Source organism: Candoia aspera, chromosome 1 (genome assembly GCF_035149785.1).
Source record: "Candoia aspera isolate rCanAsp1 chromosome 1, rCanAsp1.hap2, whole genome shotgun sequence".
NCBI lineage: Eukaryota > Metazoa > Chordata > Lepidosauria > Squamata > Boidae > Candoia > Candoia aspera.
The window spans coordinates 161213477-161357655 of NC_086153.1; the positions used below are offsets into that span (position 1 = coordinate 161213477).

General features: G+C 40.2%; 3 protein-coding genes across 4 annotated transcripts; 2 read left to right on the plus strand and 1 right to left on the minus strand.

Moving 5' to 3' along the window:
* Positions 1–16262: 16262 nt before the first annotated feature.
* COMMD1 (copper metabolism domain containing 1) lies at positions 16263–106121 on the minus strand. 2 transcript variants are annotated; one of them, XM_063316980.1, is made up of 4 exons: positions 105898–106121; positions 72645–72926; positions 22579–22727; positions 16263–17261 (listed from the first exon to the last, which is right to left on the minus strand). In XM_063316980.1, the coding sequence occupies exons 1-3, from the start codon at positions 106087–106089 to the stop codon at positions 22623–22625; spliced, it is 579 nt and encodes a 192-aa protein (XP_063173050.1). In that variant the 5' UTR covers positions 106090–106121; the 3' UTR covers positions 16263–17261; positions 22579–22622. The 2 variants fall into 2 exon arrangements, with proteins under 2 accessions (XP_063173050.1, XP_063173041.1); XM_063316971.1 differs by lacking the exon at positions 22579–22727 and having other exon boundaries at positions 105898–106119.
* Positions 106122–107451: 1330 nt separating this feature from the next.
* CCT4 (chaperonin containing TCP1 subunit 4) lies at positions 107452–120293 on the plus strand. Its single transcript, XM_063316991.1, has 14 exons — positions 107452–107709; positions 109034–109086; positions 110388–110477; positions 110716–110824; positions 111491–111633; positions 112706–112827; positions 112905–113037; positions 113690–113829; positions 114312–114408; positions 115492–115602; positions 116086–116216; positions 116307–116541; positions 119330–119443; positions 120122–120293. Exons 1-14 carry the CDS (start codon positions 107571–107573, stop codon positions 120134–120136), a joined length of 1632 nt encoding a protein of 543 aa, XP_063173061.1. The 5' UTR covers positions 107452–107570; the 3' UTR covers positions 120137–120293.
* A 4723-nt stretch (positions 120294–125016) lies between these two features.
* Positions 125017–132177, plus strand: FAM161A (FAM161 centrosomal protein A). Its single transcript, XM_063317001.1, has 5 exons — positions 125017–125244; positions 126698–127864; positions 129679–129778; positions 130486–130646; positions 131342–132177. Exons 1-5 carry the CDS (start codon positions 125084–125086, stop codon positions 131541–131543), a joined length of 1791 nt encoding a protein of 596 aa, XP_063173071.1. The 5' UTR covers positions 125017–125083; the 3' UTR covers positions 131544–132177.
* The last annotated feature ends 12002 nt before the right edge of the window (positions 132178–144179 follow it).

Consider the following 144179-nt stretch of genomic DNA (forward strand, 5'->3'; position numbering starts at 1 on the left):
GGCAGTTAGATATTCGTGCCCCTCTTTCATCCGGATCAGATTGTACGCATTCCTGAGATCCAACCTGGTAAAAATGCGTGCCTTCTGTAAACGATCCAGCAGATCAGAGATTAGAGGCAGCGGGTAAGTTTCTTTTTTTGTTAGTTTATTTAAAAAACTGAAATCGTGGACCACTCTCATGGGTGTCTCCTGGGTTGCAGGTGCCAACGGGTCAGGCTTCTTTGGTACGAAGAAGGTAGGAGCAGACGCTGGGGAAGTAGATGGTTGGATGAACCCCTTTTGGAGATTAGAGTCCAAGTAATCCTTTAAGGTGGCTAGTTCCTTGGGAGACATGGGATATTGTTTCCTTGCTGGAATCCTGGCTCCTGGTATCAACTCAATGGTGCAATCACAGTCCCTATGGGGGGGTAGTGCTGTGGCCTCTTGTTCGCTGAAAACGTCTGCAAAATCTGCATACTTGGCTGGCAACTGGATCCCCCCTGCTTCCGTGACTGCGTTGGTTGCTGGAGAGTGGAGAGCAGCTTGAATCTTGTGGTGCTGGCATTCCTTAGCTGGGAAGGAGATTGCTCCCATAGTCCAGTTCAGCAATGGGTTGTGGATCCTCAGCCAAGACGTGCCTAGGATTACAGGCACATTAAGCGATGCAGTAACATAAAGCTGGATCCACTCAGTGTGGTCTCCCATTGTCAGTTGCACCAGTTCTGTGAACCTTCTAATCGGCCCTGCCTTGAGGGGCTGGCCATCAATGGTCTCCACTTCTATGGGACATGGCAATTCTATGGTTGGGATGTTGAAGTCTTGTACGGTCTGCACATTAATAAAATTGGTTGAAGCTCCAGAATCCATGATGGGCTCTAGCTTGACCTGGTGCTCGGGGTTGACGTGCATTATGACTGGTAAGTAGTAAAAGGATTGCCTGGAATCCTCGGAATGAGCGCTCCTTAATTGATTGATGGTCTCCCTGCTGAGCTCTGTGGAGGGAGACTGACGGAGTTTCCCCTGTTGGAAGCAGAGGCAGAGATGGGTCTTGTTTCAGCTGCTTGCCCTGGGGGTCTTACTGAAATTGCTTGGCTTCTTGCTGGGCAAGCTCTCACCATGTGCCCCTGGGCTCCGCAGTAAAAACAGAGGGCTCTCTCTCTCCTCTGCCTCTCAGCCTCGGAAATAAGCCTCCTGCTCGCCCCGATCTGCATCGGCTCCTCTGGTCCTGAGTGAGTAGATGCTATGGAGAGAGCTGGAAATCCTGGAAGTGCTCTGAGGGTCCTGTTTCTCCCTGGCTGCATCTGTCTGAGCTCTTCTAGCCTGGCATCTATGACCACAGACAACTGATATAAGGCTTCTAGGTTAGCTGGTGTTCCCTGGCACACTAATTCATTCTTAATTTCTTCATCTAGCCCCTGTTTGAATTGGTCTTTTAATGCACTCTCATTCCAGTCCAGATCTCCTGCTAACAACTTGAAATCAGCAATGTAGATTCCCACCCTCTTGTTACCTTGCTTGAGCTTCTGAATTTCCCGGCTGGCAGTGACGTCTCTGATCGGGTTGTCAAAGTGTGCTCGGAACCCTGCCAAAAAGTTCTGGTAGTCATTGAGAATCGGGTCGTTGTTCTCCACCATGGGAATAGCCCATTTGGCTGCTGGTCCCTTTAGCAGACTTAGGATGAAGGTGACTCTGGTTCTGTCTGTAGGAAACTCTGCCGGTCTGCTGTCGAAAAGCATTGTGCACTGTGTGAGAAAGGTTCTCAACTGTCCTGCTTCTCCTCCAAACTTCTCTGGTAGACTGCCCTGGGATCTCAAGACTACTGGCGGAGCTGCTGCTGCTGCTGCTGGCACCGGTTGTGGGTTAATCGGAGCTGGTTGTTGTAACTGCTGTAGCATGGCAGCTTGTAATGTGTTGACCTGTAGATCTACCTGTTGTTGGTGTTGTTGCAGGGCTGCTGCCAATTGTTGGATGGCGAGCCGAATTTCTTGGTTTTCTGAAGACATTTCCAAATGTCTCCCCTTTAAATTCTTTGTTCCTCCCTCTTTTGATGGGAGTAGGAGTTTGTTAGGATTGATGTCCTAACAGCCAGGAACCACGCTGAGACAAGGAACAGGTCTCTAGTGTTTTATTACTGCTACATAACAGAAAATCCTAACAAACTGAAGAAGTGTGGAAAAAACCCAGACATATAAACCCCAAAGGCTAAGGTGGGCCTGATCTGTGTCTCTTTGAATGGCTACCTAATTCCTCAGTACTACGCATGCGCTTTACAGCCTGGATGGGAGCCCCCTGCTCGCCATCCTTACTCATGACAGAACCCACCACCATAAGGGCACCCCAAAGTGCTGCGCCTGCCCCCCGGCCAAGTTATAGAGCCTGGGATGAGGAAAGAGATCAGCGCTATGTGAAGGGTCAGTGTCTCCGATGCGGAAAGGAAGGGCATCGAGCAGCTGATTGCCCAAAAGCCAAGGCTGGAGATCGAGCGGGCAAGCTGCTGGCCAAATCGCTCCCCCCCCCCCCCCCCCGTGGCAGAGGACAGCAGCCAAGGGTGCAGCTGACACTGAGGAAGTATTCTACTCCTCGGGGGAGGCTGAAGATGACTCTAAGGAGCTGGTGGGAAACGCCAGCCACCTGCCATGAAGAGCACCTGCGGGCAGGTGGAGGAGGATGGGTGCAAGGATGCTATGGTGAGTGCTGACTGTCCCACTTTAGCAGTAAAAGTGAAATTGGGCTCCCGCACAAAAACTACAGAGGTCTGGGCTTTGGTTGATTCTGGGTGTTCCAGGTGTTTAATTAACCCTGATCTGGTTGCTGCTTTGGACTTGCCTAGCTTCCCCCTCCAGCAGCCTTTGATCTTCACACAGTTGGATGGTTCAATGGTGGGAGGGGGGGGGCGGCAGCAACCCATTTCACTGGAACTGTTGCAATGCAAATGGGCAGCCACCGTGAGACTTTGAAATTCGTTGTAGCACCTGTTGGCAATCCCTTGGTAATTCTGGGGATCCCCTGGTTGACCTATCGAAGCCCATATATAAACTGGGAACACAGAACTGTGACTTTTAAAGATGGGTTTTACCAAGCGCCTACAGCAGAGAGAGCTGCACATGCGGGGGTTGGAAGGGCTGCGATCGCCATGCCGCGCCCTAGCTTGGCACATTTAGAAGGCTTGCCTGATCGATACCAAGACTTTGCAGATGTATTTGGGGAAATGGAAGCAGATCAGCTACCCCGCCACTGGAAAACTGACTGTGCAATAGAGTTGGTTCCCAATGCTCAATTGCCCAAGCCAAAGATTTATCCAATGACTCAGAAGGAGCTTGAGGCATTACAGGACTTTATTGACAAAAATCTGTCAAGGGGATTTATTGAACCTGCAAATTCCCCAGTTGGGGCCCCTGTGCTATTCCGGGAAAAGAAAGATGGCACACTTCGACTCTGTACGGACTATCGAGGGTTAAATTCCATCTCAATTCTCAACAAGTACCCTCTTCCGCTCATGAAGGACATGTTAGCTCATTTGTCTAAGGGCAAGATTTTCTCCAAGCTCGATCTTCACGAAGCCTATTTCTGCATCCACATACAAGCTGGGGATGAGTGGAAAACTGCTTTTAATTGCTCACTGGGTTCATTTCAGTCCTCCCTTTTGGGTTGGCAGGGGCACCCGGAGTCTTCATGCAATTGATTAATGAAGTATTACATGATCATTTGTTTAAAGGGGTCCTGGTTTATTTAGATGATGTTCTCATTTACACTGAAACTGAGGAGGAACACGAATGCCTCCTCAAACAGTTGTTACGCAAGCTTAGAAATGCCAAACTCTATGCCAAACTTTCCAAATGTGAATTCCACAAGACCCAAGTTGACTATCTGGGCTATTGGGTGTCTGACAAGGGCATTGAAATGGACCCTGCAAAAATTCAGGTGATTTTAAGCTGGGAACTGTCATGAGTAAGGATGGCGAGCAGGGGGCTCCCATCCAGACTGTCAAGCGCATGCGTAGCACTGAGGAATTGGTCAGCCATTCAAAGAGACACAGATCGGGACCGCCTTAACCTTTGGGGTTTATATGTCTGGGTTTTTCCCACGCTTCTTCAGTTTGTTAGGATTCCTGTTAAGTACTAGCAATAAATATTAGAGACCAGTTCCTTGTCTCAGTGTGTTTCCTGGCTGTTAGGACAGGAACGTCCCCGCACCTGGAGGCAATTGCAAAGTTTCCTTGGGTTCAGCAATTACTATCGCCAATTTATCCAGGGGTTCGCTGAGATTGCCTTGCCCCTCACTGATTTACTCCATACTTGGGGGAGACACGCAAGGTAAAACATCCTGGAGCAGTGCTGAATTGGACGGCTGAATGCCAGGCAGCATTCGAAAAACTGAAATCCCTTTTCACTGCTGAACCTATTCTACAGCACCCCAATCCTGAACACCCCTTTGTGGTCCAAGTTGATGCTTCTGACTCCTCAGTTGGGGCTATTTTGTTACAGATTCTAAAAATCACTTAAAACCCTGCGCTTATCTGTCCAGGAAATTTTCTGAAACCGAACGCCAGTGGCATGTTTGGGAAAAGGAGGCGTTTGCTGTAAAAGCCGCTTTGGAAGCCTGGCATCACTTCCTTGAAGACGCTAAATCCACTTTCGAGGTTTGGACCGATCACAGGAACTTGGAAGCCCTCCGCACCCCCCAGCGTCTCAGTCCTAAACAAATTCGCTGGGCTCAGTTTTCCAGTCATTTCAACTTCCGGTTAAAATTTATCCCAGGAAAGAAAAACTTTCTGGCCAATGCTTTGTCGCATTTACCTCAGGATTTTGACCAGGGGGCAGATGTAGTTGGGACTGTTCTCACTGAACCACAACTGGGTTTAGTTGCTGTCACTCAGAGCCAGACCCGAGCGTGAGGAACCCCACCCCCAGCCCAGTCTGGGAAGCGGAAAGTGCAAGTTCCTTGTCAGTTACAGGACTTTCTCCAGGCGCTGAAATCTGACACTTGGTTGCTAGCTAATAAAGACACTGTTTCTTTTGAAAATGGTCTGGCGTGGGTGAAACACCACCTTTATGTGCCAGAAACTTTAAGAGCTGAGATTTTACAGCATTCCCATGATGATAAACTTGCTGGACACTTTGGTTTTGTCAAAATATTGCATTTGGTTCGTCGTCAATTCTGGTGGCCTACCTTGAGATGTGATGTAAAAGACTATGTTGCTTCCTGTCCTGTTTGTGCCATATCAAAACATAAGGGGGGGAAACCACAGGGCCTTCTACAGCCAGTGGCCAGCCCGTCCCATTCCTGGGACGAGATTTCTAGGGATTTTATTGTGAATCTTCCTCCCAGTCAGAAGAAAACTGTCATTTGTGTTGTAAAAGATTTTTTTTCCAAACAAGCACATTTCATTCCATGTGCATCCATCCCATCAGCCCTGCAATTGGCGCACCTATTTCTCATCCACATCTACCGCCTCCATGGTAGCCCCTCCTGTTTGGTCAGTGACCGCGGGACACAGTTTACTTCCCAGTTTTGGAAATCATTTTTAAAATTGATTGGCACCAAACAAGTGCTGTCCATGTCTTCCCATCCTGAGACTGACGGTTCTACTGAGATTTTAAACTCCACTCTTGAACAGTTTCTTAGAGCATACATTAACTACCATCAGGACGATTGGGTGGAGTTACTACCTTTTGCTGAAGTGGCTTACAACAATGCTGTCCATCAAAGTACCGGGCAAACCCCTTTTTGTGTGGTTTCTGGTCACGACTTTGTTCCCATCCCTGAACTGCCACAACCCCCTTCCCAAACATGTTCTGCATCGGACTGGGCTGTTGAGCTGTCTGATTCCTGGCTGGTGATTCAACAAGCTTTGGCTGATGCCCAGGCTGCTTACAAGTTTCAAGCTGATAAGCATTGTTCCTTGCAACACGACTTCAAGATTGGGGATCAGGTGTATCTATCTACCAAATTGATCAAGTCACCACAACCCTCTAAAAAATTTGCTCCCAAGTTCATTGGTCCTTTCCCTATTGTTGGTCTTATCAATCCAGTTACTGTTAAATTGGACCTGCCTCATAATTTGAAACGCTTGCACCCTGTTTTCCATTGCAGCTTGCTCAAGCCTGTGCACCACTCCTCCCACTGGCATCCCCAACCTCCTCCTCCTGCTCCAATCATGATTGACGGCCAACAGCACTTTGAGGTCAAAGAGGTCATTGATTCTCGCAAGCTTCAGGGCACCCTCCAGTATCTGGTCCGATGGAAACACTTTCCTCATCCTGAATGGGTGTCTGCCCGCCATGTTAATGCTCCTGATTTAGTTTGCTGTTTCCACCTTGCTTACCCTTTGAAGCCTGCCGTTTAGTGTTTTCTTTCTTTTGGGGGGGCAGTATGTCATGTTCACTGTTTCAATGTACAGTATACATCGTAATGTTTCACATGCCATGGCGCTGATGCGCATTTCTGTTTCGGAGGGAGCTGCTGTGAAACCTTGTACCAAGCTCTGTATCTGTATTCATTACAATGGAATGTGTTTGGGTTATGTTCTCTGTTCAAGGCCTTTTTCTGCAGACCATCAGAAACCGTGAGGAGCACCTGGGATTGTGAATGTGGGAAGATTCTATGGGGGGAGGGATTTCATTTGCACTGAGGGTTTTTAGTTTGTATTTGGCACGCTTTTATCATTCTCAGCTTTCTCTGTGATCCTGCATACTATTCTTTAATAAATCAGATATCTTTGAATTCCTACTCATGAGTCTGATAGCGCTTTAGAATAGGCAACCATTATACATGTACAGTACATAGATGGAAAATGAGTCATTCTTGAAATGGAAGTTCTTCCTTAAGAAAAAATAACATTTGCACAAAGACGAGCTCCTTAATACTTAATCCTATTCAAATATAATTTGGAAGGGTTGTTAGGGCCAGCAGGAAAAATTATGACTTTTAACAAATTGCCATATAAGAAGGTGATTTTACAGATGGAAGAAAAAGAGAGTCTCTCCTAGTTATTAATAATGTTGATATTATAAAAATTATACTGTATATTCTTAGGTCACTTACCACACAATATTTTGTCCAACAGGGATAGTTTTGTCTTAAAAGACAAACTATTACTATAAAGAGAAATTGTAAATAGACGATTTTGAGTTTCATTTATTTCACCCTTGCAATCAAATCACTGGAGTTTTAGTTGCTGAAAACAGCACCCAATTTCTCCACCTGCAAAGGAGAGTGGTGAAAGGGGAGGCGCAATTCAGTTCAACAATGAACAAAAGTTTATGTTCAACTTTGTGCTGAACATAAATATTTACTCCTTTTTCATTCTGTTCTTTAGACAATCGTTGCCTCCAAAATGGGCTCATATCTGAGAGGGAGAAAGACACTATTAGGTTTATAGTTTGAAATGACACGTAAAGCGAGGAGTGGTGAGAAAAGGAGAAATTGACATTTTACCGTTCCATAGATTCACTTCCCTTTTTTGACCATTAAAAAGGAAAGAACAAAAGCCACAGAGAGCAGAGCAAAACTTATGCTTGATACCAGAAGTTTTTAAAAACCAGTTCCGTCAGACTACCTTCATTGGTACAGAGAAGCATTTTTTAATTTTACATTTATGTACCACACCAATCAATATAGACTCTGGACAGTTCACAAAAAGGAAACTCAACATTCCAGTAACCTACGGCAAAACATTAATAACAGCAGCAACAACTGTCAGTGGTCATCCACAGCTTTTTGTTACAGGCTAAAGGTTCACTGAAACAAAATGGCTGTCAGGGTCTTCTATAAGGGCCCGGTATAGCTCTGGGGCCAGCATGTTCCAAAGAACTGAGGTTAATACAGAGGAGGCCCAGCATTCCAACCCTCCCGATTTCTGGTGGATGCAAGATTCTTGACAGACACTGTTTAGATAATCAGACTGGATGGGCAGAATCATACCAGGAAAGATGGTGCCTCATATATGGTACCATGTGCCATGGTAAAGGGCTTCATAAGTTACAATCAGCACTTTGAACTGAATGCAGAAGCCTACTGACAGGCAATGCAGTGATGTCAAGATGGCAACATCTCTGCTGTAATAGAATTCCTCAGCTAGCAATTGGGCTGCCACATTTTGCACTAGTTGCAGCTTTTACATTTTCTTCAAACACAGTCCCACATATAGTGCATTGCAGTAATCAGGGAGTAAATACCAATCACCAGGGCTTGCAGGTACAGATAAAGTTAGAACTGGAGTACCAACCAAAGATGAGGAAAGGCTCCCTTGAACATAGCTTCCATCTGCTGCTCAAGTAGAAACTGTGAGCAAAGAGAATCCCCAAGTCATGAGCCAGTTCCTTTGGGGAGCACAAATCCACCAAGAACAAGCACAGGGGACAATGCTGTTGGAAGCCAAAATCTGTATACATGAACAGTACAGTACCTTTCTCCTGCTAGGTTTAGCCTGAACCAGTTTTTCCCCATCCAGTCCCTCCAGACACCACTAGAATGTATTCACAGCATTTCTACTCCAGTTGGTGTGACAATGTACAATTTGAGCCTTTTCACCATATTAATGACACATCACCTTCAACCAACAGATGACTGCTCCCAGTAGGTGAAACTATAGATGTTAAATAATATAGAAGAACGAACTGAGCCCTACAGCATTCCACACTGAAGCAACCAGGACTTGATTTTCTTTCCATATAACTACCAACTAGAAATGTCCACTCAGGTAGGAATGGAACAACTGCAAAACGGTGCATCCTGCTCCCAATTCTTGCAGGCAGTCCAAAAGAATAATATAGTTGATGAATTTGAATACTAGAGGATCCCCTTGATTCCTCATCCCTTGGGCAAAAGACAAGGGTTGAAATATAGTATTTTTATGCCATCCCTTTCATCTTATTTGGCTCTGCTCAATTAGCATCCAAATCAGAGGAAATATGAGAAACTTTATCTGCAAGGAAACCTCAAAATAATTTGGATGGCCTACAGGTATCTTGTCCCACCCATCTTTCTCTAAAAGGCCTGGGTCACCCTGAAGAAAGCCACCTGGTGAAAATTCATGAAAGCAGTAAGCATGGAGAATGGATGTTTTGCTACTCTTTTCACCACTATGTAGGCTCAGACATGAGTACATATTGGTGTTTATACATATTTCCTTTTGGTTCTTTGCCATCATTGCTCCAATAATCTTTCCAGTCATTTAATCTCCCACAGCTCATCTGAGAACCAGATGGCTTCCCAGGATCAGCAAATATGAAAAGCCTTGCAGGAGCAATTTCATCCAAAGTGTTAGTTATCCCTATATTCCAAAGATCAACCAGGCACAGACCTGCCTGCCAAATTATCAGGAAAATCCCAAGAACTCTCTGGAAACTGTGAGGATTCATCAGATATCTTGGGTGGACAATCGTAATGGATTGTCTGCCCTTATAAAGGTCCATGGCGTCTGCAGTTTACAGTTGAACCAGAAAGTGATTTCATCATGGCAAAGAACAGATGTCAATGTCTTCCATATTCAAATAATATCTCATCCACTCTGTGGTAAAAACAAGATCCAGTATCCTTCCACCTACATATGTTGGAGCTGTTAATGCTTGAAACAAGCCCACAGTGATTATGGAGGCCATGAAATAATGAGCCAACCTAGACTCCCCATTCAGGGCATAAAGAATGAAGCCTCTGAAGACAGCAGGCTCCAGGGACTCTAGTCCCAGTCCCAAGATAAATTTATTATGCTAATCACTAAGTGGAATAAAAGTAATTATTGCCTTTTTGTATATGATAACTGCAGTGAGATTATTGTATGCACAAAGATGGAAAGATTTGGAAGTATCTACAATGGAGGAATGGTTGGTGAAGATGATGGAACTTGCTGAGATGGCCAAATTGACTTCTTTGATTAGAGAAAAGACAATATCTACATTTATTGCTGACTGGAAACCCCTTATGGACTTTTTCTGTAAAACAGAAAAAAAATGAACTTATGATTTATAGTTTGATGATTAGAGAGGATAGATTATAGAAAGATAGTTATGTTGTAACCACAGAGTAAGAGGCAAAGTTATAATTGTACTTATAACTGCTGTAAAGAAGGTCAGAAGCTACTTATTTGTATCTTTTTTCTTTTTTTTCTATTTTCCTTTTCCTTTTTTTCCTTTCTTGCACTTTTAGGTTTCTCTTTGATTTCTTTTTCTTCTCTTTTTTTAACTTTATATTAGTTTGTATCTTCCTTTTTAAAGAAATCACACACACACACCAATTGTAATTGTTGCCACTGGTGGCTGATGCACTGAAGAGGGGTAGAAGCAAAGCCAGAAAGGGGGAGGGGGTGGGGAATTATAGTTTTAAGAACTAGCACATTCACAAATTAGGACAAAGTCATTTCACAGTGTCTTGGGACAGATTCAACAGCCTGCTGGCCTGCTGATAGGAACAGCACATTTTATGCTGCATCGTTTCGTGCCACCTAAGGAAGTAGCGGAATACACTTCAATAGTGTGGAAAGACCTTAGGCTTTTTTAAAACAAAGCTCACTCAAGACACTGATGAAGTGTGCTGTCATATGCTACAAGTTTATACTTCCCTTAGTATTTGTAACTGATGTATGAAAATGTAAGGGAAAATAAAGAATAAACATTTTACATTGGAATTTTATTGTATAGTTATTGTTTTATGCTGTAAACCACCCAGAGTCCCTCCGTTTGGAGGAGATGGGTGGTGACAAATTTGATAAACAAACAAACAAACAAACAAAGTAACTTTTATAGAAATATTTTTTTTTCCTTTTTAAAAGAAAAATCAGTCATTAAAACTGAACATTAAAACAGCAATTTTGTGGTCTTGAGAAGTTTAAGAAACACTCTTCTATAGGGCTACAACCAATCTAATTTTTCACTAATTGTGACTGCAGCTTGTTATGTAAGGCACTGTAGTAGTAGTAATTGTTAAAATTTAATTGTTAGAGTTTGTATCAATATTAATATATTAAAGGATAGTGGCATACTTATCAGGTATAGACATTGAAATCTTGGCCATAGAAAGGTATGAACTAGCAGCTTGCTCTAAAACAGAAGCAAATAGATTCATCAATATACTTAGGATTGCAGTATTTGCCACCAGCTCTCAATATATAAGGAAGACAATCCATAATAGAAAATTAAAAGCAAAAGTCTTTCCAGAACAATACCATTCTCACACAAGTGAGAAAAAATCAAGAGTGAGCTTCAAGGTATACAAAACTTTAAAATCCCTCTTAAAATGAGAGGGCACCAACTTGGGAACTTTTGAGAAACCAAGCACTCTCAGTGGTAATTTATATCATTTATTTATCGTATTTTAATACTGCAGGACTCCAAAATGCCTCTCAGCAGTTTACATCCAAAAGAACATAAAATATGATAACAATATAAAAAAATACAAAATGAAAATCTGCTATAATATAGTTGGCACAGAGGTCATCATTCATCTCCAAGGGTCCTCAAGACTTTCACTATTTTTAGAAGGCCAACAGTGAGGGTGCTAGTTTAATTTCCAGAAAGATTGTTCCATATGATGGGGGCCACAATTGAAAAACACTGACTCTGAGCCCTTCACCATTGCTTCTTTGTAAAGGAGGTCCTGTAGGTAAGTCATGGAATACCAACTGACTGTGGGAAAAAACTGGATGAGAAATAAAACGAAAACCCCACACTACGTTTTATTGACTTGATTATGTTTCATTTTTTAAAATTCAGTTTGAAGATCCCAAATTGAGGCATATCTTTGTGCTAATATTTCTTTATTTCAATGAACATTTCAAAGAAAGATATGATCTTTCTATGAAATATAAAATCATAGGTTCTAGAAGGATGAGGTGCCAACAGTGAAGCTGGAAACAGTCTCTCTTCAAACTAGCAAGACAAAAGACAACAGTTCTAAAGATACAGTATTTACATTAGAAATAACATAGCACAGGTATATTAGTGTCCCTCAAACAGCAGTAATGATCCTTCCTATCACTGGAAGATCCTACCAATGGAATGTTAGAAAGCACCCTTTTTCAAGTGAAAGTATCAAATGCAATTTAAACATTAGCTGAACCAAACCAAACCAAACCAAACCAAACCAAACCAAACCAAACCAAACCAAACCAAACCAAACCAAACCAAGACAAAGCATAGTATATTCTTTGTCTTGTAGTATTTTGTGCATCAACTCTGTTTCAATTACCTTTCAATCCAATGCAGTTTAAGGCTGATACAGCTGATAGCCAGCACTCACCAAACCAACTGGAGCTCCTCTTAAAACTCACTAGAAATTATGCGATATTTGTTGAATTGAAAACTGGGGCAGAAGCAGCTTCAGTATCTATCTGGGGCACATTATTCTCTTATGTTACCTCCTGCAGTCCTTTTCTTCTATTCACTACACTCTGTTTTGGCTCTTTGTTATCTTTATTACTTAATCATAGCATGCCCTTTATCATACCCTTCAATGTTTGTTTTTAAACCTATGACTTTTGACTTTTGCTCAAATGATGTCTATTTCCCTTTCCCTTCTTTGTTTTCTGGTGCATCTGAATCTCTTACCAATTGCTGGAAGCAATTAAATTGTAAAGGGAATCTTATTGCTTTGCATGTTATTTTAATTTCCAAGGATAAATATTTTATGTATCTTTTGCTATACTTTTGCTTGAAAATGAATATAGAGAGTATACCAGAAGGCCCTCTACCAGAAAGTCTTATTTTATTTATATTTCTTAATCTAGAAAGCTTCATATGCTGTGAATTTGGGGGTGTCTTGAGGTTTTTTGGGGAAATGGAGCCAGAAGAGGACATAAGGGTAAACAAGTCCCTTCAAAAAGGATATTATAAAAATATACTTCAGAATAAAGGTTACATGGAAAGCTAACTAAACTGCAACTCATGCAAATCAGCTCACATTTCTTCTGAGACAAAGTCTCCCCTTGATTCTGTGTTATCCTGGTCTTCAATTTTTACAGTTAACTTCCAAAGAGCAGAGCAATGAAAGTACCCTGTGAAAGGAGGTGAAGAACAAAGGTGCCAGGAGAGCTTTGCACGGAGCCATGGCTGTAGCACAGCCTCCATCCACTCTTGCTGGTAGGGGAAGTTCTTGGCAACATATGAGAGGGCCTGTTCTTCTGCCTTTCCATGGGCGTGCACTTCTGGAGGCCCCCTCCCCAAAGTATTTCCAGAGCTCTTTTAAGCCACTCTCCAGGGCCAATGGAGATTTGGACTTGCCAAGGCCAAAGAATTGGGACTGGTACAGTGTAGCTCATCTATACCAGCAGAGACATGGAGTTGTCCTTCAGTCTGCTCCAGGGTTCTGCCCCACTCTCTCTCCATCTGGACGGGCAGCCCATAAAGGCTGACTAGGAAGCAAGAAGGGTATGGGTGTAGGAGATGGAAACTGAGACTTGAAGAATGAATGTGGAGAGCATGGGCAATAGCAGGAGAGACTTGTGAGTGATTGCAGGAGCAGCTTAACCTAACAATGCTACCAGAAGAACAGAGCTAAACAGCAGATGCCCAGTGGGGCCAAGGTCAGCAACAATGCTTGCAACAAAGGGCAGTAGTGCATGCCCAATGGCAGAAGCCAGTCCCAGGTCCCAATTGAGCTGTATATGGGCAAACTGACAGGGACCCAAGCAGATGTTGATCATTATAGGCCCACAAAAACATTAACCAGGACCCATGCCCTGGCAGAGGTACTTACTCCTAGAGGACTGGGAAGAACCTGAGGAAAGACCAGGAGTAATAGCTAAGTGGCACCACCAATTTCCAAAAACTAGGATCTAATTCTCCCTTTAAAGGACTGGACTGCATGAAGATCAAGGAAGGATGGGGCCAGGGAAGAAATATCTGTGGCATACCAGTAAAGTTCCCCAGTCATGGGGTTAGACCTACACATCTTGTGTGTCTTTTTAGCCATTCAATCAAGAAACTACAACATAACCCAATCTTCTTTATTCCACACAGAAAGAAATATTTACTTTCTTGGAAGTAAGATAATCCAGAAATTGGAATGGCTATCTAAAAACAGTATGGTTACAATAGGCAATTTATATGAAGCAAATAGAATTACTGAGGGGAAGTTCAATTTCTTTGAATAGCATCAAGAAACTTTAAATAGGGATCATGGCACATGGAATGCCCTACTAAATCACAGAAGGTACTTCTCTCCTAGCAAATATTTAAAATAATTGTTAGTCAGATACATCCAGGAATTCACACGTAGGGCATGGAGCTGAAATATAGTCCTTAATTTATCTCTGTTGTTCTTTATTTAGAGGTTTGTTCTTTAATTTACTTACATCCTAAATATATAGTTTGTTTCTCTGTTTAAACAACTGCCTGTATTTATTTTCATGGTCTCTTCCACGCATCTAATCCACACTGATTTTTCAAAATTAGAAACATTCACACTACCTTTCTTCATTATAATCTGATGGAGGAAATTCAGCTTCAGATAGGCTGCTGGAAAAGAACACTAGCCTACCCAGAATCTTGCTATTGCCATGTCAAATTATCTCCTTAAAAGGTTTTCTATGTGAATAACCATAACTGTCCTCAGCTAAACTAAGCTACTCTTTCTAAATATTTAGAATACACACCCATATAAAATTCCTGGAAGTAGAGGAAAAAAGCCAGCAAAAGTTCAGGAAAAATACAAATGTGAACTTCAGGAACTGTATCATAACAAAGCAAAAATAGGGTTTTTTTAAATGTAGAACACTGATAAATATATTTTGAAGCTTTTAAATATATTATTTGTGTGTTTATCCAGAGCACAAGACGAGATTCTGCCAATAGAAGCAGAGAAAAATGAGAAATTATACTTCACAGAATAATAATACTTAAGAAAAAATTATCCTGCAGGTAAGATTTCAAAAACTAAGTGGTATTTCACTACATAAGTACAAGGAATATAATTATAGGCTAAGAACTGAAGTCTTGGTTGGATAAAACTTTCCTTCCTGCCTACCTGCTTGCTTTCTGTCTGAAAATATTCAGAAAATTAAAGACGTTACAGAACAGCCCAAGATAAAGTTGTTTTAGTGGCACTACTATGGCTAATGGGAACAGGAAGCACTAAGGTGGCAGTGAACTGGAAGTAATGTAGGAAAACAAGGCTCAGTGACTGGATGAATAAACCACACAGTGATGATGTCAGTAATGGAAAAGGCAATATATTTAGAAAATAACAGACGAAGAATGCAGTGTGGTTTCATCTGCAATTTTTAAGCTTCAGACAAACAAATGAAAAAAAAAAAGCTAACCTCATAAACTATGTAGATAAGAGAAAACTTTCATTTTATACCATGTTCACCCATAACCACATAAATCAGAAGTAAATCATTTAATTAATACAACTGGATATGAAACCAAATTAAAATAAAATGTATGTAAACAATCCTACTGTATTTTGAACAGAAGCGAAAGACTATGCTTTAAACCAACCTTCCCCAACCATGTGCCCTTGGGAAGTTTTGGGGTTGTAATTTTGAACTAACTGGAAATTCCGGGGCTTGTAATCTGAAAGTCTTTGGAGGGCACCAAGCTGAAGTAGGGCAGTTCAAATTGTAAAGTTATTTCATGCTTGCACGTCTACAAATAGTCAATGAGGCATTTAATAATGTCATGAGAACCTCATACATCTGTACGTATATTAAATAAATGCAATACACGGTTCCTTAAGGACTTACATTTCTCTAATGCTAACTGTAACATTTATGAGCTTGATTACAGTGTTCGTAGGATTTGAGAACGCCAACAGACTGTAATAGGTCAACTACAGCAAATTAGCTGAGTTTGATAGATATTTGTTATTTTTTTTTGTACTGCCATAGTTACTGATTTTCTAAAAAGAGCTACTGCAGCTTTTATTCAAATATGAAGAAGGATAACTGACAAATTCCCTTGAGAAGGCATTACTTAAAACTTTACAGTGCATAATTAATACCAGGGCAGATACTGTGGTATGAAATCACCACATAGGAATATGCTTGCTTGGCATAAAAGGAGATCCTGTGTATTGTACAGATAGTCTGGTAGAAAAGACATTAAAAAAAAGTCAATAGCCGTATCATGAAGTGGAAAGCATATGTTCTGGAAGAAAATTTCAAAGAAGAATTTCTGGAAGAAATTTCAAATTGGAAATTTCTAATTTCAAATTAGAAATGTTTCTAAGGCAACATTTAAAAATATGATCTGTTTCACAGAGGGTCAAGTTGAATAGCAGAGGAAAACTGTGTGGATGAGAAGTTGGTTTGGGATAAAAGAGTTTAGATTGTAAGCACTGAAACATCCTAGAGTTTATATCCATGTCTCTTTAATGTTTTGTCATATACTGTACATTTTCAATCAGTTCTGTAGTACACAATACCACATTGCTTTAGATAATGAAGCAGTCAGTGCTGAAAACTCTCATGAATACGCATTTACTCTCTATTGGTAATGAACGCTATGTAGCTTTTATAAATGATTAAGTAATTATTTCTAGCATGGGAATCTGAAATTTCCCACACTGTTCTAGAAAAAGAAGATGAAACTAAAATATACTACTGTTTCATTTTCCTCAAGTAGCAACCCTTTTTGAACTGGGGAAAATACGAAGAGAAATTAAAAAACCAGAAATTTTTTATGGGATTCCCTCTCCTGGATCTACAAACATATAACAGCCATTGCTGAAAATTCACTTGATGAAGCAGTTGGGGGTTCCACTTGGGTGTGCTGTAAATTCATCAAGCGTGCACCCAACGCTTTTCTCATTCCTGTGCCAGATGTTACGGTAGAATAATGGGAGATACATTTGCTCTTTCACTATACAGATGGCAATGCCAACTCAAGAAAATGCTTGAACAAGACTTCTCATCTTTGAACTATTTTCTGTTTTTACATGTTTCCTAATTAGAGTCAGAGGAACTCTGTCTCTGACTGTCAATGGCTCTGGGGAAAAAAAGCATGTAATAGCAACATTCCTCATTTTTCTGCAGAAGTATTTTCTTTAAATGAATCCAACGATGTTCTTTTGTTTTAATATATATCTTTGCATTGCCTCAGTTACCATTTTTTCCTGTTTGATCCCATATTTATGCATACGTTTTCAAACATTGCTGCAACAAACAGCGTGATGTCCAAAATAATCTACACATGTAACTAAAATCAACCTTAGTATGAGTCACTGTTTTAACTGAAAAGTCAGGATGCTTGGGTCAGAGAAATAATGCTGTCTTCAATCTCTGAAAGCTTCTTCAACATTTCATTCAATTTGATCTCATCAAATTCCACAGTCAAAAGCTCAGATTCCTACAATAAAAAGGAAGGAGGATGTTAGGTTTAGATAATTTCTTAACGTTAGAAAAATAACAGCATGGTTAATTCATACGAGAATTCTGGCTATTTAAACAGAAATTATTTGGAATAATGAGTGTAAAACATAAGTAACGTTCTCATGGGAAAAGGAAATACACTCGCTGCTCTCTAGGCAGAATATTTTTCTACCATGACCTTCTCCCCCCCCCACCCCCTGACTGATAGAATTCTTGAACTTACAGGACATGGTTTGACAACTAAACAATGTACTTGATGCATCATATGCTCCGCCAGGAAGCATCCTGCGTATCTTGCAAAATACTCTGTGAAGAGAATGTCCTGATTTTTGGACTTTCCACATTCAGGGAATGCTTCTTACGTGAATTTAACTGCTGACAAATGCCTGCACATTTCCCACAAACTCCTTGTATGTTGCCAACAGTGTTTGGCCAGCCCTTCTTCACTTCATTCTTGTCTCTGAAACTGTTATAAAAGCCCAGTACACATCTCATCACTATCCTCTGGATATACATTGTATGGATTGGCAACTCTCAAGATTTCTTTTAGGGAACTTGATTTATTATTATTATTATTATTATTATTATTATTATTATTATTATTATTATTATTATATTAATCCTAGATAAGCTTCTTAGGAACTCAAGTTTGCAACCAATAAAGTGCTATTAGAACAGTCAAAGTCAAACCAGATAGCTTACAAATTATTCCAGAATGCATTTTGCCTTGAATACCATGTAGAAGAAGCAATACTGTCCAATCTTTATTTCTTATTCTTATTAGGGGAGCTCAATACATGTATGTGTTTTATAGAATCATTAAGTAGTTATTTATTTGGGGTTTTTTTTGAACAGCACTATTTTAATGGATTAGGTTTTTTTCCACCAAAATTCTGTGTGTGCGTGCGCGCACGTGTGTGCATTGCTCACCTCCCTGAATTATTTATTTTATTTGTCAAATTTGTCACAGCCCATCTCCGCCCACCGGAGGGACTCTGGCGGTTTACAACAAGTTGCTAATTAAAACAATATATAAAAATGGATTATAAAAATACATATCACTAATAAATAAGAGTAAAGTCCAGATGGATATGATCTCGTTCAGTCTTAATCTTAATCAGTGTAACCTTAAATTATATATTTAAGATGGGCAGCTATATAAATTTTCTAAATAAATAAACAAAGAATGACCCAAGCCTAATATCCTGGGGCATTCACAACACAATCTGAAGAGAGAGAAGAACAAACCATTTCATGTCAGATCTATATGATACAAATACTGTGTCTGATCATACTGAATCTATATATTTCTCTGGATGGAGTTGATTTTAGCTCTATAATATATATGTATAGTCCAAATTTAACAGAGACAAAAATGACAACAACAAAATCCTGGGTTGGTTTTCTTTAGTCAACAAGGAACCAAAAAACAACTTTATAAATTATACATATTTTACAACAAGAATGTAGAGGCAATCACAATGAGATTCTTCCTTAAATAATGTGGTTTGTTTGGTGTCAGTGGAGCATGTTTCGTGAACCCAATTGTTGCAGTTTATAAACAGTGATCGATAGATTAATGTATTGTGTGAATCTGGCTACTGAGGCTTATTCAAAAGCCCATGATTCAAAAAAAAATTGTTTAGTGCAATGCATGCAGAAACAAACAACGAATTCTTAGTTACTGCGTTGATGACAGTGACCCCCTGTGTGAGAATCCCTGAGGTAAGATAGCTGAGGAAGCTAGATGGATCCACCTCTACCTACTTATCCTTATAAAGACACCAAAAATAGCTGAAATAATCCAAGCTTTATTGATTAGAGATGGAGAGTGCTTTTGAAAGCTGTGTAGCAGGCAGCTGAACAACAGTTGCAACTTCTTTCTTTACTTTCTGATAGGCTTAAGATGCTACATAACTTTCAAGAAGTTGTAAAAGACAAGAGTTCCGCTAGAAAATAAAGGAGGCAACGTTACAGAAGAATGCCACCGGAGTCATTAGGAATAAAGTGGCATACAAATTAAATACATATATACATACAACCATACAACCACATTCACCCTGGCCACTGTGCTGAAAGTTCAATCTGTAGGCTGTATGACACTGTGGGAGTGGAAAACACTATTGCTATTGCACCTATTAGCTTCATGGGTGGAAAGAATAACAGAGGGAAGGAGGGAGTAGCAAAGAATTATCAGTAACTGCCACAAGGATGTCTCTGTCAAGGGTATTAAGTATATGGATGGTAGTGGTGGGTAGTGGTTAGCAGTTAGGTGATTTTGCTGCACACCTGAGTCTCATCCTTCTTGTAAAGACCGAAGTTGGTGAGGTGGAAACCACTGCTGCTCAGGCCAGATACAGCCATTGCATAAACACTGAATAAGTGCCTTCCAGTCTCAAGACTGGGGAAAGGGTGGCATAAAGTCCTTTGACTGGAAATGCGAGGACCTGTTGTAAAGTTACCTTTTCAGTGCCGTCGTAAATTTGAACAGTCACTAAACAGGGCAATCATTAAGCAAGGTCTACCTGTAAGCAGATCTTCTGTATATATATGGTGACCTCCTTATCTGCAATAAAGAATCCTTACAGTTCCAGGTTTGTGATGCTTCTGCTGTTAACTAGTCACTGATGTGAAGTTGAGTTTCAGCAGGGTAAAGATTTATCATTGCCCCATTAGCCATAATTGGCTTTAAGGAAAGGAGGTCTCCTATGCTTTGTGGTTGCTCTAGGGGCAAAGTGGATGACACCAATGAGATGGTGTTTCTTACTTCTCCACTTAGTTAGAAACGTATGCTGCCAATAGAATTCTTCATGCACAGTCTAGCCTTTAGAGCGAACAAGGAAATTTGAATGGCTGTTTTAATCAGGCTTGTCAGTTCAGCTTCCCCACATTGATAAGCGTTGTCTGCTTCAGTACAGTCAAGTATGTTTCTTATTAAAACCGTCAAAATTAAATTCTCTTCCTCTTGCCAAGTTTCTTACTCTCCCATATTTTTCCAATGACATTTAACATTTCTCAGAAAGAACAAAGACATCCTTTGGTGAATCCTATTTTAAGGACTGGTCCCTTAATGCTACAGTACTGTCGGAATAATTAAACTACAGTAGGTTCGCCACTTTGGACTGAGCCCAGCTTTATATTTAACATATTGTTTCACAGAAATCACGTGAAACACTTTCATTGCATGTTTGTAGAACCTTTCCCTTTTCAAAAATGTTCTTACTAATGTTGAAGGAATAGCAACTAGAGCAGGGCATGTTGTTTTCAGCACATGGTACCAATGCTAGATGATATTTTTTTGCTTGGTCTTATTATTTATGATTTTATTTCATTATTAGAAATGCCAAAGGCTGCAACGTAACCAAGATTATTTTCAGTATTTTGATATGTCAGTGACAAAATCCATCTGCATTCTACTCCAAGCCTCTATTTTCTTTGGTCTCCTAACCTCCTCTGGATCAGAACTAAGGCTTGTGTGGATAGTAGTTTTCTTCCAAATGGTGGGAAATGCAAAGTCATCATGTGGTCTGTGGGTGTCAGAGATCTGGCAACATTGCAGCTGCTATTTGAAAGACACTTTATCCAGCATTAGTAGCCTGGGGGGAGTGAGCTCCTGATCTACAGTATGGACGTGTATGATATTTTTCTCTTAACCCTAAATAAACTAATGCTCCAGTTCCATAGCACAAAACAGAGGCTGCATTACAAGAAGACTGAAAGGAAACACTCCTAATTTGCCTCTTTTATTGATGCAATTCAGTGGTAGTGTTTAGGACTGCATTGTATCATCTTGTAATGTGAGTATATCTAAGCCTGAGGTGAACAATTGTTTAGGACGGTGGTCAATGAGGCACGCGAAAGGGGATCTGCAAACATGGTATTGGTATATGTGGGGCTGCAGAAAGGCAGCCTGTGGGTATAAATGCTTTTGTTGATAGCTGAAGAAATATATCCTGTATGGGTACACGAACCTAAGATAGTTAGGTTGACTTTTCTCTCTCCTCTCTATAAAAGTGTTATGTACTTTAGCTTTAAATGCAGGGTTCTTTCTGATTATGTGCTGTGACTAATCTGATAAAGAAGGTGCTCCGCAGTTTGGAAAACATGTTGCCTTACCTTGGGTGTGAAAAATTGTCCAGCATTTTAAATAGCGCTTTCAGAAACTTGTTAGTTGTTGTTTAGCTAAGATTTTTCCCCCTACAGGCTTGTCTAGAATTGTTAGAAAGCTATGACTCTTAATACACATGAATGCCAAAAACAAATATATAACTATATATAAAAAAACTGATACTGTATCCCCCCCGCCCCATATGTGTGGCTTGCTATTTGTAATAAATACAAGGACTAAAGCATATAGATGAATAGACTCTTTCTTTCGTTCTGTCTGTCAGAATCTATCTATGACACTTTGTACCTTTATTTTGGCACAAATATTATTATGACATTTAAAATATCTAAAGAGAAGCTTATTACAATGATTTCTTTTCAGTGATAGAAAAATGAAAAGAAACATAAATGCTTAATATTTTATTTATTTTCGACCCCACCTTTATTATTTTTACAAATAACTTAAGGCGGCGAACATATCTAATCCTCCTTCCTCCTCCTATTTTCCTCACAACAACCACCCTGTGAGGTGGGTTGGGCTGAGAGTGATTGGCCCAAGGTCACCCAGCCGGTTTTCAGGCCTACGGTGCGACTAAACCAAAGATCTTTGGTTTTCATGTATTTGTTTTATACTACACAATCTGAAAGGCAGTATCATTTTCTGTGCCTTATTACAGAATCGAGAACAGAGTATTTTTTTTCTCCTTAATTCTTTTAATGAAGTAGATGCCATTGGAAATTAAGCAGAAAGGATTGGAGCAAACCCAAGGAACGCTTTCCATCTGGCATAGCACAGCAAATTTAATTTCACTGCTTTTATAATATTAAGTTCTATTTTTTTTTCAATCCATTATTTTATCACACAAATCAAAGGAGGATTATTTAGCAGCCCTCAAAGCAAGTTAACCTTCTTTGACTTAGCTCCATACAGTACGTGCAAAGCATTAGATACAAATATAAGGCTCTCTGAAATTAATAGCAAAAAGAATAAGAGCCCAGCTGTGTAACTCTCACAGTAACAGCTATTCTGGCCTAACAATGCGAAACACAGAGCCCATAAGATAGCTACACTGGAATAGCTTCTCACCAAGAGTCATGTAATAAGCTTATTGTAATGAATGTCAGAAAATTTCCATCTGAAGAGGAACACTTTCAGACACTGAATGAGCAAAAGGGAAGTAGCTGACCTGTCAATTCAGGTAAACCAGGAAAATGAATGCTGAGAAGCCATTCAGGTGGGTGGGTTTCCCCTAGCAGGTAAGCTTTTACAAGAGGAGAGGGAAATCTCCATTTTGTCTTTGTGGTTTGGTGTTGCTTTTCTCTGCTTTGAGGTTGGCTGAAAGGAAGAGAAAGGTAAATGTCTCAGCCAGCAGCAACTGGGCTGGAATCTAGTGGATTTGGACAGCAAGCTTAGTTCAGCGAAGCTAGTCGCAACACTGAGTGTCAGGCTCTGCCTGAGACCCAATAAAAACACAGACGCTAGTGTAGACTTAGGTTCTGGGTTTATTTGGGAATAGAGTGCATGCCCTTAGAAAGCTGAGAGTGAGGGGAGTGCGCTGGAACGGGATTTAAATAGCCCGTGCTGGTCAGCGCTCCACCCCACATCATCCCAGGTGCGTCCCACGAGTCCCAACGGTTTCGTCCCTGCCAGGTGGGAGGTCGTGCAGCCCCCCTGCGCCCCGGGCATCGCCTCAATCGCCTTCCTGTGCGGTAACGATCCATTGCTGGGCGATCAGGCTCTTAATTCTTCGAAAGCCCTGGCGCGCCTCTCCTGTTGTTAGTCAATTACCCGTTGGCTACTTTGTATCAGTCTCGGTCGTTACTTAGTTTCCTCGCACCTGCCGCTGGTTCTTTGTGTTTCTTAGTTGCCTTTGCCTAATCCGCCAGAGACCCATTTCCTTGTATTGTCATGCGAGCCGTTGCGATGTCACAAGCATCGCAACGGTGATCATGACACTGAGTCTGTTTTACGGACTGAGGTCTACGCTATGTGAATTTGTTCTGATAGGCTTGTTTGAGTTTCTGGGCTGAGCAGGAACTCATTGAGATCAGGGTCTTCAGTAAGCAGTAGGTCATTTCTTCTTTACTTTCTCTTTTCTACTGCCTTCTGGATCTCTGACCTTGTTATTTAAAATAAAGATTTAGAACTCTTAATGAATTTATGTTGCTCGTTCTGGGAAATATCAGAGTATTGAAGGCAGGGGGTTGCCACTTACTTCCTTGCTGTTGAACTATGGGGTAGAGAGAGTTTTCTCTGGAGTAAAGCAGCTGGTAGCAGCATATGCTGTCGGCTCTCCCCAGAAATTGCAGCAAGGATGCAACAGAGTTGTGGGAGAAGGCACTGGAGGCCCCTTGTAGGACCCATTGGGGCCCGAGCTACCACATCCCTTGTGTATTCATCCCTGCACCTTGTTACACTTATACTCTTTCTCCTTGGTGTTTCTCCCTCAAGCACCTTCCTTCTGCTTGGCCTCTTCAGTTCAGCTTTCAACAAAGCAGCACAGAATATTTTCACTTGTGTATTTCCTCATGGTGTTTCGTCTTGGACTGCAAATAAATTTTGATTAATATTTCCTTGTGTGAATTGTTTAAAGAGAAAACAGCATTGGCTAGGCTAAGTAGATCATATCCCACCCCCATCACCTTTCCTGGCCCCTTAGAGAAGCAGTGAAAATGTCAGTACAGCCATAACATGCTTAGAAGGCAAAGGAATGGTGATATCAAGAAGGCATACTTGGAGGTGAGGAAAGCTATGAGAAGCAAGGACAAGGGAGATAACGGGTGGGGGGGGGGATCAGACATTAACTGTTATTCTAACATACCTTCTCTGTATTCTTAATAAAATAATTGTCTGTAGTCCCACCTTAATTATCTCACTACCTCTAGCCTCATGGGTTACATGTATGCTTTGATTTGCATAAACCTATATAAGGGGGTTGTATCCCTGCCTTTTTTTAGATCTGCAATTGTAACCTCTAATACCAAAATAAACACAATTTGTACTACTATTTATGGGGTTCTAGATGCTGTTATTAAACAAATTCATAAAGGACAATTTTTTCTTGCACTGTAAGAGTTCATCATGCACCTATTTAGCTTGCTACCTTGCATTTATATATTCTGCTCTTTATGCATGGATTACTTTGTAAAGACTTGGACATGAAAAACAATACATATTTAGAATCAATAAATAGTTTTATATTTTTGATCTTCCATCTCATGTTCCTCTACGTTATTAAAAAAGCGTTTTGTCATAATCACTGTGAATAGTTCAGAGTTGCTAGGACACGGCTCATCCATAATTAATTTGGATTAGTTAAAAAGCTAAATATTTCAATACAAATAAAAACTGCTAAAATACTCTATTTAAAAGCTCACATATTTACCAATGATGACATGGAAAGCTCTTGAAATTGAGGGTAACTTCTGAATATGGCATTTATTTTCTTGGTAAACAGAGACTTGCCACAAAAGATGCAACTTGGAAAACATAAATGCATAGATATTTGAGGCTCCTCTTTCTTGAACGCTTGCTAATAAAGCTTGATACACTAGATCATGTTCTTTCAGTTTAAGAGTGCCATGGTTATGAAGTATATTTGTGCTTATTTCAAATAAAGTATGGAATACTCATAGATGTACAGTCTAAAAACCCTTGTTTAAATCTGTAGTATCTGATCGAAAATTAAAACATATGGTAACAACTCAACCAGATATTTCAGAGAAAAAATATGTGTAAACTGTAACACATGTTCATTCATGAGGGCTTTGTGATGACAGTAATGTCATTTTCAAAGCTAACTTCTCAAAATGACTGGGAGTAATTATAACAATGTTTTACTGATCACATGTTTACCTTGGCGAGGACCTGATTCTTAGAACAAAACTTTAGCAGTGTTCAAAGGATCTATTGTCCCCTTTCTCATCTCCCTGAAAGGCCCACTAAATATATTTGGCACAAAAGAAGAGAAACGTGTCAATGAAATGTGATCCAATTCCTTTCTGAAATGTCCTTCCCACTGAGCAACGGACTGGGATTATAAGGCCTGAAGGGAACAAGATGCTATTCTTGCTGATATAAATCCCAAAGGAAAACAACTAAGATGTCAGGTTTCCTTCTTTTCAAATAATTTCAAACACTCAGCAGACATCTGACCTTTTAAAATGATTTTAAAATATTTACTATTTACCACATGATGGCTGCTTTTAAGGTCATTATAGATGTTTACAGCTTTATGAGGTAGTGATTATAATCTGTAGAAGGGTTCCCCAAAGTGGTCGGTATCAACCCCCAAGGGCCGATGGGACTATACAAAGGGTCAATAAATGTCTGGGGGTCAATATGTGGTTGATAAATGATGGAAGGGCAGTTGGGGTCAATCTTTTGGGGTCTCTGTAGAGCTCCATGCCAGTCCCTAGTTCTGAAGGTGAGGTGGCTAGCGGCAAGATAGTGTTACCCAGGGTTGGATGGTCAGCTGCCAGAGAGAGTGGCCCTGAGTTGTTGTTGTTGTTGTTATTATTATTCATAGTATTATTAGTTAAAGTAGTATTTATTAAATTATTTTCATATAATAAATGGGGATCGATGAACAATCTGAAACTTCATGAAGGGGACGATGAGCTGAAGAATTTGGGTCATCTAATCTAATATAATTTTCTTCAATCTGATGACCTCTAGTCAGCATGTGAATTGGGAGTTGCACATTTGAGGGACACCAAGTTTGGGAAGGCTAATGTAACAGGCAGTAATGCAAATTTAACCACAAACAATGGGACAGGCTGTGATAAATTAATCTCACTACAAAGCCAGATACTGTAGATAAACATCTTTTAAAATCCCATGGATCTTCCCCGAAGTGAGTTTATAAACAAGATATGGAAAGTATGCAAAGCATGGTTTCTGGAATTTTTTATAACTCCTTAATAATAACAATCTCTGAATATTGTGACCAGAAGGAAGAAGGGCTTAGGTAGGAAGAGTTGGCAAAATACTGATCAGTTGCCCAACTGACTCTCCATAGAGATGCACTTTTTTTTTTCTACAGCTCGTAGCCAGATAAGGGCTATTTTAACTTTCTTTTGCTGGATTCTCTTGCCATACCAAATTTGGTCCTGTTCTCTTCAGTTCCCAGATAATTATTCTGCTGATGGACAGAGTCCCAAGTCCCTTTATATAGTTGCTTACCAACATGCCATTGGGCTGGAAAGAATAACAGTAACCATATATAATGAAAGGCTATAATTATGCATGATTTAACACTTTTCTAGTGTTTTCTAATATGTAAGCTGATAATGAACTATCTATTCTTTGAAAGATAACTAATAAGATGGATGATGTAGAAGGCATAATAGTTGCTCTATTAGAGTTGAATGCATATTTGCACAGTGCATTTTGAAGTAAATGATGAATCATAAGGAAATTACCTCCCTTCCTGACATCCTCTGGTGTAGAAAAAAGTATTACATTTTACATGGAGTTATCCACTGCTTCCTAGTGCCATGTAAAGCCACACTGCTATCAATATCATTGACGTTATTCTTTCTGTTATTTTTCCCAAACTCTACAACAAGCAATGCCCAGTTTTATATATCTCATCATCTCACACCAATTTCACAGCAGTGAGAAAAACCTTGTTGGATATTTTCAATATCTGTACAGAAAAGAGAGACTTTACAAAAGCTATGATTCCTGAATGCCCTTCATCCTTTTAATCCAATCTTTCTTTACTTGCTCTCCAAGATGGAAACATTTTTTTCCTCTTGCCTTGAAAATGTTCCTCAAATTCCTCACTCTGTAATCAGTTATTTTTAATTTCTTTACCTAAATGCTGAATAGGATTCTTTCTCATCACTAGGATTTTTGCTGCTCTTCATAAGTATTGTGTAACTTGAAAGCATTTGGTAAATTATATACTGAAAAAATGGTCTGACACCTGACACCTCCTTTCTGATTACACAGCTACAGCCAAAATCATAACATAGCAAACATGTTAGTATCTTCCCCCCAAAAGTTGTTTGCATGAGATTTCAACACATGAATATTTACCTGGGGGAGGGGTTGCATTGCACAGCAGAAGATACATAAAACCAAGTCACACTTATTTCAACTCAGCCAGGACAGTTTCCATGTTCTGCAATAAGGAGGAAAACTGCTTGGCCTCTCCAATGGCAGCCACTTCCTCTGCTGTCAGGTTTGCATGTGATTTAAACAGGCATGTGATTTAATGCAGATTTTTCCTCGTCTGAGAAGTGTCATAGCTTTCACTGATTTTACAGCCAAACAGCACAATTAAACATTTTATGTAAGAAGAAAGACATCTAAAAATATGTATGAATACAACAGGTGACGTCAACTGAAGCATCTACAAAGGCAGCAAGCCTGTTGGTGGCACACAAAGGTAGAATATTCAAAGCTAAAATAAGTATTTGACATGCTACTCCCCTTTAATAAATAAACATATACTACAGTTAAAATATTCATTGTTTCTTCTGTCTCTCTATTGTATATCTTGAATTTGCCAGGCTTCCTTTTCATTTGCTCTATTTTACTAAAAGTGCAAGCTTATATACAGAAAGTAAGAGAGTTTCAATGTCAATCATTAATGGCTGTCATACATTGCTCGATTCCAATTTTCATCAGCCCAGCTAGCATGACTAATGATGGGGAAAGTTGGATGTATCATCTCATCCCTGAATTAAGGTAGTCAAAAGTATACCGATTTAGGCATATGGACCCTCTTTTTTGTAGAATAATTTTGTAATGAGGCAATGGGAGCAGCTTTCTCTTGATCAGTATAGCAGCAGAAATCTTGATCTAGCACTACTAACTTGATAATGATGCTAGTGCTCTAAGGAGAGAGCTTATTTGTGCCATTTTACTAACTGCAATTTCACAACTCTGTGCCAAAAGACTGAGCTGTGAAACTGACCACAGCATAGCTTCTGGTCTAGAGATAAAAGGAGCAGTCTATTTTTGGTTGTTTTCCATCTACATTTCTTTAGCCCGTTCTAGCCTGTTCCTGTATTTAAAAATAAAAATGCATGAACACATTTTTCTCTACAGGATACACAATTCTGTACACACTTTGGTATATCGCATGTATTCATAAATACATTTTGTATTACTTTTAGAGATGGGAAATGCTTTAAAAATTCACAGAAATCAAAGGAGAACTGCATTCTGATCTGCCCATTAGTTCAAGAAGTCAGATCAAAATCAGGGATTTTTTAAAAGTGATTGGATAAGGGAAAAAAGGGTAACATTCAGTAGGATTATTCACTGAATAAATATTTATAGAACAGCAAGATATTTTATTTTGAATTTTACAACTAATTGTATGTGATGTTTTACAGAAGCTTGAGGTAGGAGACAAACTGAGTTTTTATTTTAAAACTATTAAAATGTTAAAACAGCATAAATATCTATAAAATAGAATAATTTTATTTGCTGCTATTTAAATATGAACCTATAGAATTTTCACTTCCAGAACTGATATCTGAACTTCTTTTTAAGAACTTGCAATGTACTTTTCAACAATTAATGCATATATTTGAGAACATGAACCTACAATTGCATATTTAAATAACAACTCATATCTATATCTATGCACAAAAATACATAATTTTGGGGCAGACTTTAAAAATATGTATGAGGATATGCATGATCTGATGAATAAAAATGCATAATCTTATGAGGAAAATAAATTTTTGGAAAAGTGAGAAAGTGACATTTTTTCCTGTCTTATTTTTTCTTTCTTTCTTATTGTATCTCCCAAATAAAATCACTTTGACACAGAATTATTCAATTTTTCACAGAGTACTCAGAATTTTAAGAGGTCAATGAACAAATTATCATAATAACCATCATGGAGAATAGCGATAGCACACTTGTATTAAAAATGAGATCTTTAGAAAGGCATTTGATTAAAAGCATCAAGAACCTGAGCTGAGTACAAATGAAGAAATAACAAATAAGTCTGGGTACACTGTAGAGAAGCCAAATAAAATCTTACCCTCATTCTTGGGCTATATTCTTAACACTGGACTAAATATAATTGAAGTATATATTTTTAGCAGTGCTTGTCAAAACGCTACCAAGCAAAGCTGCAGTTTAATATTCAGTATAGGGAAATACCCACAGATAGAAGGAACCAAGGCATATTATCTGACCATTTCTGTGTCACAGTTGAGTTATGGACACAGACAGGAATCAGGAGTTAGAAAGAAGCTAGGCAGGAGATGAGGTTAGGAGTCGGTATTATAAACCATACTAATATCTACAGTATTACTGCAAGGGAGACAGTAGCAGACATACGGAAAACATATTTGGAAGTACCATGCTGTTAATTATCTTGCATATTCAGCTTTCTCCAAGTGCTATTTACTGTTTTGATGTATTTATCAATAAACGGAGGCCTCAATTCAGTATATTCATCTTTGTTTCCTGCATAATCGTTCAGAGTTGTCAGTTGCTTATTTTCTAGCAACCACTGTATACCAAGAGCACATTTTTCATAAGTCAAGGATGCTGAAAAATTGCAGTGACTGAATTTCACCTAATCAACAGAAGTTGTCTTTACTTGTCCAAATTTGCAATTATATTATAGGTTCCCTAAAGGCACTAATTAAGTCCATGTCTGTAGCTGGTGAGCAGTTTCCTAATAAATATGATTATGCTTCCAAATAATGAAGGGATTATATCAGGACAGGCCCTTATGCATCACAAGCATGTCATTTTATATTCTGAAAGCCTTATGGATTGAAGTTTTAAAGCCTAACAACTGAACTGTCATAGACTTCTTTACATAAACAAAATGTATGTTAAAAAGAGTTCTGTGATCTTCTAACAAAATTAAGAGAGTACTACTGATAAAAAGGCACAAATAACATACACACTCTGGTTACATTGTACATTTCTAAACCGTATTTGCAAATTTTTGCTAAGTTTAATTAATGAATGAAATATATTATTTCAAATATATTGCATGATATTCATCAAGTGGCAGATGTGTGTATAATGAAGTAGCCATAAAAATAAGATGTAGTTGTATAAATAAGCAAGTGTCAGCCCAACTCCTGTAGGTGGAGCATTCCAGACTGAGAGGGCTATTACTGAAAAAAATTGCCCCCACTCCCTATATTTGTTTGGGGAGGAGACCCAATAGGCCTTCTCTTGATCATTCAACTGCATGTTGTAGAAGGAAAAAAATTCAACATTGCCCTGCCTTAATTCTTTTTGTATAAGAAGGGAGAGAGAGAGAGAATCTCAGTCAAGCTTTCAAGATTCAGTCATTATAGCCTATAACAATAGAATTCCAATAGTTCATGTGGTTATTCCTTGACTGGTCTACCTCAAAAGGCTGGCAGATGGCTGGAACCATGTTTGATATAGCCCGATACTGTATATATCAGTGTCATGTTGTACAGACCTTCTAAGGCAATGACCAGCACTTTGAGCTGAGCCTGGAAGCTTATTGACTACCAATACAGTGACCTAATAGATGTAATCTGCTAATAGCAGGCTTCTTGAGCTAGCTGCCTTGCTGCTGCATTCTGAACCAGCTGCAGCTTCTGAGTCATCTTCAAAGGCAGCCCCATGTAGAGTGAATTGCAATAGGCCAGTTATATGGCAATTAGAGCATGAGTCACTATCACCACAGCATCCTGGTCCAGACAGTGCTATAATTAATGCACCAGCCAAAGACCCATGGCCATAGCATCCCCCTGCTGTGCCAGCAGGACCCAGGAGTCCAGGAGAACCCCCAAGTCATGGACCAGAGGTGGAATTCATACTATAGCAAATCCTATGCATTTCCTCAGGTTCCACAAATTCAAAAGAATCCTCTGTCATAACTCAAGGTACTGCCCCTTTGCCTCACTTGGAACAGCCCAACTGGAATTCAAACCAAAGTGAATACAGGTGACTTGAGAAAAACCATCCAGATGGCTTGCAGGTGCCTTGTCTTGCCTATACTTCCCTGAAAGGATCTCAGTTACAGAGAACTGAGTCAATGGATGCAGTAAGTGTAGAGAAGTTCTGATACGTCTCCGCTCTTATTGGCAGAGTAGGCTCCATAAGCTTGTGTCTGTGCTTAATTATGTTCACTTTTGCTTTTATGTCACTGTCAGTCTCATCATCTTTTCAATCACTTAATCTCCCACTTAATAAAAGCTGCCTCTTTATTCCAGAGACTGGTCAAGTTTAAGTCAGAGCTGCCCACCAAATAGTTGTGAAAATTTCCAAGCGCCCTCTGGATCCATCAGACCCTAACCCTTGCATAGGTCCCAGAAGGCTACAATCCGTAGTTTGATCAGCAAATGATCTGACTATGGCAAAGTACAGTTGTAGGTTCTGTCTCTCGTATCCAGGTTCCATCTCATCTGCTCTGAAGTAAAGAACATATCAAGCAGGTGCCTGCCTATGTGCACTGAAGCTGCTGTTGCTTCTGCTATGCTCATGATTATCATGAAGACCATGAACTCATGAGCCACTCTAGATTCCCTCCTAGGGCATGGAGGTTGAAATCATCCAAGATCATATCCCTCAGGGACTCTACACCACTCTCAAGATGAGATATAGGAGTTCATGAAGGGCCATTCCCCAGCACTGGGCAGCTGTTACACCACTTGTAATCCTAGCTTGTCTCTGCAATTCAGCTTAGCATACAGGCACTTGCAACTAATCACCTCTGGGTCATTGTTCTTGGTCACTGCGAGGTTTTCACTAATGGAAACCTTTATTTCCTGAGCTTGGTGTTGTGACTGCTGCAGAATCTGAAACCCAATGGCCAGGTTTCTAACAGGGCTTCATCACTGAGCATGAATAGTACATGTCTCAATAGTAAATGCTAGGTCTGTATTCTCATCCACCTGATGGATAGAGTTTTATTGCATACAGAGCTGAAATTTACCAGCAGCAGTTGGAGACCAAGGAATCTGACATATGGCTAATGGGCCCAGGTTAGAGGCAAATAGCTTAGAAGAAGGGACCTGCAGCAACATGAGAGTTCCTTCTCCTGTAATGGCCTATCCAATGCCCCTTGCCTTAGAGTTTCCTTTCCCCCCTTACAGTTCCAATACATGGTTTTTAAATTCAAATTTGTGTTGGATTTGCTAAACAGCACAGCTGACAAAAGGCCTAAGAATCCATCATCACAGACAGAATTTATATTTACATGAAACACATAAGTAATAAGTTGTTATAGGAATTAATCTGGGATTAATAAATATAAAATTTATATTGCAATACTGCTTCTCTCAGCTGTTCCAAAAACTGAGATCACATCAGAATACTATTTTGCATCCTGTCTGCAAAGCAGTCTTCCCAGAACAAACTTTTAATTAATCCACAATCTTTTATTCTGGAAAACAGCAGCAAAGATGCTTGGCCTGTTCCACAAAATCAAGGAATATTTTATTTATCAGAGTAAAGTATTGGAAGTAATCTAACTCTCATTCCTATATTTGGTTAGTTCAAACCATGATTGGATATGATATTGACTTGAGTGAGTTATATAATGACATTCTACTGGGTAAGAATCTCGAAATTAGTCCTGAAAAGGAAAATGTCTCATTAGGAGGATGAGCAGAAGACATTTTGCTGGGTCACCCTTGGACATTTGGGATTATAAGGGTGCAGGACAGGAGAATTCTGAACCATCAACTATGATACACACAGCCAGTTTTAGATGTCATGAATGGACAGCAATTGTTACTTACTTAATCCATTACCATAATTTTGCTACAAAGAAAGGGGTATTTTCTTATATGTTCAATAGGATGCCAAAAAATCTGACTGGCTTGAACAGTATTTTGGGAAGGTCAGGGTGGTACTTTACCCTGTTACTTAATTGGGAGCTTAGGGGTAGGAAGGAGTGTCCTGGGTAATCTATCCATACACAGAGTACTTTTAAAGGGGATACACCATAAAAATGCAACTGGGAGCCAGTGCAGCTCACACAGCAGTCGTGTAACTCAAGTGAACCATGGGGTATGCAAACTGTGTGTGTTGCTGCATTCTGGACCAGCTGTGGGTTCCGGATAGTCTTCAAGGGCAGCCCCATATAGACCGTGTTGTAATAATACAAGTGGTATTAATACTAAGGCATGAGTGACTGTGAGCAAGGCCTCCTGGTCTAGGAATGGGCACAACGGATGCACAAGATGTCTGCAAAGGCCCCCCTTGCCATGGCTGCCAACTACTCTTCCAGCAGGAACCAGGAGTCCAGGAAGACCCCCAAATTGAGCCCAGATCTGTGCAGGGGAGTGCTATCTATTCTAGAGTCAGAGATGTCAACTTCAAAGTCCCACAACCATTCTATCTTGCTAGGGTTGAGTCACAGTCGGTTTCTCCCCATCCAGGCCCTTACAGACCCAAGGCACTGAGCAAGCACCTAAACAGCATCACTTGCCTGGCATGGGGTAGAGATGCATAATTGTGTATCATCAGCATACTAATGATACCAAATCCCATGCTGCCAAATGACCTCTTCCAGTGGCTTCGACAGATAGGAGGGGAGAGAAATCTGAGCCCTGAGGCACCCCACATAACAGTGAACTAGTCTCTCCTCCACTACTAACAGTGACTGGTACTGGCTACAGAAAAAGGAGAACCACTGCAAAACAGTGCCTCCCACTCTCAATCCCCAGACCTGGTCCAGGAAGATACCATGATCACTGGTAATGAAAGATGCTGAGGGATCCAGGAGGGCCAGGATGGATATACCACCCCCATCCCATGCCCTCCAAAGGTCATCCATAAGTGCAACCAATGCTGTCTCAGTATGATAGCCTGGCCTGAATCCTGATTGAAAAAGGTTCAGATAATCTGCTTTATCGAGGCCCACCTCCAGCTGGGAGCCCACCACCTCTCAACAATCTTCCCTAGAAAGGAAAGGTTGGAGACTGAATGGAAGTTATCCAAAACTATTGAATCCAAGGATGACCTCTTGAGGAATGGGTGAACCACTGCCTCTTTCAAGGTCAACAGAACCACCCACTCCTGCAAAGAGGCACTTACCACTGCTTTGATCCAATCAAGAGGGGCATGGATTTAGACTACAGGTGGCAGAGCTCACTTCCTTAGTATTGACAGGTTTGAATTCCTTCTGGATAACCAAGCTAGGACATGCCTCAGTCACCTCCACTGAATCTGCCTAGCCAGAGTCCAACTCTGAAGAAAACCGAGCAACTTTGTTCATCGGATGCCTAGAACAGTTCTCAGAGTGACCCTGCAAGGGTTCATCTGCCCCATCCCCATTTGCCCCCATAGAAAGTTATATCTTTTTGTTTCTTGTGGTTTTGGCTTATGCCAGTCTTCTTTGTTCCTTTTGAACTATTCTGATTTGGATATAAGGATATATAACAGGGATTTCCCCCCCCCCCTTTTGGTTGGAAGCCCACAGTTTATTTACAGTTTTTTATAGCCTGCCCTAATCAGAAGACTCTGGGTAGATTACAACAAAATTATTTAAAAAATTATTTAAAAAAAAGCCTCCCCCTTATATCGTCTTAATCACTTCTTTTCTGCAAAGTAATTAGAGCTCTCATTTCCCATCACAATGCATTTTTTTTTAGTAAAATGAGAAAAAAGCAGGAACTCAAAGTTCAGATAAATTAATGGCTATAGTGCCCTAGTTTTGCATACTAAATAATATGTCAGATTAGGAAAAGCTCCTAAATTTTGATCTATGAGGCAGATGTTAAAGAGAAGCTCTACTATATGCTTGTATAATTAATTGGGTCTTTATGAAAGAAATATTTTAGAAAAACAAATACCATTAAATTGTGGATTAACCCTTTAATAATGATTAGCAGCCATGTGTTCATACCAGCTGGCAAAAATCTTCTTACATTTTGCTTTGGACCATATTCTAATCTGGTCTGCAGTGCACCCTTGATTTAAAAAAAAAAAGAAGCACACTAAGTTTAAAACCTTGCAATTACAAACTGTTCTGTTGAAGAGTAGAGCCTGTTTTGGTCATTGTCATCTTCCCCGTTACGATGAGTGCTTTACATCGTAATGTTTCACATGCCTTTCACTGACACGGGGTTGGGGGGTGCAGTTAGGCATTGTTGCGCTGGACTGCTTATCTGCTTTCTAGGTTTGGAATGTGTTTGGGCTACACTTTGGTTTCAAGGTTTTCTTCCCAGGCGATTGGCACTATCCGCTGCCAGCACCTGGGGATAAGGGAGTTCGAACCGGTTGGGTGAAGGGAGGGGTTTCGTTCGCACGGAGGGTTTTTAGTTTGTAATTCGCGCGCTTTTGTTCATTCTCAGCTTTCTCTGTATTTGCATACTAATCCTTCAATAAATCAGATTTCATAAAGTTACACTTGTGAGTCTGGTTCAATTAGGTTAGGCAATCATTACATAAAGCTGAGAATCATAAAACTTTACCGTTAACATCCTTCCAGAGTAATCTGTGAGGAAATAAAGTTAGCGATGACTGAGCCTACTCCTTACTCGGGAGAAAGTGAATATTCGAGTGCGGGGGAGCCGGATTCCACGGTAAAGAGAAGGGAAAAGGCCCCCACTCCGGAGTCGGAGGACCTACAGGAGACTTCGAGTTCCAGTCCAGCGAAAGGGAAAACTGTGAAATCTAAAGTGGTTAAGAAAGCAGAAGAATCGCCGGCTGAACAGGTGATGTGGGATGAGGAGCAGGGAACCCTACCAGGGACGTCGAAGACGTCTTGGAAGCAGAGGTACCCGCTGTCTCCGAATGTAGCCAGGACCGATAAGAGAGGGTCGGAGGATTCCGAGACCCCTGTGAGGTTACAAGAGTGGGAAGCCAGGATGCAGTCCCTAGAAGAAATGATGAAAATATCATTGGCTTTGTGGGGCCCAGACAGAGGGAGAAGGGAACATCATTCCAGACAGTCGTCCCCCATCTCTCCCCCCACCCTCGGGTGTGAGGAAGAAGGATCGGAGAAGGCATCGGGCGGAATCACCATCTAGCAGTCCCAGACGTTCGTCCCCATCGCCCCCACGGCGTTCGGAAGACAGAGGAAGGAGGGAAAATAAGGATGAGAAGAGAAATCCCAAAGTCAGGATTTCGAATTCCCCCCCCCAATTGGGAAGATCCCCTGTGTCCAAGAGAAGGGCTGGGCAGAAGGAGAGGAAGAGGAGCCCGCAGGGCGCGAGATACAGGGATTTCACTGTCAAGTTTGATGGGGATCCCACTAAGCTGTCATTTTTCCTGACCAATGCTAAAAGCTATATGGAGGAGTTTGGGAGGCTGTTTCCTTCTGAAAGGGCTAAGATAAATGCTGTTGCCACCAAACTGAAGGGGAGGGCAGCTGATTGGTTTGTCCAATTAACTGAGATGGATGCCCTGGAATTAGACGAGTTCGAAGAATTCCCATGGGCGCTCAAGTTGCATTTTGCTGACCCATTAGCTAAAGAGAAAGCCAAGGTGGCTCTGAGGGAACTGATTCAAGGATCAAGGTCCGTTGTAGACTATGCCCTAGAATTCCAAGCTTTAGCTGCAAAGGTGGACGATTGGTCGCAAATGACTTTAATAGAAATGTTTAAGGATGGTCTGAGGCCCGAGTTGCTGAGATGGTCGTTGGGAAGAGAAGATCCTATTACCCTATATGACTGGATCCAGCTGGCAGGGAACGTTGAGCAAGCCCACGCTAAGTTTGCACAAAGCAGGAAGGGTCCCAAGCAAATGGCCATGATAAGAGCTGCGAAGTCCACGGGCACCACGGGCAGAACGGGGCGAACGGTATGGCAGGAGGAGAAGGAGAGCCGCTTTGCAAAAGGTCAGTGCCTGCGGTGTGGAAAAGAAGGGCACAGAGCAGCTGCGTGCCTGAAACCCTGGCCAGAAGTTCGGCAGGGAAAGTCACCTGGAAAGTCGCCCACACTGCCCAGGAAGATGAGAGCAGCCCAGGGTAAGACCGAAGTCGAGGAGACTCCTTACTATGAGGGAGAGGAGGAACAAGACCCCAAAGAACTGGCGGGAAACGCCCGCCACCTGCTTTAAGAAGCGCCTCTGGGCAGGTGGTGGATGATGGGCGTGAGGATGTGTTGGTGAGTGGCAATTGCCCCACTTTAAACGTAAAGTTGAAGTTAGGATCCAGCAAGAAAACCGTAGAGGTGTGGGGGTTGATCGATTCAGGGTGCTTGAAGTGTTTAATGCACCCTGATCTAGTGGCTGCTTTGGAGTTGCCTACTTTTCCATTACAAAAGCCCATGATTTTCACCCAGCTGGATGGTTCTATGGCGGGAGGGAAACCGGTGACTCATTTCACAGGCATGGTGGCTCTGCAATTGGGCACCCACCAATTTGTGGTAGCCCCTGTGGGGACCCCCCTTGTCATTCTGGGGATTCCTTGGTTGGTCCGGCATAATCCCCATATCAATTGGGAGCATAGAACTCTGACTTTTCCAGATGGCTTTTACAAGGCTCCAGCTGCGGAACAGTTAACGTCGGCTGCAGTGGGGAGGGCTGGGGCAATGGCTCCACAGTTCAATGTGCCTCCATTGGAGGGCTTGCCAGACAGATACCGGGACTTTGCTGATGTCTTTGGGGAAAAGGAAGCGGATCAGCTCCCACCCCATCGTAAAACTGATTGTGCCATAGAGCTGGTCCCCAACGCCACGTTACCCAAGCCAAAAATGTACGCCATGACCCAGAAGGAACTGGAGGTGCTACGAGACTTCATGGATAAGAACTTGGCCAGGGGTTTCATCGAGCCGGCAAACTCGCCGGTTGGCGCTCCTGTCCTTTTCCGTGAGAAAAAGGATGGGACATTGAGATTATGCACAGATTATCGTGGATTAAATGCCGCTTCCATATCGAATAAATATCCAATCCCCTTAATAAAGGATATGTTAGCACATCTGTCCAAGGGGAAGGTCTTTTCTAAATTGGATTTACGTGAAGCCTATTTTCGCATACGCATCCGGGAGGGGGATAAATGGAAAACTGCTTTTAACTGTCCATTGGGTTCATTTCAGTACAAGGTTTTGCCATTTGGGTTGGCAGGGGCACCAGGTGTTTTTATGCAATTGATCAATGAAGTGTTACATGAACATTTGTTTAAGGGGGTACTGGTCTACTTAGATGATGTTTTGATTTACACTAAAACTGAACAGGAGCATGAATCTTTAGTGAAAAAGGTTCTAAGCAAACTCAGAGATGCAGAATTGTTTGCCAAACTTTCCAAATGTGAATTTCATAAGTCGCAACTTGATTATTTAGGATACAGAATCTCAGCTAAAGGCATTGAGATGGACCCTGGCAAGATCCAGGCTATCATGGGGTGGGAGCGCCCACGCACCAGAAGGCAATTACAATCTTTTTTAGGATTTTCCAATTTTTACCGTCAATTTGTAAAGGGGTTCGCTGAGATAGCTCTACCCCTCACTGATCTCTTAAAAACCAAAGGGGTGGGTGACACCCGTAAGGTGAAAAACCCAGGCGCACTTCTGAATTGGACGCCCCAGTGCCAAGCAGCTTTTGACAAGCTTAAGAGCCTGTTCACTGCTGAGCCAATTTTACAACATCCTGATCCCACTAGACCCTTTGTGGTTCAAGTGGATGCTTCTGATTTCTCCATTGGGGCGCTCTTGTTACAAAAGGATGCATCTGATCACCTAAAACCGTGCACCTATTTGTCCCGCAAGTTTTCTGAAACTGAACGTAGATGGCATGTTTGGGAAAAGGAGGCTTTTGCAGTAAAAGCTGCCTTAGAGGCTTGGCGCCACCTTTTAGAGGGGGCTACATGTCCTTTTGAGGTTTGGACGGACCATAAGAATCTGGAGGCGCTCAGCACTCCCCTCCACCTCAGTCCTAAGCAAGTTCGCTGGGCTCAATTTTTCAGCCGATTTAATTTCCAGCTGAAGTTCATTCCAGGCAAAAAGAACTTCTTGGCTGATGCTCTATCCCGCTTGCCCCAGGACGCTGGTCCTGCGCCGGCTATAGTAGGTACTGTTTGGACCGAGCCACAATTAGGATTTCAGGCTGTCACGCGCAGTCACACCAGAGCACAGCAGCCTCCGGCTCAGCCTTCGTCAGGGGGGAGGAGATTGCCAGTTTCCTCTCAATTGCAGCAGCAGTTCGTACAAGAGCTGTCAACAGATACTTGGTTGCAATGTAATAAAGACAATGTTTCTTTTACTGATGGTTTGGCTTGGAAACAAAATAGACTTTATGTTCCTGAAACGTTAAGGGCTGAAATCCTCACTCGTTCTCATGATGATAAGGTGGCTGGGCACTTTGGTTTTGTTAAAACTCTGCACCTGGTAAGGCGCCAATTTTGGTGGCCCACCTTAAGAGGGGATGTTAAGGATTATGTGGCTTCCTGCCCTGTTTGTGCAATGTCTAAACGGAAGGGGGGGAAGCCCCAAGGGCTCCTGCAGCCAGTTGTGAGTCCCTCCCGCCCGTGGGAGGATATTTCCATGGATTTTATTGTAGACTTGCCTCCCAGTCAGAGGAAAACAGTGATTTGAGTTGTAAAAGACTATTTTTCTAAGCAGGCCCATTTCATTCCATGTGCCTCCATTCCCTCAGCTCAACAGCTGGCGCGCCTCTTTTTGATCCACATCTACTGGTTGCACGGGACCCCCTCCCGTTTGGTGACTGACAGAGGCACACAATTTACTTCGCAATTCTGGAAGTCATTTTTAAAATTGATTGGCACGGCCCAAACTTTGTCCACGTCTTCGCATCCATCCACTGACGGCTCTACAGAGATTGTTAACTCAACCCTGGAACAGTTTTTGCGTTCCTTTGTTAATTACCAACAAGACAATTGGGTGGATTTGCTCCCTTTTGCTGAAGTTGCTTACAATAATGCTGTGCATCAGAGCACTGGGCACACCCCATTTCGCATTGTGTTCGGACGGGACTTTGTTCCCATCCCAGAGTTGCCTCAGCCTGCTCCGCAGACCTGCTCCCCCTCTGATTGGGCTGCGCAACTTGCTGATGCTTGGCCCATGATCAAAGAGGCTTTGGTTGATGCTCAAGCTACGTACAAGCTCTATGCAGACAGGCACAGATCTCTCCAACCTGATTTTAAAATTGAGGACAAAGTCTATCTATCCACTAAGTTCATTAAGTCCCTTCAACCTTCCAAGAAGTTGGCTCCTAAATTCATTGGTCCCTTTCCTATTGTGGGGATTGTGAATCCTGTCACCTTCAAATTGGATTTGCCTCATAACCTCAAACGCTTACATCCTGTCTTTCACTGTTCATTGCTCAAACCTGTCACCCATTCTGACAAGTGGCATAACCAGCCTCCTCCCCCTCCTCCCATCATGATTGATGGACAACAACACTTTGAGGTGAAGGAGGTCCTTGACTCCTGCAGAGCCCGGGGGACTCTTCAATACCTTGTCAAATGGAAACATTTTCCCCACCCGAAGTGGGTGGCTGCTCGTGATGTTTCTGCTCCAATTCTGGTAACCCGTTTTCACTCGGCTTATCCTTCAAAGCAGGCTTCTTAATTTTTTTGGGGGGGGGCGGTATGTCATGTTCCCCGTTGTGATGAGTGCTTTACATCGTAACGTTTCACATGCCTTTCACTGACGCGGGGTTGGGGGGTGCAGTTAGGCATTGTTGCGCTGGACTGCTTATCTGCTTTCTAGGATTGGAATGTGTTTGGGCTACACTTTGGTTTCAAGGTTTTCTTCCCAGGCGATTGGCACTGTCCGTTGCCAGCACCTGGGGATAAGGGAGTTTGAACCAGTTGGGTGAAGGGAGGGGTTTCGTTCGCATGGAGGGTTTTTAGTTTGTAATTTGCGCGCTTTTGTTCATTCTCAGCTTTCTCTGTATTTGCATACTAATCCTTCAATAAATCAGATTTCATAAAGTTACACTTGTGAGTCTGGTTCAATTAGGTTAGGCAATCATTACAGTCATACTGCTAAAACCTTTGCCCCATTACAGTGGCACTGCACAGCTTTTCAATAATTTGCCTGATAAAATTCTCTGCAAAAGTCTACTTGACAAAGCAGAACACACGTGTAAGTTGCCATACAGAAGGAGTATTTCCCCTTCCTTATGTTATCCTCTAAATGAAGTGACATTAAAAGCTTGATGACAAGTTTGTGTGTGGCTTTGTGACAAAAATGTGTAGAACTCTAGCATCTGATGAGGAATTTGAATTGAGGGTTGAGGGTAACTGCAATCATTGGCTGCTCCAGCTCATTTGTTTTCAGCGGCATCTTCTGTTCTTCTCAGCATATATAAGATGCACACACCCTCAATTCAACTGCGCATCTTATATATGCTGAGAAGAACAGAAGATGCTGCTGAAAACAAACGAGCTGGAACAGCCAATGATTGCAGTTACTGCTGTCACAAAGTGTGTGTCTCTTTGCACGGAAAGGACTGTTTGTCTTCGGGATTCTTTTATAAAAGCAAGAAATGCTTGCTTTGGTTCCTCCTTTTCTTGTTCAGGTCCATCCAGTTTTCTTTCCCACTCCCCTGCCATTTCTCTTTCCTTTTTCAGTGTAGCTATTCCTTCCGCTTACCCTGTCTCCATCCTATTTTTTCTTAATACACACTGACATATAAATAAACACTGTCAACTCTTAATGTAATCATGTAGCTATAAATCAAAGTCCTATATGTGCATTTACTTGCTATAGGGTTCTACAGAATATTTTCTTTCAAGCCTCTTTTAAGATACTTGCAAATCTATACCAAAATTCACTGATTATTTCTGGATATTGCTTAGTTTATTCCAAGTATTTCTGTCACATGTTTGCAGTTTGTATATGTGGTGGTGATGGCATCTTATGTTCCAGAACACTACTTCCCAGTCAAGAAAAATAGCTACTTTTCAGCCATTAAACATAAATTCTGTCATGTCTAACACATTTAGTTTATTAAAAAAAGTGTGTCATAGACCGAACACACAAAAAACAAAAAAAGTAACAGAGATGTTCATTAAAAGCCTATTTGTGTATGAGCTAAACACACTTGGAAGAACAATCAAGTCCTTGAACTTCTAATTGTCCAATCTTTATACTTATCTCCTCTTAACTTTGTGCAACTGTATCACCTCCCATTTCCTTTGACACATTAGCACTGGCTATTGAATTAACTAGTGCATCATTAAATTTGTCTGAAACATTTTGGAAGAATGTTTGTACTTTTTATTCTGTTTGTGTTACTCTTTGGACACAGCACAAGAAAAAAGAAGAAGAAGCAGAAAACCCTATGTTAGAAATATAATGCCAGTAGTTTCAGGCATCTTAAAATATGTAACTGCTTGAAACAGTAAAACAAACAGCTGCTGATGAAGCTTGTGATAAGGTTGAAGTGGTTGGTGTGGCTGGAATTTGAAGAAATTAATCACTGAATTTCAGAGAAAATAATGAAGCTGCTCTGCTTCATAGAACTTTGAATTCACAGTATGTCACAGTACTAGCTGTGGAGAGAAAATATAAAATGGTGACCAAACAGGATAATTGGACAACTAGAAGGGGACTCCACTCAACCAGACTTAAAGGCCTGGGGAAAAAGCAGGTCTCAACTACTTTTTTAAAGATAAGCAGGGTTGGGGCCCATCATTTTGGAGGGGAGGGGATGAGGAGATTGTTCCAGAGAACAGGGGCAGCCATTGAAAAGGCACACTTTCTACTGTAGGTCCCATAAGATGGCAGTGCTAAAGTGAGGGAAACTGGAGCATGCCATCCCTCTGAGAACTCATGGCAGAGGTTCTTGGGAGCAGGCAGTCCTGCAAGTAGCCTGGCCCTATGTTATGTAGGGCTTTAAAGGTGACAACCAGCAAACAAATTGTACCCAGAAGCCTACTGGGAGCCAGTGTAGCTTGTGGAATAGTAATGTCACAAGGGCACAACGAGCTGTACCCATAACTACCTGCACTGCTGCCTTCTGGACCAATGGAAGTTCCTGGATAGTCCAAGGGCAGCCCATTTACAGTGCATTGCAATAATTCAGTTGGGAGGTGGCTAAGATGTGAGTGATTGTAAGCAAGGGTTCCTGGTCCAGGAATGAGCGTGATTAGCGCACAAGACAAAGTTCTGCAAAGACCTGCTGGCCACAGTTGCTACCTGCTTTTCAAGTAGGAGCTGTGAGTCCAGGAGGATCCCCAGATTGTGCGCTGAATCTGAACAAGGCAGTGGAATCCCATCCAGAGCCAAAGATGGAAACATTCTGGTTCCCAGATCTAAAACTCACAGCCACTCAGTCCTGGCGGAGTTGAACTACAACCTGTTCTCCATCCAGACCCTCACAGCCTCCAAATACTGGGACAGAACCTCAACAGCTTCATTTGGGCGGCTGAGTGGCTTCACATAGGACACATGTGCATGGTCTATATAGATGTACAGACAAAAAGAGCAAGACCACAGCAGCAGCAACATCAATTGAATAAATAAATGCTGATTAAAAGCATTTGTCTGTAAAATAATGTTATCCTATATGTAAAATTAATTGACTTTCCATTTACAAATATTGTAGCAACCATCTTTTCTTTCACAGAAACTTGTCTTACACAGAGAAACATGCTGTCCTCTCATACTAACTCCCCTCCCTTCTTTTATTTGAAGAAGCAAAATCCAAGGAAACAGGAGAGATGGGGTAAGAAGGTGAAGGTAAATCATAAAATAAGAAAACTAGGAATCCTAACACTTGACACACTCTTCTTTCAGTACACTTTTTAAACACACTTAGTGCAAACATAGACATTTTTAAAATTAAAAAGTACACATGCAAACTTTTTTTTTAAATACACATTTTACAACTAGAATTAGCTCATCTAATCATATTAATAACTGAGCAATTCACACTGACTGAAGTTATTTGACAAGTACACACTAGCTTTGCCAAAATGGTATTTCATTGGAATGCAGATGGTTGATGGGAATTTCAGCAACGTGGAAGAATTTTAAGTACAACTTGAACTACTTAGGGAGACTGAAAGAACAAAAAAAAAATGAATCATGCAAACTACTTTGGGAAAAGTCAGGCTCAATATTAAGTTATTTTTGTGACAAGCTGGCCTGAAGGTCAAACCGTACATTATGGCACTGCAAAGGGAGTAGAATCAGCATCATTCCCACATGGCAGTTTCTTATCTCTCCTCAAACTGCTAGCTTGATAGAACTACCTCCATCTTCAGAATAGGACACCTCCTTTGCCTCTAGCCAAGTCAGCTATGGCATTGCAGTCAACTAGGCTAATGGATCTACTTACAAAAACAGCTTTGGAGTGGTTCTGCACAGGTTGCTGCTGCCTTCTGGACTTTAAATTGTTAGTTTCTTACTGCAAGATATCTGGGGCATTTGCACTTTCTGTTCTCTGTTGCATCTCTGTTGCAGTTATCCTCCAATATTCTGAGTATGATTGCTTGCAGCAGGAAGGCTGCTCCCATTTCACAGAAGAATCTTCCCAACATGGCCTCTCAGATATTTTGTGACTCCAGTTTCATAATTCTATGAATGTCCGTGAATTCCAGTTGCCTTTCAATGCCATGAAGGACAACTAGAAGTCCAATGACTGTATGTAGCTTTTAGTTACAAAAGTGAGGTGTCTGATGACCTCTGTCCACTTTTATAACAGAACATGGAAAGCCAGTTTGGTGTAGTGGTTAAGATGGACTAGAAATTGGAAGACTATAGGTTAAAGAGACCAAGGAGGTGACCTGTGGATGGTTCCATGTGATGGTGTTGGCTTCCTTGAGAAAGGGGGCAGTCCCCTCAGTCTTGAAGGAGGCTGTGGAGCACCCTCCCCTCAAGGAGCCATTGCTAGACTCAATGGTCCTGGACAATTTTCATCTAGTCTCCAAACTTCCTTACTGAGGGCAGATTGTAGAGAGGGTGGTTGGGCTTCAGTTCTAGAGGACCCTGAAGGAAATGGATTATTTGGACCCATTTTAGTCAGGTTTCAGTATAGAGACAGCATTGGTTCTGCTTGCTGATGACCTGCGGTAGAGCTGATGGTAGTTCATCCATCCTGATGCTCCTTCAACTCTCAGTGGCTTATAATAATTGAGCATGGTATCCTTTTGAATCAGCTTTGGAGCTTGGGAGTGAGAGGCACCTCTGAACTGCAGCTGCTTTCAATTGGTATTGACAGGTGGGGAGGGATCATGCCTGTGGCCAATCATCTGTGGGGTTCTGTAGGTCATCCATCAGTTTGGGATCAGGTATCATCAATATGCTGATGATACCCAGTTGTACATCTTGACCGTGGGCTGACCAAACTATGTTATGAAAATATCATATAGAATATAAAAAACAAACAAATAATAAAAAATTAATATTAAGCAACAATAATGCGACTCTGCAAAATATGGGAAACATTCTCATTTATTTATGATGCAATTAAAACATAAAATATACACTGTAATACAATTAACATTCTCAGTTCACCTCAGTTCTCACCTGCCTCCAGTAAAGAGTTACCAGCTACTATCTATTGGTTGTCTGGATTTTGGCAGCCCAGATGTGGTAACTTGGTTAAAGAGTTCAGGATACTTTTAATGTATTATGGTTAACCTGTGCCCTGTTGCTTCAACAAGGGAGGATATTTTATTGTTGGAGACAAAGGCAGAGAAAAGTTTATATTATACTGTAATTCCTGAAAACCAATCAGGAGCTAGGCTAATAGGTGCAGGAGTTGCCTAGTTTAGAATGCAAACAGTCTGAATTTCCCCCTTGCACCCATCTATGGACTCCCTGAAACTGGTCTGTGGGATTAAGGTAATTGAAAGGAGGGAAATGATATTTTTTTTAACCTGAACATAAGCCAGAGAGTTAAACAGGCTGCTCTTTAGAGCACTGAGAAAGCTCAGAGGAAGTTGTTCAGGACTGTAAAAAATGGAATTCTAATCTCTGTGGAAAATACTTGTGGTTACCTTCACTTGGGATCTTATTATGGTTGTTCTGTCTTAGTAAATAAACTCTGAGCATTAAGATTGATATATCTAGAATGCTAAACATCAGGGCTGCCCAAAGCATTTGAACGAGATGCTTCTCAAAACATGCTATTGTGAGTGAAGCACTTCTTCAATCACATGCTATTGTGAGTAAAGCAATCATGGCTTTTGGCTGTTTCAGAGGCACTGCTCGTGCACGCATGGACAGCCAGCCCTTCTGCTGAATTGTTCCAGAGGATGTGGTTTTGAGGAGGGGTGCTTTGCTTGCAAAGAGCCTCGTTAAAATGCTTTGCACAAGCCCTACTAAATCTGTAATGCTACCTCAGCTGGTTTTCTCCAAAGAATGTGATTAGTCTAAAGTACATGCCATTGCATGTACTGGTTAGCAATTTTGAAACATTAAGGTTTAATTTTAATTTTGTACACACACAAACACACACTGTAATTAAAAAAAACAACAGGTGAGATAGGTACATTAGTGAACACCAAAGGAAGTGCATATAACCATTAATGGATATACTGTAGGTGCCAGATGTCCCTAAGCATCATATTGAAGATGTCAGGCATATGATACTATTCCATTATCTTTTGTACATAACATCAGAAGGTGGTTGATGGATCCCTATGAACTACTTATTGCAGATCTTTGGCAAACATAGTAGAATTCTACCACTGCTTATATATACATTGAATTACTGTAATTCTTTTAGCTGTTCATAGAATTAATGGCATGGCAATTTTTTTTCCATTATAAGCAAAAACACTGATCACAGAAGACTTGGGAGCTATCCATACTTAATTCTGATAATTTGCAGGATGTGTTTTCATAGAAAACAGGATCCAGGAAAAGAGAAAACAGGGTCCAGAAAATGTCAAATAATGCATGTATTTGGGCACAGCATTTTAATTTACCAAGCTGCTGCCATGGTCCAACTTCAGATTAAGAGTCAAGGCCATAAATAATTGACAGCACTGACCTGCTGGTTTAAGGAAATAGTATTTTTTTTCCAACTATCTAATTAGATATGAACCCTAGTTGTGGGAAATTAGGAGGCAGCCTATCAAAATTATGCACAGAAATAAAATGGTGCATATGGGAACAAAACTTAGAAAAGAGTTAGTTAATAGTTAACATTTCTTTGGGGTCAAAGACCAAAATGTCAACCATATTACATTATAATACAGTCCAAAATAGCCATCTTAAAAACATAATGGAAAACACAAAAATAACTAATTATTAAAATTAAAATTATGTTTATAACATTTATGGTCAGAGGGCAAAGCATACAAAGCAAGACTAAGATGCCAGATATATTAAAAGCCAGAGGAATAAAAAAGCATTTTAGAAAGTAGTATGAATCAATTTAGGGAAAAAAAGATCAGGGCTGCTAGACAATTAATCATCTTGCAGTAATAGTGACAGCAAGGAATTTGGCAATCCTTCTACAAATGTTTCCTGAACTGTCAGCTAAAAGGAAGCAAGTGATCTCCTCATCTAATCTTGCATGACTTCGAATCTGACAAAGATTATTAATTCAATGTGCCATCTCACGTAAAAATGGCATTGCAAGAGAACATGTTTTGCTTTTCTCTAGTGGGCATGGGCAAGACCATGCTGCAACATTTTGAAATCTTCCTTCTAAAAGGGAGGAAGGCATAACATTATATTGGGCCAGGGTAATGGATCTCAGTTGAGAAAGAAAAATGGTATTTTCTAAGGATTTTGCATAAGACAATGTTCTCCCAAACAGATCCCTGGCATACCAACTGTTATAGGTTAAGAATTCATACATCCTGCATAGCTACTTTCTAAGTATTAGAAATCTACCAAGAACCATGGACTTTCTGTGCAAAGGGGAGCAAAATGGGCACATTTGATCATCTTTGGTGACAATGTCCAAGCCATTGATTCTATTTCCCCTTTTCCACATTGGCAGAGTCGTTCTAGGTACGGAATATTCTTATATCTGAGACACAGATATTGGTGCAACATAAGAAATTGATTCAATTAATTCTGTTAGTTGAAAAACAATGGAACATTTAAATACATCTATCACTGATAATTTAAACATAATTTTAGTGATATTTAAAGGGGTGCAAACATGGCTGAAAAAAATGACACACCACCAAAGAGCTTTAAAATACTTGACAATGAAGAATAGAGTTATTTTAATCTGTTCATTATTTTGACCTGGCAGTTAACCCCCAACTAATATTTCTGGGGATGATCTACCTATAAATAGAGAAAATTAGCTTACAATGTTATTACTAATAGCATTTGCAACTCCCATGATCTCATGCTATTGACCCTATCAGTTGTGCTTAACGGCAAGTAGAATTCAACATCATAGGGAGAATAGTAAAGGTAAAGGTTTCCCTTGACGTAAAGTCCAGTCGTGTCCGAGTCTAGGGGGCGGTGCTCATCTCCGTTTCTAAGCCTTGGAGCCGGCGTTGTCATAGACACTTCCGGGTCATGTGGCCAGCATGACTCACGGAACGCCGTTACCTTCCCGCCGAAGCAGTACCTATTGATCTACTCACATTTGCATGTTTTCGAACTGCTAGGTGGGCAGGAGCTGGGACTAGCAACGGGAGCTCACCCCACCGCGCGGTTTTGAACCGCCGACCTTCCGATCAACAGCTCAGCGGTTTAACCCGCAGCGCCACCGCGTCCCTAGGGAGAATGGTTTTTCATAAATCCCTTGAAATAAAGGAATGTAGTTCATGTACAAATTCAGAAATTTCCACTTGTGGAATAGGAAGATATATGTTCTTATTTACCATCTACGAACTAGAACCTTGGATTTTCTTTGCATGCATCATACTTTTTTTTCTCAGCTATAAAGAACACTGAGAGTCTTCTCTGTTTGTTTGCATGGGATGTCTAAGTAAATTTACCAATCCATAAATAAAGTTCACATTTGCAAGTCTGAGGCACATATTTTTTCACTATCCTAAAAGTGTTTTTCAGTCACTTCTAAATTTTGTAACAAGGGTGGGCAGATCTGGTTTGTGAAAGCTAATTGATCTCTGCTGACTGACATTTAATGGATGTTACACATTCTCTACCCACCAAAGGCTAATATTATCACAGAGGAGATAAGTAAAAATCAATCTGATAAAATCCAGACTAACTATAACAAGCACAAGGAATTACTAAAAGAGTCATTATTTGTGACAAGTCAAGTTACAAATGATATGCACACGTAGGGTATTAATAATGAATGAAGCATTAAGTAGACTAAGGAAATATCTACACTTATTAGAGATGAGATGCACTAATGCAACGTCAGTGACTCATCAATGAATCCAGAGAAAACAGCAATTCAGTCAGGAAGGCAAAGTCACAGATTAGGTATCACAGATATTCAGCATTTAGTATTACAGGTAGTCCTTGTTTACTGACCACAATTGGGATTGGCAACCTGGTTGTTAAGCGAAGTGGTTGCTAAGTGAAATATCACAATTTTATGATCTTACTTCAGCTTTCCTTTGCTTTACAGACCTGTAAAGGTCATAAATGCGAAGATTAGTAACGAAGTTACTTTTTCATGACTGTTGTAACTGTGAATGGTCATTAAATGTGGCAGTTGCTAAAGGAGGACTACCTGTATTTATATATTTCTGTCCTATTCAGATCAGCTGATGTAGATCAGTAAAAACAGAACTTACCTGCTAGTTTATAATATAAAAGATATAATATAAAAAGAAACTGGATGAAAAGTATACTTAATCTGTCTCTAAATTTAAGTAACAGTAGTTTGTATTCCAACCAGCTAGAATGGAATCAGTTCAGGGCAATGGTTCACAACTTGTTTTGGGCTGATGGCACAGTATGTCATGGATTCTCTCAAAAAATATTTATTGGGGGTGGGGGGGGCTTGCACATGTAAATGGCAGCAGTGGAAGATGTAACCTTAAGCACTGATATGACAGAATGCTCCCTGCCAATGTTCAGCCTTCTGATTGGATGTTTTCTATCCATTCTATGTACTTTTGTCTTTTTTCCCCTGGGTGGGTTAGAATACTTTCAAGCAAAGGCACTGGACTGCAACCACCAACTATTTTAATTTTTTTTTTAAGTTTATGGGACCTTCTTGGAGCCAAGAATTATTTTTGGATGTGAAAATGTTGTTGACATTCCAGCCTTATATTTTTGAACTTTTACAAAAAAAATGATGTAGGTCAGGAAGTCCAAGGGAGTGTCTATGGCCACTTACATGGTCCTCGTGCAAGGAAACTTAGGCAAAGAGAGAGGCAGAACTACTGTAAATAGAATTAATTTGACAGCAGAGCATGCAGAGTAGTTCAATCTCTTCCTCAGCTGCAGATTAATGAAATGACTAATAGGCAAAAAGTTGGCAGAGGAAGGATTAATTAATAGTAATATACTTTACAGTTATATATATTGAAAAACATTCTACTCATTGTGAGTACAGAGACAGCTTGCCTAAACAAGCCAGTGAATCAATGATTCAGCAACCACAGCCAATCCAAAACTTCAGTATCACAATATAGAAAAAGCAAAAACAGATAAGAGCACTCCAGTTATTTCCCCTATTGTTAGGAAAAAAAAAGTTTGCCAAGATATTGAAGCTGCATAGGGTTTATTCACTGAAATATTGCCAGAAGAAAATAGGATTAAGTTTCAAGAGAAAACCAACAGACCCTGCTTGGGTGGTATTATTATCCACTCCTAATAGAGAGACAAGTTGGTTGCAAAGTCCAAAAATCATTTCAGTTTATTTATGAGCTAGGAAATATTTAGCAACTAGTTGCATTCATATGGAGTATAAAGTAGGTCAGCATGAATGTTGTGCTGATCTTCTGTTGTAAGTGAAAAGAACTTGTTGACAAAAACTTGGTATAAACTAAATGTTTTGGCATTTGGCCTCTTGTCATGTTCACCGTTCCGGTGTGGCTACATCGTAATGGTTCGCTTGCCATGGTGCTGATACGTGTACTGGCTGGGAGGGTGCTGCTGGGAACCTTGTACAGGAGACGTGCTGAATTGTGCCAGGGAGGAATGTATTTCGGCTATCTCTTAAATGTCAAGGTCTTTTAGCCCGTTGATCAGCAGAGCTCGTTAGGAGCACCTGGGAATGTGGGGAGGGCTGCTTGTGAGGGAGGGGGTGGGGTGAGGTTTGCAAAGACGCTATTTAGTTTGAGTTTAGGCGCGCTTTCTGCATTCTCAGCTTTTTACCTGTTTGCACTCTTTTCTAAATAAACCAAGAGCCTGAATCAAGATTCTGAGTCTGGGAGTTTTATTGGAATTAAGGCAATCATCACACCTCTGTACACCACCACATTGAAGTTGAAAGGAAACACACCCAGATGGGAGCAAAATCAGGACTTTCAGCTGTCATTCAAAGGGTTTGACAAAAGTGGGGCACTAACCATTCAGGAAGTACAGCCAGTGGCATACTGCCCCCCCCCCATCGTTGGTGGCTCATAAATAACCAACATCATTACAAACATAAAGATTGCCTTTAATACCTGGATGAAAATCCTTCGCAGTCAATGCCTGAGGTCTGGAACCCATGGACATGACCAACTGCTGAGTTTCCTCCCTCGAGATGCTTTGCCAGGCCTTTCCTGCAGCTGCCTTCAGCTGCTGCTTGTTTGTGGGTCTTTCTGCCTTCAGTCTTGTCTTCAGTAAGTGAACAGCACGCTCTGTTGGGTTGAGATCAGGTGACTGACTTGGCCATTGAAGAACATCCCACTTCTTTGCCTTGAGAAACTCTTGGGTAGCTTTTGCTGTATGTTTTGGGTCATTATCCATCTGCAATATGAAGTGGCTTCCTATCAGTTTGGCAGCATGTGGCTGAATCTGAGCAGAAAGTATAGCCCTATAGACTTCAGAATTCATCCTGCTGCTTTTATCAGAAGTCAGGTCATCAAGAAACACCAGTGATCCAGTTCCATTGGCAGCCATACATGCCCATGCCATAACACTGCCTCTACTATGTTTGACAGATGATGTGGTTGGATCATCCTTTCCTTCTCCATACTTTTCTCTTCCCATCATTCTGGTGCAAGTTAACCTTGGTTTCATCAGTCCAAAGAATCTTATTCCAGAACTGGGCAGGCTTTTTTAGGTGTTTGCTGGCAAAGTCTAATCTGGCCTTTCTATTCTTGAGTGTTATCAGTGGTTTGCACCTTGTTGTGAAGTCTCTGTATTTACATTCATAAAGCCATCTCTTGACTGTAGATGTTGACAATGACATGCCTACTTCCTCAAGAGCGTTCTTGACCTCGCTAGATGTTGTGAAAGGGTTCCTCTTCAACATGATCAGAATTCTGCAGTCATCCACTTTGTCTTCTGTGGTCTTCCAGGCCTTTTGCTGTTGCTGAGCTTGCCAGTTAATTCCTTTTTCAGGATGTTCCAAACTGCTGTTATTGGCCACTCCCTATGTTTTTGCTATCTCTCTGATGAGTTTGTTTTCTCAGCCTAATGATGGCCTCCTTCACTCGCATGGACACCTCTTTGGACCTCATGATGAGAGTTCCAGTGAACAGCTACCAGATGCAAATGTGACACCCAGGACCACCTCCAGGCCTTTTATCTGCTTGACTGGTCATGGGGTACCCAGAAACAGGCCACACCTGGCCATGCAGCTGCTTGTCAGCCATTCGTTCCATTACTTATGAGCCACCAACGATGGGTGTGTGTGCATGCCACTGGCTGAACTTCCTGAATGGTTAGTGCCCCACTTTTGTCAAACCCCTTGAATGACAGCTGAAAGTCCTGACTTTGCTTCCATCTGGGTGTGTTTCCTTTCAACTTCAGTGTGGTGGTATACTGAGGCCAAATGCCAAAACAGTTATCCTTGTTCCAATATTTCTGGTCCTGACTGTATATGCTGACTGCTACAAGAACACATTTGGCATAACACTGGAAAAGAGGGACTTTATCAATGATTTCAGATTGGGAGAGCAAAACTGGAGAATATGCAGCAAATTGACAGTATATATTCATAATAGAAGTCTAACCATATTAGAGCAAGGATGTATTGAATACTACGTATTACACAGCAGGGCAAATTTAGACATTTGGAATATAGTTTATAGGAAAAGTTATAATAAGGCCAATAAAAATAATAAATGAAAGGATTTAAATAGATACTAGCACTAATCATTAATGTTTAATCTAAAGTATAAATACTTAGATTGTGGTCAGCGGTTGGGCAAATAAATGGAAGAGCAGGGAGAATGTGCTACTAGAAAGTTTTGCCCCAATATTTTTTTTATGTCTTATTCATAGTTAGTTGTTGTTTCTTTTTGTGTTATTCAACTGTTACTATCTATTGCAGACCTTTTTTCTCCCATTGTTTTTCATAATTCTAACAATTAAAGTATCGTTTTAAAAAAGAGCATCTGCACTGGTTAACTACTATACTAAGTAATGTCTTGCCATCATCATCAATAATGGCTAATAATCTGATTTAACAAATGAGGCTTTATAAATACCTTGCTTCCCCTTCTCACCCCTCATCAACAACAACGTGAAAAGTATGTATTAGTCAGTGGGTACAGTGAGAAATGCTATTGCCATATTTTTTTTTCCTGGTCAAATACTGGTTGTTGAGGCTAGAGCAATTTTGCAGTTATTATACAGCACTCAAATGAGAGCCAGTTAAAGGTCCAGGCTAGAAACCAGGAGACTGTGAGTTCTAGTCCCACTTTAGGCATGAAAGCTGGCTGGGTGACTTTGGGCCAGTCACTCTCTCTCAGCCCACAATGTCAGGCTCAGGCGACAAGCCGGTTGACCAATTCCTGTCGCAACCAACGGATCAACATTCGGTTGATCCAAAAAAGCGTGTAGAAAAAATGCTAGGAAGAAAAAAAATACAGTATTCAAATGTATAGATCTAAAGATTACAGCTCTTTATTGGTTATTCAGTCCAAATTTCTTCAGTCAGTTTGGGCCATATGTAGTAGATGTGTACCAAATGCTAGATTGTATTGGAAGCTGGATTGGTTTCAACAGAGGCCTTGGCACAGATATACTAGTTTGATGAAAGCAGATTTTTTTTTTCCTTGATTAGTTTCACTTTTGATATTCTAGAGGTGATGGACTTGTCCCTGGGGGAGCTGGGGGTGTTGACGACTGACAGGAAGCTCTGGCGTGGGCTGGTCCATGAAGTCACGAAGAGTCGGAAGCGACTAAACGAATAAACAACAACAGCTTCACTTTGTTAATCCAGCCTAATAATTTCAAATCTAAATGGATAACACCTTTGTTCCATTACTATGGACCGTTTTAAAAAGAATGTGTGAAGACACAAGAATTAAAAACTGAATATGCAGAGAAATCTCAGTTCTACTCCAGATATTCTTCACTAATCAGCGTGAAGAACAATTTCAATCTGACTCATGTTATGTCACTGAATTGATTCTTCACACGCTCTAGGTCTGATGTTCTGATTTTGATGGTATTGAAATGGTAGGTACATGAATGTGTCTTATGAGAAACAAGGCAGAGATAAACTCAAGGTGGTGAAACATCTTACTAACTGTTCTTTAAATAAATATATCTGCCTCCTTTATCATTATGAAGCTGAAAAACTGGGGGTGGGGGAAGGGATGATCCTATTTTTTGATATCTTTTAACAAATTATTCTCCTGATGCATCATTAGAGTGACTAATTTTTATGTGGCTATCAATTCTCTAAGCCAGCATCTGGCTAAGTGATGTGGTCGTGAAGCGAGGCATCACGTGACCAGACCAGATTTTACGACCATTTTTATCAAGGTAGTTAAGCGAATTACAATGGTCATTAAGCAAATCAGTGGTTCCCAATTGATTTGGCTTGTTGGAAGTCGGCTGGGAAGGTCGCAAATTGCAATCACATGACTGCAGGACACTGCAATTGGTTGTAAATGTGAGCTGGTTGTCAAGCACCCAAATTGTGATCACCTGACTGTGGGGATGGTGTGATGGTTGTAACTTTGAGGACAGGTTGTAAGTAATTTGTTCAGCCCCATCACATCTCCAAACCATCGTTAAACGAACGGTCATTAAGCGAGGACTACCTGTATTTGAAGCAAAAATTACTTGCTAACACTAAATTCGCCCACTATGATTCTATTTAATGACTGAAAATTATTGGAGAAAAAAAAATTAACTGAAATTTATTAACTTTGATAGGGCCTAAGGGCTAATCAATAAACTTTGATTTGATTTGATTTATTAACATTTCTTGTAATAGGGATACCTATTAATTTTGTCTTTTTATCCAAAAATATTTGAGAAGTAAAACAAAATGAAATTATATTAAAGGATAGCATATAAAACAACTGAAATTTGCCACATAATGTTAATCATGCTTTCAAATGAATTCCAATGGAAGGTAAACAGATATAATAAATGCAGAAAAGAATTAACTGGTCCTAACTTTCTAAACAAAGAGGTAGAATGTTTCCAGGAGCATTCTTCATCTTAATCACATTAACTCACTACTAGCCAATTCATAGGTGCAAATAATTCAAGACTCTGCTTGGAGTTTCAAAAAGTACTTTAAAATAGAGGTGACTAGATATGAAAATGATGTATTGCAGTGAGGATCTGTTTTGTTTCATTATTTCACCCAAGCTCAGATGTGTAAATTCACTTTGGCCTACTATGAAATATAATATGGGAACTCTCCTTGAATCAAACCTTTTGAGATACTATTCTGTTTGATATGCTTGTTCCATTCAAAAGTTATATTCTGTTTGCAAGCAGAGAACTTTATTTTTTATTTTGTCAAAGTGATCACTTTTGAAACTGACACCAAAATGAAACTTCAGAGATTCCTTTGAGTTATTACCTCTAATTCTCTAGAATTATATATGCATTTTCCCTTTTGAGAAACAAAAAGGAAAAAAAAACACATTTTGTCAGCTGACCCTGTTTAAAGGTACTGTATGTAACTGGTTGGGAAAACTTACTACTGCAATGCAGAGATAGGAAGGAGAGAAAGGATAAGTTATAAATGGAGAATGAAAGAAAATAGAGGAGAAGAAATAGGTGAGAAAATGATGTGGTGATGAGAAGAGGGAAAGATCACATTTACTCACTTTTTCATAAAATGTCATAGATCTTAACTGTTTTGAGGGTGCAATTTTATATCTATCTATGTGGATGTAAAGTCCACCTTTACATAGGGACGCGGTGGCGCTGCGGGTTAAACCGCTGAGCTGCTGAGCTTGCCGATTGGAAGGTTGGCGGTTCGAATCCGCGTGACGGGGTGAGCTCCCGTTGCTAGTCACAGCTCCTGCCAACCTAGCAGTTCGAAAACATGCAAATGTGAGTAGATTAATAGGTACCGCTTTGGCGGGCAGGTAACGGCGTTCCATGTAGTCATGCCGGCCACATGACCATGGAACTGTCTACGGACAAACGCCGGCTCTTCGGCTTTGAAACGGAGATGAGCACTGCCCCCTAGAGTCGGACACGACTGGACTTAATGTCAAAGGAAACCTTTACCCTAAAGTCCACCTAACAATAGCACTTCTCTTACTTTACATGCCTAGATTGTGAGACTACAACAAAACAAAACAAAACAAAACAAAACAAAACAAAACAAAACAAAACAAAACAAAACAAAACAAAACACCCACCAACCCTACTGCTGTCCTTGTGTGTCATTTGGAAACTTCAAGCAGTTATACAAAATGGTGCAGCCATGTGGGCCACCCAATCATCAGCACCATATTACACCAATTTTGAAAACTTTACTCTGGTTGTAAATTTGTTTCCAGAGACAAGAAAAGGTGTTACCATTTTTTTAAAGCCCTAAATGAAATGATCATGCAGAGATCTGGATTGGAAGGAAAAAGGTTGATTCAGAATGCACGCAAATGTACAAGTCGCACCTTTTTAAATCAAATGTATTTTCCTGGGATCATGAAGCTGCTGTTGTATGATCCCAGGAAAAGACAAAAATTCCTTAAGGAGTTGCTGAGAGGAGCAATATGTATGCCTACATGCACTCTGAATTACCTTTTCTCCTTTGAATCTGGATCTCCATACAGGCTTACAAAATGGGTTGGGCATAAAACACTGGAGAGAACACCTCCTCCTGCAAGATACTTGCTGCCCGCCAGGATCATCTGGAGAGGCCCAAGGCATGATCCTGACACAACTGCTTTAAGAAGTTACCTGCAGATGGAACATGAGCATTCCCATGTGCTCTGAAGCACCTTTTCCCTTTGAAACTGAAGTGCTGTACTGCTTGCCTGCCTACATATCTCCAAGGTGAACAATGCTCACGTGATTGTATTTCTTCTAGTCACTAGGTGACCAATGCTAATAATTTTTTTTCCCTTGGGAGACTGTCTACTTTTAATAAATTGCCATGGATACGCCTGTCATCTAACTAGGCTGTAAATTATTTTTACAGGAATCTCACTTTTGTTAAGTAAGAAAAACAAGGATTAAGCTAGATTAAAGGAGCAGATAATGAGAAACTATTTTTTAAATTGTAATAGATTGTACTGATCAGTTGCACTTTTAATTAAACAATGCCTAAAGTATGTTTGAATGAAATTTAATAAATGAACAATGCTCTTACACTGGTGGGTACAGTCTGTCATAGGTTCTATAAGGAACATGAAAAACATTAAAATGTTGTTTTATTATGGATTATTTAGTTTGTTTTATTTTTCACTGCCCAGGATTGACTGATTGGGACAGCATAAAAAACATTAAAAAAAAATATTATGTCCCATTTCCTATCATTTAACTTTTTCTCATTTGCTCCCAATTTGTTGCTGGCTTTTTTCTTTTATTTAATCTGCTTATGACATTTATTTATTTATTTATTCATTTATTTTTTATCCCTTTATTATTTTTATAAATAACTCAAAGTGGGAAGCATACCTAGCACGCCTTCCTCCTCTTTTCCACACAACAGCAACCCTGTGAGGTGAGTTGGGCTGAGAGAGGGTGACTGGCCCAAGGTCACCCAGCTGGCGTTTGTGGGGACTAGAACTCACAGACTCCTAGTTTCTAGCCCATTGCCTTAACCACTAGACCAAACTAGCTCTCCATTCTTTTTACACAGATAAAGATAATCATGTACTCTCATGTATCCTACCTTCTGTATATATAAAAAGTACATTTTGCAGTATATTGTTTTTGAAACATTTTTGATTACTGGAAAATAAATTTGTCTTTCAGTGTATATTTTTCCAACTTCAAGATTACCTTTGTGTAAGAAAAATGTATTTGTTAAAGTAGGGTTGTACTGAGAGTACTTAAGATATATTGATTAGTGTATTGGATTCTCACACGCAATAATTATTTCTGCATTCAGTTTTCAAGCTCAGTGGGCAAATCACTCCTCAAATCCCTAGGCAGGTTATTATTTTTTTTCATAATTATTTGAGGTTAAAAATGTTCTTTCCAATTCCTTGGGTGAAAATGTTGGATACCAATATGAATTCAGACAGCTTTCTTAAAAAGTTCTGTTTTTAATTTTTAGGTTCTTTGCACCTATTAATGTTCTGTTATGGATAGGAAAAGCAATTTACTGGTATATTATAGCATGGATCCTTAACTTTCTACTGGAGTTGAGGCATTAAGTATTTATGAAATCTTTTAAATATCAGGGTTGTGCAGATTCTTTGACATTGAAGAACTGCTCAAGCCTGCTTATACAATACCCTTTAAAAAGAACTTTCTCATTCTATTTTTATATTCATCCTAATTACAGATTCCTTTTATATTCTTGGACACTGTCAACAGTTACATCATCATAATTAATTTCTTTCAAATTTCTTTTAGATGAGGATAGGCAATCCTTTGACCCCTAAGTTGCCCGATTGAGAAGCAGAAGCTGCCCACATAAACCATTTTCCCCCTTATCTCATAAACATACAAGCATAGAGAAATTCATTCCCTCATCCCCGTCCCAAACAACAGTCACACTCAGGACAATTGGTTTATTCGGTTTTCTCTCAGTGGCATGGGTTTTTTTATGAAACCTTTGCTGCAGCATTTTCAGTACAGAAATGCAGACAAATTTATTGAGTTGAAGTTCAAAGTTTATTTTGGTCAAAAAAGGGTACAGGGATAATTTACTGACTGAATTGCTGCCTGCTTTGTAACTGTTGCATGCTCACTGAATTGCATTAGTTGTACTTAAAGAGTAATTCAAATGTTCAGCTGTGTGACTCAATCAAAACTATTCAGAGTAGTGAGCAAATTAAATTCTATGGGAACTCTTAACACAGCACTCAGCTTAGTACTCATTCAGATATATGATCATGCTATAATGGAACTTATTTTTGAGTTACTGTTATGCACACCTAAACCATGTATTCTTTCTTGAAATACATCCACATATTATACCAAGCCAAAACCATATTATGGGAGTTGTATGTGAGCATAGAGAAAAAAGGAGCCAATTTTAGATGTAATAGAGAAAAAAGATATTGTCATGCTCTCACATCAAAAGGTTCTCAGAACACTTGATTGGACTTGCATGGATGTTTCAGTCAACATGTGTCTTCTTCTTGTGAGTTGAAGGAAGGGGGGGACATTGTTGCAGTGTGAAATCATTTTGTTTGGACTATCTTGGACTATCACAGGAGACTGGAATGCTAAGGTGGGCAGTCAAATGACACCTGGAATTACAGGTAAGCATGGCCTGGGAGAACAAAACGAAGCAGGACATAGGCTGATAGAATTTTGCCACGACAACTCACTCTGCGTAACAAACACTCTCTTCCAACAACCTAAGAGACGGCTTTATACATGGATTTCACCAGATGGACAACACTGAAACCAGATTGACTACATCCTTTGCAGCCAAAGGTTGCGGACATCTGTACAGTCGGTAGAAACAAGACCTGGAGCTGACTGTAGTTCAGATCATGAACTTCTTTTTGCACAATTTAGGATCAGACTAAAGAGATTAGGGAAGACCCACAGATCAGCTAGATATGAGCTCACTAATATTCCTAAGGAATATGCAGTGGAGGTGAAGAATCGATTTAAGGGACTTAGTAGATAGGGTCCAGGAAGAACTATGGACAGAAGTTCGCAACATTGTTCAGGAGGCAGCAACAAAATACATCCCAAAGAAAGAGAAAACCAAGAAGGCAAAATGGCTGTCTGCTGAGACACTAGAAGTAGCCCAAGAAAGAAGGAAAGCAAAAGGCAACAGTGATAGGGGGAGATATGCCCAATTAAATGCAAAATTCCAGAGGTTAGCCAGAAGAGATAAGGAATTATTTTTAAACAAGCAATGCGTGGAAGTGGAAGAAGTCAATAGAATAGAAAGGACAAGAGACCTCTTCCAGAAAATTAGAAACATCAGAGGTAAATTCCAGGCCAAAATGGGTATGATCATAAACAAAGATGGCAAGGACCTAACAGAAGAAGAAGAGATCAAGAAAAGGTGGCAAGAATATACAGAAGACCTGTATAGGAAGGATAACAATATCGGGGATAGCTTTGACAGTGTGGTCAGTGAGCTAGAGCCAGACATCCTGTAGAGTGAGGTTGAGTGGGCCTTAAGAAGCATTGTGTCATGTTGCTCATTTCAATGTTCTGTTAACATTGTAACGTTTCACATGTCAACTCATTTTCCATGTATACTCGCTTGGCTCGTTCGGGGTTTTTCCATTCCTGCGCTCTCCTTTGTTTTCGATCTGTGGAATGTATGTTTGGGTTTGCAATCCTGTTCAAGGTTACTTTCCCAGGCGTGTGTAACGGTTCCTAACACCTGGGAGGGGGTGCATGCTGACGAGCGCTTGGGGCGGAACTGGATTGAAGGCAAGGCTTTTAAAGTTTGTATTTGGCGCGCTTTTGCTCATTCTCAGCTTTCTCTGTATTTGCATACTATTCCTTTAATAAATCAGTTATCTTTAAGCCCGAGCTTGTGAGACTGAGTATTTGGGATTAGGCAACCATTACATAAAGCTGAGAATCAGTTTCAATCATATTCCGCTAGCCCCATCCAATCGTTGGATAAGAGGGAACGCTAGCGATGACCGACCATCAGCTTCGCGCGAGCGAAGGGAGCGAAGAAGAGTTGGAGGCGGCAAGGACCCGGCCAGCTCTAACCTCGAGAGCGCAAAGAGCAGCACGTCGGGAGATGCGGGATGTCCAATTAGATGAGTTGCTGATATCTATGCAGGAGAGTCTGAGGAGTGAACACAAAACTGTGATGGAAAGAGCAACGGGGAGGGGGTCTCCACAACTATCCTGGGAGCCCGAAATCCCCTTGTCACCGAGGGTGGTGGTAACCAACCAACCCCTTGAAGAGCCGGTCACTCCTGCTCGTATGAAAGCACTCGAGGACAAAATGAATCTAATAGTGACAATCCTGAAGGATCTCCCCAGGGGTGCAGAGCCAAGCCAGGAAGATTGGGAGGAAGAGCCATCACAGCTGGCTTACCCCAGGCCCAGCACCCTACCACCCAGGGGGAGAAGCACGACTCGAGCATCCTGTCAGGTGGGGGGGCGTGAGGCAAGACCTCCTAGGGATCGGCCACCCCTGGGGGCTCGGCGTACCCTGACATTTACAGAGCCACCACAGCCAGCTGAGCCGGTAAGAAACTTCCCACCGTTTGGAGTGAAGTTCGATGGGGATCCCACTACCCTCTCCTTCTTTATCACTAACGCTAAGCATTATATGGAGGATTGGGGCCGAAGCTTTCGTTCGGAACACGGCAAAATCAATTTTATTGCCAATAAACTGAGAGGGAGGGCAGCCGATTGGTATGTGCAACTGTGCCAAACCGAGGCGACAGAATTAGAGGACTTCGATGACTTTTTGTGGGCACTTAAACAGCATTTCGAAGACCCTCTAGCCCAAGAGACAGCCAAAAACTCCCTGAGGAAACTCTACCAAGGGTCCCTCTCAGTTGCCAATTATGCGCTCGAATTTAAAGCCTTATCAGGGAAGGTGGAAGATTGGTCCGAGCCAACTTTAATTGAAATGTTTAAGCAAGGGCTAGAACCAGAAATCCTCCGTTGGGCACTGGGAAGAGACGACCCTAAAACACTATACGGATGGATTCAATTAGCAGGCAGCGCCGAAAATGCCCTGCAGACCTATGCCCATACAAAAGAGCTTAGACAATTCCGAATTGCCAGAGGAGTGCGGATGACTGGACCTGCCAGCCGCCCCAAACCAAAAACCTGGGAAGAGGAAAGAGAACGGCGCTTTTCCAAAGGTCAATGCCTGAGATGTGGAAAAGAAGGGCATCGCGCCACTTCATGCCCTAGACGACGTCCAGAAGAACGGCAAGCAAAACCTTCAGGGAAGTCGCCTGCCCTACCGCGGAAGATGAAAGCTGCCATCGCAGAACTTGACCCACCAGAACTACCATTCGGGGAAGAGGAGGAGGAATTACAATTCGAACAGCCGGCGGGAAAAGGCTACCACCTGCCCTGAAGGGCGCCCTAGGGCAGGTGGAAGAAACCGGGCGTGACCACGATTCGGTGAGTGGGAATTTCCCTACGCTGACTATAAAAGTTAAATTAGGCTCAAAGACCAAAACTGTGGAAGTTTGGGCCATGCTTGACTCGGGCTGCTCCCGCTCCCTTATGCACCCTGATGTCGTAGCGGCTCTGGAACTGCCTACGTTCCCTTTGCCAAGACCTATGATCTTCACCCAATTGGATGGAACTATGGCGGGGGGGAAAGCAGTCACTCATTCCACAGGACTGGTGGCTCTACAAATGGGTTCCCATCGGGAAAAGCTACCATTTGTTGTAGCTCCAGTGGGGGGCCCTCTAGTGATTTTAGGTATGCCCTGGTTTGTACAACAAAATCCTTTTATCAACTGGCTACATAGAACTGTCACCTTTGCGGATGGATTTTACAAAGTACCTGAGAAGGATCTCCTAGATGACATGGAGGGTGGAGGGATAGCACACACCTCTGTACAAACACTTCAACCCCTTGAGGGACTACCCAGTCAATATCAGGATTTAGCTGATGTGTTTGGGGAAAAGGAAGCAGATCGCTTGCCACCCCACCGAAAAACAGACTGTGCCATTGAGTTTTTGCCTAATGTGAAGTTACCTCCCCCCAAAATTTACCCCATGTCTCCCAAAGAGCTAGCCACACTAAGGGAGTTCATTGATAAAAACCTGGCTAGGGGTTTCATTGAACCTGCTAACTCCCCAGTTGGGGCTCCTGTCCTCTTTAGACCAAAAAAGGATGGCTCATTGAGGCTTTGTACCGATTTCCGCGGGCTCAATGCGGTCTCAATATTAAATAAATATCCTTTGCCCTTGATCAAAGATATGTTATCACATCTGGCAAGAGGCAAAATCTTCTCAAAACTAGATTTGAGAGAAGCCTACTTTCGTATTCGCATAAGGGAAGGGGATGAGTGGAAAACGGCGTTTAACTGTCCTCTTGGGGCTTTTCAATACAAAGTTTTACCCTTTGGGTTGTCAGGGGCACCTGGGGTTTTTATGCAACTAATCAATGAGGTCTTGCATGACCACCTATTTAAGGGAGTACTGGTGTATTTAGATGATGTATTGATTTATACTGAAACCATGTCAGAACATATTCAATTGGTGCGTCAGGTGCTGGCTAAATTGAAAAAAGCAGAGTTGTATGCCAAACTGTCTAAATGTGCCTTCCATCAATCACAAATTGACTATCTAGGATATAGAATTTCCGCTAAGGGCATTGAAATGGACCCTGCTAAAGTGGAAGCCATTGTGGCATGGGAGCCTCCCCGTACCAGGAGACAATTACAAAGTTTCCTTGGATTCGCCAATTTCTATCGGGCATTCGCCCAAAATTTTGCCGAAATCGCCCTCCCCCTCACTGAACTGTTGAAAACTAAAGCGCAGGGGGATACGCGGCGTTCAAAAAACCCAGGAGCGCTCCTTAAATGGACTCCAACCTGTCAACAGGCATTCGAAGCGCTCAAACACATCTTCACCACTGAACCAATTTTACAACATCCAGACCCAACCAAACCATTCGTGGTACAAGTGGATGCTTCTGATTTCTCAATCGGAGCACTCCTACTGCAATCTGACCAATCTGGCGCCTTAAAACCCTGTGCCTACCTCTCCCGCAAGTTCACCGAAACAGAGCGGCGATGGCATGTTTGGGAAAAAGAGGCTTTTGCTGTAAAAACTGCTTTAGAGACTTGGCGACACTTATTAGAAGGGACTTCAAATCCTTTTGAAGTCTGGACTGACCATAAAAACCTAGAGGCACTAAGCACCAGCCGCAAACTCAGCCCCAAACAGCTTTGCTGGGCTGAGTTTTTCAGCCGTTTTGACTTCACCCTTAAATTCATACCAGGCAAGAAAAACTTTTTAGCTGATGCGCTCTCCCGCCGGCCCCAAGATGCTGGCCCGGGGCCAACAGTCCAAGGCACCGTCTGGACAGAAAAACAATTAAATTTGGCAGCGGTGACACGCAGTCAGACGCGAGCGCATCAAACACAAACTCCAGCCGCCCCGCCTCCCAGCGGCTCGCCGCGCTTGCCAGTTCCATCGGATTTGCAACAACAGTTGCTCCTCCACCTGAAAACTGACACTTGGTTACAAACGAATAAAAACATTGTAACTTTCACCGACGATTTTGCTTGGCGCAACGATCGTCTCTATGTGCCTGAGGCTTTGTGTAAAACAATCCTCCAGCGCTGTCACAACGACAAGCTGGCTGGGCATTTTGGTTATTTAAAAACACTCCACCTCGTACGGTGCCAATTCTGGTGGCCAACGTTGCTCAAAGACCTTAAAGCATATATCACCGCATGCCCTATTTGTGCAGCAACGAAGCGCAAACCAGGCAAACCTCAGGGTCTCCTGCAACCTGTCGCCACCCCATCAGTCCCATGGCAAGACATCTCCATGGACTTTATCGTTGACCTACCCCCCAGTCAACGAAAGACCGTCATTTGGGTGGTCAAAGACTTTTTCTCGAAACAAGCCCATTTCATTCCATGCGCTTCAATCCCCACCGCGCAACAACTGGCACGCCTCTTCCTCGTTCACGTGTACCGCCTTCATGGTATCCCCGCCCGTTTGGTGAGTGACAGAGGCACACAATTTACGTCACAATTTTGGCGGGCATTTTTAAAACTACTTGGCACCAAGCAAGCCCTCTCCACCGCGTGGCATCCACAGACGGACGGCTCTACGGAGGCGGTTAATTCTACACTTGAACAATATTTGCGAGCTTTTGTCAATTACCAACAAGACAACTGGGTCGACCTACTCCCTTTTGCAGAAGTCGCTTATAACAATGCCTTACATCAAAGCACTGGCCAGGTTCCTTTTAAAACTGTTTTCGGTCGGGACTTCGTCCCTATCCCTGAACTTCCTCATCCACAACCCCTACCCGCCTCCCTCACTGACTGGGCTGACTCTCTCAAAGACTCATGGCTAAACATTCAGCAAGCTCTGCTCCATGCCCAAACCACTTACAAACGTCATGCAGATGCAAAACGTTCACCTGAACCTGCCTTTACTGTGGGGGACAAAGTCTACTTGTCAACCAAGTTTATCAAGTCACCACAACCTTCCAAAAAACTTGGCCCTAAGTTTGTGGGTCCTTTTCCTATTGTTGCACAAATTAACCCTGTTACTTTTAAACTTGACTTGCCACACAACCTAAAACGTTTACATCCTGTTTTCCATTGTAGTTTACTCAAGCCCTACCTGCCATCGGACTGCTGGCATCCCCAACCCATTCCACCGCCTCCTCTCATGATTGACAACCAACAACATTTCGAGGTGACAGACGTCCTGGACTCTCGCCGCCAACGCTCCACTTTACAGTACCTCGTTCGCTGGAAACATTTCCCTCACCCTGAATGGGTTGCTGCTCCCGATGTACACTCGCCCCGGCTAGTGGCTCGTTTTCACTCTGCCTACCCTGACAAGCCCACTCCTTAGCATTGTTTTGGGGGAGGGCGATATGTCATGTTGCTCATTTCAGAAAAAACATCTATTTCTGTTTTATTGACTATTCTAAAGCCTTTGACTGTGTGGACCATAACAAATTGTGGCAAGTTCTTAGTGGTATGGGGATACCAAGTCATCTTGTATGCCTCCTGAAGAATCTGTATAACAACCAAGTAGCAACAGTAAGAACAGACCACGGAACAACGGACTGGTTTAAGATTGGGAAAGGAGTACAGCAGGGCTGTATACTCTCACCCTACCTATTCAACTTGTACGCAGAACACATCATGCAACTTGCTGGGCTTGAGGAATCGAAGGCTGGAGTTAAAATCACTGGAAGAAACATTAACAATCTCAGATATGCAGATGATACCACTTTGATGGCTGAAAGTGAAGAGGAACTGAGGAGCCTTATGATGAAGGTGAAAGAAGAAAGTGCAAAAGCTGGCTTGCAGCTAAACCTCAAAAAAACCAAGATTATGGCAACCAGCTTGATTGATAACTGGCAAATAGAGGGAGAAAATGTAGAAGCAGTGAAAAACTTTGTATTTCTAGGTGTGAAGATTACTGCAGATGCTGACCAGTCAGGAAATCAGAAGATGCTTAATCCTTGGGAGAAGAGTAATGACAAATCTCGATAAAATAGTTAAGAGCATAGACATCACACTGACAACAAAGGTCCACATAGTTAAAGCAATGGTGTTCCCCGTAGTAACATATGGCTGTGAGAGCTGGACCATAAGGAAAGCTGAGAGAAGGAAGATCGATGCTTTGGAACTGTGGTGTTGGAGGAAAATTCTGAGAGTGCCTTGGACTGCAAGAAGATCAAACCAGTCCATCCTCCAGGAAATAAAGCCAGACTGCTCACTTGAGGGAATGATATTAAAGGCAAAACTGAAATACTTTGGCCACATAATGAGAAGACAGGACACCCTGGAGAAGATGCTGATGCTAGGGAGAGTGGAGGGCAAAAGGAAGAGGGGCCGACCAAGGGCAAGGTGGATGGATGATATTCTAGAGGTGACGGACCCGTCCCTGGGGGAACTGGGGATGGTGACGACTGACAGGAAGCTCTGGCGTGGGCTGGTCCATGAAGTCACGAAGAGTCGGAAGCGACTGAACGAATAAACAACAACAATCTTGGACTATCTTAGACTGCCAAGGTCATTTGCACAGAACGTTGGACGCAGCTGCACATGCTTTCACTAACTGGCACGGGAGCGAGGGGGCATACCTGAGTGGGGAGGAAATTTGAACTCGCTGGAGATGTTTAATGGGGAAAAAACGTGGGCTTTTCCATTCGCAACTTTTTCTTCTGTACTGGATACTACCACCAACAAAGAGAATTCTAAGTAATTACTTAAGAGTTGGATTTAATGGGAAGTCGAGTATTCCAGTCATCACAGATATTTAAACACATGGTTGGCTTGGAGGGGGCAAAATTTTCATTGTGATATGAACTTTGTTCTTTTTCTGTTTATGCCACAAAATTGCACTCAGATGGTGGAGGTTGTATTGAGATGTTGCAACGCACATTTTGTCATTTTGACAAAATGTTGAATTGCTGCAGTTGCCTCTGGTTAAACATGTAGTGAAATTGGGACAAGGAAAAACTGCTTATCTTCAAAATTATGTACTTAATTCTAACATCGACCAATCTATTTCACTGGCAACTTACACTCTTATCTCAGTTATTCTTTATTTAGATGTTCAGAGACCCTAAACTGGCATCCATAAGTTCCAGAACATACTATGCTAAAAAGTTATTTGTTGAAGTGAATTCAGACTGAGAGAATCTGCACTGCTGCTCTATTGAGGGTGGTAGCTCAGAGGCAGAGCTTCTACTTTTTCTAGAAATGTCTGGGGTTCAAACCCAAACTAGCTCCTCTTCCATCCAATCCTTTCCATTTTCCCCATAAAATTTTATTACACACAATAACTTCTTAGAAGAGCAATGCCAATTTGGAGATCAAAAACAAAATTGATTTTTTTTAAAAAAATAACTTTATTAAGCTATAAAACAAAAAGATAAAATCTAACAGAAACTAATAATCTAGAAAAAGAATAGAAAAAATAAAGAAGGAAAGAGAGAACAGAAGTGCAGAAAGAAAAAGAAACAGAAATACAAAAAAAGGATGACTTCCGACTTCTACAACAGATATAGGTACAATTTATGCTAAAGTCTTACTTTAAGGTTATGACATAACATCCATTTTTTCTATTGTCAACTAGTATTATTAATCATCAAATCTGTATATCATAATTTTGTTATTTTCTGTTTCACACAAAAAGTCCAAATGGGGCTTCCAATTAGCCATAAAATTAGTCAATGTCTTTTCTCTAATCAAGGCTGTCTGTTTTGCCATCTCAGCCAACTCCATCAACTTTACCATCCATCCTTCCATTGTAAGTAACATTGAATCTTTCCACCTTTGATCATATAGATGTCTGGCTGCAGTTATCATATATAGAAGCAAAGCTCCATGAGATTTTTCCAATTGTTTATCCAACAGTCCCAAAAGAAATGTCTCTGGTTTTCAATTGTATATTTATCCTTAGAATCTTCTGGATTATTAAATGTATTTGAGTCCAATTTTTTTTAGTGTTTTTACATGTCTACCAAAGATGATAAAAAGTCCCTTCTTGTTGTTCACATTTCCAACAAATATTTGAAGTCCCAGCATACATTTTTGACAATCTTTTCAAGCAAAATGGAACCTTTTTCTATAAGATTGATCAAAGAAGAAAGAAGGATACAATCCTGAATTTGTGTTGCTTCACACAGGAAAGTATTTGTATCATTTCTGACTCCTGGCAACTGCCTGGGCAAGTCCATGGTGTTTTCTTGACAACGTTTTCAGAAGTGGTTTGCCGTTGTCTCCCTCCTAGGTCTGAGAGAGGGTAACTGTAAAGGTCATCCAGCTGGCTTTGTGCCAAAGACAGGAGTAAAACTCATGGTTTCCTGGTGTCTAGTGTGGTGCCTTAAACCATTAAGTCAAACTGGCTCTCATTGTTTATTTAAATGTTCTTCTGTAAAGCAAAATCACTGATATCTTTCACTATAGGGTTAGGAAGCCGATGACGGGCAAGACTTGTGCTTGTAATCTGATACAATCTGAATACACAACACTAGGCTGTATAAATCATAATTCACACATATAAATATATGTAAAGATATAAATTCCATATTATACAAGCCCTAATCCTCTAATACACAAATCTTAATGGATGCAACACTCCAGCTGGGTTCCCGCAATCTTCTAAATCATAATCTGTTTTAGTAATTGTTGTGAATGGCTGGATTTACACATAAGAGCTAAACTTTAACCCACAAGTTACCAACCACAATTTTATTAATCTAATACCAGGCAAACAATGTAATAAATATTACAGCTATGCAATACAATTTAATGGAATGGAGAATATTCTTATAAATGTCAGGCACCATTGAGGATTCATTGTTTTATTGGTCTATAGAGAATTTGTAGATCAGAGCTTTGGGAACGTAGTGAATCTGTGTTTGAGAAAAGGGGTCAGGCTGGAACATTTTTATTGCAATCACATGTTATTTTCCATGACCATGTGACTTAGTTTGAATATCTCTGCTTTGAAGAAATAATAGTAATTTGCAATCAGGTGTATTGATCCAAGGGGCAGCCCTATTGTTATATAGCACAGAAAGACATAAATGCCTAAAGGTCCTGGTCAGCTGATTGTTTGCAAGAGCACTGTACTATATAAATCCACTCACAAAGAAAGCATGGATAACAGTGAGTAGAGACTATAGTGGGCACCCCTTCCTTTATCCACTGCCCCTATCTTATAATTTCTCCAAAAGTTATAACTGAGGTAACTAATTGAAAGGATCACTGAGGTTCTAAACCGCATAGTATAGGCAGAGCTCCACAGATGATTCTGAATCAGGGAAAAGATGAAATAGATATCTCTGCCCTGCCCCAAGTGAGTTTAAAGCACCTTCTCCATTGCCTCATTGTGTGCTGGGACTATGCTTTGCACTAAATTGGAGTGTAAAGCTAACAGTAACAAATGCTCGCTCTTCAAGCATTGGGATATTAAGATCACAACATTAAGACACCATGCCTGGGGCTTGCATGGCTGTGAAGTCCCCAGGATTGTTGGACTGAACAGGTATCTTGGCTGCTGGCACCCAGTTGGTGAAGGCCTTGACCGGCAAGGACCCTGTGGACTGGTTGCTGAGGAGGGGGCTGTGTATGGCTGGGCCTTCCTGTAGCCCTCTTGTGAGAGACAAGGGTGGGGGGAGGGGCTTTGCCTGCAAAGCCTACTTGGTGTGAGGTTCCCCCCGCCATCACCTGTGTGACAGTGGGGTGGGTGCAGCTGGATGTTAAAGAGATTGGGTATGGTTTGACAGGGAGGGACAGCCTGCCCAGGGGGTGATGCTGAATGCTGGGCTGAAGTGCCATTAACCTGGGTTGTGCCTGCAAAGCCCACTTGGTGTGAGATTTTCCCCCAAAGATGACCTTTGGATGGCTCAGGCCAGGTGTGGTGCAACTGTCCTGGATATCTCAGCAGCTTTCAATACCATCAGCCATGGTATGCTTCTGAGCTGGCTTCAGGGACTGGGAGCAGGAGGCACTGTTTTGCAGTGGTTCTCCTCCTTTCTCTGTGGCCTGTTTCAGTCAGTGTTGGTGGGGCAGAGAGGTCAAGTCCTAGGCCCCCACAATGTGGGGTGCCTCAGGGCTCAGGTCTCTCTCCTCTCCCCTTTAACATCTACATGAAACTGCTGGGTCATGACATTCGCTGGCATAGTGTGCAGTATCTTCAGTACATCTCCACCCTGGGCTGGACAGGTGATGCTGTCGTGGTGCTGACTGAGTGCCTGGAGGCTATGAGGGTCTGGATGGGGGGGAACTAGCCATGGCTAGGGAGGCATTGCACAGATTCCTCATGTGCACCAATTGCACCCTTTCTTGGACTGGTAGGCATTGCTCACGGTCACTTACACCTTGGTCACTTATCATTTGGATTATTGCTATGCATTCTAAAGGGGCTGCCCTTGAAGACCACCCGGAAGTTACAACTGGTCCAGAATGCAGTGGCATGCAGTGTTAGGTGTCCCTGGGTTTGCCCATATTATCCCCTTGTTGCGTCAGCTGCACTGGCTCCCAGTTTTCTTCTGGGTGCAAACTGGTTATTACCATTAAAGCCCTACATAGCATGCTCCAGCTCCCTTCCCTTAAAAATTGCCATCTTATGCATCCTTGGAAGCATGCCTTTTCTGTTGCAGTCCCTGTCCTATGGAACACCCTCCCCATGAGGATCCAGCAGGCCCCTACCTTCTAGAGAGCACTTAAAACCTGGAGGTTCCCCCAGGCATTGTGATAGGGTGAAAACAGGGTGGGACAAGTATGTGGGGGCATCAAAGAAGTGTTGCTGTGGATCCAGGATTTTCTGTTTTTAGTTTTATGGCTGTTGGTTTTATACTGTTATATACTGTTTTATATTGTTTTATTGGTTGTAAGAGTTGCCCAGAGTTGTTTTAAGATGGGCAGCTATACAAACATTTTAAATAAATAAAATAAAAATAAACTAATAAATACATTTGGCAAGTATACAACTTCCAAGGTTAGATGAATACTAGGAATGCTTTATCAAACTGTATCAACTGAATCAGCATCAACTTCTTGTATTCTTGGAAAAGGATTTTTTAAAATTTTAACCTGACAAATACAACCCTATTGCAGTACAGCACACAGATTATACAAACACATGCTTGCAACAGTGGTAACTGCAGATACAAGGAGGTACACAAGAAACAGTACCTTGATAACTCTGTGTTGGAATGTTCTCTACCAAGTTAACTGCAGCTACTGTTCAATTAGTGCACATGCAGATAACATTTACATCCTCTTTATGCAAACTAAAAATAGAAGTTCATATGATCTGACATCATTCCTATCTGCTGATAGTTCACTAAAGCTTTAAATGTGTTTTTTTCTGCAAGTTAATAAGTATTTCCTTTTTTGGGTCTGCATTCTGCAGGAAAGGCAGTAAAACATATTTTAATAAATTATGGAAAATAATATTGTGCTATTTGAGATTCTGTAGGAATGAGCATGACAAGTTTGATGAGAGTTACCCTATCAACAGTAACATATAAACCAAATAATAAATAAAGGCCTACAATTTTTCTCTTTGTTCTTGTAGTTTTAAGACATGTCTTTAGATCATGCAGAAACTTCCACCAGGACAACCTAAGTTACTCTGATTTGGGGACAAGATATAACTTGACTGTAATATACCTGGCTTCCTGAAGACTATGTCCCCAAATGTTGGAAAACATCACTTCCAACAAGCATGGCCAATGATCCAAACTTGGGATATTTAAACCTAAAGAAGCCTGCATTAGAGTGATTTGTAACAGTAATAAGCTGATATCTGCAGAATTTCTTTTGTTTTCCTTTGTCTTCAGTAAGCAAACATTAACACATAACGTTCACATTGGTAAAGTAAGATAAAATGTTCTTACCTGCCCATTTTTCTCAAGTTCCATTTCAACTATTGCCACAGGGCTGTTCATCTGGTCGATGTGTCTTGACTGCGTTTTTAAATCTACTCTCCAGCTTACATTTTTCAAGCTATTTTCCCACTTGCTTTGATTTATCAGACGCTCATGAATTTTTGCTCGCTGGTTCTTCCAAAATTTTGCAATAACTGTAGCATGATCAGTTGTGATTCCTCCTGGTTTCTTTGTTTGTGCAGTCAGAAAAGCTTCTAGTTGATTTGAATCCATGTCAGCTGAAGCTATTGACTGAAACAAAATGACAGTTTTACAGTCTGAAATTCCACATTCTTTGATAAAGTAAGTACAATTCTCAAATAACACATTATCCACAAGTCCTTATTCTTCCATCAGAAGCAAGCCTAGATTGAATTACCCAATTCTCAAAATGAAAAGCAATTTGTCCTGGGTGCAAAGGGGTTGGGGGAGGAAACAGAGAAGGCACAAATTTCACTGACATGCATATTAAATTCTTAATATAAGGTACACAGCTCTGTACTTATATTGGAGGTGGGGCTGAATACAAAATTTTATAATAAAAACATTGAGTTCTGACCCTTTAACTGTCTCCTATCTAGAGAATGATGTTTCTGGGTGACACTTAGGTCTTTAACTTTAGGATAGCAGGAACTTGAAAAACATCCCCAAAGCAAGCAGTGGTGAACTACTTTTGCGCTATATGGTTATGTTTGTGTAATCACCAGGAGCTGAGCTTGAGGGTGTTTTTACTTCAACTAATCCATAAATGTTTTCAGTGGATTGGCTCAGCAAAATGACAATGGAATAGCTTTTAAAACGATCTTTGGGTGTTAAGCTGAAAAGAGATGGGAAACGTCTGGTTTGGAGCAGATCATCCCTAGAGGATGAAGTATAAAATTTAGACAAACCAAATGGGTATAAAGTAAAACATACAGTATAATAAGCATATATTATGATATGACATTTGGTGAAAAAGCTGAAGGATTCATAGGAGGAAATGATTATGTTAATTATTTGTAAGAAATGCAATTGATACATATTTATAGTGCTAGAAGCTTTAATGATATTAAAGGCAAAACTGAAATACTTTGGCCACATAATGAGAAGACAGGACACCCTGGAGAAGATGCTGATGCTAGGGAGAGTGGAAGGCAAAAGGAAGAGGGGCCGACCAAGGGCAAGGTGGATGGATGATATTCTAGAGGTGACGGACTCGTCCCTGGGGGAGCTGGGGGTGTTGACGACTGACAGGAAGCTCTGGCGTGGGCTGGTCCATGAAGTCACAAAGAGTCGGAAGCAACTAAACGAATAAACAACAACAGAAGCCACACACACACACAAACACACAATGGGGAGTGTGTAGTGCTTGACTGTACATGACACAGTGAAAACATAGTTTAAAGGGGATATGGAATCTCCATAGAAAAAAATGGAGAGGACATACTGAGGTTGATGTAACACTGAATATAAGAGGGACAGTAGAAACCAATAAATTAGAAAGTTAAGACTTTTCCACAGAATTGCTGTAGTTAATAATATCAGGCCACAATTTGGAATATCCCCAACAAAATTCTAAGGATGATACTGAGATGACTAAAGTAACTGAAGAGGCATTTAAAGAGAAGCTTACATAATTACCTTGCACAGAGTGGATAAATACATGCTTGGAGCTTAATGATTACAAAAAAATCAGATACCTTAATGACTGAATCTTAAAACAGATTATCAGAAGTGTCAGAGAGAAGACAGAATCATAGAATCATAGGGTTGGAAGGGACCTGGAAGGTTTTCTAAGTCCAAACCCCTGCCCAGAGCAGAAATTCTCAGACTAACCCTGATAAAAGGCTATCCAAACTTTGCCTGAAAACCTCCAGTGATGGAGCACCCATGACTCCAGGACTCAGACTGTTTTCGTAATACCTCTCATAGTCAGGGCATTCCTCTATTTCAGGTTTGAATCTTTCTCTGTAAAGCTTCCATCCAATAGATCTTGTCCTACCCTCATGCACTATGGAGAATAAATCCACTCTCTTCCTTTTGATAACACTTCAAACATCAAAAAACTGCTATTGTGACTTTTTTTTTTGCCCTTCTTTATGTTAAATATACTTAGTTCCTTTAGCTGTTCTTCACAGGATTTAGCTTCTAAGCCCTTCACCTTCTTTGTTGCCAGCCCTGTGTCATCTGCAAATTTGAATAACATTTCTCCTATCCTCTCGTCTAAGTCATTTATAAAAAATTTGAAGATCATCAAGCCCAGGGCAGCCAGGGCAGAATGCTGAGGTACCCCACTGCATACCTCTCTCCATGAAGATATAGATCCATGAAGGATCTATATGTTGTACACATTGGGTACAATTGTTCAACCAACTGTGAATCCATTCGGTAGTAGGACTATTCCTCCCATTTTGTTCCGTTTTATCAAGAAGGAGGCTATGGTCCACTTTATGAAATGCCTTACTGAAGTTTAGGTACGTTACATCCACAGTCTTCTCTTGGCCTACTAATCTAGTTACTTATCAAAAAAGTAGTAAGATTTGTCTGGCACAACCTATTTTTAACAAACCTTTGCTGTCTTCTAGTAATCACTTTGTTCCTTTCTAAGTGCTTGCAAACTTACTGCCTGATGATCTTTTCAAGGATTTTCCCAGATATTTATGTCAAGCTGATTGGTCTGCAGCTTCCTGGGTTCATATTACCTGTAAGGTAATTATAGTTTGAAGGAGACAGACATAGTGCTGAATTGACTGGGAATAATTATGACATTTAGCATAAAGGTTACTGGAAAACTGCCAAGAATAAGTGACTTGGATAATTGTATGATTTCCATAAGTGAAATGATACAACAATTGATTTGACCTCTCCATCACACACACACAAAAAAACTTTTTAAAAATATGAGGTTAATGAAAAATGAGAGTGTATCTATGGATAGATATTGTTTAAAATACTATTAGTAAAATGTCAAGTAGAACATATTGTACAGATTTGTCAAGTCTAAGAAGATCCTAGTACGATTAAAGTGCAAAGTCAAAGGAATCAGAAAAGAAAAGAACTATCACCCAAAATGAGAGAAGTAATACAAACACTAGCAAAATTAATACAAAATGAAGCAAAACGTAAGATGAAGCAAAGTATTTTTTAAAAAATACATTACCAATAAGCGGCCATGTAAAAAAGCTTGGCTTATTAGACCCAGGAGTGAAAGGTATGCAAACATACTAGAAAGACTATAAAGAAGCCGAACAACTTTCGTCCTGTATCATTAGGAGCAAAAACAAAGGCAAACTAGCTCGCTCTGGGAAGGAATTAAAAAAAAGGGAATCAACGGAGATAAAACAAAATGAAGTACTATGCTTATCAACAAATTAACAAATCACTGGGTATAGGGGGACCTCTGGGAAGACGGCTGACTGAACAGACGGCCTGCAAGCTCAGGGGGCAGACCTGGCAGCGTGGGACTCTTTTTGGGGGCGCAGGCAGGCTTTTCCTGTTGCCCTAGAGCATTTTCGTGGATAGAAAACACTTGGAATCGCCCCATTTGTACTTTGGAAGGTCACCTTGCAGTCTGAGGATCGTCAACAGCGTTGGCGCTAATCCGGCAAGGGGAGACAGGAGACAGGGGATACCACCATTTTCCAGACCACGCTGCAGCCCCTTTGGGACACTAGGTTGAGCCTTTCTCACTCCTAAATCACCCAATTTATATATTGTTAAGTTTTGTACCTCAAGAAAATCTCTCCACAGCAAGAAGAAACGAATCTCTTGGTGTTAAATGTTGATGTTTCTGGATTACTCTTAAAACCTTCCTTTAACTGCTGGCTTACTTCCCATTTAAAATTTAAGGAGGACTGAGAATAAATAAGCATCTCTCTGCTACTATTTTTGTATCTAACTTGAAGGATGTAACTTCAAGTGCTGCTCATGAAGGAGCTACAATTCAGACTGGTCTGTTTATCTCAAGGTTTGTTCCGAGAATGAGATGGCTCTGTTATGCAGGACGTTTTCTGCAGACTTTCTAAGGGGGGCACTCGGGCTCCTTGATTCATTCAGAGTCCCTTTTGGGAGATGGGCGGTGATAAATTTGATTAACAAATAAATGATAAATAAAATTTCTAAACAATGTCCTGTGTATAACATGGAGAAAAATAAATGTTCTGGTTTATTATGAGGTGGGATAAGAAATTAAGAATAACTATGTGGATTGATTTCAAGGCTGTATGATTCTATTTTTCCATAATGATTCAAAGTTGGTTTGATTTTTTTTAAGGTTTAATAGGGGCAAAGAAGATGAATATGTTAAAGATTGTATGATTAAATGGGCTAAGAATTTTGGCTACAATACTATGTTAGAACAATGGGAAAATATGTGGAACAAAGGTATGAAATTCACTTTGAACTATAATTTGAAAGATATTTTTTATAAAATGATGTACCATTGATATTTAACTCCTGATAAGCTGTCTAAAATGGGGTATCAAATGTTTGTTGGAAATGTTTACAGGGGGAAGGAACTTTCTATCATTTATGGTGGACTTGTGGAAAAACTAAGAAATTCTGGAACCAACTATGTAGTACTATTCAAAAGATTCTTAAAGTGGACTTACAATTGAAACCGGAGTTGTTTCTCTTGGGTTTGATCGATTAACAGTTTGATGAGCAACATGGAACTCTGTTCTTATATAGGATAACAGCAGCAAGACTCTTATACGCTCAAAGATGGAACGATGCACAAGTTCCCTCAATGGAGGACTGGATGATTAAGTTGATGGAATTGGCGCAAATGGCTAAGCTGACAGCACTGATAAGAGAAAACACTGTAACTGGTTTTACTTCTTTCTGGAAGCCGCTCATGGACTATTTGCTTGTAACGCAAAAGAATGAAGTCTTGATTTTAAGTTTTGATGATTGAATGGTTTGATTTTAGAGATACGATGTTACTAAATGTTTAATTAGTAGTAAGAGATTAACTTTTAAGTACTTTTATACCTGAGCTGGAAAAGGCCAGAAGCTACCGGTATGATATGCTTTTTTGCTTATTCCTGCACCGTTTTAGCCTTTCCTGTTTCTTTTTTAGACTTGTATTCTGTCAGTCTTATATTCTGCATTATGTGTCTTAATTATATCTTGAACAATAAATAATAAAAAAAGAAAAAAACAAATTAACAAATTACTGGGTATAGATGTCATGCAAAAAGAATTCCTGAAGAACTCAAAATATGAAATTACTGATCTTCAAAATAATGTGCTACTTATCCTTAAATTCAAATTCAAAACAAAATATAACTTTTTTTCCAGAGGGAACCAGGAAATGAAAATCAATTTAGCATCTATGGTGTTGATTAATCTGAGATACCTGTAAAAAGCTCTGAAAGGATATTCCCAAAGTGGGTCAGCAAGCAATAAAAATGATAAACATACAGTATATTATGTAAATAAACAACAATTGATATGATCACAGAAACTTCTAACTTCTCATAGCCATTATGGGCTGGCAACTTAATAAAAATGCCAATCCATTGTGCAGCAATTTCAGAAAAGCCCATGTGGGGCATTGATATGTTTCTTGGTAAAGAAAAAACTATACTTCGGAATATTCTCCTTTTTGCTCAATACCCAACTTTATCTGGGATTTCACATGCTATTGGTTTTGGATGTGGAAAACCAATACCAAAATTCCCAATCAGCTATGAAACTTTGAGACAAATTAAATTAGCGGGTTAAACCGCTGAGCTGTTGATCGGAAGGTCGGCGGTTCGAAACCGCACGGCGGGGTGAGCTCCCATTGCTCGTCCCAGCTCCTGCTCACCTAGCAGTTCGAAAACATGCCAATGTGAGTAGATTAATTGGTACCGCTTCGGCGGGAAGGTAATGGCGTTCCGTGAGTCATGCTGGCCACATGACCCGGAAGTGTCTATGACAACGCCGGCTCCAAGGCTTAGAAACGGAGATGAGCACCGCCCCCTAGAGCCGGATTCGACTGGACTTTACGTCAAGGGAAACCTTTACCTTTTAACCTCTCTCCCAGGATTGCCATATCTATCTGAGATCTCCAGGAGGAAGATGAGATATAAAATTTAAATTTATCTAAATCTGAGTTTACCTCCAATTACTTATTGCAAATCTGTCCATCTGTAATACCAAAGAGATCCTACTTTCAATACATCATCTCCGAAATATAGGAGCCTTTAGCGGAACTTTCTGGTCAATAGTTGTAGCCACAGGCCTATTATTCCTTTAATTCTGGAGCAAGCTGCAAGAACTTGGGAATGGGGAAGTAAAACAATATCTTCCTTGGCTCGGATACTAATTTAATATGTTACGGCTGGAAGTTAAGGCTACCAGAACTGGATTGCAAAAATCTAGCTGACCTCTAGACAGCAGCAAGGTTAGAGTTTTATAGCTCTCTTTTCTTCAATTTAGTGGTCATCCTGATTTTTCCAGCCCAATCTGATAGCCCTAATAAAGTGCCCTCCTCTTCTTATCTTCTGCAAAGCCATGTTAAAAAAGGAAGTAATATTTCTTTCCATTTTCCACAAGGACTTCATAAGGAAAAGAAAAGTTGCTTGTTTTCCAAATTTAAAACTGTATCACTCACCGAGAAGGATAACCCTGCCCAAACCCTACAGTCTGGGCACTACCTTAGAGACAGCTAGTCTCACCCCCTGCCCCACATTCATCCTGGAATATCATTTGCTTCTTGCAGCAGCAATCACAGAGAATCTTGACTATGTCACATGCCTGTCCAGGCAGGCTGGGAGTAAACACTGATACCAACCTAACCCCGGGTTTAGGGTTAGATGCACACATCCTTGCAAGACTGTAGGCTCATCCACACAGCTTGTTTCTTGTGGCATTGAGTTGCTCCACTTACTATTTGCTAAGGACACATCATGCCAACAAAGCCTCTATCTTGTAGGTAGTGTGCTGCTGAAACCAGTTCGAGAGGTTCCAGCATGAAATATGGAAAGTATGGAAAAGGAGGTTTGAAATGATGTGTTTGAAGGTGGCAACCTGCCTGGCTACAATTGGCTTGGCAAGTCTGCTGTGGGACTGCCCTCTTCATTATCCTATAAATTATTCTATAATGGACTGACAATAAAGGGTGAAAAAGTTGTGCTGGAGAAGAAGTCTGAAAAATGTGCATGCACAAGACTGTATCAAGGTATAGGATGTTCCAAGCCAAGTTACAAAGGGGTAGAGAATTCTTGAACATATTTTTCTCATAAAAAAACTTGTACTGCCTATAGTCATGGAACCGTCATGGAAAGGAACATCTTGATCAGAGGGATCTAAGTTTCATTCATCCAAGTTCACTACCTATATCACATTGGCTAATTAGTGAACTATGTTACCTGTTAATGTAAGTAAAATTTGTTCTTATCCTTCAAAGAGGAAAATACAGACAAATGGCATTGGTGAAACTGTGTCATGGCCAATTAAACCAGTTTCTACAGGAAGTATTGCCTACTAAAATTTCCCACAGGGAACAGTGTCACTATTGAACAGGATTCAGTAGTGACAGGAAGGACAGTTCCTGTTAAAAAAAAGTGAGATTAAAATAGGTAAAATGTGATGAAAATATTGAGGTACTTTCTCTTAACATTTGGAAACATGTTAAAGCTCAAATCTTAAATGATCTGCCAACAAAATCAACAGATCACTCAGTTACAACAGAGGCTTCCCTTTAAATGAATTGCTTGTGTTTCTTCTTGTATTGTTTATGCTAAAATATCTTAAGTACCTTTTTGCAATTTAAATATACAGAAGATAAAAACAATATGCTCTCCTTCCTACAACTGTTAACATCTTAATTAAACTTGTTAACTTGGTTACTAATGATAACTGAATGTTCAGATTTCAAATGATGATACCATTGCTAGCATTTAATTCTCTTAATTATCAGGGTGGAGGGATAAGGAAATTGAAGTGGGAGACAGTCATTGGGGAGGATCAGAGTAGTGGCAGGAAGAGGGAGATAAATGGGGATGTGGTATAAGCTATTACAGGGAAAAGGGACCTTAGGCTGAGGCTGATCTTTTAAATGCCAGGTCCATCTATAATAAAACCACCATAATCCACAAATTAAATTACAGATGAAAAGGTAGACCTAGCATGTAGTATTGAAACCTGATTGAGCGAGGAAGATGCCCCTGACTAAATTACGCCCACCTGGATTTGGGATATTGGTTCAGCCTCAACCCAAGATGGTGGTTGAGAGGAATGGTGCTTATCTATGGGAAGCCTGTTCCACAGGCAGCCCAACATTAAGCCTTATATGTGTCAGGCCCAGCCCACGAACTTCAGAGGATCAGTTCAGCCAAACTTCAGTTCTTTATTTGCTTACACCATATAGACAGTATCTTGCCAGACTAAAGCTACTCTACCTAACCTAAGGGGAAAAACCTGGGAGAGCTCTAGGGCGGGGCTATTCTGAACCTCTTAGTTTTCCCACATTTGCTTTCTGGACTGTGTCTCCTCTTATCTTGTCCTTCTCCTTTAAAAGTGCTCCCTCCTTCCTGAGAACCAGCAGCATTACTGAAATCCATCACAAAATGTGTACTTAGGCCAGAGGGACAAGCTAGGAATACCACTGCTGTACCATCCTCCCAGCTGCATGGCAGCATTCCTGCCAAACCTGCTTAATCTTGTTGAAGGATACACCCAGGATGATAGTGATTTCAATTTGCCAGCTCTTGGGGTAGGTGGAATTTCATGGCCTTCATGATAACTATGGGCTTGGCCCAGGTCATTATGGGTCTGACACACAGGAGACAACACATTACATCTGGTTAATATCTCAAAGCATTTAAGACATGATCTGGAGGTGAGAAAAACAAGAACTAATCCTTTGACATGGACAGATCACTTTCTGCTTACTATGGAGCTAAGCAGCATTAGTATGACTCTCCGCATGAAAACTTGATCTGTTTGAACAGTCCACCTCAGGTGCCTGAAGGACCTCACTGGTTTTCAGATGGTGCTTGATGGTTTCCCAGCAACCTTGAGAACATTTCATTTGAGAATCTGGTCAATCTCTCGAACAAGGAGGTGTTTTAAACTTTCTTAATTTAAACTCTTGGCAAGCTTTTTGCCTTTAATTATTTTTACATCCCTTAAATTGTTCCTTTGCTCTTATCTTTAATCTGGGATGAAGGATCACTAACCGGGTGGCTTAATTGCTCTGAGCCATCAAAGATCTCCCTTTAACTTTGAATAATTATCTTCCAATTTATGTCTGTTTAAGAACATGGGGGCTTTTGCAAACCCAATGTCCTTTTGCGGGCTCCACTGCAACTGTGAGCTCGCTGTCTCTTCCATGGCCCCTGATGAGACTGAGAAGCCCGCAGAATGAGAAGCCCACACAATCTCTTTGGATTCCTCTTCCTCAGCCTTTCCGAGCACAAATGGGAAATCTCCTGGCCTGTCCTTATCTGGAAAGACACCATTGAACCAAGTTTAATGTCTTTGCTGCAGCATCGTCTTCACTATACGTGCAGGTGCATCAGTCCGCCATTTTCCCCCCACCCGGAAGCCATGACCCATAATTATGAATATTATATCATCTGCATAACACTTCATTTTATATTCTTCTCCTTGAATTTTAATCCCAGTTATTTGTTTCTCATGTTGGATCTTGTTGGCTAGGATTTCCAAAGTGATTACAAAGAGTAAGGGAGAGAGTGGACACCCTTGCCTTTACCTTTGCATATTGAAAAATTGCAGAGAATATTCTGCAATGCTGTAATCTGCTATTTGCTGTTCATATATACTCCCCTTCCAGGTATTAAATTCTTCTCTGCAGTTCATTCTAAAACCTCCAGCAAAAATAATCATCGAAACTGTCAAAAGCTTTTTCCATGTCTAAAAATATTACCGATGCCTTCTTTTCCATAGCACTGATATATTCTAGTGCATTTATAATAAATCTATTATTGTCTATTATCTCTCTGGAGTACCACCTGTTTGATCTGTGTTCATAAATTCAGGAATGCACTTCCTTATACTTTCAGCCACTATGGTGGTAAGTATCTTATAATGAACATTTTGGTAGAGAGATTGGTCTGCATGACTGAGGTTTCTTTGGATTATTTTTTCTTTAAGTATTAAAGTTACATTTGCTTCTTCCCATGTCTTTGGTATTGTTTTTGTTGACTGAATTTCATTCATTGCCCTTACTAATGGTTCCACCAATTTGTACTCTAACTTTTTGTAATTTTCGGCTGTCAACCTATCTGGGCCTGGTGCCTTCTCTATTTTTATTTTCTTTATGGCTTCTTTAGTTGTTTGAATGCAGCAGCTCCTGGTTGGATGCACTGTTCTGTGGTATTGTTTCACTGAAAGGACCTGAGCCCACCTGTTAGATCTTGTGGGACAGGCAGAAATAATTGGAGACCGGAGGTCCTACAAATAATTTGGCCTTGTGCCATGAAGAGCTGTGTAGATGATCACAGCAGCTTGAATTGCATTTGGAAATCTATTGGGAGTCAATGCAGCTTGTGAAGTAATGATGTTACATGGGTGGACTGGGCTGTATCTATAACTACCAAAGCCATTCTGGACCAGCTGCAGTTTCCGAATGAACTTCAAGGGGCAATCCCATGTAGACAGCATTGCAATAATCCAAAGGGGAGGTGACCAAGGGATGACTGACCCTGAGCAGGGCCTTCTGATCCAGAAATAGGTACAAAAGATATGTTTGTTCAAAGGCCCTCCCAACCATGACTGCCACCTGGTCTTTGACTGGAGCCAACAGGGCCGCAACTGGGGGGGGAGGCAACCGGGGCATGTGCCCCAGGCGCCACGCTGGTGGGGCGCCAAAATGGGTGTGGAATCCATGTTTGCCCCGGGTAACACAGACCCTAGTTGCGGCCCTGGGAACCAAGAGAAGAGGATCCCCAACATGCGCACAAGTTCTGTCTGGAGGAGTGCAACCCCACCTAGAACCATTGCTGGAAAATCCACAGATCTGGGCCCTAACATCCACAGACATTCAGTCTGAGTGAAGTCAACACTACTTTGATAACATAACTTTTCCCCCCTTCTTTTCATCAATTGTATGTTATAGATGCAAATGGAATGGGGGCCAAAATCAAAACTCAATCCAGGTAAGAGTGAGCTATAATTGTCAGTGTCATTGACTAGAAAACTGGGAGTCAGCCACTCATGGATTGTGCAAGGCCCATATTTTCAGCTTTAATATAATTTCAGATACCACTATATGGCTTAATGGAGAATGCAGCATGTACAAACAGGAACTTACACATGTGTGAGTAAATGAGGGGTTCTTTTAAATTTTATTTTAAAACTTTTTAAAAAGTTGAGGTGGGGGCTGTAATGACAGTTTCCCTAGAGTACCAGTTCCTCATGATTTCCTAATTTTTTCATGCTCCCCCCTCCCCCATTATATTTTCATCCGCAATCCAGAATATCTGCAAAGCCCCAAATGTTTTATTTTCTCCCATAGTCTTTCTGAATCTTTCTACATGAAATTATTCTTCCCAACATGTTCATTTCATTTATTTAACCTGGCATTCTGGAGAATGTGATTGTGGAGAATGGTGTGTATGTAGTTTCTTACATTGATTTTAATGCTTTCTTTTAAATTCATTATTTTGAAAATTATTTTAAAACCAGCCTTAATTTCTGTGCCCACAGCAATGGGCTGTGGATGAAGCAGAAGGGCCTCATCTGTGAATGATGCTGGTCAGAGTCTTTTAACAGCCTCCTTCCCCTGCCTAAACAAACTACTCTCATCCACCTTTACTGGGTGGCATTCAGTACCACCTCATACTCCTCCCGTGCCACCCCACAGGCAGCATTCATTGTGGAGGTATGGTGTCAATCAGCACCAGCACCTGTAGTAGCCATATGCCATTTTTAAAGAAAGAACTCCTACCAATATAATTGGCAGGTGGTTAAAACAATCAGAGGGTGGTTATGCAGTTGAAGGCACTGAAGGGGAAAACAGCTGGGCCTACCTCCATTTTATTACCCTTACTGGTCATGTGCCTACAAAAATTACATTTGATTGCACAGCTCACCAGCCTGCCATTTAAGTTTCCAGGAATATTACATTTTAAGTGGTTCACTGCTATTGCACCTTGAGTGGTAGCCATTATTACTATCAATCTCACTATGGCAATCTCATTCTGGAGGATTTTTCCATATAACCAGTCCTATGCGCACCATTTAGATATAGCAGACCTATATAATTTCAGCAGATTTTTTTTCCCTGTAAACTGAATGTGTCTCAACTTTTGTCTCTGCTTCAAAAACTGGGCAATTCACTAGTCTGATATTCTTTTTGGTGCAACTGGGGGTTCAACAGCCTGCTTGTCATGTTCATCGTTCCAATGGTTTGAATACATCGTAACGTTTCACATGTCACTCTCCTGTTCCGTGTCTGTCATTTGCGGGGAGGGGAATTTCAGCCGTGCCAGGCTGTAATCTCCTTGCTGTTCTGCAGGAATGTATGTTTGGGTTATGACATGTCTTCAAGGTTACTTTCCCAGGCCGATGTGTGACGGTTGCCAACACCTGGGAGGGGGTGGTTGCTATGGTGGGGCGAGGGGCGGGATTGGGTTTGAAGCGAGGGTATTTAGTTTGTATTTGGCGCGCTTTTGCTCATTCTCAGCTTTCTCTGTATTTGCATACTATTCCTTTAATAAATCAGTTATCTTTAAGCCCGAGCTTGTGAGACTGAGTATTTGGGTTTAGGCAATCGTTACATAAAGCTGAGAATCATAATGAAATTTTCCGCTAGCCCCCATCCAAGCCTTTGGTGAAGGGGAGAGCTAGCGATGACTTTAACAATGGATGGACGAATCGGGGCGCAACAGCGCTCCAGCGGGGACGGCGTGGCGGAAGCTCGGTCGGGGCTAGCTCATGCCACCTGGAGACCCCAATACCCCACGTTTCCGGAGGTGGAATTCGCTGATCGGCGGGTCAGGCCGCAACGGGCAGAGTCGCGGGGGAGCGACCTCAGCGCGGTGGCCGGTAGCGATGTTCCGGAGTCGGGGATGGGTTTGGAGGTGGAGAGCGGCGCCCCGGTGTGGTCCCCGGAGTGGCTGGCATCCTTGATGGCCCAGGCTGGGACGCGGCGTGGCTGCATGGTTCCGGCGAAGGAGGGCGGCACATCGGCATTTTCGTTGGAGTGGTGGGTGTTCCTGCTGACCGAAACCGAGCTGCGGTGCGAGCGCTCGGAGGCGCAGCGGGACTGGATGAGGAACTTCCTGTGGCTGGAGATGGCGCTGCTCCACGGGATGCAAGCGCGGCAGGAGAGAGCCATCGTTCCTGCCTGTGTCAGCGCCAAGAAGGGTGCGGCCTCGAGGGGCCTGGGCTGCGTGGAGAGCGGCGGCGGTCGGGCGGGATGCAGCGGAGAGGCCGAGGTGAGACAGCCCGCCTTGGGGCCCGAGGAAGAAGGCGACGCATTCATCGCACTGAGGGCGGAGGAGGTGGACCCACCGAGCGAGGCTGGCGATCAGCGAGAAATCCTGGATTTCGGGCGAGATAGGGGTGGGTTTCAGGGCTTTGTTTGCTGGAAGCATGTCCCTCCGGACTGAGTGGAGGGGCGGGGCTCTGTGGTTTGCTTTAGCATTCTCATGCTGTTTAGCCTTTTGCATTTATATGCTGTTTAACCACTGTAACCTGTTCCTTGCGTTTTGTCATGATCGCAATGTTCAATGCTAATATCTGCATCGTGAAAATTTTCATGCCAATGCTTAGATCTTGTGTAGAGATGAATGGGAGCGTTTCACATGTGGATTCTTTGATGCGTGTCTTCCTATGTATAGGTGCTGATGCGTGTCCCACACTGTAAAATCACTTAGCCCGTCTTTATTCTGCCTAGCCGCATGAACTTGCTGCTTAGTTTAGTTTCTTTAAGGGGGGCGATATGTCATGTTCATCGTTCCAATGGTTTGAATACATCGTAACGTTTCACATGTCACTCTCCTGTTCCGTGTCTGTCATTTGCGGGGAGGGGAATTTCAGCCGTGCCAGGCTGTAATCTCCTTGCTGTTCTGCAGGAATGTATGTTTGGGTTATGACATGTCTTCAAGGTTACTTTCCCAGGCCGATGTGTGACGGTTGCCAACACCTGGGAGGGGGTGGTTGCTATGGTGGGGCGAGGGGCGGGATTGGGTTTGAAGCGAGGGTATTTAGTTTGTATTTGGCGCGCTTTTGCTCATTCTCAGCTTTCTCTGTATTTGCATACTATTCCTTTAATAAATCAGTTATCTTTAAGCCCGAGCTTGTGAGACTGAGTATTTGGGTTTAGGCAATCGTTACACTGCTTTTCCATGGTGAAAATATCTGTTGGAATATAGGATCTTAATTTATTCCCTGTCTAATAATTAGGGTGACTGTAAAGAATGGTGGAGGCCACATACTTTTTCAGTTAAGGTATGATACTGGGTCTGTAACTAAATGGAAGTATAGTAATATTAATGCATTTTGGAGGAGGAAGAATAAATTGTCTCCTTTTAGTGTTTTTTTACTATGTGGCTCTCCAAGTTAGCTGTCCTGTCCTCCTTTCATCAACCATTACCACACTGCTTTATATAAGAGCATCACCATAAATTAATTTTGGTTTGTATGATTTATATTATAGTTACTGTACTGTTGTTTTCACAACAGTAATTTAGCCAAGGAGAGTGAAATGTACTGTTCAACTTGCATAATTTGCTGGATCCTCATTTATGCAAATATGATTAATGGTATTATCACATGGAGAATTACATCTGATGAGGCTTTGAACTAGAGTGAAAATTAGCGATTTCAAGAAAGCAAAAGGGTAAAAAAAATTCAATGACTTTCACTGTACTGGGCAGGTCATATGAATTAACTTTTTTTTTTGCTGAAAAAACAATTGCATTTCAGCAAGCTTTTTGGGAAAATCACTTGCTGTTTGACACTGTTTCTTAATGTCTTGTCTTGTTTCACTTAAAATGCTAAAAATAGAAGACAGGTCAGCTCATGTTTTGAAGACACAAGGGACAAAAACTTGCAGTTCTGTTTGGTTAAATTTAGCATATAGTCACTTGAGGTTAATATAACTAATTACTGCATATTTTACAAGTGCTTTTTATTGCATAGTAACAGACAACAAATATGCATTCTGTTTCATAAGTCAATGGAAAAATCATACCATTCCAAAATAGGTAAGATAAGAAGGTAACTTTCCTTATATAACTTTCAGTTATTCAAAGGGCAACTATTTTGCACTTACGAAAAGGAACCATAACGGGAAAAAATTCTGCTACTACTTTCAGGCCATAGCTAAATGTGAAGACCAACAGGATATATTACAAGCCTCGTATCTGTACTCTTTAAGGATCTGCAAGCTCTAGTAATAAAAGTCAAGGAGCACAGTGAAAAAATGGGGCCAACATTAAATATAAAGGAAACCAAACTAATGACAACAGGTACAACAACCAGCCTTAGAACTGACAGTGAAGATAGCTGCTGCCTTTTAAGATCAACCATCAACAAGAAAGGAACAAGCAGTCAAGAAATGTGGTAGGGCAGCCATGAAGGCCTTGGAAAACATATTCAAATGCCATGAAATGTCTATACCGACAAAGATCAGACTCATACAAGCCATGGTGCTCCCTGTGACACTCTATGGAAGCAAAAGTTGGATTTTGAAGAAACAGGATAGGAAGAGTATTGACGCTTTTGAACTTTGGTGTTGGAGAAACCCCCTGAGAACATGACCATGGACAGCCAAGAAATAAACAAATGGATAATCAAACAAATCAATCCAGAGTTCTCACTTAAGGCACAAATGACCAGGCTCAAATCATCCTACTTTGGACACATTATGTGAAGGGAAAGGTAGAAGGAAAGAAAAGAAGAGGACAACCAGCAGTGAGACACAATTTACCAAGTTGTTCCCACTAGCTTTTAGAGACACTGTCTGATGTGAAATAATAAATCTACTTGCTTCAATAAGTGAAGAAAAATATAGGCAGCCCTCAGATTACGATGGCAATTGGGACCAGAATTTCCATTGCTAAATGATGCGGTCTTAAAGTGTAACATCATGTGACTGCATCATTTAGTGACAGCAATCCCATCAGTCCCTGTTGCTGTTGTTAAGTGAGCATCATACGGGTCGTTAAGTGAGGGCCTCACGTGACAGCGACATGGGAAGAGGCACTGAAGCCGTGTCCCAGGCAAGCAGGCCGGTGCCATGGGTGGGCACTATGGAGTGCAAGATCCCTATGCCTCCTGGGGACTTCTCAGGAGAAAAAGCGGCAGGAGCGGGAGCAACTTGCAGGAGCAACTTGTGACCTCTTGCTGGCTTCCCCATTGACTTTGCTTGCAGGGAGCTGGCAGGGAAGATCACAAATGGTGATCACATGACCGTGGGATGCTGCAACTGCCATAATTGCAAGTTGGTACCAAGTGCCTGAATTGTGATCATATGATCATGTGGGCACTGCGACGGCTGCAACTTCGAGGACTTGTCATAAGTCCCCCTCGTTCAGTGCCATTGTAACCTTGAATGATCACTGAATGAGTGGTCATAACCTGAGGACTACCTGTACACTGGATTGTTGGAAATAATGTTGGAGAATAAACAATGAAATAACTGCATCACTGCAACTGCAATGTACTTCTAGTTTTTCATTTTTTTTAAGGTTATCTCCTAAAAAGCAACCATCAAACAACTTTAAAACTGCCACATTTGCCTAAAGTGGAAAATTCTGACCTGGCCCACTTCTTGGCTGGTTTCTATAACTGTAGGTATCTCCAAACAGATCCTGGAACATAAATATCAGGTTACTACCTACCAGGTAGTGTATTATGGAGGAACTAGGGTATCTTTGGGTTTAAATCCTCAATTTGCTCCATAGTTCTTTAAATGATTGCCCTGATCTACTTGGGACTCCATCCTTTGCTCCTTGCCATAGCTCAATCAAGAGTGGACTGCAAGAAGGAGCTAAAGAGAGCAAGGCCAGAGTAACAGGCCTGAGACATTGAGTTCAGGATTAAGGAGAGACATCCTATGGCTTGAATATGTTAGTTTATCATTAGCCTACAGCATTCATGGGATTTTATAGCACTCATTCCAATACTATAGCTGTGAAAATTTGCCTGCACTGTGTTCAAAAGGTATGGATTCTTCCTAGATCAGGATGGGCAATATCTCAGAGCCACATCTCAACCTTCCAAATCTTCCAAAGTCCGTGTCACCAGTAGAAGTGGGACTGAATTTTTCTGGCCTAGTTTTCAGCATTTCCCCCCCCCCCAGGGATTTAAGGGTGGGAAGGGAAGCAGGAAATCATGGAGAGGCAAACTGCTTCCATTCCCCAGATTTAAAATCCTATAAAAAATGGCCATTTTAAGCGGGGGTGGATATGGGCCTTTGGTTGTAAGGGATGTGGGGCAGGGGGTTAAGGGAGTGGCCTGCCTTTCAGAACCCTACAACTACTATTCCTCCTCTTAAGCCTTACTCCCCACCCACAAGAAAACTGCTAAAAATAAGGGCTAAAATAGGTCTCAAAGGGTGATTTTGGGGGAAAAAACATGAAAAAAAGATCACATAAGATTGGCTGTCACTTAAATGATGCAATATTGGGGTGCTGGGAGGGCTCAGGGAGCCCATAGGGCTCATTTTGCTGCTTCAATTCTACATGCTAAGGGTTGGAGATTAGATAGGATCAGAGGGTAGCAAGCTTGCCAGGTTATGTAGTTTAGTTGTAAGATTGGGCATGGCAGTAATGTTGAATCAGCTTGAAACTGAGCCTTGCCTACATGACATGATGAAATGGTTTGGGGGGGGGAGCATGTTGTTCAAACTCACAAACTGAATTGTTTAATTAATCCAGAGGAGGGTAGGTTTATTTCTAAACAGGGATGGTCTTCTTTGAGGCTAAACTAATTCCCATCACATTTTGCAAAGGGCTTTCTTAGGAGTTGGGTGACTCTCTTCACAGCTTAGACAATGTCCTAGAAAGCCCAGCAAAGAACTTTCTCTCTGCCCTTGGTAATTTTTTTTCTTCCCTGCAACCATAACTAATCACACCACTGATGGGGCCCAGTTGTACACATAATTTTCTTTAGTGAGGCTTTAATAACCAAAATACTTGAAAATTATCAGCTAAACATTTAGAGGACTTAATACATTCCATCTTTCTCCTTTCATACATCCAAAAAACTTCAACAATTTATTATGAAGATTCTTAGATTAATAGTGAATCACACTTTGTTATGATATATATCAGCAGGGTGCTTAGAAAGGGGTGAAAATCTCATGCCCAGACTATATTAAGGAGGTATTACAGAAGGTGTCAAGGTCAGGAACATGGTTCATGGGAGGAAACTTCAGTATTTACATTTCCACCTGTTATGCCTTGACAATAAGCAAAAGCTTTTCTCTGTTCCTTACTTATTGAAAATTATACTGCTTTCTTGGATTCCACTACTGAAGCCTCTATGGATCATTAAAAATCTTCTGTTTTGCTATGCTTTCAACCCCAGGCTGCCAACCCTTTTATCTTTGGCTTCTAATTAGACATCTGCTTGTTTTTACAGAACTGTTCTAGGAGCTACGAAAAAACTATCATCTGCTGTCTTCTCTGCACGTGTGATTTAAAAAAAAAATACTCTCATTTGTTTTTGTTTATTTTTTAAAAAAAGTTGAGCAGACAGAGAATATTTTTAACCTATTTTTTCCTTTGTATTCTTATTAGTGGATACAAGGTTTTGAACATATCTTTGAAGCCTGTGTGAAGCACTTTTACCATTTATTTCAATCAAGTGATTTGCAAGGCGACATGATTCACTTTGACAAAGCAATTTGGTTGGCCTTGAGCCGCTCTGGAGCAGTGCCATGGGAGAAGACTCCTCTCAGCCTTCTTTCCCAGTGCTGGCTGGAGTTTTTCATCTTGAATAACATGTTTTATTTAGTCTCTAGATCACAAGGGATTACCAAGTACATGCTGCTTCTTTTTTCTTTTTGAATTTACATCAAGGCATGTATGCATCTGGTCTCATGCCATTAGAAATTCGGAAAGCCATTTTACGTATTAGATTTCTATCCTGCCTTATATTCCAGAGGTCATTTTTAGGGATAGGGCAGACAATAAGATACTGCATTATGTAGGTTATAAGAGGTTTCATAGTTATGCTGGCAACCTGTGTCCCTAATATTTTGTTTAACGTGAGAGTTTGGAATATTATTTCTTTATTCAATAAACTGAAGTAAAATCAGATTTAATGGCATTAGAACAATTTCAACATATTTAGAATTTGAGGCTTTAGGTTGTGTTCAATCCTGGAAAGCTTTCTCATTCAGAGAATTTGATTGGTTCTAGGCTATTGGTCTAAATAAAATACGACTTAGACCAATAGCCTAGAACTAATTTCAATAATTTGGGCAAGATAAATGTAATTTAGCTCAATTTACAGTATAAAAAGTCTGGTTATCCTTTTTTACTCTTATTCCTTCATGTTATTTTTTATTCCTTTTTATTTGTATCCCTCGTGAAATTTTAAGCCAATAAATTAAATAATTAAAATAATTTATTTGGCAGGTTAATCCTTTTGAGTTTTTCACTACACACAGTACAATTTCTTGTTGGGAAAGGTAGATATAATTTTGCATACTTCATTGTAACTTACCAACAACAACTTAAGGAAAAATGGCTGTGAAATTAGGAACAACTAGATTTTCTAGTTCAAGCAGTGTAAAAGAGAGTAAGAGGGAGAGAATATATACATAGAGAGCTATCAAGGTTGTGCTAATTACATTATTTAATTTGTAACACTACTTCTCTTCCTTCACTATCTCACTGTACAAGGTAGTTATCTATTTGTTCTTTAAATTCATAATACTATGCTTTCTTCATCTTGTTTACATACAGAAGCAGAATAGTAATTGGTGCAAATCTAAATAAAAGATACTAAACAGTAACACACCCTTTAAAGTAGAAACTGGTGTTATATAGTGGATCTTCATAATTTGCTACTCCAATGATGCTTAATAATCATCTTCTAGGAAAAACTCCAAGAATAACTTCCCTTTATATGAATTCGTTGTAGAATTTGACTAACAAATATATAGACAGGATGCCTATCATTAAAACAAACAAGCAAAAAAGACAACAATCATTTTTTTCTACTTCTTTCCTTAATTTCTTCAAACCCATAAATAACTTTTGACCTCCCTTGGTTTCTAAATAAAATACAGCATGAGAGAATGTTTGGTAAAAACATCAATCAAAGACCAAAGTTTAAAGCCCTGTCCACAAAACTCAAGGAGCTAATTTCCAGATCAGGTAGATCTTAATATTCTATTTAAGTACAAAGTAATTCAACTTCATCTAAAAAACAGTATAGTTCAATGATCATTAGGGAAAAAAGTCTCTAATACAGTAAGAAAATATTCTACTCATTTAATTTCCTACTTGGGAAGTAGCTCTATATTTTATCACATTATGAATTGTATCAATGTTTGCTTAAAGGAATTTTAGGGATTATGGCTTTTTAAACTGACATGACTTGGTTGAGCCTCTTCATTGGTTAAGAAGATTAAAAGAAAAATAATAAAATATTTTTTCTAAAAGGAAAGTACATTACAAAAACAATATGTCAAATGAACCCTTTCAAGTCATAAATAGTCCTTGCCTTTTAAAAAAAGTTACACTTTCCTTTGCACTGTAAAGATCAAAAGAGAAATAATCCTAAAGAGGGTGGGGGAAATGAGACTGGAAGAAATGCAACAGGATACAAATTTAGTTAGAATTAATTTCAATAATGCCTAAGAACATATTATCTAATGATTGCTGACTCTCTCTACAATCATTAATTTCAAACAAAATACTAGAAAACTTCAAGATGTGATCTTTTTAGAATTATTTATTTCCTAAAATAAATGCTTCATGCCAAAACTTGATTACTCTGTATAAATATTTGATTGTTCATTTTGAAATAAGTTAAAATCTTAAGAGAGAATAGGCGCTTGTATTTAAATAAACTTGCTGCAGTGTTTTTAAAATGATAGCTGGACAACAGATGTTGATCCTGTTGGGCCTGAGGTAGTGGACAGGATCCTCTGGACTGCCAATTAGATCCATGCCACCACCTGCCAATGCCACCACCTGCCAATTAGATCCATGCCCCTCCTAGCTGGTGAAGGCAGCTTGGGAGGGGATGTGTGGTTGGGTCCAAACGATGGTAAATACATCCCCGAGAGAGGGGGTTTTCCGGCAGCCTTTAAAGAGGTGCTGGTGCACCCCCTCCTCAAGAAACTATCGCTGGACCCTAATGTACTGGACAATTTTCATCCAGTCTCCCACCTCTCCATTTCGGGGAAGGTGATTGAGAAAGTGGTGGCACTGCAGCTCCAGAGGATCCTGGATGGAACGGATTACCTGGACCCCTTCCAGTCAGGTTTCAGGCCTGGTTATGGGACAGAAACGGCATTGGTGGCACCTATGGATGATCTTTGGCGGGAGCAGGATGGGGGCAGTGCATCCATCCTGGCTCTTCTTGACCTCTCAGCGGTTTTCAATACCATCGACCATGGTATCCTTTTGGGGTGACTCAGGGAGTTGGGGGTGCGTGGTGTGGTTTTACACTGGTTCACCTCCTTCCCCCAGGGCCGGTCCCAATCAGTGTTGATAGGGAACGAGAGATCCAGCCTGTGGCCCCTCCTTTGTGGGGTGCCACAGGGTTCGGTTCTCTCTCCGCTCCTTTTTAACATCTACATGAAACCGCTGGGCAAGATTATCTGTCACCACGGGGTATGCTGATGATACCCAAATATACATCGCCATCCCGGGTGAACTAAGTGACGCCGTGACCACCCTCTCCAGGTGCTTGGGGGCCTGGATGGGGAACAACAGGCTTCAGCTGAATCCTGGTAAGACTGAGTGGCTGTGGATTAACAGCTCCTCGGGATTTGGGAAATTGTCATCTCTAGTTCTGGATGCACTGCCCCAGACAGACCTGGTGCGTAATCTGGGGGTCCTCCTGGACTCATGACTCCTGCTCGAAGAGCAGGTGGCAGTCAGGGCCAGGAGGGCCTTTGCTCAACTTTGTGTTGTGTGCCAGTTCTGCCCTTTCCTGGACCAAGAGGCCCTTTGAATGGTCACTCATGCCCTGGTCATCTCCCACATAGACTACTGTAATGCGCTCTACATAGCACTACCCTTGAAGAATATCCGGAAGCTACAGCTGGTCCAGAATGCAGCTGTGCAGGCTATCTTTGGTGCCCCAAGGTCGGCACATTTAACACCTCTGCTACATGAGCTGCACTGGGTCCCATTCTGCTTCTGGGTCCAATTCAAGGTGTTGGTTATCACCTTTAAAGCCCTACACGGCATGGGGCCAGGTTATCTGAGGGACCGTCTTGTCCCTATTACATTGACCCGTCCCACCCGGTCATGCAGAGAGGGCATGTTACAGACCCTGTCCATAAAGGAATTCCATCTTGCGGGGTCTCAGAAGCGGGCCTTCTCTGCAGTAGCTCCCGCCCTCTGGAACATCCTTCCCCCGGAAGTGAGACAGGCCCCCTTGCTCCTGGACTTCTGCAAAAAATTAAAAATCATTTGTGATGGCTTAACTTACTCCATTAATTAGCAGATCCTAATGAATCAAGCACCACAGCGCCTGTATTTATCATAAGACAGGCCTTCTCCAAACTGGGGTCCTCTGCATATACCAAGATTGCAGCTCCCAGAATTCCTAAGTCAGGGGTCTGTTAGCTCTATTAGAAAATTCTGGGAACTGCAGTCTAAAAGCATCTTGACAGCACGAAATTGGAAAAGGCTATCTCAAGAAGACAAATGCCTTCTGGAGTATTTTGACTGAGAATGTACTGTAATGAAGAAAAATATCACTTAGAGTAATGACAGTAAATGTCCAGGATATTATATATAGCATGGCATTGAATATTTTATATAACCACTAAGATAGCAGTACTTAAGAAAATACACTGAAACCCTTGCAGAAATAGGCTCTTTCAAAAACAGCTCAACTCTTGAAGGTGTCTTGGACATATTCATGCAATCTTCCTAGCAACAATACAGAAAGGGCTCACCACTGCCTTCTTTTGAGATGTTTTTTGACCTCTCCCACCTATGTTCTAACTAGGTCTCACCTGCTTTCCTTCTGAACCCAGGGGAGGTCAGTAAGGCACTACCATCTGCTGAGAAAAGGTACAGGCATTTCTGAATATAAAACCACAAATATATTCTGTGTCCATAAACACAACCTCATATAGATATTATCCACCATCGCACACTTCTGTTTAATGGCATCTAGATTCTGGAATCATAAAACAAATAGGAAGAAGGCACATGGTATGAAGGATCGCTTAGATTGAGGAGTGAGGTCATGCTGCTTTAAAGCATAACCTTTAAGGCAAAGGAACTTGAATATTTGTATATTTTAGCTTTATCTCTTTGGCTGTTATGTGTTTTGTTTGTGAGATTTCAGCAAAGATTGAACATAAATGTGATTCAACAAGGGAAGTTTACTTTTCTATGTACCCTTTCTTACCTTGATAGGGTACAGCAAAGAACATTCTGTGCTATTTCATTTCTCTTATTGGTCAACTAATATCAATAAACTAAGACGGTTAATTGGCACAGCATGTCTTATACAAGACCACAAATTAAATAAGGTACTATAATAGTAGAAACAAAACATTTTCAATTAAATTAAGTAGCATAGCAACTCAAAAAACCAGATTCTCTCCATGGTATCTTCATTGTGTTTGCAAGAGATTGTTGAATATGAAAGCCTGTTCTGTGAAGACTTAACTAATAGCTAGTAGAACACAGAAGACATCAAACATTCTTTCAGTTATAGTACCAAATTACTCAGGCATGAAAAGAATGATTGTCCCAAAGTTATTCTACATACTGGAACTCAAGAAGTTTTTTTGAGCTAGAATATTTTATTAATTTTGCTAGCCAACTTCTTCTATTTTAAATGGCTCCTTTTCCCAAGCTTAGACTGAGCAAGTCAGTATCACACTTTTTTAAGGATGTCTCTCATCCAAAAACAAAGGTGCATTAATTAGCACTCCATGTATTAGCACCCATTGTTATGTATCCAAGCCATGCCAAAGTTAGTAAGGAACTTTGAATTATATGACAGTATGATGTATAGTAATAAGGTTTTATAACTCAGATTAGAATGGAGCATTTTGACTGTTCCTACAAGCAAATATATCAGATAAATGCTAGTGCTATTATTCTACTTCGTATCTTTTAAAGACTGTTTTGCAAAGTGCAAATTATTTATTCCTTGTACTATAAATCTTTTATTACAACATTTTGTACATTTTATTTGTATGTTTTAAACTTCTATTCCATTGTGGAACTTAAGGAGTCATTATTATGGTTCATGCGTGTTACCCATCCAGACAATGGCCTGATTTTTAGATAGCAGCAATACTGCTGGATCATTTACCATCATACCTTGTCTCAGTCCTTCTGTTTTCTTAATTTCCATATTAAATACCTACATCAGATGAGAGTCTAAATGTCCATTCTCAGTAGTATCTCAGTCATTTGGTATTCTACAGGCTTTCCATCCCTGTGATTATCCCATACATATCGAGTGCTTTGTAAAACAGAAATATAGAATTAAATAAACAACTCAGTAGGTAAAATTTAGTAATGAGTTTTCCTTACGTTTAGTAACTTTTGCTCAGATATCGAGTTATTTGTGAGAATTAAGAAAAGGACACCTATTGAGCTCTTTGCTACCGGGATATAAACATATGAAATAGCCTTAGACTGAGGAGTGAGGTCATGCTGCTTTAAGGCGAAGGAACTTGAAAAACAAGTTTAACCAGAGTGACTATAATTGAGTTCTTGAAGCTCAAAACTTGGCATTACTTTCTGAGTAATGTGTACAAGAGTAAAGCTATGTTTAACATTATATTACTATGAAAGTAATGCATTTTCCCTAAATTCTGTCTTCAAACTCATACCGTTTCCCTTCTTTGCCAAACTGCTACAGTACCGTGTTGCTATTTAGTTATGACTGAATTATCATTTTTCTTCCTTCACTGTGAAAAGTGCGCTATCAAATAAGACAAGTAAAATATACGTTTTAATGAAATCTGAGCAAGCTGCTATATTTATATATTTGAGAACTTTCTGAAAATGTGATTGAAATTGGAAAGAAAATCCATTCTGCCATTATATTATCTGTTTGCACTTGAGCCTGCTAACACCTAACTTAAAGAATGATACAACAACTCTACAACAAGACACACGGAATTGTCTTCCTAGCGTGGTGAATGGTGCTCAGAGCAGGGGATGTTACTAGCCCTCCTCTGCAACATGCCAGAAGACAGAACATTAAACTTGGTTAATGTAAATGTCCTCTTGTGTGGGAAGGAGCAAATGATAAAAATACGATTGCTAGATACAGTGGAAGGTTTGCTATTGAGGCTCTTGTAATAACGGGCTGAAGTTTTGGTTCAAGGAGGCTGTGTTTGACCTTTACCATGGCTGGCTGCTGCAAGCATCAGCAAGGGCTAAGCTGAAAGGCTGCCGTGGGTCAAATCTGAGGCTACGTTTTTTCATCCAGGAGGTAAACATATTGGCAAGGCTTGATGAAACCAAGGAGCCACCCCAAGAAATTAGGTTTAAGCAGTATATCAAGCAAGAGATTCTCATGCTGGCCTCTGCAGCAACACAGCCCAGTTCCAGCTGAACAAGTGTGTTTGGCACAAACTGAGGCACATAAATATAATTCTCATACATTTTAATTGAGTTGCTTCTAAAAGCCCTTTTATCTCTATACGTGCAAAGTTGTGCTACATACAGCAGGAGACCCAGCAGCTTAGCTCCAAATAATTTGATTCCTGCAGGAAGAAAGTTGTTACCATTACAACCAGCAAGTCTGAGCATTGGAAACATGCTTGGCAGGAGCTATAGTTACTCATGTTTATTGCTTCCAAGAAAGAATAGACTGAAAATAAATTTCTAGATATATGAAAAACTTAATCTGTTCAATCTGAATGCCACTGATTTTCCAACTGTGGAAGCAGTTGTTATATTGCCTAGTAAACAAAACCCTTTTGTTTTCAAATAATTAATTTCCAAATTTTCATTATTACAGTATGTTGTTAGAACTCAGGGGCTCCATCAAAGACTGGTCTGCCTTGTGAGAGAATGATGGCATGAAGAGGATAAATATTAGAATATTGTCTAACAACAAAATGTGGAACTCTGATTTTGAGAGCGCCTACACTTTGACAACAAAGGTCTGCATAGTTAAAGCAATGGTGTTCCCCGTAGTAACATATGGCTGCGAGAGCTGGACCATAAGGAAGGCTGAGAGAAGGAAGATCGATGCTTTGGAACTGTGGTGTTGGAGGAAAATTCTGAGAGTGCCTTGGACTGCAAGAAGATCAAACCAGTCCATCCTCCAGGAAATAAAGCCAGACTGCTCACTTGAGGGAATGATATTAAAGGCAAAACTGAAATACTTTGGCCACATAATGAGAAGACAGGACACCCTGGAGAAGATGCTGATGCTAGGGAGAGCGGAGGGCAAAAGGAAGAGGGGCTGACCAAGGGCAAGGTGGATGGATGATATTCTAGAGGTGACGGACTCGTCCCTGGGGGAGCTGGGGGTGTTGACCACCGACAGGAAGCTCTGGCGTGGGCTGGTCCATGAAGTCACAAAGAGTCGGAAGCGACTAAACGAATAAGCACACTTTGGAGTCAATGTAAACATCAAAGAGCGGGGGGTGGGGAGGGCAAGGATGCAATCCTATTTTTCTTTTACAGTGGGAACAGGTGCAAAAATACCACCTATGGCAGCACATTTGACCTGTACATATAGATTTCTTAAGTAGCATTCTCATTAGTCAGAGTTATCAGCAATCTATTAGAAAATAATCCTTTCCAAGTTCAGTTAGCAACTAGAGGAATACTTGAGGCCCCAGTAACCTAAATGCATGGTGCCTAAATCGTCAAATTTAGTGGCACAATTTCAGCTTCTTTTAGGGAGTCTGAGATGATTTTATGGATACGAATGGGAACAGGCTGCTTCTGGAAGACCCACCTATAAAGTCCTCCCAAAAGGCTTCTCCAAAATCAGTTCCATTCCCTTCAGTGATGTCACATTAATGGATGACTTCCTGCAACCTTCAGGAGGCTGAGCTCCACAATCCCTTGAACTATGCACTTTTTGGGGACAGAATTAGACTTTGCTGTTGCAGCTGTTCCTTCTGTAGAGATCAAGCATGTCCAATTTTAAACTGGTGGCACAGTGTGCAAGAAGAGTCTTTGCAGATTTTAGGAAATAATATTGTTGGATTTTTAATTTTTATATAGTTTTCTGAATAAAATGTATACAAAATATTGATGAAATTTATATATTTGCACTGCTTGCAAAAATGTAGATATCAGATAAACATATATGTGAATTTGAAAGGGGACAAAATAAACTAAGACTGGAAAAATGAGAAACTGAGAGAAACCAGAACTGTTTCTTTCATTCAGAGATTTAGAATTCAGGATGTAGTGACATGGTGTTCTGCTTCTTCTATTGCAAATATTACAGTGTAGAAGCACAAGCTGACAAACAACTAAAGTGCTAGAAAACTATAAATGCATTGCAGAAATGGTCAAAAGGTTGAAAACCACAAAGGGATTGCACTGTTTGACATCTTTATTTAGGGGGGAAAAAACTAATGGAGAGAAGCACATTTTTAAAATAAGAAATCTATAGAAGGATTCTGGTGGGTAAAATGCTTTTGTTCAGCATTCCTGAATTTTACAGGTTTCTCCTTAATGGTTAAAATCTTGGATATTTTACAATAACTTTTCAAACTAAATCAGAAAGTGATCTGTTTGGGTAAGGATTGAGTAGGCTTCTTTCTTGCTTTTATAAATATTTCTATTTCTATTTCTGACTATTCTATTCCATTTTCTCTCCTACATGTTAGTCAGATTTTTTTTCCTTTCACCTTCATTGATTTCTTTTGTTGCCCATTGAGTCTAATTTTATACAATAGTAGGCGGCTTGTATTATATGAATAATTAATTACTTTAAGGAACTGGGTCTGCAGAAAAATCACATTAAAAAGAAAGGTCAAAGAACAGGGCATTGAGAATGGGACAATGTCTGGGGCAAATATTACAAGAGGTTTGCTCTAACAAACTGCAGAATAAGGTACTACTGTAATTTTACTTATTAGTACTAAGAACTAGGTACCAATTTTACTCACACATACAATTTTGGCTACAGCAATAGGACAATGCTACTAATGTATGAAGTAATCCAGGTCTATATTGCACAAATACAACCAGCTGTATGCTGTGTAATAATTGCCATTACCTGTACCAACCTTTTTAAAAAAAATCACCTTCCCCCTTAACAATCATAGGCAGACAGATGTATGTATACTTTTGATTCATACATAATTGCCTGCATAAGTATCAATAAACGTAAAGCCATTTGTACAGATTCCTTTATACTACAACCATATCACTGCTTCCTCTTATGGGATCCTAACAATAGTGTGACACTAAATTTCAGTAAGAAGGATATGGGGGAAAAAAGGACAAAAATACACACGAACAATCATCATCATCATCATCATCATCATCATCATCATCATCATCTCCAATTATCTGCAAACTTAAATCCAACTGCAAGATCAGGCTTAAAAATCTTTGGAAAGTTTTCATTATATACAGCATAAAATAATATGACAGCAAAATTGTCCAACTTCATCTTTTCTTTCTTGCCCACATAATCAATTATTCACCTCATACTCTATATGCCTCACAAACATCACATAACTGCAATTATTTGGATCCTTCATTAATGGCACTTGGATATACTGCAGAAATAAAGAACTTTCTTAACTCCAGGCTTTTGGTGTTGCATGGCTTTATTTTAACAATTGCATTTCCTTTGGTGAAATGCTCTAAGGATAAAAGGACAAGATAAAAATGCTGGTAATACACATTTTACAAGACATTTCTTGCAGCTTAAAGAAGGTTGCTTAATGTGTCACATCCATTACCAGAGAGGTCATGTGCTAAATCACACTGTATCAGCAGTGTTAGTAAATTTCAAATACTAGATTTGAAAAGGAAAACTGGAAAGATGACATTAAATACCCACCAATTTTTGCACCAAAGCTGATATTACATCGCCATCTAGAGGAAGAAAGTGAAACAATCCCAAATACTAATTATTTAAGTTAAGAAAAAGTTTACAGTACTTACATTGAATCACATGTGATTTCAAACTCAGAATATAAATTTATATGTTTTTTATTTATGAAATGTTATTCTGAAATTTAGAATAGGTTACTCCTCATTACCTAAATACTATTTTGTCAATAAACTGATTGGTCTCCTTATTCAGTGAAACAGCCAGCAATCAAGTGGGAAAGAAAAACCATTGTTTCCATGGATATCCTTATTTCTGCTTACCTCAGAGGAGGACAGAGGGCAATCAAATATAGGAAGGCACAGCTTCCACCTATTGTTGGAAGGTACAAGTAACTAGTTTGCTCCAAATTCAAGGTGATAGTCATTATCTATATAGGCAACCATGTTGCATGCCAGCACAATAAGGGGTGGAATTTATGTTGCAACATCACAATGCAAATATGAAACATAACATCGCAATGCACATTTTATCATTTTGGCTTCACAACGGTTAGAAATGGACCTATATTTCTATTTATATAAGAATTGCAACATTCAGAAACAGAGAATATTTAAGTCTTTTGAATTATTCTGCTTTTAACCCTCATGTTACTATTGTTCAAGTAAAAAGATCTGAATGGAGATTCTAGCATGAAACTCTAAACAAGAATGAAAACATTTTTATGACCTCAAATTATGATTTTCTCTTTCACTAAAATTGTTACTTTTCCTTAGCTTTGTATGCTGATTATATTATTGTTAATTTGCTACTGCAAATCATCACTAGATTTATCTTTATATATATTTAAGTTCTGTTTCATTTTATGTCTATCTGGAAATTTGACAGTTTCTCTCAGTCTACAGTCATGCATGTTTACCTCACAGATGCCATTATTTCAAGCTTTTAAAAAGTTATTTTAAACTGCAAAACCATTTGAATTAATATACTTTTAAAAAAAAGTTAACTATGATACCATATGGAAACTACATGATATATAATAATATAACTACATTACTCTATTATTATAAAACTCTATCGTTCAGAATTGATACTTAATCTATTATAAATGTAAAAAAAATAGGGTGAAGAAAAAAATAAATAAAACACTATATTAAACTACCTAAAAAACCAAAAATAACCCCCAGGGTTAAAAAAGCTTACACTAAACGGCAACATAAAAAAATAACAAACCAACCCCCTAAATATTTAACATATTTTTCTAAATATGTATGTAGGTATATAAAACCCCATTTAAAGATAAGTAGACAGATATACAGATACTGAACTCCTGAGATTATATGACTTTCTTAAACTTTTCCAAGTTGTGATTCAATTTTTAAATAATGACCTGAAACCAAATCACATGGAAGCATATTGCCCAGTTTTGCCTCTCTATAAATACAAAGCTAATTGAAAGGCTGAGAGTTGACCAATTTCATTAAGCCAATAATCCAGACTCAGTCACTCTCACTTCCCCCCCCCCTCCAGGCTACAAATAAGACAGAGAGAAAAAAAGAGACACTATTGAAAAGAAATTCTGTATAGTTGATAAACCTGTGAGCCTCCAACCAATAGATCATTTCTGATTGGTCTGGTTTGGAACAACTATATCTGGGGTAGTTGTTCAGTTGTGATTTGTATTATATAATTTGTACTATAATAAAATGCATTATGGTGCATGAAAACATTGCAATAAAATCAGCTTTTAAAGTGACACAAAGCTCTATTTTGTGCTTAGTATAAAATACATTAAAGAAATTTTCTTAATCAAGAACTCAGTCCAATAAATCAATGAAAGAATAGTTACAGAAACAGATTTCAGGATAAAAAATAACCTGACATAGGTCTAGGAGTGAAACCAGAACTAGATTATGTAAGGTTTTATGGTACATAACTTTTTCAGACAGACAGGCCAACCTACTGTTATGTTTTGACATCTTGCAATTAAAAGCAAATATTTAAGAAATCAAAAACATAACTTCTTTAAAGATAGATCTCTATCTGGATTTCTGCTGGTATTTCCAAATGCTGTAAAATTATCCATGCTTCCTTTGCAATTCTGCAAAGGGTCATAAAATCCCTCAGAGATGTTTGTTTTCAACTCAGGCTTAGGGGACACATACAGGCTGGATTCATGCATTAGATTGAATCACTATTTCTTTAACCATGGTTTCTTAAAAAGTTGGCTGAATTCACACAATGTATTCAACAATATGCCTTAGTTTAAAAGTTACATTGGCTGGGTTCACACAATATGTTTAACCAAAATGAGCAAAATAATATTTATACTTTAGACTATCATGTAATACCAGTCACTGTAACTTGTAAACCAACATTTATGGCTTAGTATGGTGAGTGAGCCCATGTCATGTTCCCCGTTACGATGAGTGCTTTACATCGTAACGTTTCACATGCCTTTCACTGACGCGGGGTTGGGGGGTGCAGTTAGGCATTGTTGCGCTGGACTGCTTATCTGCTTTCTAGGTTTGGAATGTGTTTGGGCTACACTTTGGTTTCAAGGTTTTCTTCCCAGGCGATTGGCACTGTCCGTTGCCAGCACCTGGGGATAAGGGAGTTTGAACCGGTTGGGTGAAGGGAGGGGTTTCATTCGCACGGAGGGTTTTTAGTTTGTAATTCGCGCGCTTTTGTTCATTCTCAGCTTTCTCGGTATTTGCATACTAATCCTTCAATAAATCAGATTTCATAAAGTTACACTTGTGAGTCTGGTTCAATTAGGTTAGGCAATCATTACAGCCCATCCAATTGTGTCCCCTTTTCAGGGGAGATGGGTGGTGATGGAAATTTGAAATATATATATATATATATATATATATATATATATATATTCCACAAACCAAGACCAAGTTCATACACTTATTGTGAGTCACTTTCCCAAAGCCTGAGAACAGTCCCTCTATGTAAAAAATGAACTTTTTACATATAATATGCTTGGGAAAACCCTGTAACTCTTTCCAAGTGTGTATTCTTAAGAGAAGAAAGCCTTTTTAAAAAAACAGCTTGTTCTCAAGACCATTTTAAACAGATGAAAACAGCTTGCTAAAATTGGAACAATACTTTATTCAGGGCTAAAAGTACCTTCATTCAAAACATAATTCCCACCAGAAATTCCCTTTGTGCATGATCAAAGTATTGCTTCACATTCTTGAAGAGAAAATACTGAAACTCGACATATAAATTATATTTCAAATTCTAAGAAAAACCATATGCATTTCAAATTCTAGCTTTGAGCTGGAAGATGTTGAAAGTTCTAAAACCCTTGTACCAACCAAGGAAATTCTGGCAAGTGAGATCGGTCAGTGCCAACATTGGAGATCAATACATGGAAGTGGCTGCCATTTTATTTCTCTTCCTATTTTTGTGGGGAAAATAGGAGGAGGGAGGAGGATGAGGTATGTTTGCCGCCTTGAGTTATTTATAAAAATAATAAAGGTGGATAGAAAATAAATAAAATTTAAAAATACAGGTAAGTGAGAAGAGGTGGTGGTTGCTCTGAGGAGGAAAAGCTAACTGTACTCCTTTAGCTGCATTTGGAGGACAACAGGACAAATCTCTGGGATCCCTCCTTGCCCTTTCCAGAAGGAGGGGCAATAAGCTGTGAGAAGACACTCTTCTCTTTAGGGAAGCCACCCCTAAGCTTGCACTCTCTAGAAGCGTTGCTACAGCTATCAGGATTTCCAACTAGTACTGCCTTATAGGAGTTGCCTGAGTGGAACTGGATTGGGGAAAGCAGATCTAGCCCCTGCCAGGAAGCCCGATCCTCCCCCTCATTTGAACCAGAGAGTCCGTGAGCACTTGATACCGCTCTTAGCCATTCGTGAAAAGGATGAACTGCTTCCTCCAAGTTATGTTGCAATGCTGGTCCTACCTCTCGCCCCCACTTGGAAATGCCATGAAAATGTGCCTAATTCACGTGTTTTTGAAAAGCGCGGGCTTGCGGCTTCCGAAGTAGCGAAGGTTTTATCGTGTGATTTCGTACCCAGCTGCCAGACGAGCCTCACTCGCCCCCCAACCTTTGCACCGCTCTGCTCCACTCTGGCCAACCTGCCAGCCTCGCCTCCGTTACCTTGACTATTCCCTTCATTTTAGCCAGCAGAACTCCAAATTCCTGCGACGCCGTTTCAGGGTAAAGCTGCTCCCGCAGCAGCTCCTCCGTGATCTCCGTGTTGCCATAGTAGGTGGCCTGAGCGATCCCATTTAGGAGCCCGAGTAAGGGCTTGGCCGCCTCAGGCGAGGGATGCTCCGCGGCAGCCGCCATCTTGGATGAAGAGGCTCAACCAGACCTGGAAAGACTACGAGGATGGGTGCCGAGCGCGGACAATAAAGGCGCCTTGAGAGGTGATCGCTCTTTCCTCGGAACAGTAGCGCCCCCTTTTGGTGACGGGAGTGAAAAGCTGGTTTCCTCGCTCTCAGTTGTATACATCAGATGGAGGAGGGGTGTCTTGCTAACCTAGAAGCGTGCGGGTGTTTTTACACGATCGTGTGACGTTATGAGTGATACTCATTTATGCCTCGCACGTATAAATGTTGTAGAGTCCGGTTTGTCTAGCATTTTGCGACAATATAGATATATATAAATATCAAACATAAAACCGTGGGGTTTTTTGTAAACAGCAATTTACTTTCTATCCCTCATTAGTAAATCTGTATTTTCTAAAAAATGCCACTGAACAGCATTCTCTCTCACTTTATTGTTGCTTGGAGATTAAAACAAGTCTTTTAAAAAATCGCTTCTGGCACATGAAGTTAGAACGAAAAGAATGGGCAGAAGCTTCTATACTCCTTCTAGTATTATACTTTTGTAATATTAAAGAGCATTGGTTCATTAAGTTGCCAACAATTCAGAAATAAATCGTTTTTCAGCCCATGACTACAAAATAAAGATGTTCTACAGTTAAATACTTGTATACAGACGTCTTCCAGTAGTAATGATTTGCTTGCCGTACTTTATGCAACATATGCTGCTTTTTAAGGTATTCTCTCCATTTGAAAAGTTAAGACTGATTTCTTAAAAACGTGTTCTTAAATCCAATTTAGCTCTACCAGCCTGTATTTTTATACAGATTTACTTTAACATCCCACTCACTTTATATCGGTCTTATGTTCAAAAGAAGGAACACAGAATTGCAGAATACGTTTTTTCCCCTATTTATTTTATACTTTGCAATCTGCAACATTTGAATTTGCCTATTTAATTTTATGACTATTTTATTTCATAATTGTAAATTCAATAATTTAGCTCCCATTACTCCCTATGAATATTCTTCTTCCTTTTAGCACGACTCTTCCATTACGCGGTAAAATTAATGCTTCCAGTTGTTCTCAGCATTCAGACTGTCAGACAGTTAAGAATGGCACTGCAACCTGTGGCTTTACATGCCTATCTTACTTGCCGTTTGGCATTATTCTCCAGCCTTAGCTTAAATAGTTCGGCTCCAGTCTCTGCAAGACATTTATTCTTACATGCCAAATTTATTCTCTCCTTCCTCGGAGGTCAGAACCGAAAAAAAAGTTCATGCTTTCCTGTCTTTCCTGAAAGACAGGCACTTACGAAGACAACCCTCTAAGGAACGTCATTCTCAGCGCCAGCCTAAGGGAACTATCGAAGGGCCCATTCTTCAACTGCTGTCGGCGTGTTCTGGAAGCTTCGTGGCGGGGAAGCGTTAGCGGACCAGGAGCTAGGACGTGGGAAAGGAATCCATCTCCATCGGAAGATTAAGCGGGCAGCTGAGCGCAGACATGCCGGAAAACGCAAGCACAAAAGGGGCCATTCTGAATGCGGCCACAGGGAACCGCAACTCTGGCGGCAACCGCAGTTCTTATCAGGATAGGGATAAGCCCGCCCAGATCCGCTTCAGCAACATTTCTGCGGGGAAAGGTACGGTGATGGGACATCCCATTGTCTCCAAGTGCGGGGTGGGGAAGAGGAAGGGGGAGTGAGTGGACCGCTCCGTTGATTTCTGGCGGGCTCGGGCAGTGGCGCCCGAGCCACTCAACCTCACCACACCCTTGGCCACCCGTTTCTTTTGTTGGAATGAACCAAAGGGAAGCTCTTCCAGGGTCCTATTGAAGATATTGAGGATCGAGTAGCGTAAAGGATTGCTGTTTATGGCCCCGTTTTTCTGGATTTTTTTTTTAAATGAACGAAAGGGAAGATGATCCATTGCAGGAATAATTTGTACAGGAATAATTTTTGTTATCCCTTCCTATTCGTTTTCCATTTTTTGAAAGTGTAATACATGTTATTGTACTGAATGCTTCCAGTGTTATTTGAAATAAGGGATAACCTTTTATAGAAGAAAATCTACCTTGGCCTGATTGCACAGTACAGTAAACCATAATGTGGTTTGTTTGGTTAGGTTAAGATTGAGGGAAGTCTACATCCATAGGTGGAAAAGGTTTGGGGAAAAAAACGTGAGGGCCCTTCCTGAAACGTGATGAACTGTGGCTTGTCAGATTTTTGAATCCTCCTTAGGGTGATGCTGAACCACAGGTGATGTCAGTGAGATGCAAAAAAATCAAACTGAAGATCAAAAGCAAATTCATATGGGGAGAGTGATCCTTTAAATATTCAGATTTCAAGTATTTTAGCGTTCATATTGAGTGTGGGTTATATGCTATTTTAAAATTACATTTATTCTTAAGTAATATTTATAATCAATATTATAATATTATAAAGTATTAATATAAAATAACATTGTTTTAGCATTACTGTTGCCATTTCTCCTTCAGTATTGCTTTGCTTTCTCTCTCTACACAGTTCCTGAGTTCATGCATTATACAAAAGCAAGATTTGTTCAACTCTGGTTTGCTGAACAAGCTATGACAGCTGGTTCATACAATCAATATACAAGCCAAATTCAAACTATTTTATGGGTTAATATACTTCGTGAATTCAGCATGCATATTATGATCCTTCATTTTGGCTTATGTGGTACAAACTAAAGAAGTTGGGATTTATTTAGCAAACCATAGTTAAGCAAGCAGCGGCTTAGCACGTTACATGAATCAGTTCATTGTATTTTTGTGGAAGCTGGTATTTTAAACATCCTAAAGGTGTAACTGTCAAATTTAATGTATTAGATTCGTTATGGCTGCCCAGAGTCTTTTGAAGTGGACAGCCATAATGAATTTAATAAATTAAATTACATTTGAAGTAAATTTCTTTTGGTATGTAAAATATATTTTCATCTCTATTTTAGCGGTTGCAGATGCTGTTAGGACAAGTCTTGGGCCAAAGGGAATGGATAAAATGGTGAGTTTTGAGCTCTAGATTTATAAATATATATAATTATAAAAGGAATACAGCATTGTGCTTATAATAAGGTTGTGCAAAGCATTTGAAAGATGTTTTGCAGAATGCATTACCATGAACAAAACATTCTGGAAGCAATAAAACAATTGTCTCCAGGAAGTCTTGATGATCTACTTCAAACGCTTTCCCCAGTTGTCTTCATGTGCATGCATAGACGGCATTTCTGCTGAGACCACAAACTAAGAAACTCTGAGTATGCAGGCGCTCAGATAAACCCTTTGATACAGCCATGCCAAACTTCCCTGAAGATGCAGCTTTTATTAATATTTTCTGGAGGGCCTCACTCATGATAGTGTACTTTCCAACACTTTGCAGAGGCTTATTACTGACCTCCCATGTATTCTCAGTAATAACTGAGCCAGTGAAAGCTGGCATGAAGTTGCTGAAGTTACATATGTTTTCAGAAGAAATAAAGGGAAAGACTTAGTGACAGAATATTGTAGTTGAATAGATTTTTTGTGGCTATTCTAGCTAATGTAGTAACTACATCTGCCCTATTCTTCAGAAGTTGAGGGGAATCCTGAGAAAGAGGAGATAGAAGTCTCATTTGGCAGAAAAAGCTGTCAGTGAATCTTTGGCAGACAATTTTTACATGAGATCGAATTTAGCTGTATGTGTTGGAACATGTGAGAGCCTGGTTTGTCAGGACCCCGGTTCTGCTTTCATTCAAACACGAGTACATCTGTCTTGCACACTTTGTCATTCAAGAAGTGAATGGTTAGGCAAGCATTAGAAGATGCATGGGAGAAAAGTAAAGAGGGCAGTGCTAAGCTGCCTGGATAATTTGAGAAGTCAGACATTCAGGAAATTGCAGGAGAAGAATCTATGAGATATGGAAAGCTTAATAAAGAACAGGACAGCTGAAAACAGCAAAGGCTAAATTAAGAGGATGGTGCCATCCAATGGTATCTGTTGAATTGTACATTGAAATTATTAAAAATATTTAAAAAGCTTAAATATTCTAAGATGGCTAAATCTCATGAACTTTGAGGTTCTCCCTTGAAATTTCCTGGGATCTCAGCAGTACTGAAAACTTGCAAGATTTTGGTAATTTTAACTAAAATAGTGCTCATGAACATTCCTGAAAAGATTTCTAACCCTGGGCTAAATAGTACCTTGATATATTGAGCCAATGGTTTGTATTTTTTAGTGCACAATATAAATTGATGCTTCAGCTTGTATTCTGTTTGTAGATTTTTTTTTTTGAGTTGGTGACCAAAAACTTGGTTGTGCTTTTCCAGATCCAAGATGGTAAAGGAGATGTGACAATCACAAATGATGGTGCAACAATTCTGAAGCAGATGCAGGTTCTTCATCCTGCAGCCAAAATGGTAAGTAATACATAGTTTTCAAATTTATGTCAGTGCAAAAACTGAAGCTAAATTATACTAGTTACTACAATGGTTATATTTCTTATAGAAAATAATTACTGTAGTACATTGATGTGAAGTCTAGACATTTGTGCAGTTGCGTATTGCATGTTGTATATAAAAAAAACCCTGAATGTATTAGTAGTGTTACAGAGCAATTTACAGCTTAATTTTTTTTTTAACATTTAACTATATATAGCTGGTGGAGTTATCAAAAGCACAAGATATTGAAGCTGGAGATGGCACTACATCTGTTGTGGTCATTGCAGGTGCTCTCCTGGATGCTTGTTCCAGACTTCTTCAGAAAGGTATGTTTATATACAGTTTTTGCATATGCAAAGGAAATGTGAAATTATAAAATAACCTGGATGATCTTTTGTTGAATAGAAAACTCCTCTGTTTCCAAATCTTTGCCCTTGGTGATTGACTCATAAAATAAAGCTCCAATGAAATATAGACCAAAATACAAAAAAAAAAAATAGAGAGAAATTTTATTGTAACATAATAGCTGCATGGTTTTCACGACTAAGGCAACCAATTATCCCTTCCAGAAGAACATAAAAGGAAAGATTTTTCTAAATTAAAAAATTCTCTCTGTGTTTCAAATGGCTAATGTGGGCTAATAATTTTAGTGGTAATTTGGAAGACTGGTTATAGTATGCTAAGTTTGGAAGCACAGCTGTAATATGTTACTGTTAAGTTTTCTGCCATAATAACTTTTTGCTTCCAAAATGAGGGATTTTTTCCAACCCTAATCAGTCTTACTTTTCACAGCCTTAGCTACTCCTATCTATCTTTGTTTTGTTTACCTACCCACCCCCTGTGCAATTCTTTTACAGACAGCTTGATTTGAAATTAATCTATGAGATCAAATCATTGAGATCAATCTATGAGATCAAATTGTTGATCTTATAGATCAATATCTTGTGTATTGACCATAGCTTGATTAAATTTGTATCCTAAACTCTGCTTAGGAATTCACCCCACCATCATTTCGGAGTCATTTCAGAAGGCATTGGAAAAAGGCATTGAAGTCTTGACCAACATGGGGCAGCCTGTTGAACTGAGTGACAGAGAAACCCTTCTTAACAGTGCAACTACTGCATTGAATTCTAAGGCGGGTATTGAAAAAAAAATTACTTGTTAAGTATTATTTTTGTTTGTTTAGGGCATATGTACAGTACCTTGCCTTTTAGGTACAAATTATATGTAAATGGATTAACTAGTAACAGATATTTACTGTAAGTAATGCCTTCTAAAACAGTTTTGCAGATTGCTAATTTTTTTAGCTAGGCGTTGGTAATGTTTAAGAGTGGGCAGTGAATGTTTAGTGTTCAATTTGATTATGATCCTCCCAACCCTTTGCAAACATTCAGTATCATTTCCTATTGGATGCTAATGACATAATTCTCATAGTGTTTTAATGACTTAATTTGCATAATGACTTAATTCTTGCAGTTCATTAAAATACACCTACCAAAATTCTTACACTATTTGAGGTACAGAAACTGTCTTTCCATTTAGTGACTTGATTAGACTAAGTGAAGTGAAAATTGCCTAATACGTAGCACTTACTGTTAAGATGCAGTTATGGGAGTCTCTAGAAATTATGGCACAACCACTAAAGAAACAAAAGAGAAGGATGCTTCCTTTTTGCCCACTAATATGACCTCATTAGAACGTTGTCTGTTTCCCTCTGCCCTGGACTGTCCACCTGGTCTACAATTGATTGATACTGCTACCTGATTTTTTTTTTTCTGATAGAAAACAAAATGGTTGAATGTAGAATAGAAATCCCTTGCCTTGCTCTGGTTCATTTGTCCAGACGAAGTATATTCATTTGGAGATGCTTGTAGCCATTTCAGACATGGAAGAAAGAGGAGCCGTGCATCCATAATGAGAGTTTAGGAAAGGAAGCTTAGCAGTTGTCTCCTTGGATTTCAGCTGTTTACTGTCAGTGTTGAAAAATAAGCCTCATTAGGGTTGCAGTAGATCAGAGACCTGTTGAGAGATTCAGGTGGATGCTGTGGCTCAGATTCTGTTTAAATCAATCACATTACTAAGAAAGCAGTTGGAGAGACTGATTCCTATTACAGTTTTAAATAATTAAAAAAATTAAAGTTGTGTGAAATTCTTATACAAGTGGACAAGCAGAAAACATGCTAAGTAAATCTTTACTGATCCTTCAGGTTGTATCACAGTATTCTAGTCTCCTTTCTCCAATGAGTGTGGAAGCTGTGATGAAAGTGATAGATCCAACTACGGCTAGCAGTGTGGATCTTAGAGACATTAAAATTGTTAAAAAGCTTGGGTAAGAGTTACTCAAATTCTGAATTTTTATTTGTACCTAGATTTAGTGTTGTTTGTTCATGGAGTATTTATTTTTAGGGGCACAATTGATGACTGTGAACTTGTTGAAGGGCTGGTCCTCACACAAAAAGTGGCCAATACTGGTGTGACCCGAGTGGAAAAGGCTAAGATAGGACTCATTCAGTTTTGCTTATCTGCTCCAAAAACAGATGTAAGTTGCTTAATTTGTTTTTCTGAATAAACTGTAACTTTTTTAAAATAGGAAGTTAGTTCCTAAAACAGCCATCCTGTATTTGATTAATAATTAAATGGTGTGCAAGATTGCACTACGTATTGACTTTCTGCACTCATTAAGGAAAACATTAGGTTCACAAAGCAAGATATGCCAAATCTATCTTGAGGAATCTTCTTAAAGAACATAAGACTAAGTGCCATGTTATGCAAGTGGGCATTGTCTCATGCAACTAAAGCAATCTTTCTTTTCTGCAGCTATCCATAACTACAGATTTGCGGGGAGGGGCAGTTGACAGAAGCTGCAAGTTAGGATGAGAATTAAGTCTGTTAAGTGTATTTATTTTGTTGGTGAAGGCCACTGTTCATCCAGCCAGTAAGAGAATTGTCTTTTAGAAGCTGCTCAAGGCAAGCTATTCTAGTGTTCTACAGAAGAAATGAATCAAGCTAACAAGAACTAATGCCTACAAGTGGACTATTTTTGTGCCTAAACAAATAATAAAAATGCTAATCGTTGTGTTTTACTACTCTGCAAAACCTGTATTTTGACTGTTCGGGTGATTGCTCTGTGGCATAGATATTAGATTGTCAGTTATGTACAAGCATACTTAAATACTTAATTTTTCTGCTAGATGGATAACCAGATTGTTGTTTCTGACTACACTCAAATGGATAGAGTCTTGCGTGAAGAGAGAGCCTACATTCTGAATTTAGTTAAGCAAATTAAGAAGACGGGTTGCAATGCACTACTCATCCAGAAATCCATTTTACGGTATGTTTATTTCAATAGTTCGTGTTGCATTCATTTTTTAACAAGGGCTGTTACTCAGATTTAAAATTGTTCTTGACATAGTTAACAAATAAGGTCCTACATATCCCTCTCTGGAGTTTACATACTGCTAATGCTATAAGCTAAAAGCTCTGGGAAATGGGACTTTTTTTAGCAGTATAGTAGTGGAAGGACTACATTTCCCAGTCCTTGGTAATGGGCTAGGACTTGAGATGGGGGGGGGACCTCCCTCTGGTTTGCCCTAGAAACAAACAGTATGCCCAATAACACATGGGAGGTTTCCTGGAAGGCTTGGGAAATGTCTGAATCCCATAATATATTTGTCAGCATCTAATTAGAGTAGGAAGAAAGCAAAACTCTGTTCTAAAGTTTGGAAATGATTGTGTGCCTGATCAGAATAGTTCTAATAATGCTATATTGTGTTGATTTATATTAATGAACCCCATCAAATGTATTGATTTTAGGGATGCTCTAAGCGATTTAGCTCTACATTTCTTGAACAAAATGAAGATTATGGTGATCAAAGATATTGAAAGAGAAGACATTGAATTTATATGTAAGGTGAGATAAAAGAGGATTCTTGAAATGAATTCTTAAATCATGAAATATTTATTTATTTATTGGTCGCATTTCTTCACCACCCATCTCGACAAATGACTCTGGGTGTATAATAGTCCTGACAGTATATCATGACTCTAACCATGAATTGAAATTGATTGTAACAGTGAATACATCTGTCTTGAAATTTGTGATGCTATGATAGAAAGCAGTCTGTAAAACAGCCGCTGTTATCTCACTAAAATGTAGCTTCTCTGACCTCTATCAAATTGCTCATATGTGCTTGGTAGGACTGTTTCCACTCTGCCACTCCAGTTGTGCTCTCTTTCTGTTGTCCTCCTTACAATCAGCTAGCCAGTTGAGGTTACAATTATGCACGCCATTTTTCTTACTTCCTTAGTTGTAAGCAAACTGAATGAGCCAGAAGCTACCTTGGGAGGAACATAATCAGTCCAGACACTGGAACTCTGAGGTCCCTGCCACTATACTGCGTCTTTGAACTACTCAGGTGTGCACCTCTAGGAAGCATCTGATAGACTTGACTCATTGCTGTGAAGGCCTATAGGGGGAATACAGAGGATTTTAAAATAGCACACATGTGGCTATGGACTTGTGTAACTGGTCAGCATGTGTGTTTTCATAGCTGGCTAAGGACAAGATGGCAGTGGTAGAATAGGTCAGATGAATAGGCAGTATTCTCACTCCCTTAGTCTTGCAGTTTGCTCTGCTTTTAAAGGGATGAAATAGCTACAGTTACAGTTTTGCATTCCCCTCAGAGAAGACCTCCCCTCTCCTCTGAGCAAAAATCATGCCTCCGTGGAGGTGAGGAGAGGCTGCTTATGCATGTGAGGGTGAGCAAGTGTGTATGTGTATCAGGTTGTTTAGGGATGGTGTCTTCATGTGAGATATATGCATATTTGTCTTTGCCCTTACTGGAGGCCAGACCTGGGAGTAGATGTGACATTCTCTTGGGAAGTTTATCTACCTTTTGATTTCTGATTGTTGGCATAATATAGAGCATTCTGAAGTACATTACATAACTTGTCTAACCTAAGATTTGTTTTTGTGTTGTTTATTTTTTAAAAGACTATTGGAACTAAGCCAGTTGCTCATATCGATCAATTCACTGGTGACATGCTGGGATCTGCTGAACTTGCAGAAGAGGTTAATTTGAATGGATCTGGAAAGCTAGTAAAGGTAAGGATAAGTCTTGTTTAGCTTTCTAGTCTACTTGTGAAGTTAAAACAAGTTATGTAAAGTGTGGTTTTTCAAAGTGGATGTTGGACTAATAGGAAAACGGGAAAAAACCTTCAATGCAAAGGTCTAAGGGAAAACTCTAAAAGGAGACTAAGCCTTTTCCCCTTTAGTTTGTTGTGGAGAGGTTTTTTTTTAAATTTGACTTTTTAGAGGGTCAGTATTAACACTGGTAGAAGGTTTAAGATATAGTTCCTGTGGAGAATTAAAAAAAATGTATGTGATACATAAAATCCTTCATCCTTATTGTATGTTTAAAGTTCTTTTTATTCTGGTTCATAGAAAGTGTCAAAATCATTTTGTATCATTTTGTTGTCATCAATGCTGTCATTTTTCTAAAAACTGACCCCAAAACCAGATTTTCCAAAAAGGCAGTAAAGTTTCTAAATCTGAATATTGCAGTGTAGTGCCTGTTTTGTATTTCAGATTACAGGCTGTGCTAGTCCTGGAAAAACTGTAACAATTGTAGTACGAGGATCTAATAAACTGGTGATCGAAGAAGCTGAGCGTTCCATTCACGATGCTTTGTGCGTTGTCCGCTGTTTGGTCAAGAAAAGGTACTGCATCATCTTTTTAGACCACTAAAAGTATCATTCCAGCTAACAAACTGCTCTACATTTCAAGCTGCATTTTAATTTTAATTTCAGAGCCCTAATTGCAGGTGGTGGAGCGCCAGAAATAGAGTTGGCATTACGTTTGAATGAATATTCTCGTGTTTTAAGTGGCATGGAATCTTACTGTGTTCGTGCTTATGGAGAGGCCCTGGAAATTATTCCATCCACCCTGGCTGAAAATGCAGGCCTTAATCCTATATCCACTGTTACAGAGCTGAGAAACAGACACGCACAAGGAGAGAAAACTGCTGGCATTAATGTCAGAAAGGTAATGTGCAAACTGTGTAACAAAGGAAATGACGTGCCACATTACACACTTGACATTTGTAGAAATCCGCCTTTTGTTATTAGAGTTCACTGATACTAACTTTTCATGCTGTTTATTGCATTATGCTTAACCCAGAGGATTGCTCAACTTGTCTTGAAATTGAAGTAGTAAGTATTGGACATTTTAGCAGGTGGCAATTTAATTGAAGTATTTTTAAAATTCCCATAATGAAAATTGTGGCTGAGCATGTTTTTTGCAGTGTACCTACACAAACAGGCAGCAAAGAAGCAATTCACTTCAACATATTCCACGAGCAGCATAGCAGCAATTTAAATACACATCTCTGGCTTCCTTCTAATGCACATACAATTTTTGCAGTTGGCATTTCGACAAAGAAGTCTATTTTTACCTTTGATGCCGTGGAAGTCAGGAGCATTCCAGCTTGACCTGTAATGCATTTGCACATTTCACTTATGAAAATACTGTGCACAAAGACACAAGGATGGCAACATTTCAGCTTATGAACCTTTTATCTGCTGTTTTACAACAGTTGCCATTCAGGCTGGTGGTCATTTTCTTATGTCTGTCCTATTGGCCATCTGAAGTTGCCTCTGATGCTGCACCATGTGGCTTCAAGCCTACCTGACCAATATGAATCAATGATGGGACAATTGGCATTGCCATCAGCCTTGGTAGGGGAGAGGTTGGAGTTGTGCTTATAATTTGAAAGGTAGGGAAAAAGGCTAGGTCTTAGTCACTCTCCAATGGCTAGTCAAGTGTGTGCCCAGCACAGTGTTATATACCATATATTAGTACATCCACGCAATCTGATTAAATTCCTCTTAAATAAAGAGGCCTTATTTTGAGATGGGATATTTCATTAGAAAAGAAGCATGGAATTACACGTAATTTAAAGGAAATGAAAAGCAGAGGGAGGGGATTTTTTAAAAAAATTATCCCTTAATTAGTCCCTTCACTAATAAACTAATTAAAATATACTGTATAGTACTGCTAAATATAAGGAAGGGAAGGGGCCTTGACTTGGCAAGCAGTAGTTGGCTTTCCAGTGAATCTCCATCTCCAAGTCTACCTGTGATCTCCAACTTGTGTGAAGTAGTAGTCCAAAATGGTTTTTAAACTCTGGGCAGTTGAGCTTAACTGACTCCCTCATCCCCATCCAGTCACTGGTAACAAAGGTGAAGCCAATTTGGAATGAAAACCTGGTTGTCCAGAAGATATGATTTTGTTGTTGTTTTGAGTCTGTAACACTGCAAACAGCTCTTCCAAGCTGAACATTCTTTGAACACTCTGCATTCTAAACTTACCTAAAATCTCCTTTGAGTCAGTTTGACTCTTGCTGACTTCCATGTAGTTTATTTGGCAGTGATTTGCTACTGGTTCTTCCAGTTTCCCCCCCCCCCCAATTTCCCAATCTAATTTGCAGCCCTGGAATTTCTTACTGTCTCCCATCTAAGTACTAACCAGGCCCAATTATGCATAGCGTTTGAACCTAGGCACAGCTGGCTGGGGGCTGCCTCTGGCTGAAATTTATCTTGATAATATTGCGTCTGCTAATAAATGCTCATTCTTTGGGTTTTAAATATGTTAGTGAAAATGACATGTAGCTGGAGACAATAGTTGATAATATGTCAATAAAAATTAGCTACCCTGAATGTTATTTTTAAATTATTTCAATAAAGCAAAAGTGAGCAAGTGTTGACTCATATGTAACCTTGTTGACCTTTTTTATATAGCTGTTGGAGCCTCCAAGTTTGCATAATTTAATAAAGGTGGTGTGATTTTTCACCCCTATTTTTTTAGCAATAAAATAGACTTAATAAAAGGTTATCTCATGCAAAAAGACTCAGGGGAAGCTAGTCTGATCCTATTTGGGCTGTACCTTCTCTTTATGTTCGTTTATGTAAACAGAATCCCTAACCATTTCTGTAATTAAGGTCAGTAGTTTGATTTTGCTAGTTGCGAAACTATTCTACTATGGGAAATACTTGTCAGATCATTTATTTCTTTAATTTGAAAAATGCCATTAGTTTGAGAAACCTAACAATGACTGCTAAGCTCAGTGATCTTGTGTTCTTATTGGTACTTCTCTTTAAAAAGAAGTCACTCCCCAAGAATTAAATACTTGGTTTTGGTTTGCAGTTCTGAGCAGAATTAAAATGAATTTCTGATTTTATATTGTAATCACTTAACGATATAAAAGAAAGGCTTTCTTGATAGTTGCAACTCCATTTGTCACTTAATGGATTTAATATAGGTAATTTCTAATGTTAGCAGCATTAGAAAGAAAACAGTTGCTTGGTGTTTAATGCAGCAGTGCCTCATATATATAGGACCAAAATGTCTAATTGTGCTGATAGGTACAACATGTTGAAAAAATGTCACAAACTGGATGAGTATGATTCAGTGTAGACGTTCGAAAAAGTGTAAATGTATTTGAGAGCCAGTCTGATGCAGGGGTTAAGGCATCAGGCTAGAAACTGGGAGACCAGTAATTGCCCCGCCTTAGGCACAAAGCCAGCTGGGTGACCTTGAGCCAGTCACTTTCTCTCAGCCCGAGGAAGGAGGCAATGGCAAACCACTTCTGAAAAACCTGCCGAGAAAACTGCAGGGACTGGTCCAGGTAGTCTCAGAATCGGACATGATTGAATGGGGAAAAAATGTATTTACCTTAAAACTCATAATGAAAACTTAGAAATACATGATTTCATATTTAAGATGTTTGCCAATAATTGTTAATACATTGACATTTTGGTTTTTAAACTTGTAGGGTGGAATTTCAAATATCTTGGAAGAGCTGGTGGTCCAGCCTTTATTGGTGTCAATCAGTGCTCTCACCCTAGCTACAGAAACAGTCCGCAGCATTCTTAAGATTGATGATGTGGTAAGCTGCTTAATGTTCTTTCAATTATTCCAATGTCCTTTTTGTTCAATTTTTGTTACTTTTTAAAACCAAAATGATAGTCCCTAACATAATATAAGTATATGTAAGTGAAAAAGTATTTTGTAACTCTATGTCAGAGGATCATCCCAGAAGCAATAGTTAATAGCTTCTGGAACACCTCCACTACCATGGGTTGTATATGTGGGAGGCGGTAGGAATGATTTGTTGCCTAGGAATGGGGAGAGCACAAGCAGACACAGAGGAAGTTGTTCTGGTGACTCTCTTATCTAAAGTAACACCATCTCGAAGAGCAGAGCCTGGGAACAAAGCTGTAAAACTGAAAGATGTTGCAGGCATTCAATTTCAAAAGGGAGGTGGGAAAACCCAACAGACTTAATGAGGGGGGCAAGGGAATCTGACTCTCTTGTGACTTTGCAGGAGAATGGACTGTATCTCAATAAAATATCTTTCCTGTATCCCAAGAGGCTCGTGGTGAAGCTTATTAATAGTGAGGTATCTGAACCTACGATGCTCACATTATAATTGAGGTCATTTGATGTGGAGAGTTAGGCATATGCAACTGTTTTTGAAAATTTTGAATACTACATTATAGAGAATGAAGGCTGACAGAAAATGCAGTAGTATCATTCCACGTAATATCCTCTGTCTTTTTTACAGGTGAATACTCGATGAAATGACTAAAGGAAGAAGCAGTACAACATAGTAAACTATCCTAAGTTTGGAACTTGGCTCCTTTACAGAAGCACTGTGTTAGACACCTACTTAACTTGCAGTTGTGTTTATGTTCTTCTGTCAATCTAAGTTAATAAAACCTCAACTTCAAAAGGCAGACTTTGTTTAAATTCTTCAATAATTAAACTTACAGAGCTAAAAACTGGTTAAACTGGCAGGATTGTGGCCCACACTGATTTCAATACATGCTCTTCAATTTAAATCAGTTGGGACAGTGTCTTTTAGGTACTAATTTTATCACCCATTCTTTAACATGCATTTCAGACAGTATTTTATTCTTTTAACTGTTAGTGGATTTTTTTTAATGCGAGAGAAATTTCCCAGAGAGATGTGGACCGCAATCATGAACATTGGCATCTGTGCAGGGGTGGGGGGTGCAAATCACAACACATGATGACATCAAGCAAATGCCATGACTTAATTCTGACATCAGGACGCAAGTACATAATGTCATTTGTGTGATGTCATTGCATGTGTATCATTTTGGCATCAGAATTTGCTGTCCACATTGCTGCTTTTGGAAACATGAGCTTCTCTGACTTGTTTAGTGGCTTTACTAATTAAGTTCTCCTTGAACAGCTATTTAGGAGGTTGTGTGCCATTATATTGATAACTGAAGGGTTGGGCTGAAAACCTTTATGTGAAATAACTAGCAATCAGTAGGAACACTTCTTGAGCTCATGTAATTCTGCTTTTGGTTTATCCTTTGGATTGAATTAGAATAAATACTGTTGTAAAGATCTTTAATTTCCTTTTATAGAACCTTTTGAAATGAGTTCATAAATTAAAAGGAACTTTCTAAAATTATTAAAACCTTTATTGTCTGATTTTTGACAGTAATCAAGTTATCTCTGCACATTTTTAAGTGTCTAGCAGAAAAGGAAAAAAATTCAATTGTGATCTTAATGTTCTTCACTTATATTTATATGGCTATATAGGTAGTGCTCAGTTAATGACTAATTGGGACTGGCAACTCAGTCGCTAAGTGATGTGGTTGTAAAGCTCAAAATCATGTGACCGTGCTGACTTACAGTGGCAGTTCTGGTTGCAGTTGTTAAGTGAATCACACACAGTCATTAAGTGCAAGTCATGTGAGTGTGACTTGCAACTTCCTGCCAGCTTCCCCATTTGAGTTTGCTTGTCAGAAGCCCGCAGTGAAGGTTGCAAATGTTGATCTCATGACTGTGGGACGTTGTGACTCGTAATTACACTGGTTGTCAAGCACCTGAATTGCAATCACGTGACTGGGAGACTGCAACAGCTGCAACTTTGAGGACTAGTCGTAAGTCTCATTCAGTGCTGTCATAACTTACAACAGTTGATGAATGAGTGGTCGCTAAGCAAGGACTGCCTGTACTTAAAATGGGAAAAATGCCAAATGGACAAAAATACACCTAAGTCTCTCAGAATAAAAATACATTAACTACCTATTTACATTTTTAAATCCTCATTACACCTGTAGTTTTCAAATTGTGCTGAAAGCACGGATTCCCGAGTTTTGTTAATGCTTCCAGGCTAAATCAGCAATGGCAGACAAGGTTTGTATTACCCAAGCACTAGTATCAGATTTCAGACTTGTGCTGAACATGTTCTGTATAGGCTAAGTTACACATTCTTAACTCATGACCCATACTCCTTGCGTAACGTGCAGAGGGTTGATAGCTCTGTTCATCAAACTGCTGAAGAGTAAATGGTAGAGTTAACAGTAATTCATTAAAGCAAAAGAGCTGAAAACTAGATAGAGGGCTTGACAGAGCAAGAAGTATTTTGCCAGGGATAATCACCTTGGTGGTAACTTGAAAATTTGTATTAGTGATCGTAAACCACTTTTATTTACTACAGCTCCTTTTTGTAATATGGGAATTATAGTACAGGGTGGTTTTAATCTTTAATCTTCACATTGTAAAATAACAGTCCAGAATAATATTTCTGTCCTTAATGAGCAACAAAAGCAATATTATTGGAGGTTTGCAAAACAGTTGCAGATTTCTTAGTTTCCAATAACGTTTCATCCCTTGCTGCAATCTATTCTATCTTTGTATCTAGTAACACCAAATTTGCACACCTGGAGATTGCCTCCAATTCAAGGAATATTGATCAGCCTGGTTCTAACAATCAGTCCTATTCCCTTCCACTCCACCCCTTTTCCTTGTCTCTGTCAGTCAGGTTTGATGAAGATTTATTCAAAATTCTGAATTTTGCAACTATTTTATAAATCTTCAATAGATTTAATTTTAGATCTGTTTTTCCCCTCATGATTACTGTTATTTCTTGGCCTCTCTTATTTAGTCTATAATGTGAAATTAACGCTTAATACGTTTTCTCCTTCATTTTTAAAAAAATCACCTTTCCTCTAGTAATAATTCCTACACAGTAAGATCTGTGAGCTGATGACCCGCTGCCATTAAGCACGGCTTGGTTACAGTTCTAGATTTCCCCGCTGTCTCCCGAGATTCCTCTAACACGGGAAAAAACAGGAGAGGTTTCAGAATAGACGGAGAATCCCAGGGAACCGATTCCACCGACGAGACGCGTCCGTGTTCACGAACGGGAGGCCTCATGTCCTCTTCGAGACGCCGTAGCGGCTCAAGAATCTAAGCCAAGTAACCTTAGCAACCAAAGACGCAGGGAAGGGGCTTGGTAACCAGAGCGAGCAGGAGGCTGGCCTCTTTCTGTCCTTTGAGAAACCCATGGACGCATCCCACCGAGCTGCTTTGCTCACCGCCTCCTGCCTGCGTACGCCAGTGAACCCGCGCACCAGAGCGCCGGCCGCGCGTTATGAACGGGAGCCAGGAAGGGCCTCGTTCGGAGATGGCGTGAGACAGGTAGGTGGAAAACCGGATGGCTGTCGCCGCCTAGAAACGGTAGTTGCTGCTGCCCCCTGGTGGCTACGGCGTGGAATTGAAAGACGTGGTTTCCACGGAAATGGCTTCACGAAGCGTTTCAAGGCCACCCCCCAGCGCCCTGGCTCGCGCGGGTCTTTATTTGCCAGCCGGCTAGGAAGCGGCGTCAGCGAGCACGTGACTAAAGCTTGTTTATGACGATTAGGTGCCATTAAGACGGTGTTGATTTCCAGCGACCACATAGAGATTTTTTTCCATGATGATCTGTCCCCAACCTGGTCCTTCAGCTCTTCCAGCTGTGCAGTCATCGTTGCTGTATTGGGTGCATCCACCTTGCTGCAGGTCGTCCTCCTCTTTGACTATAGCTCGCTCTTCCCCTAAAGAATCTCTCCCAATCATAAATTTACCCCATAGTCAGTTTAATTGAATCCCATATAGGTTATCCATTCGGATAAGAATGTTATGTGAGTTCAGCCTTATCTAACCAGAACTTCCTAGGCTGAAAATGTGTTTTTGGCCTCTTTCTCCCCTCCAAGAAACCCAAGATCCCTGAGAATTTTTCCTTGCCACCCGGATTTTCTTAATGAAATGCCTTTGCACCATCTGCAGTGGGCATTTAATTAACAGCACTGAACAGAACTTTACAGACCGACAGATTTGGGGGATTATGTAGCTGTTATATTACACTTCTTTTTAATTAAGAAACTCTGTTCATCGATGCGTTAGAAGCCTGCTCCCAGATTCACCTGCATTTGTATTCTATCTCCTGCACGTTGGATAGCTAGCTATACATCAGTTACAGCAGGACATAAATGCTCTTAAGTGCTTTCATTTTTCTCAGAATGATGAAAGTGGTATCAGCAACACAAAACAGAAAAACAAGTTTTCCAAATTACTAAATTTCCTCCCTCCCTCCCTCCCTCCCTCCCTCTTTCTTTCTTTCTTTCTTTCTTTCTTTCTTTCTTTCTTTCTTTCCTTCCTTCCTTCCTTCCTTCCTTCCTTCCTTCCTTCCTTCCTTCCTTCCTTCCTTCCTTCCTTCCTTCCTTCCTTCCTTCCTTCCAGTACTGCAATGAGGAATCTTATTTCAGCATCATGACCAAACTGGCTCTGGGTTTATGTCCAGCTATAAAGAGCACATTGTTTATGTGTGATGTTGAAATATAGTTGCTGGAGAAAAAAGTGTTTTTGCACAGCAGTGCTAATTACTCAACTGCTTCTTTACATACCGTCTATTTTATAGTCTATATTTTGACCATTTTCATATGAGCTAGGGTTTAGTCCTGTGTTCTTCTGCCCAGCTAGGCCTAACATATGAGGGCTGCAAAAACCTAGATGACTGGTAAATCGTAGCAAGGAGTTAGAATTTTCTGTATCTCTTTGCTGCCATTTAATGGTCATCTAGATTTTTGAAGCTCAGATATGGCAGGCCTAGCTCCAGTTACTTGGTTTGACTCACATCTAGAAATTATCTTTCACCTTGGTGTTTGCTAGGATTTGGGCATCATTAAAGGTGTCCTGGATAATTCCATGGGCCCATTTTCTGTTTCACAGTATTTTCAAGGAGTTTATGCTTAGAATTATGTATATGTATTTAGCAGAGAGAAGAGCTTCAGGTTTCAGACCTCTATACATGGTGTAGGAGATGTTCTGTACTAACTTGCAGGACATTTTGAACCATTTGCTGTCCAGAATCACCTACTGATCTTAGGCTCTCTCAAGTTACTAATCTGTATTATGCATCTGGGACCTTGTACTCTGCAAATCCAAGCAAATAGAGAAATCTTACATGTTTCTTAACTGCCTTTGGGACACCAACACTATTAAATTGCCAGCATTTTAATAAAAATAATTTTCTCAAAGGGAAATAAAACAAATATTGTAAACCACCCAGAGTCCCTCTGTTCAGAGGAAGTGGGTGGTGACAAATTTGATAAATAAATAAATAAAATATGGCCATCTCTTGTTTTAGGAATCCTTAAATCCGGGGAGAGAATACAATTCCACCACGTATGCTGATTGTGAAGATTGGCTAGATCTCTCAAACATGTACCTCTCAAATCAGGAATATTATTTAAAGCTGGAAGAACTTAAGAATGCTCACCTGGAAACCATGGCAAAATTGGAAAACATGTATCAGAATAAGCTGTTTCTAAAAGATGTTCAACCTTTAACCAACTCGGATATGACTCGTAATAAGACTTACAGGTAATTTTTACAATCTATACTTACGAATTGTCTTTTGTCTCAAAATGGTTAAATATTGCATATATAAATCAGCATATTGATCATCACACCAAAATATTGTTGTAATAAATCTGCTAGGTGCCAAAAAGGAATATAAATAAGTTTGGTTAAAACAAAACTAAAAAGAATCTTCAGTTCTTGTAGACAATGGCCCTACTCTGAGCTATATCCACGTACGGAAAAAACAGGAAAGATTGAAAATACTTGTTTCTTGTGTTTTTTCTTTTTAATTATTAGTAGGTCATTAATTTTTCTAAATTTAGGTTCTGTTCTGTTTTGCTTATAAGAACTAGTGCTTACTTTTAAATGTTATTAATTGTAATTATACAGTTGTGAAAACTGAATTACTAGCCAGAATTACACTCTTGTGATTTATGGTAAGATGGATCCTTGACTTAGGGAATGGACCAAGAACCAGCAGAGTTCTTTCTCATGCTGTTCTAGAAGGCCTTTAACTCCCCAGAGAGCTTTTCCAGCAGGGATAGAGGAGGAAATGGTATGCAAGAGTAAAATGAATCAGTGAGAGATAATTATTTATCCTTCCCAGGCTTCACAGGTCGGTGAACATGTAACAACACTAATTGCTTAACTGGCATCAGACTGCTTATATTTTCTCCCCTATTTTTTTGAAGTGTGATTAAATGTAATGCTGGCTGCAACACTGACTGGCATTAAGAATTAATATAGAATATGAAACCATAGTTAATAACTGGCTTTTCATCACAGGTGTAAATGGAAATATTTAGTGTAACCCTGGTTAAAGTATTCTCTTAGTACTGTTTTTGTGTTATTATGCTATTATACTTATTGTTAGCAACAATTAAGTGTAAATATTAAGAGAGTAAGAGGTGTCCAGTAAGACCAGATCAAAGGTTCATCTAGCTAGCCCCGCATCCCGTTTTACATAGTGGTCAATCAAAATCTATGGAAAAATGTCTAGGAATATTTTTTTCCATGTCATGCCTGATTGTATGAATATTTATTTTGTTTTCATTTTGCCAGTTTCTGCCCTTTGTTTAAAAGTCCAAAACAGTGCAAACTTTCCTTAAAAGGGTTTTGCTCCTGTAACTTCTTTTTATTTTGGTTGTAATTTTCACATTTTCTAGCTTTACATTTTATCAGTTTGATTAATGAATTTTACTGGAACTGTAATTGTTAACCATAGTTATAGCCTGACAGTGGGAATATTCCAAGAAAGATATGGAGAAAGGAGCACATGATTCAGAAACCAATTCAACATTGTTTTAGAATTGGCATTTTTTAAAATCTAAAGCTTAGTATGTTCATAAATAACAATAATTGTTTTATACATATTCTTTTATTCAGTTTGGCAGGAGGTTCCACAACTATTATTGAATCAGGTTAATGTGTGTCACTTCTAGAGAACTAAGCATTACATTTTTGTTATTTTTAGATCAACATGGGAAACAAACTCATTTCAACTTCAGAACATACATAGATCATTTTCTGAGTCTGATCTAAAAAGTTCTTTTCATTCAGATTTCTCTGATGTGACTGATGAAGAACTAGAGTTAGAAGCAAGGGACAGTGATGTTGGATCACTAGCGCTGGGCAAAACTGAAAATGCATGGGATGGCTGTTCTTTGGAGGATTATTCACTGTGTGCTAAAAGTATTTTACCCAAATTAAATGTTTTGAAGATAAGCAAGAAAAAGAAAAAATGGTTCCCAAAGATCACAGTACCAGAACCTTTCCAGATGACTATTAGAGAAGCTAAGAGGAAACAACAAAATATCAAATCCAAGTCATTGATGCAACTGGAAAATAACTTGCTGAAGAAACAATTAGAGGAGGAAGCAGAGTGTCAAAAGAAATTTCGAGCCAACCCAGTACCTGCATATGTCCTTGTCCCTCTCTATCATGAAATAATGCAGGAAAATGAAGAACGTAGAAAGTCGCTTAGAGAAAGGAGGAGAGAGTTTCTTTTAGCTACCCAAAAGCCATTTCAGTTTATTGAAAGAGAAGCACAAAAGAAAGAACTGAGGAAAATGCAATTTTCCTCACCAGAAAGAACAAAAATGTTCAAAGCCAAACCAGTTCCTAAATTTGTTTACACTTCAGAAATGAGAGAGAAACTAAAGGAAGAAGAACTCTATAGAGATATTAGAATTCAAGTTAGATCTGAAGAGCTTCTACGTAATTCATCGCTTCCCAACAGCAGATTAGGAAATAGAGCTGCCATTAGGTTCAGGCAGCAAAACTGCTTTGAACAAAGTGAAAAATCAGAATGCAAGCCAAAGGCCAAAGTTAAAGTCCCTGATTTTGAAACATTACATAAAAAATTCCAGAAGCAGCTTCAAAGACATAAGAATGTGAAAAGTGTCACAATCAGTGAGCCTTTCAATCTCCATACACCAAATATCCCATCCAACAAAGAGAAAATTCTTGATGACATTGAAATGGATGAAGCAACATTAAGGGAAACACGGTGGCCTTATGTCTCTACAAGATGTCACCCTCAAATGAAGACTTTGAATGCAAGTTCATATCCTTCAGGCTGTGAACACGCTCCATCTCCAAGAATTACAGAATCTACAAGAAGACGATTAGAAGCCGTAAGGTAAGCCATTAATTTGGTGTGTAAGTTCTTTGTGTTAAGTAAAAACCTGAAGATGTTGAAAATACAAATACTTGTTTTGTAGAAGTATGGAAAATGCTTCCACTTCAGGGATGTTCCAGCCTCAGAATTGCCATTGCGAGTGTTCTCTGTGTGAAACAAACCACATGTGTTTTGAGAGGTTTTAAATGCACTGTTTTTTCCTAGTGTTTGAGTGTTCCACTTGTTCTATTCTGCTGTTGTTCCTTGACTTGAAAAAGGCATGTGGCTTTTGTTGTGAACCTAGCTTGGTCTGCGTTTACTGATGCTCCAGACTCCCAGCCTCTCATCTCAATCTATCTGCTATATGTCTGGCAGACTGCAAAGATTCTGAATATACATATACATATACACTGCACATCTTTTATCTCAAGCAGGAGTGTTAATGCTTGCCAGCATTTAGGCCATAGAAGTCCGCTCAGCTCTTACTCTTTCTAGAGAGGAAAACAGTTTTTGCTTAAATCGAAGTTTTGGAAAGCTGGGGGCTGAGATAAGGAAAAGGAGCCTAAAAAACCATTGCAAATCTACAAAAACTGGGGAGATCCAAGGGAGCAAAGTGGATCCAGTGCTTCAGAAAGTTTGTTTGTCTCTAACAAATGGGTACATGTTTTTGGCTAGAAATCTATGTTAAGATTTTATGTTTAATTTGGCTGTGCATGCTTATGTCTGCTTTATTGATTCTGATATTTCGATTGTACTCTGACCTCTCTTTCTTTTTAATCTGTGCAAATCCATAGTTTGGGTGAGTTTTGAATCACTTGGAATGTCAGGGCCACAAAGCTTTTCTTGTGTTGCGCTTTATTTTCAGTGATGGGAAAACCAAGCAAAGAACAAAGAAGTATGCTACCTCTATTCCAAATACTCCTAATGATCAATAGAATTAAAGGAAGAAATCAGTGCTTTTTCAGCCACAAAATATGAAGAAAGTGGGTGAAAACGAAGTACTTTCCATCTTTTTGCTCTTCATTGTCTGGGGTCCATGTAACAAAAGTATTTGTTGCATGGGACCCAAGTTAATCTTTCTATTTCCACACCAAACTTTATAGGTGTAGAAATATCTTTCCTCAGCCCCTAGGATTTGGTGTATGTTATCCAAAGATGCCTTACCAAAAGACTGCAAGATCAAATAGGCTTCCTAGATCAAATTTGATGGAGCTGGAAGATTTGCCAGTCACAGTAGAATTAATTTGGTAATAAGATTCAAGTTCATGTGTTAAATGCTACACGTGACCTGTGGGGTTAGGAATGTCTTGATCATAACAATGGTGACAGTGGCTGTTCTGGAAACTAAATATAAAGATGCTTATATTCTCTAGTATGGTGACATAACCATCGTTACATATTAACCCTAATAGAACATTATTTCTCGATCCATATAGGTATATCAAGAGAGAGTGCCACAAAAGCTATTATGCATTAGCTAGACTTAGTTTATTTTCTTATCCAGGAAATCGGCTGAGGAAAAAAAGAAGGTTGAAGAAGAGCATCAAAGAAGACAAGCAAAACACAGAGAGAGAGCAAGAAAGCTACAAAGGCTTATAGCTAACCGGGCTGAGGCAAATGATCCACATCAGAGCCTAGCCAAGATGCATAACTCAAAGTTAAAGTTGTTTAGGTATTCTGCAATATACCCCTTGATTCCTGACCCCCTAGATACAGTATCTTTAGTATAGTAGTAGGCAGATCCATATAGTCTTGCTCCTTCCATTTTTATTTTGCTAAAAGACTCATATTTAAATTCCATACCATTTCCATGTCATGGTATATTAAAAAAACAGGAAACATGAAAAACAGAGAATGAAAGAGTATCTACAAGAACTGGAAGAAATTGAAGAAAGGGTGGAAAAGAGGCCTCTGTTGTTGGAACAAGCCACACAGGTTATTGACATCTCTAATATTTCTAAATATATCTCCATTCATTAAGTTGCTGCTTTTTCTTTTTACGTTGTAATAAAACATAAAAAGCAATAGTTATGTTTAATAATTATTGCTAAGATAATGTCAGTGAAGCCACTTTCCATGCCATTAGGCCTAATTTGATTTACCAGTGCTATTACTTCCAGTGATGGTTGCTACCTATCTGTGTATAATAATGAATGATTGTATCAGACTGGTTTCCACATTTCTGACCCATTATATGTCATGATGCAAAGAACAGAGAACATTAAATGCTGATATTTTTGCACATAATTACAAAACAGTAACATTGGGACTAACTTTTCCAGAATATGGTGTTACTCTGGAATAATATATATTCCATTTCCTTTAGGACTGCAGGTTTTTTCCCCCTGCCTATTGATGGAGGAAGAAGCTATTTGCAGCAGCTGATAACATGTAATCTGGATATGTAATATGTTTGCCAAGCTTAAGGCTGTGATTGAGAAGTCAAAAATGTCACGCTCTAAAGCTGTGTGCGGTCTGAACAATTGATTTATATTTCAGTCAAGTGAGGGTGACCTGCAGATCTGGAATCTTTTATCTTGTAAAATAAGGGACATTTAGGAACACGTGTAGAGTGATTTCTTTAATCTTGGAGATACCTTTCTGATGTGTTAATTTTGTTATTTTTCTCTTTCTAAATATAGAAAAATGCACGGCTAGCGGCAGGGAAGCATTATTCTGACTTGCTTCGAGAGCTGGGGCTGTGTGAAGACTTTATTTCAAAGAAAGGCCAAACTACTACTGAAGAGTTTTTGCAGGATCGCTCCAATAATAGCTCTGAAAGCTTGACAGCAAATGTAGAAAGGTAGACATTTTAAGTTGGAAGCTTACTGTTCTTTTTTTGGAGCTTCCTAATATACTTCATTCTAAATATGAAACGTCTGTGTCTATAGCTGGCTTTCTGTTAGAAAAAGCAGACCTGTCAGACAAAGAATGCAGAATCTGTCAATAACAGATAAACTGCTCTTTAGGAGATCTCTTGTTTCTGTCTCCATGTTTTAGCGTACAGTATTTGTTGCTTTTTTCCTTGCTAGCAGTTCTCGATAGCTTAGTGTTCTATTGTTTAGGGACATAAAAACACCAAGAATAACTGCATATTTCTTTGGGCATTCTATTTATTTGAGCATACTTTTTAAATTAGGAAAAATGTTTGGTCCTCTGAATTGAATAGAATAAAATTTTGGAGAGAGACCCATTTCCCGTACATAACTTTTTCGGGTTTGTAAGCTTGAAGTAAAGCCCATCTTACATGTTTTTAAATGGAAAAGCAGGATAAAACTATAATAAATCGTTCATTCACAAAAAAATATTTTCTCTTTGTCTACCAAACTTATAACATTGACCAGTTTAAAATTAGGTTGGTTCACCCATGAAATAACACAAAACTAGTTGCTGGGTTTGAAAAGGGTTTCTTACTGCTTATACTCTCTGAACTAATAATGTGCTTTTAAAGGAATACATTTTTATTCAGTGGACCTGTTGTTCCCCCTTTTGGTATAGCGATAATGAACATGAAGAAAAAAGAGAATCTGAAGAAGATGACCCCCAACTCCAGTCAGCCCAGCATGGTGGGGAGGAGGAAGAGGAAGAAGAGGAAGATGCAGTGGCTCAATCAGATCATGTTGTCCAAGAAGCTACTGAACATGAAAGTGAAAACGATTACAAAGATTCAATAGAAAAATCCAGTGATTATGAGGGCTGATTAAAATATATTGCCACTACCCTGAGTCTTGGTGCTCACAGTTTATTTATTGGACCTAGTAAGATACAAAACGAAAAAAAAATCCTGATTTCCTGTGCTCATTGTGCTTTAACATGCTTTTAATTTGCAAATAATCATTTGGTACATTTTAATAATGGTGCAGCAAGGATCAGCTAGAATTTCTCAGTTTTTTATCTTTTGTTCTAAAAATGCACGTGTCTACTCACATAACTGGTGTTTATCATCTCACATCCCAGCTGGATTCCTTTCTGGCTGTTCTTAGTGTTGTTATGTCTTGATCTTGGCCCTTTTTAAACAATATACATTTTGACTCAAATGAGTATTGCTCTGTAATACTTTTTTTTTTTTTAAAGAAACAAATTGGAAGTTCCTGGATCTTGTACAACACTGAGTGGAGCATAGTGGATATTCTTGGGTATCACTCCTGCAATAATAACACCAAGCAATAATTAATTATCCAAAATAGTAGCATTATAAACACCCCTCGTCTGAAGCTCAAAGCTCAAATCAGCCATGAACTTGCAGGTATGCTATTTCAGCCTCCATTTTCCTTATGTGGAGATTAATGCTATTTGCCAACATGTAAATGCTGCATTCCTTTACTCAAAATGTAATTTCAGCCAGGGCCACAACTAGAGTCTGTGTCACCCAGGGCAAACGTGGATTCTGCGCCCATTTTGGCACCCCCCATTTTGGTGCCCACCCAACGCAGCACCCGGGGCACATGCCCTGCTTGCCCCCCCCCCCCCCAGTTGCAGCCCTGATTTCAGCAGCCAGAGGCCTGGGAGGATCAAAAGTTTCCTGACTGATTTTTGAAAATATGCTGTCTTATGTTGGGTTTTGCAACTGTTTGAATGACAAGAGATTGGTTGTTTAGAAGGAAGGATATGGCTGACAAATAATGACATTTAGTATGAGATTGGAAGATGAACAGGTACTGTCCTTAATGTTCATGAGCAGCTCTTCCTAGAGTTGGGCACCTGCCCTTGAGTACACAAAGCAATCATGCCTGTTTCTAGCCCTCTGCGGCTGCTGCGGTGCGGCTTCCCCTCCTGCTGCGGGATCTTGGAGAGAGACGCTGTATTTAAATTCTATTCGGCTGCTTCCTGAAGCTTCTGATGCACAGTTGTAATGCAGCTTTGACTGCTAACTAGCCTGTATTCTTGTATAATTTGATTGCATGATAATTTCTTTTCCTATTGTAGTACAGTATATTGAAATCTATATTCACTGTAACAAATGTAATAGGTAGCCATAGGGTTCTTGTGATAGCAAATGCTTAGATTGATTGATAAAATTGCTTGCATTATGTAGGATTTCACTGACCATTGTAAAATCTTTCTAGTATGCTTTTGGTCTTGTCACTGAGAAATATGGGCACTTGATTTGTAATTATTTCCATTTTAAAAAGGTAAAATGTCCATTTTAAAGTAAACTGAACAATTTATGTGCCACCTTTAAAATCGTGTGAGTTTTGCCAATGACTTCAGCACTGCATAATCCCTAGTATTAAAAAATTATTTACAATACATATACTGTATAATATAATGCACATTCTATTGAGATGGTTCAGTTTCTAGACAGTTTAAACTACAAAACACAATAAATAGACAAACCAAAACACTCTTCCTAACAACTGTGTCATTTTATTTCTTTCCCTAACTGTATCTGTAATCTCAGTTGAACACCAAGATCTTCAGAAGTAACTTTTTTTAAACTTTAGAAAAGAGTTGGAGGGGTATATCTTCCTTAACAATCCCAGTGAGGACAGACTATACTCAGTAACCACTGTGTAGCAATAATTGCCTTGTGGAGGGGGAGCAAAAAGTGGATGTGAGACAAGTGGAATCATTGGAATTTTAAGTAAGGGACATTTCAGGTTGTAACATCTTACAGGTAGTCCTCGCTTAGCGACCACAATTGGGACTGACAAGTCCGTTGCTAAGTGATGTGGTTGCTAAGTGAAACATCACATGACTGTGACAGACTTATGATGTCACTTCCCATTCAGTCATTAAGCAAGACATCACTTGAGTGTGACTTGCCAGCTTCTCCATTGATTCTGCTTGTCAGAAGCCAGTTATGAAGCACCCAAACGTTGATCATGTGATTGTGGGGACGCTGCAACAGTTGTAAATGCAAGGACTGGTTGTAAGGTTACTTTTTCAGTGCCATCATAACTTCAAACAGGGCAGTCATTAAGCGAGGTCTACCTTACATGTCCTACTTACCCTTTTACTAAATGATCAGTATTTTGGAACAGTGGCTTTTTATCTGAGGGCCAAGGACCTCTAGTGCTTTGCAGGGCTACTTGCACTGGTGCTTGATGCAGGCACCACATTTTTCTTATATATCCCAGATCTCAGAAGATAGCCAAATCTTTTTTAAGTTTTTCACATTCTGAAAAAAACATGAAAAATATTTGATTTTGGGCTGCTGTAAATGCTATTGGGGATTCATGTACTGAATGTTATGGTGTTTTAAGGTGCAAACTGGCTTATGGGTTGATTCTCAAAAGCTTTCAGGGACAAAGTGTCTGCAAGCAGAAAGAGGTTGGGAACTGCCACTTTGGGCTTGCCTTCCTTTCCATAATGATAAGTCTGCAGTCATAAACAAGGTTTGCATGAAATAAATTCCATTTAGTTTAGCAGGGCTTACTGCTAAATTAGCACTGCAAATAGGTGTTCAGGTGTAGTAAACCTAAGTATACAAATCACTTTCAATATGTAATACTTTGCATACAATCAAAGAAGAACACAATGTTGTTACCTTAATATCTTATCCAGGTTTCAGGCAGGAAAGCAAGAAATGGAAAAGACTGCTTGCATTTGCTGTGAGCTTGACTCCACTCAGAGAAGGTCTCCAGCAAGATGACCAGAATGAGCTGGGATTCTTTTGAGCTTGTGGAGATTGAGCTGGATTGGCCTCCTGGGGCACAAGCGCTGTCACTGCAAGCTTCAGCTCTGCCGCATTTGCCTGCATAACTTCCTAATGTAGCTTCCTACATAATCAAAATCTTTGGACTCCTTGAGTTTTATTCCCCACCCTGAACAATTTGTCAATCCTTTCTTCATCCCCTCTAAATTGCAGGAAGAAGACACACAGCGTCTCCCTTTCCTCTTTGAAAAGCAGTACTTCCTTACACCTGTTTATATATGTCTGTGTTTCTTTCCACGTCATGTTCCGTTAAGATTTTTTCCAGATACAGATTTTCCATTTCCTTTATTGTGACCCTGAGTAGCAGCAACATCCCTATCATCACAGCTACTGGAGGTATGAATGATTTCTGAAAAAGGTTTATTTTTCTGTCACGTTTATCTCAATGTAAAATACATTGCCTAAAGCTCATTTGATATTTTTAACAGCTATCTTTGTGTTTAATGTACTGTACCAAGAAAGGACAATGAAATCCCTACCTTTGCCACCACTGCTGTCCTGCCTATATCCCCTCTTTCCCCTTTTCTAATATAAGTGATGAAAAATGGGCAGAGTGCAGCCCTATTTCACTCCCTTTCAATGAGTGCTATAAAGTACAATATTACACCAATTCCTGAAGGTAATTCCTGAAGTCATGAAACAATGAGTGTGGGGGAAATGAATTTACTCATTTTCAAGGTGTACCATACAAGTGTTTTCCTCCCTGCCAGTGCTTGTAATTATTCAACTCGCCTCCTCAAAATGTAGTGTAAATGATTATTAATACTGAACATGTCAGGAAATCCTCCTTTACTCTTTATAAATGGTATGCTCCCTACAATCTCAAAGACATCAAATATTCCTATTTTTAGATACTTATATTAGGACATCAGAAAATTGCCAAGAAAACTACACAGATATTTTCATGATATCACCAGAGGTCAAAGGAGACTTGAAGGAGACTACAGCCTTTTTCTTTTAGTGGCCAGTGCCCATCTTGTCTGCTAAAATTGTTATTCCTCTAATTAAAGCCTGAGCACTGAGCAACAGATATTTTCTTATGAATACAGCAACTGTGTACAGGCATCAGGCTTCCTTTGTTCTTATTGCACAGAAACAACTGGTATATTCAGGGCTTTTTTCTTTCTGAGCAGGAAAACTAGATATTTTAGAAAGCCTTTAATTTTCATGAAAATACAGACCAGAGAATGGTGCAATTACTGGCAAATTATTGTACTTATGCCAATAATGTTTTCCTGGTTGGAAGCTGAGTGGAGAATTATAATTCCTTGTAATGGGTGAAAAATTCATCAAATCTCCATTTCATGTTCAATGTAGCACTTGAAACTATTTGAAAGACTGAAAAATCTATCCCATCAGTGTTGTTGTTGTTTATTCGTTTAGTCGCTTCCGACTCTTCGTGACTTCATGGACCAGCCCACGCCAGAGCTTCCTGTCGGTCGTCAACACCCCCAGCTCCCCCAGGGACGAGTCCGTCACCTCTAGAATATCATCCATCCATCTTGCCCTTGGTCGGCCCCTCTTCCTTTTGCCTTCCACTCTCCCTAGCATCAGCATCTTCTCCAGGGTGTCCTGTCTTCTCATTATGTGGCCAAAGTATTTCAGTTTTGCCTTTAATATCATTCCCTCAAGTGAGCAGTCTGGCTTGATTTCCTGGAGGATGGACTGGTTGGATCTTCTTGCAGTCCAAGGCACTCTCAGAATTTTCCTCCAACACCACAGTTCAAAAGCATCGATCTTCCTTCGCTCAGCCTTCCTTATGGTCCAGCTCTCACAGCCATATGTTACTACAGGGAACACCATTGCTTTAACTATGCGGGCCTTTGTTGTCAGTGTGATGTCTCTGCTCTTAACTATTTTATTGAGATTTGTCATTGCTCTTCTCCCAAGGATTAAGCGTCTTCTGATTTCCTGACTGCAGTCAGCATCTGCAGTAATCTTTGCACCTAGGAATACAAAGTCTTTCACTGCTTCTACATTTTCTCCCTCTATTTGCCAGTTATCAATCAAGCTGGTTGCCATAATCTTGGTTTTTTTGAGGTTTAGCTGCAAACCAGCTTTTGCACTTTCTTCTTTCACCTTCATCATAAGGCTCCTCAGTTCCTCTTCACTTTCAGCCATCAAAGTGGTATCATCTGCATATCTGAGATTGTTAATGTTTCTTCCAGAGATTTTAACTCCAGCCTTGGATTCCTCAAGGCCAGCTTGTCGCATGATGTGTTCTGCATACAAGTTGAATAGGTAGGGTGAGAGTATACAGCCCTGCCGTACTCCTTTCCCAATCTTAAACCAGTCTGTTGTTCCGTGGTCTGTTCTTACTGTTGCTACTTGGTCGTTATACAGATTCTTCAGGAGGCATACAAGATGACTTGGTATCCCCATACCACTAAGAACTTGCCACAATTTGTTATGGTCCACACAGTCAAAGGCTTTAGAATAGTCAATAAAACAGAAATAGATGTTTTTCTGAAACTCCCTGGCTTTTTCCATGATCCAGCGGATATTGGCAATTTGGTCTCTAGTTCCTCTGCCTTTTCTAAACCCAGCTTGTACATCTGGCAATTCTCGCTCCATAAACTGCTGAAGTCTACCTTGCAGGATCTTGAGCATTACCTTACTGGCATGTGAAATGAGTGCCACTGTTCGATAGTTTGAACATTCTTTAGTGTTTCCCTTTTTTGGTATGGGGATATAAGTTGATTTTTTCCAGTCTGATGGCCATTCTTGTGTTTTCCAAATTTGCTGGCATATAGCATGCATTACCTTGACAGCATCATCTTGCAAGATTTTGAACAGTTCAGCTGGGATGCCGTCGTCTCCTGTTGCCTTGTTATTAGCAATGCTTCTTAAGGCCCACTCAACCTCACTCTTCAGGATGTCTGGCTCTAGCTCACTGACCACACCGTCAAAGCTATCCCCGATATTGTTATCCTTCCTATACAGGTCTTCTGTATATTCTTGCCACCTTTTCTTGATCTCTTCTTCTTCTGTTAGGTCCTTGCCATCTTTGTTTTTGATCATACCCATTTTTGCCTGGAATTTACCTCCAATGTTTCTAATTTTCTGGAAGAGGTCTCTTGTCCTTCCTATTCCATTGTCTTCTTCCACTTCCGCGCATTGCTTGTTTAAAAATAATTCCTTATCTCTTCTGGCTAACCTCTGGAATTTTGCATTTAATTGGGCATATCTCCCCCTATCACTGTTGCCTTTTGCTTTCCTTCTTTCTTGGGCTACTTCTAGTGTCTCAGCAGACAGCCATTTTGCCTTCTTGGTTTTCTCTTTCTTTGGGATGTATTTTGTTGCCGCCTCCTGAACAATGCTGCCAACTTCTGTCCAGAGTTCTTCCGGGACCCTATCTACTAAGTCCAGTCCCTTAAATCGATTCTTCACCTCCACTGCATATTCCTTAGGAATATTAGTGAGCTCATATCTAGCTGATCTGTGGGTCTTCCCTAATCTCTTTAGTCTGATCCTAAATCGTGCAAGAAGAAGTTCGTGATCTGAACTACAGTCAGCTCCAGGCCTTGTTTTTACTGACTGTACAGATGTCCGCCACCTTTGGCTGCAAAGGATGTAATCAATCTGATTTCGGTGTTGTCCATCTGGTGAAGTCCATGTATAAAGCCGTCTCTTAGGTTGTTGGAAGAGAGTGTTTGTTATGCAGAGTGAATTGTCTTGGCAAAATTCTATCAGCCTGTGTCCTGCTTCATTTTGTTCTCCCAGGCCATACTTACCTGTAATTCGAGGTGTCATTTGACTGCCCACCTTAGCATTCCAGTCTCCTGTGATGAAAATAACATCTCTTTTAGGCGTGTTGTCCAGTAGGTGCTGCAGATCCTCATAGAACTGCTCTACTTCAGCTTCTTCAGCATTTGTGGTTGGGGCGTATATTTGGATCACTGTGATGTTAGATGGCTTGCCCTGAATTCGAATTGAGATCATTCTGTCGTTTTTTGGGTTGTATCCAAGCACTGCTTTAGCCACTTTACTATTAATTATGAAGGCTACTCCATTTCTTCTGTGATCCTCTTGTCCGCAGTAGTAGATCTGGTGGTCATTTGATGTGAAGTGGCCCATTCCAGTCCATTTCAGTTCACTGACGCCCAGAATGTCTATCTTTAATCTTGACATCTCACCAATAACCACATCCAATTTGCCCTGGCTCATAGATCTTACATTCCAGGTTCCGATGGTGTGTTGATCCTTAGAACATCAGATTCGCCGTTCACCACCAGCACCGTCGGCCGCTAGCCGTCCTTTCGGCTTTGAGCTAGCTGCGTCATCACGTCTGGGGTTAGTTGAGCTCATCCTCTGTTCCTCCCCAGTAGCATTTTGACCATCTTCCGACCTGGGGGTCTCATCTTCCGATGGTATACCGACATATCTCTGGTTGTACTGATCCATTTAGTTTTCACGGCAAGAATACTGAGGTGGGTTGCCATTACCTTCCCCAGGGATCGCATTTAGTCTGACCTCTCTGTCATGACCTTCCCGTCTTGGGTGGCCCTTCACGGTTTAGCTCATGGCATCATTGAGGTGCTCAAGCTCCAGCACCATGACGCAGCTAGATCAAAGCCGAAAGGACGGCTAGCGGCCGACGGTGCTGGTGGTGAACGGCGAATCCGATGTTCTAAAGATCAACACACCATCGGAACCTGGAATGTAAGATCTATGAGCCAGGGCAAATTGGATGTGGTTATTGGTGAGATGTCAAGATTAAAGATAGACATTCTGGGCGTCAGTGAACTGAAATGGACTGGAATGGGCCACTTCACATCAAATGACCACCAGATCTACTACTGCGGACAAGAGGACCACAGAAGAAATGGAGTAGCCTTCATAATTAATAGTAAAGTGGCTAAAGCAGTGCTTGGATACAACCCCAAAAACGACAGAATGATCTCAATTCGAATTCAGGGCAAGCCATCTAACATCACAGTGATCCAAATATACGCCCCAACCACAAATGCTGAAGAAGCTGAAGTAGAGCAGTTCTATGAGGATCTGCAGCACCTACTGGACAACACGCCTAAAAGAGATGTTATTTTCATCACAGGAGATTGGAATGCTAAGGTGGGCAGTCAAATGACACCTCGAATTACAGGTAAGTATGGCCTGGGAGAACAAAACGAAGCAGGACACAGGCTGATAGAATTTTGCCAAGACAACTCACTCTGCATAACAAACACTCTCTTCCAACAACCTAAGAGACGGCTTTATACATGGACTTCACCAGATGGACAACACCGAAATCAGATTGATTACATCCTTTGCAGCCAAAGGTGGCGGACATCTGTACAGTCGGTAAAAACAAGGCCTGGAGCTGACTGTAGTTCAGATCACGAACTTCTTCTTGCACAATTTAGAATCAGACTAAAGAGATTAGGGAAGACCCACAGATCAGCTAGATATGAGCTCACTAATATTCCTAAGGAATATGCAGTGGAGGTGAAGAATTGATTTAAGGGACTGGACTTAGTAGATAGGGTCCCGGAAGAACTCTGGACAGAAGTTGGCAGCATTGTTCAGGAGGCGGCAACAAAATACATCCCAAAGAAAGAGAAAACCAAGAAGGCAAAATGGCTGTCTGCTGAGACACTAGAAGTAGCCCAAGAAAGAAGGAAAGCAAAAGGCAACAGTGATAGGGGGAGATATGCCCAATTAAATGCAAAATTCCAGAGGTTAGCCAGAAGAGATAAGGAATTATTTTTAAACAAGCAATGCGCGGAAGTGGAAGAAGACAATGGAATAGGAAGGACAAGAGACCTCTTCCAGAAAATTAGAAACATTGGAGGTAAATTCCAGGCAAAAATGGGTATGATCAAAAACAAAGATGGCAAGGACCTAACAGAAGAAGAAGAGATCAAGAAAAGGTGGCAAGAATATACAGAAGACCTGTATAGGAAGGATAACAATATCGGGGATAGCTTTGACGGTGTGGTCAGTGAGCTAGAGCCAGACATCCTGAAGAGTGAGGTTGAGTGGGCCTTAAGAAGCATTGCTAATAACAAGGCAACAGGAGACGACGGCATCCCAGCTGAACTGTTCAAAATCTTGCAAGATGATGCTGTCAAGGTAATGCATGCTATATGCCAGCAAATTTGGAAAACACAAGAATGGCCATCAGACTGGAAAAAATCAACTTATATCCCCATACCAAAAAAGGGAAACACTAAAGAATGTTCAAACTATCGAACAGTGGCACTCATTTCACATGCCAGTAAGGTAATGCTCAAGATCCTGCAAGGTAGACTTCAGCAGTTTATGGAGCGAGAATTGCCAGATGTACAAGCTGGGTTTAGAAAAGGCAGAGGAACTAGAGACCAAATTGCCAATATCCGCTGGATCATGGAAAAAGCCAGGGAGTTTCAGAAAAACATCTATTTCTGTTTTATTGACTATTCTAAAGCCTTTGACTGTGTGGACCATAACAAATTGTGGCAAGTTCTTAGTGGTACGGGGATACCAAGTCATCTTGTATGCCTCCTGAAGAATCTGTATAACGACCAAGTAGCAACAGTAAGAACAGACCATGGAACAACAGACTGGTTTAAGATTGGGAAAGGAGTACGGCAGGGCTGTATACTCTCACCCTACCTATTCAACTTGTATGCAGAACACATCATGCGACAAGCTGGCCTTGAGGAATCCAAGGCTGGAGTTAAAATCTCTGGAAGAAACATTAACAATCTCAGATATGCAGATGATACCACTTTGATGGCTGAAAGTGAAGAGGAACTGAGGAGCCTTATGATGAAGGTGAAAGAAGAAAGTGCAAAAGCTGGCTTGCAGCTAAACCTCAAAAAAACCAAGATTATGGCAACCAGCTTGATTGATAACTGGCAAATAGAGGGAGAAAATGTAGAAGCAGTGAAAGACTTTGTATTCCTAGGTGCAAAGATTACTGCAGATGCTGACTGCAGTCAGGAAATCAGAAGACGCTTAATCCTTGGGAGAAGAGCAATGACAAATCTCGATAAAATAGTTAAGAGCAGAGACATCACACTGACAACAAAGGCCCGCATAGTTAAAGCAATGGTGTTCCCTGTAGTAACATATGGCTGTGAGAGCTGGACCATAAGGAAGGCTGAGCGAAGGAAGATCGATGCTTTTGAACTGTGGTGTTGGAGGAAAATTCTGAGAGTGCCTTGGACTGCAAGAAGATCCAACCAGTCCATCCTCCAGGAAATCAAGCCAGACTGCTCACTTGAGGGAATGATATTAAAGGCAAAACTGAAATACTTTGGCCACATAATGAGAAGACAGGACACCCTGGAGAAGATGCTGATGCTAGGGAGAGTGGAGGGCAAAAGGAAGAGGGGCCGACCAAGGGCAAGGTGGATGGATGATATTCTAGAAGTGACGGACTCGTCCCTGGGGGAGCTGGGGGTGTTGACGACCGACAGGAAGCTCTGGCGTGGGCTGGTCCATGAAGTCACAAAGAGTTGGAAGCGACTAAACGAATAAACAACAAAATAAACAGTCGTGATTTTGCAAGTAAGATTAAATAATGTATGTACAATCACAGTATTTTCTGTCTCTCAGAGGCAGCTTCAAGGATTCTATGCTTGTTCTTAAGTGACATTGAATGAGAATTATTCAACACATAGGTGATGTGTGATGGGTAACATTTTTACCCAAAAGAGATGAATGTACTGTCAAGTCACACATATGTATATTTATCCTTACATCAGCAGAACAGAGGAAAAGCTTTAGGCTGATCACCCTCCGAAATAATTTGTTCCAAGTTTGCCCCATTTACTGCTAATAACAACAGCAAACATAAGCAGGTCAATTTGAAGACGGGACATCTTGTTTCCTCTCTGCAAAGAAGTTGCCGCCTTCCAACTGCAAACTGAGGAGCAGAGAAAAGAGGGCGGAGCTTCCTTGATGCCCCATTGTATTATTAGGCATAGCATATCTGGGGTGATCACTAGCTGATACAGAGAAACAGATGAACAAAAAATGTAACTCATTGCTACCATCTAGTAATCATTTGGATCTTAAAGCCTAGATAGGTATGCCTACCTGAGCCCTGGAGATACACATTCTAGGAATCTAAATATTGTAAAAAACTAGTTAGCTGCTCCTTATGAAAGGCAGGTTCACACAGCATGCTATAGCTACAAACGCTCCACCAGATTTTAGCCTAGTGGGTTTTATGAATGTATGTGGTTAGTTTATGGTTCAGCATGCTAGGCAATCTCAGGCAACTGACAGTCAACGTAAATCTACTTAAGATGCTGGCCTTTGATACTCTACCATTGCACTTACTGAGTGATTTGGAGCCAGTTGCTCTCTTTCAGCTCAATTTACTTCACAGGGTGGTTGTTGTGGGGATGAAATGAAATGAAATGAAATGAGGGGAGTTCTGTCATGGGATATAAATTCAGTAACAAAAGAAGAGTTGAATAAACATGGTTCAGTTCATCACAGATAAGAGTTTTATAGTAACGCAATCCCACAGTCCACCTTAACTTTTAATCAGAGTTTTCAACATAACAAGGGACATTTGTCATCAAACTCTCAACTTACTATTTTATCATCTAACTCTAAACTTACTAACTGAATGCTGATTAAAATCTGAAACCCTGCTGATTTCAGCTGAATTGTCTACTTAGGTCTGTTAAGAACAGTCTTTCAATCTGTGGTAAATAGATGACTTGAACAGGACTTCCTTCTGCGGGACCCTCGGAGTAATAGCTCAATCACCTTTCCTCAGAAGTCCAGAAATGGGCAGCTAAATTCAGCGGAGCTAACTCTCTATAAAGCCACAATTATTGATGTACCTGTACTTAAAGCTCATTTCACCTAAACAAGATTCAGAGGCAGTTTTTACAATTATGGGGAAAGGTACCCAGACTGCATTAAGCAGCTCTCTGTTACCAAGATGGAGAAATGGCTTCACATGTATTTTTGGGACTTTCTTGTGGGCTGTTCCTATCACTTGCAGATTTCAGAAAAGCAAGCTCAAGCAGAGGATTTATACCTGTTTACTTAGTAAACAGAGAGCCAGTTTGGTGTAGTGGTTAAGACACGAGGCTAGAAACGGGGAGACTGTGAGTTCTATTTCCGCTTTAGACACAAAGCCATCTGGGTGACCTTGGGCCAGTCATTCTCTCTCAGCCCTAGGAAGCAGGCAATGGCAAACCACTTCTGAAATCTTCTCAAGAAAACTGCAGGGACTTGTGCAGGCAGTTGCCAGGAGTCAACACTGACTTGAAGGCAGATACACACATATACACTTAGTAAATAACTTCATAAATGCTTCAAATAAATCAGTCCAGTTTTAAATAATTTTTAGTAAGTTTGTCAAACAAAACAGCAGATAGAAGCTTCTTTTTAAAATTAGCTTAATCACTGCTCAGAATTGGTGACTGAGGGTTCTAATCCAAGCAGCAGCATCTATCATGATGAACCACCTATTTCCACTCAAGCATCTTCTCACATTCCAAATGTGTCCTGTTTTGCATCTCCTGCTCCTTTGTGTTTTCAAGTAATTATTGTCCATGATTCTTCAAAAACAAGCAAGCTGTAAGTTCAACTGGGTCTCTACTTCTACCAGAATGTTCTCCTGGGGAAAACACAAAGTATGTTTTATCAAGAATTTCTTGACATGGACAAGCCTCAATCCAGAAAGTTAGGTGCATTTAAATCCCTTTGGAATCAATTTATTCC

Bases quoted from the DNA above. Each gene is read 5' to 3' on its own strand.
- COMMD1 (XM_063316971.1), bottom strand. From the start codon at position 106,089: ATGGCGGCTGCCGCGGAGCATCCCTCGCCTGAGGCGGCCAAGCCCTTA. The intron at 72,927-105,897 runs GTAACGGAGGCG...ATTTTGTTTCAG, and splicing joins AAATGAAGGGAATAGTCAAG to TCAATAGCTTCAGCTGACAT. The intron at 17,262-72,644 runs GTAAGAACATTT...TTTTTATTGTAG, and splicing joins AACTTGAGAAAAATGGGCAG to GAATCTGAGCTTTTGACTGT.
- CCT4 (XM_063316991.1), top strand. From the start codon at position 107,571: ATGCCGGAAAACGCAAGCACAAAAGGGGCCATTCTGAATGCGGCCACA. The intron at 113,038-113,689 runs GTAAGTTGCTTA...TTTTTCTGCTAG, and splicing joins TATCTGCTCCAAAAACAGAT to ATGGATAACCAGATTGTTGT. The intron at 116,542-119,329 runs GTAATGTGCAAA...TTAAACTTGTAG, and splicing joins CTGGCATTAATGTCAGAAAG to GGTGGAATTTCAAATATCTT.
- FAM161A (XM_063317001.1), top strand. From the start codon at position 125,084: ATGTACCTCTCAAATCAGGAATATTATTTAAAGCTGGAAGAACTTAAG. The intron at 127,865-129,678 runs GTAAGCCATTAA...TTAAAAAAACAG, and splicing joins AGACGATTAGAAGCCGTAAG to GAAACATGAAAAACAGAGAA. The intron at 129,779-130,485 runs GTTATTGACATC...TTCTAAATATAG, and splicing joins TGTTGGAACAAGCCACACAG to AAAAATGCACGGCTAGCGGC.